We start from the raw sequence: 132,552 nt of genomic DNA on the forward strand, positions 1-132,552 counted from the left end.
CGTAAAGTGAAGCTTGTAGGCCAGTTAACTAGGCCAGGACGTGCCAGCTCTAAGATTCGATCGTCTCAGAGGAATCTTAGTGGCCCAATTCCCATTTTGCTAAACTGGTCCTGTGGTGCAAGTTTTACCAAGCTTCCTTAGGGCCGTTTAGAACTTGGAAGATATTGAAATTAATTCAATTTAATTTAATTTTAAATTAAATTTAATATTCAAATACTATGTTTGATTTTTAAATTCAGTTGAGTTCAATTGAATTCAGTCTAATTTTAAGTTGATTTTATTTATTTTTAGAAAATATCTCATCATTACAACTTTTTCAACTTTCAATACAAAATAAAATAAACAATTCAATTTTTTCAAATCTCAAAATAAAAATAATATTAAAAATATATTCTAACAATATTTTATTCAACTTTTTAATTTTAATGTCAACTCATTTCATCTCATCTCATCTCATCTACGAAAACAAACGGCCTTCAGTCTAACATACAAATATCTAACTCATAAATTACTAAACTCATTCTAACTCAAAACATTTTTACACGTGAGATCCATAACTTTTTTTCAACTTAAAACATCTTTATACGTGAGATCTATAATCTTTTTTAATTTTTTATAAAAAATATTAAACTCATCTTAACATCTAAATATATTTTAAACTCAGTTTAGATGATTTCACATAACTCACTCCACTACTCAACTCACTATTATTAATAAAGAACTCAACTCAGTTCAGTTCAGATCAATATCACTCAATTTAAAATCTCATTACACATGAGATCTATAATTTTTTTCAACTTAATATTTTTTTACATGCGGGATCTATAACTTTTTTTAACTTCTCATAAATATATCTAAACTTATTTTAGATAGGTCTCGTAAAATTTATTTCATTATCTCAACTTATTCATAAAGAATTAAATTTCTTTCAAATCAGCTTTACAACCAAACAAGGTCTTAACATCGAGGAAGACGTATATTTTCGAAATCTTAGATTAAAAAAGAAAAGAGTGCGGGAATGGACACTTTTTAAAACAGTAAAAGGATTAAGACCCATCATGCAATGTAATGTACGTTATTAGTTATATGGCTTCTACACGTGGCTAGGCTTATACACAGGTAAGAAAATTGTGAGATTGACGGTAAGTGACAAGGATAGATTGTGAAAACTAGTGAGGGTGATGGCAATTAACGGACAACAATGATATAAACTCCAGCTTCTCGAACAAAAAGTAAAAACCATTAAATAAAACTCTAAAAGAATCGACACAAGCTCTAAAAATGACAGAAAATACCAAATTATATAACATGATGCATTGATTTACATACATTTTTTTTTTTTTGATCGTGTTAAAGAATAAAATTCAAATAATAAAATTTATTTTTTTCTATTAGTTTAAGTTTTTGAGATTTCACATAGTATTAGAGCAGATGTTCTAAATTTAAACTTTAATTCTACACTCTATTCTATTAAACTAAATATTTTACGTGTTAAGTTCACTTGTTGAGGAGAAGTCTAATTCATAAGTGAAGGTAGTGGAAGATATAAAATAAATAATTAAAACTTACATTTTCTTATCAGTTTAAACGTATGAAATAAGTAATGATTTCATAAATGAATTAACCATAGAAAAAATTCAATAGATTGGTGCGTTGTGGAGTTTGATGGCGCAACCCGACTATAGTTCATACATATTTTAACATTTTTTTAATTGAGTAATTCTATTTGCAATCTCCCAAATGGGGAGTGCTTTGCAAGCTTAAATGAAACGTTTTGTTTCATTAGTTAAAGTGAAAACGAGCAAATGAAATCTCGTCCTTCCTCAAAGAAATCACTTCCTTCCTCATATGAAATTGTTATCGAAATATTTTTTTGTGAACCTCGCCTACACATTTTCATATCATCTCTTCTCTTTCTCTCCACTGATTCATCTTCTCCATCCAGTATTTATTCCTCATCCTCCTCCTCCCAACCATCCGATACCTTATTTTCTTCATCTGAAATCACATAATCCTCATCCGAATCATCTAAACTCTTACCTTTGGACCAAACCCTTATGTTGAAATTTCTCTTGCAACCAACCTTCCCTCCCCTCACCATCGGTTCTTGCGCCTAAAAGAAATAAATTCTTAAAACCCCAATTACTTAAATCCAATCACACAAACATTATCAAGATTCCTGAATTCCACCAACTGATGTCAAATAAAATCGCATGTAGAAATTAATATAAAGATTCTTTGACTTTTTTTCCATTTCTAGCTTATGGCATACCGTTCAAATGGGGTGGCAAAAATTTATTATTATTGATCTATTTCAGCAAAGAAATCAAAAATACAAAAAGAGCCCAAAAAAACAAAACAAATCCCATACTTGCTCTATAACTTATTCAAAACACGTTAGAATTAAACCAAAAAAGTCATGAAATAAATAGTTACAAAGAAGCCTTTGAAAAAGAAAAGAAGAAAAAATATCGAGTCAAGAAAGAAAGTGCAATATGATGATGACGAGGATGGTGCTAGTGAGTTTGTTAGAAGTAGATCGATTGCAACAAAAAATAGCAAGAAAAAACCAGGTCTAAAAAAGTGGAGGTATGTTGCACCTTTAGAGATTTCGTGTCTTCAGGATCAATTGATTATGACTTCACCCGTTATGGGGAAGATAAGCATACCATCTCTGAAAAAGAGAGAGCAAGTAAGGAAGCCAGAGAATTTTGTAGAAATTTACATGGTAGTTTGAGGCGTTTGTCTTTTCCAAGCAAAATTCAGGAAAAAAAAAGGGTAATATAGTCAATGCAAGTATAAAAATAGGAATAATTTAGTCACTTCATGCATTGGGATGAGAATTTTATATTTTGTTTTTGTGTTTAAAATATTATGTTTGAATATTATTATTGTATTGAGATTTGAAAAAATTGAATTGAAATTTGAAATAGTTGAATTATTTATTATATTTTATATGAAGATTTAAAAAAAGTATAATGATGAGATGAGATGAGATAAAAATTTTGTATCTCGTCCCACCTCCAAACCTACCCAAAGTACTGTAAGTAGAACTACTCTTTTTAATTTTTTTAGCGATGAGAAGAGATAGCTTTATCCCTTGCCTATGGTGAGACCTTGGACATGCGAGTAGTATTACCACTAATCACATGACACGTGGTAGAGATTGTTACTAGTATTGTAGTGCAAAGCACCATTTCTTTATCTGCTGTTTAGGTAAAATTCGTTTTTTTTATTTTTTATTTTTACATTTTTTAACATCTTTAAATATTTTTTAAAAATTAAAAAAATATATATTTATATACTAATAGTCACTTCCTTAATCAATAAGTAAAAAAATTAAAAACTAAATAAATATATGAACGAACAAAATAAAAAGACAAAATAAGAGGACATACTTACATTATTCAAATTATTAATCGTTTGTTTTTCTTTCTTTAAACTCAATACAAACACTTTAGTTCTATGTTATTAAAGTTTTTAGATTTTAATCTCAGGAAACCAAAGTGCAATAATTTTTACAACCTTTACATATTATATTTTTAAATAAAATATATTTATAAAATGATGATATATTTATACAATTATTTTATATCTATAGAAGTTTTCTTCGCTTATAACATAATTGTAAGTTTTAAAAAAATATATTTAACATTTTCCTTATTTTTTTGTCAAAAATTTATCCATTTAAAAATAATTTTTCCAAGATTTTATTTCAGGTCACTCTAGTTTTATATTATATTCGCACACATACATACATGCATACATACATATATATATATACACATATTAGTAAAGATTTCACGCAAAAGCATGTATGCTCAGTTGAATATGGCATAACTGAGTAATATGTCAGTCAAATTAGTCTTGTTCGATAATCTTAAATAACGGTTATTTTCTTGCAATGTTTGAAATCTCCAATCAGTGTGTTTGTCGGATTGAATTTCCTCGTTGATTTCTAGTAAAGGTTATTTTCTTGCAATGCTTGAATTTTTAGCAATGTGTTAATCGGACTAGCTATGCTCGTTGATCTCGAGTAAGAGTTGAATTCTGTTGTTCAGTATTATTGACTAGTGTGTCCATCGGACTGGACTTGCTTAGCGATCCCAAATAATGATTATTTTCTTGCGATGCTCGGAATTACCGAGCAATATGTGGATCAAAATGACCTTACTTAGTTATGCCAAGTGAAGTTTTTTTTCTCGTAATGCTTGAAATTGCCAAGAAGAGATGTGTTGGTCGAAATGAACTTGCTTGATGACGCGGAACAATGTTTATTTTCTTACAATGCTCAAAATTTTAAACATCGTATTGGTTAGACAGACTAGCCTTACTTGGCGATTCTAATCAAAAGTTAAATTATTGCACAATGTGTAGTTGACTATGCAAGGCACATATATTTAGGATAGTATTTTTTATGTGAAAAAATATCATATTTAAAGAGAAATAATTTGTACAAATCTCAAAGAAACAAACCTCATACAAGCCATTGTAAAAAAATAGATCTCACCTTAAAAAAGCGTAAAAAATTATTCTTTATTAGTGGAACTTGCTTTTTTACAAAAAATTTGTATAGAATTTGTCTATTTAAAATTTATATCTAGTATTACTCTTATTTAAAATGCATATAAATTAGAGTTAATAATCAAGATTGAGAATCATTGTGAAAAAATAATAATTGTTAATATGATAACGAACTATAAACACTGTAAAAGTTTTAGAGTTTTTTCAATTTTTTAAAAAAATTATTAAATCGGTTGACAAATGTAGCAAACTAATGATAGATATGTAAATTAAAACATGGTATTTGAACAAGTTAAGTCAAGAGGCATATATACAGCCATTGTAAAGTTTAGTGTCTGTTAACTACGAGCATGTATTTGTTTCACACATGATTAGGCTATCAAAAATATGGTTAACTTATTTTACGGAGATGGAATTTGTTTTGTTCATAGAACCAATATTCCCAACTCATATATAGTTTCTTTTATTGCAAGTATCATGCCCATATCTACATTAACTATATATATAAAGATGAATGTTTTGGACTAAACTAATGCAAATGTAAAATAGAAATGAATAAGAATAGAATGTTAGTTTGACATTATTTAGTATGCTAACATTTATGATTAAATCATGTTTTTGTAGATGTTAATAGACAAAAATTATTAAATGGTTTTATTTTTAAATAACTCATACTATATGATGTTATTCTTAAAACCAATCGCATAAGAACACGATCTTGAGCGTGTCATGGCATGGACAATGAATGACCAAATTTAATTAAAATTTACCTAAAATAAATCTCAGAGGTATAACTGTAATTTTATTTATAACTAAACGATGTAGTAAAAGCAAAATATATAATAAGAAAAAGATGAGAAAAAAGAGGCACTACTCATTTAAATGAAAATTTAATTTTGCCTGCCAAACAAAAATTATTTTTAGAACTCAACGAACAAAAAAGTAGCCTATCACAAACCTAAAAAAGAAGAAGATAACTTTACCTGTCAAACACATTAGAACAAAACAAAAAGGTCATTTTATTCATCAAACACAAACCTAAAGAAAATATATATATATATATAATAATAATAATAAATAAATAAATTCTTCCCCGCCAAACACAATCGTCATTATCAAAAGTAATTTTCTCATCGAACGCAAACTACCATTCGAATAAATTTATTTGAATGTATATATAATTATCTACAGAACTTCAAGATAATAGAATACCGGAACCAAATCCACAAATCATTTGTCCAAAAAAATCATTTTTAAAAATATACAATTAAGAATCATTTTTCAAAAGAAAAGTCTCAAATCATTTTCAAAAAAAGGAAAGTTATTCTTTTTTTCTGTTTCTCTATGTTTTGTTTGAAAAATAACTATTTGATGTTATCCTTCTTTTATAATTACGTTTACAAGATGCTAATATGATTTTCAAGTTCTCTACTTAATATCAATTTATTTAAAACTTCTGAGTCTCGGGAGGGAAGACAATTATATATAATTTATTTTAAAATTAGACAACTTGGAGCATATATGAGTGTAATTGGTTCAAAGAGTTATATTTGGACTGAATTGAAACTTTCGGTTCACCCATTTTTCACTTCGAGATTGAACTTGTGTTGTTTTTAGATCGGACCAAACCGTTATCTTCGAGTCTGGCCGATTTATTCAGTTCAAACTTGTGCAAAATGGGTCTTTTTTTTTGTTAAAAACACAGTTTATCGATAAACACTGTTTATTTCAATCCAGCTAAAAAATAAGCTAAAAATATTTTCAGTTTTGAAATATATATATATATATATATATAATACTACAACGGAGCAACGTGCAGAGCACGTTTGTCTAGTTGGGTGAGACAAGATTTTTAATGAAAAAAATTATGATCTTTTACAAAAAAAACTAATTAATGCATAATTTAATGCCTAAAAAAAAGTAAATTTTAAGAAATATCTTTGAATAATGATAGGTTAGTGAAGTTTAATAATTGCATGTTTTGATAGATTAGAAAACAAAAAGATTTGATCATTCAATCTTCTATGGGATTAATTGAGAGCACATTCAATTTTTTGTGATGCTGTTGCTTGAGTTGATCAAGGTCTGTACCAAGTTGAATCATTTATTCTCTTTGTGAAGTTTGTGTTGCAATGTTCTCCAAATATGTTAATTTTATATAAGTTTATTGCCGACCACTTTTGTGCATTATGCAATGTAGCACATTAACTTCGAAAGAATAGATAACTCAGTAATCATGCGATCACAATAACTTTTGTTAAATAATCGTCACTTATAACAAATAAAAAGTGTATTCAACTATGAGTTAAATTTCGAAGTGCTATTTATTGATCAATGATATATTAGATGAGACTTTCAAACCTTTTTTCTTGTTTTCAGAAGAATGAGGGGGGAGATGCAATATAAAGCTGTATATTCTTCTCATTTCTAGTTTTGAATGATTTTTATTTAATTATGTGAGTTAGGGGTATTCCCATAGTTTATATATTTCTCTGTTGGACAGGAAATATTATGTCAAGTTTTATAGAAAACTATTATATATATATTCACAAAATAAAGTTTTAAACTCATTTTTACTCATCAAAAGTTTGTGCTCCAGGAAAGATCTCTCAAAAGGCTAAAAAAAAATTTGGTACTACCAAAAGCAGCCATCGTTTTAAAGACACCCAGATTATAATATATTCACAAACACTGGCTCAATAAAGGAAACTCAACCACTCATAAATTAAAAACATGTCATCCAGATTAACATTAAACTCTCTTCTATTCGATCATGAAGCCAAAATTCTATCATGCACCTCTGGTGGATGGGCAACTCCAGTGTAATTGCTTGAAAGAATCCATTGATTGTTTCCTGTAAATGCTGCTTGACCTACTATCCTGAAAAAGTTAATAAAAAGTGGCACCTACGGGCTTAGTTTCGAGAAAAGCACTTGAATAAAGATAGTAAGTAGAAAGGAATAAAGTAAACGAATAATGACTTTTTGCTTATTGACATGAATCACACACAAGTGATATTTATTGGACTGAAGAGGTAATATAATTTGGAGAAAATCTGATGAACGATGTGAAATGTGAGACCCCAAAAACTAGTGTGTTTTAATTTATCTATTAGTATTTTTATTGTTTATTTTATTTTTATTAATCATTTTTTAGGTTTGGGCCTTTTGTGTAGTGGGTTAGGATAGGGTTTTTTTTGTGTTGTGATATGTTTTGGGCCAAAGGGGGTGGAGAAAAAGCCCAGATCATCGCAAGTGAGCCTAGCCCCTCTAAAACACTGTCATTTTAGCCAAAGGGTGAAAACCCTATCTTATTTCATCTCGCACCTCCTGCGTCGCACTCCCTAGCCTCTCTCTCCCTTTTCTTCTTCCTACTGTAGAGAATCCTGCACGCCGTCCACCACCTCGAGCCGCTGTCGCCGCACCTCGCCTCGGCACCCCCATCTAGGGGTGTAACCAGTCCGGTCCGGTTTGGTTTTGGACAAAATCTAGGACCGAACCGGTATGTACCGGTTTTGTATTTTTCAAAACTGATTACGCACCGATTACCCTCCTAAACCAGTACTTCCGGTTTTACCAGTTTCCAGTCCGGTCTGGTTTTCCGGTTTTTTTTAAATGTAAGTTTCATAATTTGTCATTATAAATTTGTTTATAAAAAAAAAAAAAAAAAAACTAATTTAAAAAATATTGTTTAATATTTTTATTATAAGTTATATATTAGTATTAGTTATAAACTTTTAGTGATTTAGTATTAACATTTTATGCAATAATTTATAAATTATAATAAAAAATTATTTCATATATAAATATATATAATTATATATAAAACTTTCACATAAAAAATTATAATTATACATAATATATAAAACTTATATATATTAATATATATATAATATTTTGTATAAAACTTATATATACAATAATATAAATTTTTTTATATATATATTTTTTATCAACCGGTCCGGTCCGGTCCGAAAAATCCTAAAACTGGAACCGGACAGGAACCAGCTGATTTTCACATTCTAAGAACCGGTCCCGGACCGGACTAATTCAAAACCGGTCCGGTCCGGACCGGTTTTTCTGTTTCAACTTACACCCCTACCCCCACCCCACCTCGTCCTCTTCCATCTCCCGGTAGGTCTCTCTCTCTCTCTCTAGTTCACCCCCCGCATAACCCACCACATGTTATTCCTATGTAACATGCGGGCCTTCATGGGTGGCTGAAATCCCAAAGTGGTTCGACAAGCATAGCACCAGTTCCTCAGTAACAACTCTGATGCAATATCCAATTTCTTCGAACAATAACGAGTAGATGGGATGTGCTCTGTTTGTTATTTATGAAGTCCATGAGCTTTAGACTTCGAATTTTAGGATTTCTGAAAGAAGTGACACTATGTTAGATTTGAAGGATATTTACCTGTTTATTTTTTATTTTGAGACCAGTGAAGGTCGTCTAAAACAACCATTGGTTCTTATTACCCCTAAAGTCCCTTTTGTTGGGTCAACTGAGTTTTGGGTATATACACCATATGTGTGGTTCTTGGAACAATCAAATAAACTGGGTAGATGGAGATATATTGTGACTTCAATTACAACAGGCAGTCTAGGTGTGGAGGTGAACAAACTTGGGATGTGTATATTATATGGAGGTGAAAAAGCTTCGCATCTTATTCACTATTACATGTTAACGGAAAAACTAAAGTTAACGGAAAGAGTGTGAAAATTAACAGGAAAAAAAAATCATTGTAGCAGTTAGATAGCCACTTTTATAATAGAATAGATATATCAACTATTTATCATCTTTTGTCCATTTTTTTTTATTGAAAATAACCTAAAGAAAAGTTAGAAAAAATAATAATTTACATATTAAAGACTTATCCATAAGAAATGTTTAACGAGGAGGATCTAACTAACTCATTTATAGAATGACGAAACCCTAAGACACCTCTTGCTCTTTCTATTTTTTCTTTAAAGCAGCCTCCTTAAAAAATCCAAACTAGTGGAGGGGGGTGGAGCTTCAGTTCCTCCCTCCTCCCTATTCTATCAAGTTTTTTTTTTTTTTCAAAATAGGGTGAAATGCTGATTTGTTGTTTTCTGGAGTACAACGACCACCACGTGCCCCATCGCAATATTTCCAAGGTGCATATTCTTCAGACTGGCGAATAATCTCTTCAAACAGAACGGCGCGTGAGCCACACGCACGGTCCAAAGTGTGCGCGTGACATCCATGCACTATCGCCAGGGGAGCACTTGGTAGGACCCCATGTTTTGTGGCCCATGGCTAAGCCACTAGCCATGTAAAGACAAGGCTAGAAAGCCCCAAAACAGCCTCATGGGCTTGCCATGAGCCCTGCCTTGACATGCCTAGGATGCCCAAGGAGTATAGTATCCAAGCCAACCCGTTCAGCATGGCCAGCGCGCGTAGCCCAGCGCCCTGTCTGGGCCATGCCAACTCTGCCAACGCTCAGACCAGCCCACGACCCTGTCAGCCACATGCCAACAGCCATGCTAGCCATGCCCATGGGCCAACCTAGCACACCCATGGGCTCATGCATGCCATGGGTCAACTTGGCCTATACCAATTTTGTTTTTTTTGTTTTTATTATTTATTTTTATTTAATTATTTATTTTCCAATGGACCTATTGAGAGTTTCCAAGTTGTAATCCTTATAAATATGACCCTTAGGTTTTGCATTTACATATTTTGACAAATTTCCTAGTAGGTAGACTATTTTGTTATTGAGATCACCATTCGGTGCTAAGGCACTTAGACTATTTGAGGTGCAATACGTGAATCCACTAAGAGAGAATCACACATTGCAATTCCTGAATAAGTGTGGTTCAATCTATCTATCTTGTTCTTTTTCATCTTTAGGGTGCAATTCGTGAATCCCTAAGGATCCATTAATCTTAAGAGTATTTTTCATTCCATCTCTTGTCTATCATTTTCTATCTTTGATCTTATTATTTTATATGCATTGTTCTTGAGTTGTTCTTAAGTATTCTTAGTGTTCATTTATTCCATTGCTCATTTGATCAATTACATACCACATACTCGACCACCACAATGTTTATCATCATTTCCATAAGTTAGTCCACTTATCATAAATTGCCTCACTCATAACCCTTGCCCTAGCCGAAATACACATAGCCTCCACACCCACATACACCATTAGGCCAACCTTAGTGTTGCCATATTTTCCATATTAGTTCACTTTCCCATAATTGCCCTTCATCTATCATATTCATAAAACTCTAATCATCCCATCCACTTACCATATTCGGCCATCCTAAAGTCATCCACCATAAACCCTAGCTGCCCACCTCAAGTCCTATAAGGAAACCCATTCCTTTTAGAAGTCTTGACATCCTCAAATTCAAATTCAAATCCCTTTCAAATCCCATAATTTAAATAATTAACTATCATATTCAATCCCTTAAATTACTCATCCTACAATCTCTTTAGTCAACTATTGACTAGTCATCTTAATTCAAATTCAAATTCCCTTATTCCCTCAAAGATTCCCTCCATCTTACAAACTTTCATATATATTTCCAAATCATCCAAAATCTAGCCAACCTTCCTAAAGACCAAGTCAACCTAATCCATTCATTTTAGCCATCTAACATCCAAAACCCTAATCTCACCTTACCATTTCGGCAACCTTAGTCAACCAAACCCTAGCATCACTCTTCCACCTCAGTCCTAAACCCTAACATCATCCTAAACTCAACCCTAAGTCAACTATTCCAAATATTGAAATCCACTCTAACCACCTCACAAAACCCTAATTACACTTCACCATAAATACCCTAATCACCATCCAAGTGGCCCAAACATTAAGGGCAATCCTTAAGCCATCTCCATTGCACCAAACATCCATAATCCTAAGCCAATCTTCCAAGACCACACCAACCCTATTCTACCATAGCCCACGACATCCCTAGTTGCCTCCAACCCGAACCCTAACCTCATCTCACCCATTCAACCCTAGCCTCCATCATCTTGGCACTTCACTCAAGAACAAGTCTAGCCACCTACATTGATTTGCTTTAACCTAAACACTTAGTCTACCCAAATACATCATCATCCCATCACTCAAACATTATCTTTTTGTAGAAGGCCTAGCAAGTTGGCAAGAACACTTGGTCACCATCATCACCAAGACAAGCCCGTGGACCTTAGTGTTAGGGACAAGACTAGGGTCCCTAATAGCACTACCGCCGCCACGCGCGGCATGTTTAGGACCAGGGTCATCGATTTCTTCAAACTCGATTGTCTGTTGTACTTCAGTGGTGGCGCGTGTCCCTCACGCGCCACCACAATACTTGTGTTTACTTTTTTAATTTCCTCTAACGTTGAAAATGCGAATCTATAACTTTCCAAGCTATATTTCGTGATTTTCTCATGTATCACTTACATTTTCTGTTATTTACTTTATTTTAGGTTGATGATAAAAATGAAATAGTCTTTTGGACATTTTGTCCATAGAGTGAAAGTTCTCTCATCTTTTGGAGGGTGAGGTTTGAAATCTTTGCTTAGACAAAGTGTGGTTTTTCAGACGGTTTGTTTGTAAAGAGTTTTAGAAATTAAGACCATATTATTCACAAAAGAATTTGTGTACTGGTATAGCCCTAACCGTGAGTAGTTGACTTGTAATCTGAGTTTTTTCTTGTATGTATCAGTCACAGCTGTAACTTCACTTTCATAAATAAATGCAGTCAATTTTTCATAAAAAAAACTCATTAATAGAAATATTGACTATAATTATATTAATGATGTTAATAATTACTAAATTAGTACTAATAATAGTATGTGTATGTATCATTATGACCCATATTAAAATTTTAATATTTTTTATATGGTTAATGAATATTTAATTCATGGATACTTCATACTTGTAACATAAGTATCTTACAAAAAAAAGATACCAAATTATTTTAACTAGATGTAGATGCTAGAGTATGTCTAATTGCATATAATATATTAGTTAATTGTCAATAGCATATTAGTTAATACTTAATAATATATATAACATTTTATATAATTAATAGTCATGGGTTAGATAAAAATCATATAATTAAATTATAAAATTACTATATAAAATACTATTAAAAAAAACTATATATATGAGTCAGTCGATTCAATCTGAATCGACCAAAACTATTTGGTCAGGCGAGGTTTTCAGTCCAAATCGGTAAACTTGCACTCGTAGGTGCATGTACTTCCCTTCAATGTTGCAATTGCTACTATTATTCTATAGCTGTACTCTAAGGCCATGTTTGTTTTAAGCTTATTTGAGTTTAATTCAGTTCAATTTAATTTTAAATTAAATTTACATCTAAACACTTAATTATAAAATTACTAAACTCACCTCAACTCAAAACCTCTTTATACGTGAGACTCACAATTTTTTTCAATTCAACACTTCTTTATACGTACTCACAATTTTTTTTAACTTATCGTAAATACATCTAAATTCATGTTAACATTCAAAAACATTTAAACTCATTTTAAGCGAATTTTATAAAACTCACTTTACTATCTCAACTTACTACTATACATAAAGAATTCAATTTAGCTCAACATCTAAATGCAATCTAAATCGTTGGTGCCAATTGACATCAATATTTATTGCATCAATTTGTCACGCCGTTGCTACTACCAAGTTACATTTAGTCCGACAACTATTGCCTCCACACATGTTCAAAAAGATCATTGCTATTATTTCTCGGAAAAAAATAATAAAAGGTCATTGGTGTTATTATCACATCGCATTCCAACTTTTTCGTACTAACTTTTGATTTTTTACATTATACCTGTCATCTTGACATTACATTTCATATCCCCTTTTTAATCAAGTCCTACTTAAAACATAATTTTCAGATTTTATATACAGTTAACAAATGTTGTGGTACAAATAAATTTCATAAAAGCAAACTATAAAAATGATTGATTTGATTTGAAATTATAAAATTTCTATAAAGTATCGTATAAAGTAATGTTAATTTATAAATTTATTTATTTTTGAGATGAAATGAAATGAAAGTTAAAAGTTAAATAAAATATTATTAGAATATAATTTTTTAATATTAATTTTGTTTTGAGATTTTAAAAAGTTGAATTGTTTATTATATTTTGTGTGAGAGTTCGAAAAAATTGTAATGTTGAGATGAGATGAGATGATTTAAACTTTGTTTGGATCTCAAATTCCTCTCAACTCATCTCAACTCATCATTACAACTTTTTCAAATCCCAATACAAAATATAATAAATAACTCAACTTTTTCAAATTTTAAAATAATAATAATATTAAAAAATAATATTTTAACAATATTTTATCATCTCAACTCAACTCAACTCAACTCACTTCAACATCCAAACACAAGTTATGTAACCAAAAGAAGCATTAAGTGTTTTTGATAATTTATTGTTGGAAATCTATAATTGTTAATGTCCAAACTTGTTTGTCCGAACAAAAAAGATATTAAGATTGCGCTCAAGTGTTGAAATGAGTTGAATTATATTGTAAATAATTATATTTTGTAGGTCTTATTGAGATGAATTTAATTTTTGTAGGTTGAGATTGATTTATTTTTTGATTAAAATGTATGAAGTAGATTGTGATGAGTTTAATTTTTTTTATGAAAAATTATAAAAATAATAGATTTTATCGATAATTAGTTTGAAATGAGTTGAGATAAATTAAATTAAAAGTGATTTAACAATTAAAGATAACCTAAAATTGGTAGAATGTAATTTGCGAAGTAGTTTCAGGTATCCTAGGAACGATTTAAGATAAAACGAATATATTAAAGTAGTAACTTGCTGCTCAAGAAAAAGCCTTGCTCTCTCCATGATCCCAATTCCAGCAGCACTGATTATGCCAAACACCAAACAAGCCTTCGTGATCGTGGGCTCCACTGATAATTACAGAATGATCTGTCTCTAATGGCCATATTTAACCCTTCAATGATCACTATAATACACTTACATATACACTATCAAGATTCAAGACCCCAGTGAAAGTGAAAGAGTCGTGAAAGACCCCACAAATACAATCGTCTGTCTCTCAGGACAATATGTTTTGAACACAAGCATAGGTGCCTCTTTGGTTCTGTTCCGCCCACCAACGAATCCTCGCATCCTGTCATTGAGTTCTTCCTCCGATTCCAAAACCTTATAGTTAGCGGAACACCCCCACCCCCCAACAAAAGGGATTTAGATTAAGCTAGAAAAATCGTTGAATAATGGCGGCGAGTAGTGCCCCATGGCAGCCCAAGGAGGAGGGGTTCAGAGAGATCTGCGGGCTCCTGGAGCAGCAGATTTCCCATTCCTCTTCCTCCGCCGACAAGTCCCAGATTTGGCAACAACTCCAGCAGTACTCTCAGTTCCCCGATTTCAATAACTACCTCGCTTTCATTTTCGCACGCGCCGAGGTAGCCCGATTCGTTGGACATTTAGTCTCGCTTTTACTTGCTGTCTAGACTGTGCACTAGACGTTGAATTGTCCCGAAAATCGGTTCTTTTCGTACTGGTGAATACTGGGTTTCGACCGTGTTGTATATATAGGGGTTTTAAGGGTTTTTCTTGTGTTTTTGGATTTGATTGAACTGGTTGGCTGTTGATTGGAAAATAAGGTTTTTGTTAGATTTTCTGTGTTTGTTGACCAATGAGTGCATATGAATAGCTTGATGGTGGATTAAAAGGACGATTTGATTGCACTTCTTCGAGTTCTATTTAGCTCGAGTTGGGTTTAAGCATGTTTAGTTGGTGGAGTTGGTTTTTTAATTGACTCTTCGAACGGAGGAGGGGAAGGGTGCTGTAGAATGTTAAATTGGCTTCGTTATGCCATTGGACTATCCTTTTGTTTCTGGAATATATTTTCATAAACTATTGCGGTACTTGATTACTATTTTTAGATGCATAGACTTTAACATTACTTTTGCTTCATTGACGGTTATTTAGTGGAGAGGAGTTGGATCATTGAACTTTGGATCGATTATCCATTGAGATGAGTAAAGCCAATAAATTCTTTGGGACAGCCAAACAAGCCCTGTTCACGAAACAAACTGACTAAATTTAAATTTCATTCCCTTAAATGTTCACTTGAATCCCAAGGCCCATCCCTTCTCTTCCCAGAAAAGCAAAATACAAATTTCAGATAGTTTGATACTTTCATGGATTTATGGATGAGGAAAATTCAATTTTCAGAGAGTTTGATATTTTTCATGGATGTATGGATAAGTTGTTTTTAGACTGTTTCAATATGCTCATGTCATAATATATGCTCATACATAATTATATCTCTGTAGGAACTGAGTGAACGTGTATTGTGGACTTTTACATATTAATCAAATATTTGAACTCCATCTTTTCAATTTCCAAATGATGAGCTTGTAGTTTTGGTTGTATATACCTTGGATGCGTGTAGTTTTCTGTGCATTGATGAAATTTCGAATGTTGGGTTTGGAATTAATTCATATTCTGATTTTTTGGAACTTCTGAACAGGGTAAGTCGGTGGAAACTCGACAAGCTGCTGGCCTGCTCTTGAAAAATAACCTTAGAACCGAATATAAATCCATGGCTCCTGTAAACCAGCAATATATAAAATCAGAGTTGTTGCCTTGCATGGGAGCAGCGGATAGGCACATTAGATCTACAGTTGGGACCATTATTAGTGTTGTTGTTCAACTAGGGGGAGTTTTGGGATGGCCTGAGTTGTTGCAAGCTCTAGTCAATTGCTTAGACAGTAATGACATCAATCACATGGAAGGTGCTATGGATGCTTTATCCAAGGTATTTTCTACATCCTTCATTTGATGGATTATCATTATTTCTGATCTAAACTTACCTACCAAAAAATATTATTTCTCATCTAAACTGATGTTCGGAATGAAGGACATGTGCCAAAAAGCTTCTCTACTATGGATATAACTTGTCAACTCTTTTGTCTTGTTCTGCTTTAATATAGTCTTGCTCATTACTTATGTTTGGGGCCTTGGGCTTAAGGTGTTTGGGTTTAAGATGCTTTGTATGATTGGGTAGGAACTTTTTTCAGAAATCTATAAGTTTGATGTGTGCATGCAGCTGTAAAATAGTGCAAGATTTACAAAAAAAGATTCATCAGTAAGATTAAAAAAGTGTAACATGAATTCTTTATCAGGCTTTATAAGTTGATAGAAAGAAATATAATTTGGCTCTAATGTAATATCTATTTCCAGCCATTTTGTGTATCCACCTTGATTTGTTTATAGCATGGTGAACAAGACCTGAAGCTACACAGAATGTTTACGTTTATGCTTATGTTTTGGACTCAATGGACATAATTGCTATCATCTGCTGCAAAATTTAGTTTCCAGCTGTATTAACCATTCTATGTGGGTGTTACTTATATATAAAAAAAAAAAAAACCATTCTATGTGGGTGTAACATGCTCCCAAGCTGATACTTCTTTGGGCCCAGTGCTTTTGGTTCTCAAACCTTGTAAGATAGAGGGAATGACAAAGAATTGAAGGATGGTTACAGTTCTATCAATGCAGCTTAAGGGGATAAACTTACAAGCTACTTTACCTTGGTCTGGATTGGCATAAGAAATCACTCACATGTGCTCAACTCATCCCCATATTGTCACTGTCATCATCTTCATCATTTGTCCCAACTCCCCTAAATGTTTGTGTGGTTGGCTGCACACGTTATCTTTTTTAGCTTTAATTATGTTTGTGTGCACATGCACACACTTGGGAGAGAGGACACAGCTGTTAGGTTTATTTCATCCTGGGATGCAAATTCTCTTTGCAGGGCGTTGCTAACAAGGTGTTTTCAGTGTTTCTTTTATTTCTACTTGGTATCATTTTGTGGCAACATCTACAAGCACTTAAACGATTACACTTTAGCTGTTTTTTATTAGTACTTTAGCTATCCATATCAGAGAGGTGTTATAATCTAACCTTTTCTTAAAATAGATTTTATAATTCTTTTTGATAAGTAAAAATAGATTTTATAATTTTGACTCATTGATACTTAAAAATAATAATTATAAGAATAACTTGACTCATTGTTGCGTGTAATAAAACAGATTTGTGAGGATATCCCTCAAGTTCTTGATTCAGATGTACCTGGCTTAGCTGAGCGTCCTATCAGCATATTTCTTCCTAGATTATACAAGGTAATTTTTTTTTCTTTGATTTCAAAAATCATTTCTTTTATTCTATCTTCATTTCGCATTCTTTGTTGAACTAATGTTATAAATGTTCTGCACAAAAGTTTAGAATGGAACCCTGTAAATTTTGAAGCAGCTATTTGGGTTTTTTTGGTTGATTTTTAACCTGGTTTTTGTTATAACAGTTTTTCCAGTCACCACATGCCTCATTAAGAAAGCTTTCCCTGGGTTCTGTTAATCAATACATTATGTTGATGCCCACTGTAAGTACAATTTAATAAATTGCTTTATCAGTTCCCACTAGCCCTTATCCAGATAACAATTCATGCACATTGGAGATAGTTACTGTTATAAGCTGAATGTCTCAGGCTTTATATGTATCCATGGAGCAATATCTTCAGGGTTTGTTTGTTCTTGCTCATGACCCTGCCTCGGAAGTGCGGAAATTGGTAAGCACTTTGTCTTGTCTTACAATCCTCGGGTTAATGAGATCTTCTAAATAACACTGTTAAATCAGTTCTCTACTACTGATGGAATTATTTTGCTCTTAAATTTTAGCCCTTTTCATGGTTAAAAACCCTAGTTATGCATAGCAATTTGTTGAAACCTGACACCAGCTAGCTAGACTCTGTGGTTGAACACTTCTTACCTTGGAAAAGTACATGGCAAAACAAATCTCCTCAAAAGCGGACTCATTGGTTTGGACGGTGGCTTAAAGAAGGATCATGATAATGGATAGTGTGAGGAAGAGGCACTTAATGGTGATGGTTGGTGTTGTATGTGCAAGAAATGTGATGAAACCATTGATCATTTGCTGCGTTATTGTGAAGTGGTGAGGGCCGGCCTTTTGGGTTTTAATCTTCAATCATCATGTTACTGAGTGGGTGGTGCCTCAACACTCTGTGGATTTAATGGAGGCAACTTGAGTATAGAAGTATTTGGAAGGACCTTAGCGCTTCCAACTTTGAAGATTACAGGAGAACATTATTAGAGTTGAAAGTGTCTATGCACAAATCTTTTTATGAGTGGACAATTTTTTTTCTTGATAAGTAAAAGTATTATATATAAATCAATAAGAGTAACCAAGTACACTGGATGTATACAAGAAAATCCCTAACCCATACTAGGGAGCTCCTATTGCCCCAAAAAGCCCGCGAAAAACTACCCAAAATACATCAAGCCTGAGATAGAAAACAACACACCTCCCTAACCCCAACCCCAACCCAATGTTTCCTGTAGCCCAAACTCCACCCGAATACCCTATATGCGAAAGACTACCGCCCTCAACTTGAGCTACCGCCCTTAGCATCATAGTTGATTGCACAAAAAAGACGCTTCAACTCCTTGCTTGGGTTTGCACCCCTAGCATAATTTAATAAAATTTAGTATCTTTACCTATAAAAAAATCCAATTGCTTGTAGCAGGTCCTTTGCTATGCCTTTTAGTTTCTTTCCATACCGTAGTTAGGTGTGAGCTGTAATGCTAATGATGGATGAAATTAACTGTCAATATGACATATTTCTATTTTCGTTCATGTGTCCTATGCCGGTTTGGAGAGAGTTGGACTGTATTTTAAATTTTGAATTGGTCATATTGTTGAGCACTGGTTTTTGTCTTATTACTAAGATGGTGGAATGCTTTTGCTTACACCAATAGTTGGTTTTAGCTCTATATTTACCACTCTTGGGCTTCTTAGTGGTTTTGTTATTTTTGACGGAACAGGAAATGCTTTTATGTCCTATAAGCTTGTTTGTGATCTCACCTATTTCTTGTATACCTATAGGTTTGTGCAGCATTTGTTCAGCTAATCGAAGTCCGTCCATCTTTCTTGGAGGTTAGCTTTTTGTTCTGCACGTTATACTTTTACACGCGCATTTCTGTTTCTATCATGTGCTGCTTTCTCTAAATCATAGTTTCCCATTGAGTGTCTAGGGTCATGCTTTGTTGTGCATCACAATACCATGCTATCTTATCTTTCAATGCCTATTGTTTATTTTAACACTACCACTTCTTAAGTGTTGCTGATGCAATTTTTTACATTGTGATTCAGCCACATCTGGGGAATGTAATTGAATACATGTTGCAAGTCAACAAGGATAATGATGCTGAAGTGGCTCTAGAGGCCTGTGAATTTTGGTAATCCTGTTTGTGGCCAATCAAATTTACGTATGAATTGTGGTCATTTGTGTAGGAGCTTTCTTTTTTGTTTCTTGAGTCCCTTCTAACATGCAACTTAATTTTGTGTTAAGGTGCCTTCAATTAGTAAATAGAAGGAAAACGAGGTTTTTAGTGTTCTCTATTTTGCTTGCTGAATTTACTGTTCAATATATTAATGTGATCAGTGGAAAGTAGGTGACCTCAATTAATGTTTGAGTCAAAATGATTTTTACTATTTAGGCTGTTGGCATCTGGTGGGCTAATCTATGTGTTTGGACAATCTCTCAATCCTACACTCATCTACATTTGCACAAATTGTCGTGTACAATAGATTGCTCCCTCCCCCTTTTCTCTACACCCACCCACCGATATGCTATATTTGTATATATGTGAAGATATTGGTTCAGAAGTTGAAATTCTTGGATGATTTTCATGGCCTTGCTTTCTTCTTGATCGAGTTCTTTTAGTCCTATTTTGGCTCTTTAATTCCAGTGCAAGATTGTGAATGTTGTTTCTCTAGGTCCATTCATATGCAATATCGTCTCTCAAGGTTATGAATTATGGGTAACAATCATTATAATATTTTCCAGTGCAGGAATGCTAAAAGCTATTTTGAAATATGATCTTTCTAAATTTGATGAGTCTTGATACATTCATCTTAGGTGTTGGATAAAGGAAAAAAGAAAGTTGAGTTGGAAGGCCCAATAAGGGGGAGCTGAATCACAAGTCATTTAAGCAAAAGAGTGGGTTGGGTGTGATAAGCGATGGGCTGAACCCTGTAAAATTGGCTAAATGAAAAAGAAAGTTGGGTATGGCCCAGTTTCGATATCCAAGCTCAAGAGAGTGTGGTGGCTCAAAAGGAGAATCGGGTATCAGTGTAGAGATGGCAAAAATGGATACCCTCCACCACGGGTGACACAGAAAAATTTGCTGATGTGTGCTAAACCCCCCGGTCAATGTTCTCTTCGACGAAACGACACTCACGCTGGCGTTGAAGGAAAATAATTTAACACCGAGTCTTGGGGGAGGTGTAGGGTCTATCAAAGTGGCATAGAAAGGATCGCTGGTGAGTGGCGCACCCTTGTCAATGTACCCTTCGTTGAAACGACGACACCAATGCTGAAGGAACTTGAGGTATTGCCAAAACTTCAAATGGCATGGCTCCACCACCCATGATGGAGGGAACCAGTTTCTCGGTACCTTTTCAAGCACTTTGTGGGTCGACACACTTTGGACTAGGTGGTGACAGCAACAATGGCGTAGTGGAGGAGATACAGGATTTGTATGCAGGAGATAATGTGCAAGAAATGATGGGGTTGTCATTGGTGCCTTGTGAGGAGGAATATTTAGGGCTTGGTCTATAGTTTGGAGCTGAGTCTGCGGAAGATGTTGTCCCCTAATATCTCTTCCACCGATCAACAATATAGCTGGTTCATCATCGGATTGGGTTTTGAAAAAAGGTTAACGAGATACAACAGTGTGTGGGGATTACATGCAGAGGATTTGAGAACCAATTCATGGCACTACTCACTACAATTGAGGCGAGCCACTTACTTGGAACAAAATCAAGATCTCAGATGGGCAGGGAGTTAAAGCGTCTTACTTCTGAAATCACTTACTTTAAGAACCACCTCGACTTGAACTAAGGGAGGTAGTTCAAGTCGAAGGAGGACTAGAGGGAGGGCAGAACCAATTGTAATATGAAGCCCAAGATTCTAACTTGGAATGTTTGGGGACTAAGATGTATTTCTAGTAGGATCGTTCGGAGTTTACAAGTTTTAAGGAGTTTGGGGGTGGATTGGAGATTCGTAACTTGATGAAGTTCAACCAAGCCTTATTGTGTAAACGGTTGTGGCAGTACCAACACGAAAGGGATGCCCTGTGGAAGTCCATTATAGATGCACAGGTTGGGGAGGCTTGGGGTGGATGGTGCTTGAATGAGGTACACGGTCCATATGGGGTGGGTTTGTGGAAATACATTAGAAAGGGTTGGGAGACCTTTTGAAGACATGCACATATTGTAGTAGGTTACGACTCTCTTTTCAGATTTTGGTATGACAAATGGTGTGGTGAACGAAGCCTCCAAGACACTTTCCCTTCCATATTTGAGCTCACATGAGCAAAGAATGTAGCAATAGCAGACCGCTTGGCCTTTTCTAGTGGCTTCCCTCAATGGAATGTTGATTTCACTAGGGCAGCCCAGGACTGAGAGTTGGAGGCTATCATAGAGTTCTATGTGGTACTGTGTTTTGTAAGTGTGACCGAGGGTACAATAGATAAGATGATTTGGAGCCCTTCCAAGAAAGGTAAATTCATTGTTAGATCATTTCACAAAGTTTAACAAGTCCAGGCATGCCCACATTCCCATGGAAGAGTATTTGGCAGATGAAAGCTCATTCAAAAGCAGTTTTTTTGTTTGGACAGCATCATTGGACAAAATTCTCACTACAAATAATTTAAGGTAACGTCGGGTAATGGTGTTGGATTGGTGTTGCATGTCTTAAAAGAATGATGAATCAGTAGATCATCTGCTTCTACATTGCGAGGTGGCCAGGACCATGTGGGATGACTTTTTTGTAGGAATTGGATTATCATGGGTTATGCCTCTTAGATTTTTGGATTTTATAGCAAGCTGGAGAGCCCTCTGAGGTAATCCACAAGTTGGAACAATCCGGAAAATGGTTCCTATATGTGTTGGTGCATTTGGCGGGAGCAAAATGATAGAAGTTTCGAAAACCGTGAGAGAACAATGGAGGAGCTGAAAGTTTTCTTCTTTAAAACATTGTTCTTATGAGTGGGGGCCATTGTTTGTAACAGACTAAATGTCCATGACTTTTTATTGTCAGTTGTAAATTCTAGTTAGGTACTTCTCGTGTATACTCCCTATGTGCTTGAGCTTTGCCTATTTCTATGAATAAAACTTCTTGATTACTGATAAAAAAAGTATTGAGGAGTGTGTTGGGCAATTTACAGTGGCTTGTAAAAACTTGGGTTTATGGGCAAAACCTAGATCGAGGTAGGCGCGTCTTTTGGCTTGGTCTAGATTGGATAGGTTTTTAATTTCTCCTTCTTGGGCTTTGTTAGGATTATTTTCCTAGATGGGCTTAATGTGCATGATCTCCTTATATCTATTTTCTGCACCCGAGCTAGTTGTGTTCTCTTGTATACATCCAGTGTACTTGGCCACGCATATGATATTAATAAATTTTGTACTTATAAAAAAAAATCTTAGGTGTTTTTATTTTTAATTTAAATGCTCAATGCATGAAGCAACTGTTAGTGTGAAAAAAATAAAACTGATTTTTTTTTTTTTTTTTGATAAGTAAGAAGTAAATTTTATTGATACGAATGAAATAGGTATAGCCCGTGTACACAATAAGTATACAAAAGAACACCTAAAACTGATACTAGTGGTGTGGCTATTTTATTCTTCTCCCTTTTTTTACAAAGGGAAAAATATATCTTTTATATATTACATGGCATGTAAGTAACAGTTGCTTAAGAAAAAAATGCTTAACTGTTAAGTGGGATGATTTTTGGGATATGATGTTTGGTACTCTTAAACTATGTCTTTTAAAAGTTTCAGTTACATTTCCTTCTTTCAATTTTGATAAAATCCTTTTCCATATGGATTATTATTGGCAGGTCTGCATACTGTGATGCTCAGTTACCACCAGAGAAGTTACGAGAGTTCTTGCCTCGTCTAGTTCCGGTACAGTTGGCTTTATGTTGATATTTTTCATAACAAACATTTTTCTTTGGAGTCGTACAATTCTTTTTAGCATATCTACTACCGTTGCAGGTGTTGTTATCCAACATGGTTTATGCTGACGATGATGAATCCATTGTGGATGCTGAGGTTAAATTTTCGATCAATTTGGGATTTTGGGTGTATCTGAATTGGTTCTTGCTGTTGTTCATAATGCACCTGACTTTAATTTCTTGCTGCAGGAGGATGGGTCTCTCCCAGATCGTGATCAGGTTAGAATCATGTTCTTGTTATCGAGTTCCCGAGTCTTATAATTTATATGTTTCTTTGCTTGTAATATCCTGCTCATTCAAGTTTTTTTTTTCACTGCTGCTAATTTTTTCCCTGCAGGATCTCAAACCTCGTTTTCATTCCTCACGACTTCATGGATCAGATAATGTGGAAGATGATGTAAGCAAAAATATCATCGTTGTTCTCTTTGCTTATTGTAATTGTTTGGCTGGTCAAGTCAACTCCGTAAAGATCACTTAGTTTTCCTTTCATTTAACTACTTTTTAGAAAGGGGACATCATTGGGGTGCTCTTCTAAATCACATTCTTCAAATCTACAGGACGATGACATTGTTAATGTATGGAATTTGCGGAAGTGCAGTGCTGCTGCCCTTGATATCCTCTCAAATGTGTTTGGGGATGAGATTCTTCCAACATTGATGCCTATAGTTCAGGTGGTTGATTTGTTTGGCATTTGATGTAAATATTTGACTGTGGAAGGATATACAGCTTTAGTTGCTTCTTTTCTTCAAATTTCTCTCCTAAGCCTGTATCCGTATTGGAGCTCACCTATTCTTCACTTCATATTCGCTGTTAGTATAATGGACCTTTAATTGCTCATAACATTACATGGTTCTATAATGTTGAAACTGCCATTTTGATCTTTTAGGTTTTGATGGATTATTTTGGTCATTAAGGCAACTGATTTCCTGAGCATACTTGCTATGTATGAGAGTACTTATTTATCCAATAATTTGGTTTAAAAATATGTTTATATTGTTTCTTTTTGCCTTAATGTAAAATTCAGAGCATGTGCTATTACTTTGAAGCTCATAAATATTCACATATACGAATGGGAAAACGAGCAATACTTGAATTGCTGTTGATTTGTTTGCTTAGAACATTGCTGTAAATTGCACTTTAATATATCACTTTATTTCTAAGGTGGTTGGTAACAGCAGGTAGGATTCTTGTACACTTTAAGTTTTTGGTGCAAGTGTATATGTCATGTGTAACTCCCCAATGGAAGGCCCAAATCACATGGCCTATACTCCAAAATGACTAGTCAATGATACAATTGGAGTACCATTGGAACCTTATAAAGAGTAAGAACTTTTTATTCCCAAGTAATGTGAGATTTCATATACCACATACCCTTTATCCTTATCATATGGGGTGTCACAATCTCCCCTCTTAAATTCCCGACATCCTTGTTGGGCTAATCCATCATAGGTGGCACGGCTCAAGTCCCACATTTCTGGTTGGGATAGGCTCCGATACCATTTGTAACGCCCCAATAGAAGGCCCAAACCACATGACCTATATTCCAAAAGGACAAGTCAATAATACAATTGGAGCCCCATTGGAACCGTATAAAAAGCAATAACTTTTCATTCCCAAACAATGTGAGATCCCATACACCACCTACCCTTATCCTTATCATATGGGGTGTCACATCACGTGTACTTGGGCTCTTGCCCATTCTTATTTTCAATAAAATTTTGTATCGATTAAAAGAAAGGTTTTTTGGGTGCAAGTGGGGTCGAAATGTATCCTTTTGGGAATAGTTTCTCTCTGGAGTAGCTCCTGTGCCAAATGCATGTTTTCACATTTTGAATTTCCACAGGCCCACTTGTCCACCACAGGTGATGCAGCCTGGAAAGAAAGGGAAGCAGCTGTCTTGGCTCTTGGTGCCATTGGTGAAGGTTGCATTCATGGTCTATATCCTCTTTTATCTGAGGTAATATTTTGTTGTCTGATCTCAATTAACAAGTTTGAAGCAGATGGGTTGTGGCTTACAGGTAAACGGGTGCAAATATGACGTATATATGCAAAATTTGTGTATTCATGCTTTGGAATTTTATTTTTCTGCATTAGAAATTTAAATGCATCCTTGTCTGTTGGCTTCTCTATCCCCATTATTCTTAGACTTCATTTTTGTATTATTCAGTTTTTGATTGCTTACTTTCCAATTAGATGGGAACCATGGAATTGCTATACTTTTGATACATAATTTAGTTTCAGCTTAATGATATCGACATCACCATCGGAACAGTAGGTTGGTGGTGCTGTGCCTATTCACTTTTAAAAAAAGTTGTGATAGTCAGCAATGGGATTCTTATTCTCCACTGAGTCTTATTCTTATTCTATAGCTGCTACTTTACCAAAACGAAATTATATGCTTGCAGATTCAGCTCATTGAAAAGTTAGAATTGAATTGTTGTTCTTCATTTGCAGATTGTCACATTTCTTATCCCTCTTTTAGATGATAAGTTTCCGCTCATTAGGAGTATTTCGTGTTGGACACTTTCTCGCTTCAGCAAATTTATTCTTCAGGTATAATTACATTTCCATTCTATTGTCCAATTATAGTCAAAGATCATTAATGGTTTCTTTCTGATGTATTCACTTCTTTTACCTTTCTCGGCTGATAGAACACAAAACGAGTTGAAGCTTTTAAGTGGGTTTTTTAAATTAAATTTTTTAGAGTAGGTAGGATTAGTCAAAACAACAGAATGTAGTTGCTCTGGAATAGGGTAGAACGACAGGAATACTGGATGTTGGTGCTCTGGAGAAACTCATTATTGACTATATATTGGTTTTTTTGGTCTGATTTCCTGGATGATCAATGGGAGTGGGGTTTCCACCCTACTAGGATGCTGTGTGGTCAACAAATTTCCTATCTGATTGAAAATCATGATTCATGAGGTGGCTAGAAGTCAGCCATGCTTATTCTAGGGAGCAACATCATGCCTTTAAAATAGCTTAGCTGAACTGAAGGGTGTCAAAAGGCTTTCCTGAACCAAATGAGATATATTTTTTGTGCAGATCTTCTGCTGAATATTTATTCTTAAAAAATGTTTTTGCAAGAAATATGACACGTCCTGAACATCTTGCAGCTTGCACTAGATATTTAACAAAACTTGACAGTAGTCTTTCACAGTTTCATCCACAGAAGCCTTATTTGGCATATCCGATATCATTTTAAAAGCAATTTAGTTGCAGATCTCTATTGAAGCAGGGAATTCTGATCAAACTCGCATAAAACCCACCCCCATAGGCATCTTGACACATAAAGTATCTGATAACACATTGAATACACCATTATACATAATATAGATAGGATACTGTTATGATTCATTTCATATCTGGAATTGACTATGACTTGTTATTCTTACTATAGTTTGAGGTTGACCACCTGTCTTGTTTTCTATCCCAGGGTATTGGACATCAAAAAGGCTATGAGCAGTTTGACAATGTTCTTATGGGTCTTTTGCGAAGAATACTGGATCCTAACAAGCGGGTGCAAGAGGCTGCTTGTTCAGCTTTTGCAACAATGGAAGAGGTTCTCTCTGACTCTCATGTTCTTTCTTGAGAAGTGATTTTAATATTTCATTTTTCTTAGCTTTTCGAATTAATAGATCTTAATGGTGGCTTGTTAATTTGCAGGAGGCTGCAGAAGAGTTGGCACCACGCTTGGAAATTATTTTGCAGCATCTAATGTGTGCTTTTGGGAAATATCAGGTTGCATTTTGGCCTTGCTTTTAACAAGTTCGTCTCTGCTAGAATGATGAGATGTAATTCTGGTTGATTATCAATTGATTTCTGCACAATGCTTTATGCTTGGTGTCATTATGTGTACACTCTTTGCTGTGTTAAACTAAAATCTTACATTATTATATCCAGAGACGGAACCTCAGAATTGTATATGATGCTATTGGAACCTTAGCAGATGCTGTTGGTGGGGCCCTGAATCAGGTATTTTCATTATGATAAAGGCAATCCCATCATCTGTTTTCCCAGCTCCAGATCTTTTCATGTGGAGTACTTGTTCTGAAAATCTGTTGCCCTGCTGCATTTGTTGAGAAGACAATTATATGCCAATTGACCAACACGATGATTTGCAGCCCGTTTATCTTGACATTCTGATGCCGCCATTAATTGCTAAGTGGCAACAACTTTCAAATTCAGACAAGGAATTCTTTCCGCTGCTGGAGTGTTTTACATCTATTGCACAGGTATTTTCAGTCAGTTCTTTTGATCTTGATCTACATTATTGTTTCATTGTGAAGGAACACTTGAAAGAAATTGTGCTGTGTTAAGATTGTATTCTTCCCTCTTATAGTTTTTAACTACATTTACTTTAAAACATTAAGTGCTATAAGAAACATGTTGGCAGTATTTGGTGGACAAAATCAAGGGACTTTGAGATTGCTGTGCAGAATATTTTAGGTGTCCAACATCTTGTAGTGGTGTCTGTGCAGATGATTGCAAAATTGCACCATTTCTTCTGCTTTATTCTTGCACTAGATGCAATATGATCAGTTTACATATGTGAAATTGTGATGCAGCAGTACTTGTAAAAAATAATGAATATATTGATCTGTCAAACTGAGGGAATATTGAAACTCTAATGTATCAGTTATATATATCGGCTCTAGCCAATGTGCTACTACTGCTGACGATCGGTTGCATGATAAAGGTTTCATCCTTTTGGTTCCCAATATTAAGTCCCTCTTTCTTTCTCTTATTATTCTCTCTTTAATATTCTTTACCATTTTTATATCTGAAATTAATTTTAAAAAACCATAGAAACCATCCATCACAATAACACGGAAGTATAACAATTCATGGGATATGAATAATTACAGGGTCAGAGCTTTGATTGTTTCTACCTGTTTGAAAGTTTGAGAGTCATCATTCTATGGTCTTCAAGTTGAGTTTTATGAGCCATATCTCTTAAATCATCCGTGTTTTCTTTTAAATAGATAAATCCATCTTCAGACAACTGTATGTCACATATATGCTTAATGTGCTAACCACATGCATTCACATGCATATATGTCACATATATCTCTACCGTTTATAGACATTATCCTGGTCACAGAAGTAAATATATGGATCACTAATAGGAGTTGCTGTAATACAGTAATAATTTGCTTTTCGTCTTCCAGGCATTGGGAACGGGATTCTCTCAATTTGCCGAACCTGTATTTCAGAGGTGCATAAGCATCATTCAGACACAACAAGTGGCAAAGGTTTCAATAATTCTTGATTGTTTGAGTCAGCAGTCATGATTTATTGTTTATTATTTTGCCTATGGATCATTACTCTTACTTTATGGTTCTCCAAAGTTATGTATCTTTCACCCACAAACTACATCTTATGTTTATCTTTGCACCCTAAACTACAAAAAGTTACATAATTCATATATTTGTCTCCAAACAAAATATCATTGTTTTGAATTGTGAGAGCAACTTAAGAGAAATCAATGTGTGAAATGTTGCAAGAATGTATTACAAATTTCTGCACTATCGTCATGATTCAGAATCCTATCTACATTGTGCATTCTGGTAACATCCATATAATTTTTATTATTTAAACCTCAAGTATTCTGAATTTTTGTGGCATTATCATTATTTTTAAACTTCATGGCATTACGTAAATCTCATACTGTATTTTTCTCTTAAGATGTTGATCGCTCTAAAGTATGGTCCTGCTTGTAATCTTTTCAAGATGTTTACTTGAACTTCTATTGTAGGTTGATCCTGTTTCAGCAGGGGTTCAATATGATAAGGAGTTTATTGTTTGCTGTCTTGATCTGCTCTCTGGACTTGTGGAGGGTCTTGGCAGTGGGATAGAGAGTCTGGTACTCCCCTTTTCCTGAAACTTCCTGAAATTGCTTTCTTCCTTTAGTTTGTTTACTCATGCTAACTCATTGGGTCTTGTTAAGAAAAGAAAAATGATTGTGCCTCTTTTTTGGTAATTTTTTTCAATTTCCTGTTTTTTTTTGTGTGGTTGATTGCAAGTTGTCTATAACAGAGCTGGGATTACAGCATTTCTGAATGGAATGTGGATTTCCATGTATGAAGAAAATCACATAATATGACATCTGTGTTGAATTGCATAGTTATGTGTGTTTAAATTATTTTTCTGCAGGTTTCACATAGTAATTTGAGAGACCTGCTTCTACACTGTTGCATGGATGATGCTTCTGATGTCCGACAGAGTGCGTTTGCTCTTTTTGGGGACCTTGCAAGAGTAAGTTGATATGCATCAGATGACCTGATTTTATGCTGAGCGCTTAGGATAAGTTCACATCCCATCACTTGAACTGCTTGTGGGATCTGAGGACTTAGACATAGTGACTTCCTATGTTTAAAAACTACCCAAAAAAAAAAAAAAAAAAAAACGGCTTTTCTAAAATGGAAGCAGCTAGGTACCATAAGGCAACAGGGTTAGCAGTTCTATTGGAGCTATAATTTTTTTTTGATCCGTAATTTGGAGCTATAAATTTTGTTGTAAGGTAATTTATCTATTAGAATCTTTGAGGCATATCAATTTTCTTCATTGATTTTTATTAGGTATGTCCCATTCATTTGCATCCCCGTTTGTCCGAATTTCTTGATGTTGCAGCGAAGCAACTGGTAAGTGAAACTTATGTCATTTTTATTTATGTCAAGCAGTAGTTTTGGAACCCTTTTTGTCTATGTAACTTATGTGCTGTACAGAACACTCCTAATCTGAGGGAAACTCTTTCAGTAGCAACTAATGCATGTTGGGCCATCGGGGAACTAGCGGTTAAGGTATGCCAAGCTCTTCATGCTCCTTTAAATTACTCTTAGCTTTTGCTCGACTCTTGGTATCATTTTAACTGTCTAATTAAGTGCCAGGGAGCTGTTTTTTTTTGTCACTTGAAATGAAATTTTTTTGGTGATTAGCTCACATTGTGCAGACTTTGGCATACTTGATCTATAATCTTCTCTAGTAGCAAACAGCATTCGTTCATTACCATAGGTTCTTAGGGTGGTCTGCAATTTGTCATTTAGAATACCTTGGTTTCAATAATCATTACTTCAGTGGCCAACGTCATTGGATGGACAAAGGACTCATTAAGGTTTGCATAATATGTCCAATCATGAACTTGCATTTGGGCAATATGATTATGGAAATCCTAGATTATATAAACAGTCAGATATTGATGCTGTAGTTCAGCAAAAACAATTTTTCTCTCCGTACATTTCCATCTAGGGGTTTTCTCTCTGTACATTTCTTCTTCTTTCTTGGTTTTTACTACTGGTTGGTTGGTTGGTTGTGGTGTGTCAATGACTACATCTCTTTGTGGAGATTAGTGCAATAGTCCAGTTTGAGCTACTGTGTTGGTTGGTTTTCATGGGGCTGTGCAAAGAGGTAGTTATTGAACAGAAGGTATTTGAGTTCAGAAAGGAGAATGAAAGGTGGTGGAGAATCACAGCGAGTGGCCGCCGTGTGGTGAAATACATTTCTTTGGATCATGAAGCTATGTGGTGGTTGGGTTTAATGGTAAAGGAATGTGCAGAGTCATTGGGTTCTTCAGTGTTCCTGAGAACTCATAGAAAAGGAAATGATGTGTTAATGGTGAGGAGGGGATGCAATAACAATGGCAGTTTTATCTTCATTTCGGAGTTTGGGCATGAAAAGAGGAGAGGGCTGCTAGTGGTACCGGAAGGAAGGAAGGAAGGAAGGGGGAGGGGTGGAGGAATTTTGGAGTTACATTGAAGGAGCTCAGTCCCCCACCCTTTGTTTCGAGTGTGAGAAACAGAGTAGCTAAAGGTGGTGGGGTTTCGAAGAGTGATGGTGGTGCTCCATCGTGCAGGGCAGCTGGTGCACTGTCGTACAGTGAGGTGCTCCAAGCACAACAAGTACAGCGAGCCGTGAGTGCTGTGGTGCCAGGAGTGAACAGTACAGAGATCGTGCAGCAACGAGGTGGAGATGGTTATGTACTGTTGGGGTCAAAGGAGGAAAATATCTTAAGAGTGCTGGGTGACATAGAGAAAAAAGTGGGGATGTTATTAGATGAAATAGACTGGCTGAAACGCAGCGTTAAGGGCAAGGAGATGCTAAGTTTGGGCATGGGTTGTGATGCGGGCTTTACTGAAGGGAGGGACTTGGGCTTTGTTTCGGGCCAGAGGGTTATGGATGTAGGAAGAGGGTAGGTGGAGCAGTTTGTCTCGACGGGCTTAGAGATAGGCCCTGCTTTGGGCCAGTTTGTAGGCCCGATATTTCGGCCCAGGAGCCGAGTCGTCTTCCTCGTCCTCCGATGGCGCCGATATGCGCCCCACCAGTTGCTCCATCAGCACAGAAATTGCCGACGGCCTCGGGCGAGCACTCTGGTGAGCCGGTATTCTTGCGGGAGGAGCTGGAGGAAGGCGAAATGGAACCAGAGACTTTGAGGGTCATTTCTCCGTCGTCGTTAGGGGGGTTGTTGATGGGGAGTGCACAGACTCAGTCGTGCGTGGCGTTAGAAGGCCCAGATGCTGCGTGTGTAGTCTCGCCGGCAGAAGAGGGGATTTTGGGTGATAACCTGTCGCCGATTCGTGGGCTGTGTTTGGAGAAGGCACAGTTTACGCCGTGTGAAGTGGATGGAGGCCTAGTGGTGAATCCTGTGCAATCAATGCTGTCAGAGCATGATCCCTCGTTACTGAAGTCTCTGAGTGACTCTCAATCAATGGAGATGGTCTCCTTCGAGGAGAATAAGTCTGGGGGATTAGAATTTTCGGTTTCTGCTAGTGGGGAACGAGAATCAATGTGTGGCTCGGAATTGGATATCTTTACTCCTGCCAGCACTGGTGAGGAGGGGGCTATTTTAACTCCTTTGTGTACACTCCCCCCCTACTATGGGAGTGGTTCATCAAAGTGGGTTTTCAAGAAAGTATAAGAGATTCAAGCTATTATTGGGATTTCATTTGGAGGTTATGAATAACAATTCAAGGCTCTCCTCGTAGCACTTGAGAATAACCATTCGAAGTCAGCCTCAAAGCGGGATAGAGAACTTAAAAAGTTAACTTGCTCTATTAATTATGATGTGAAAGAAGGAAGTAGTGGAAGGAATAGATCGAGAGGGAGGGGCAGTATAGTTTTGTTATGAAACCTAAGATTTTATCTTGGAATGTTCGGGTGCTCAATGATCGCAATAAACGCATTCGTATTAAATCATTATTGCGGATGTGGAAGTGTGAGGTGGTGTGTTTTCAAGAAACAAAGTTGCGATGCATTGATAGGAAAATTGTGAGAAGTTTATGGGGGTGCTCGTATGTGGGATGGACTTATTTGGCCTCTTTGGGAGCCTCAGGTGGAGTGTTAATTTTTTTTTGATAAGTAATCGATAATATTATAAATAAAGATAGGCAAAAACTCAGGTGGAGTGTTAATTATGTGGGATAAAAGAGTGGTTGAGTTGATTGAGGAGTGTATTGGAGAGTTCTCGATTGCGACTCTTTTTAAAAATGTGATGGATGGATGAGAATGGGCATTTGCAGGTTCCTATGGTCCTAATGTGGATAGGGACAGGAGAAATTTGTGGGAGGAGTTGGCGGGTATTTATTCATTATGGGATGTGCTGTGGTGCATGGGGGGTGATTTTAACACTATTCGCTTCCCTAGTGAGCGATCAGGGTACTGTCGACATACCATAACTATGGAAGAATTCAAAGAGTTCATCTTTGATCTGGACCTCATGGATATCCCTCTGGTGGGGGTTGAATACTCCTGGTCAAATGGACGGGTTTGGTCGAGATTGGATAGATTCCTTGTATCTCTTTCGTGGGAAGATAAATATCTGGAAGTAAGTCAGAAACGACTAGCTCGAGTTAGTTCAGATCACTTTCCTATCATTTTGGATTGTGGGGATATTCACAGGGGGAGTCGGTATTTCAAGTTTGAAAACATGTGGCTTGCAGCGGATGGGTTTGTAGAAATGGTACGTGGGTGGTGGTCTTCATATCAGATTATTGGTACTCCAAGTTTCATTCTGGCAGGCAAGTTGAAGGCACTGAAACAAGACTTGAAGAAGTGGAATTTGGAGGTTTTTGGTCACATTGATAATCAGAAGAGTACATTGTTGGAGGAACTGCAAGACATAGAGGATAAAGAATTTTTGGGAGATAATTCGGAGGAGGTGTTATTAAGGAAGGTCATGGTTATGACAAACTTGGAGAGGGTTCTGTTGTCGGAGGAGACTTCATGGCGTCAAAAATCCAGGGCCCTTTGGTTGAAAGAAGGTGATAGGTGTACGTAGTTTTTTCACAAAGTGGCTAATTCACATCAGCGTAACAATGCCATTGAGTCACTCCAATCAGGTTCTCAAGTGTTATCTTCTCATCCCGAGATAGAAAACCATATAGTACAGTACTATGAGACTCTTCTTACAGAATCGGTTTCTTGGAGGCCAAAGCTTGATGCTTTGCATTTTGAGGCAATTGATGCGCAGAGTGTTAGTATTTTGGAGAGACCTTTTGTTGACGAAGAGATTTATAAGGTCATATCTAGATTGGCAAAGGACAAAGCGCTGGGGCTAGATGGGTTTTCAATGGGTTTTTTTTAAACTTGTTGGGACATTGTGAAAGGTGATGTTATGCAGGTTTTCAGGGAATTTTACTCTTTCCAAAAGTTTGAAAAATCCTTTAATGCGACTTTTATTGCTCTTATTCTCAAGAAACATGAGGCTTTGGCGATTGAGGACTTTCGGCCTATAAGTTTGGTTAGTAGCATATACAAGATTATCTCGAAGGTTCTGGCTAACCGACTTAGCCCGGTGTTGGAACGCATTATTTCCAAGTCTCAGAACGCATTTATTCTAGGAAGACAAATTTTTGATTTAGTACTTATTGCAAATGAGTGCTTAGACTACAGGAGGGGGATTCAAGTGTTCTGTGCAAACTTGACATGGAGAAGGCATATGATTATGTGAATTGGGATTTTCTTTTATACTTGCTTGGGAGATGTGGTTTTGGGGTTAGGTAGATTGCATGGATACGCCACTGTATTTCTACAGCTCGGTTCTCGGTTTTGGTTAACGGCACACCTGCTGGTTATTTTGATAGTTCGCGAGGATTGCGATAGGGAGATCCTTTATCTCCTCTTCTATTTGTGATAGTTATGGAGGCTTTAAGTAAGATGGTGCAGACAGTTGTTGGGGGAGGTTTCTTCTCAGGTTTCCAGGTAGGCAATGGTTATGGTGGCCTTACTATCATTTCACATATTCTTTTTGCAGATACGTTAGTTTTTTGTGAAGCGGATAGGAACCAGATTAAAACTATACGAGCATTGTTACTTTGCTTTGAAGCAGTGTCGGGGTTAAAGGTCAATTTGGGCAAGTCTGAGATGGTTCCTGTGGGTACGGTCTCTAATATCCGAAGCTTGTCAAGTCTGCTAGATTGTAAGGTGTCCTCTCTCCCAATGAAATATCTGGGCCTTCCGCTGGGAGCAACATTCAAGAATAGAGCTATATGGGATGGGGTAGTGGAGAAGATAGAGAGAAGGTGGGCTGGCTGAAAACGAGTGTACTTATCAAAAGGAGGCCGTCTCACTCTTATCAAGAGTACTCTCACTAACCTCCCCACCTATTTTTTATCTTTGTATCCTATGCCTTTAGGGGTGGTGAACAGAGTGGAGAAACTCTTCAGGAAGTTCTTATGGGGAGGCATGGGGGAGGAAAAGAAATTCCATCTGGTACGATGGAAGACTATATGTGCCTCGGTTGTGAATGGGGGGTTGTGAGTGTGTAACTTGAGAAATTTTAATAAAGCTTTATTGGGGAAATGGCTTTGGAGATATTATTTGGAGGTGGAGCATTGTGGAAGGATATTATTGATGCTAGATATGATGTCGCTTGGGGTGGCTGATGCTCTAAGGAAGTGAAATGGGGGTATGGTGGGGGCTTATGGAAATATATAAGGAAGGGGTGGCCATGTTTTTCAAATCAAATTCGTTTTGTAGTTGGTGAGGGTATTCGTATCAGATTTTGGCAGGATGTGTGGTGTGGAGATCATGCATTGGAAAGGGCGTTTCCGGCCTTACACCGTATTGCAGTTAATAGGGAGGCATCAGTGGTAGATGTGCGTTTATTCTCTCATGGTGTGTACCAGTGGAATATTACCTTTAATAGGGATTTCCATGACTGGAAATTACCTATTGTTACAGAATTTTTCAGCTTACTATATTCCACGGAGACTACTATGACACAACGAGATAGCTTGAAATGGTGGTCTAATAATCACAAGATGTGTACAATTAAGGCGTATTATAGCATCTTGACAACACAATTTGATATTACTCCGTTTCCTTGGAAGAACATTTGGAAGTCTCGAGTGCCTTCTAAAGTAGCATTTTTCGTTTGGAGTGCTGCTCTTGGGAAAATATTGACCACGGACAACTTGAGAAAGAGAGGATGTGTGGTGTTGGAGTGGTGTTACATGTGCAAGAAGAATGGAGAGTTTGTGGACCATCTATTACTACACTTTGAGGTAACAAGGGTGTTGTGGGATGAGATTTTTCTTAGGGTTGATGTTGCTTGGGTTATGCCTATGAGGGTGATGGATTTGTTGGGTTGTTGGCCAAAGATGCAAGGTTGTCATCAAGTGGCAGCAGTGTGGAAGATGATCCCGTTGTGTATCATGTGGTGTATTTTGATGGAAAGGAATGCACGTTGCTTTGATGATAAGGAACACACAATATCCGCGTTGAAGAATTTTTTTCTCCACACTCTAATGTGTTGGTTTTCCACTATTGTATTACATGGAGATAATGTTCAGGATTTCTTGTCTTTAATTTACCGCTCTTAGAATGTATTTAGGAGCTCTTATGTATACTTCCTGTGTACAAGGGCTATGCATATCTCATTCATATATATAATTTCTATCTTTTACTGATAAAAAAAAAAAGAAGATCCTAGATTATGGAATCCTAGCCTGTGATCTTGGCTTTATACTGGTAGATGCCGTGCCACAGACAAATTTGAGTTTATAACCATTTTATGATCTCCCTCTAGCCCATATGTTTAGTTCTAAAATGATGTAGCTATAATTATATGGATGCTTCTTCTCACTTTTATGTTTCTTTATTAACTAAGAACAAAGTCCATGACTTTATTCACTATTCCCTTTACTTGAGGGAGTTTAAACTGGATGTGATTTTTAATTTCAGGTTCGTCAAGAAGTTTCTCCAATTGTTTTGACAGTTATTTCATGCTTAGTTCCAATCCTTAAACATGCAGAGGTGATTTGTCTTTTTTATTTTTGTCTGTCTATATGTGTATTGTAGAAAATTTGTCATCTTTAGTTGCGTTTCTTGATCCCAAGCAGGAGCTCAACAAGTCATTGGTAGAAAATAGTGCAATAACACTTGGAAGGGTTGCATGGGTTTGTCCGGAGGTTGTGGCACCACATATGGAGCATTTCATGCAGTCTTGGTGCACTGCTTTGTCTATGTAAGTAGCTCTCTGCCTGCACTGATTAATGAAACTTTTTTTTTTTTTATAATTAATAAGAATTTTATTATCACGAATAAGGCATAGTCTAAGTACACTGGAAGTATAAAAAGGAAATACCTACTACACTCTAGAAAACTAAAACAGAAACAGATTCAGTACATTGTCATCATTCCTTTCAAAGATCTTAGCCCACAAACTCAAAGTAGAAAAGAAAAAGTTTCAAAGATCTTCAAAACATCTCCCATTTCTTTCCAGCCAAAGACACCACATTAAACACAAAGGAATCATTCTCCATCTGGCAACAACCTCTTTCCTCACCTCAGAACCCCGCCAACATGCAAAAAGCTCCACAACTTCCTTAGGCATCACCCAAAATAAACCTGTCTGACTAATAACCTCGTACCACAAAGAGTTTGCCAGCTCACAATGTAAAAATAGATGATTTACTGATTCTCTATCCTTCTTGCACATGACACACCAATCGGCTATACACAAACCACGTTTTCTAAGATTATCCTTAGTTAATACTTTCCCTAGAGCAACCACCCAACTGAAGAACGCCACCTTTGTAGGTACCTTCACCCTCCAAATGCTTTTCCATAGAAATACGCAGCCAGCATGACAATTAAGCACCTTATAATAAGAACTGATTGAAAACCTGGAATTTCCAGCATCATCCGACAATAGTCTATCCTCTCTTTCCTGTATCACTTTTGAATTATAAATCCTTCCCAAAAAATCTGAGACAACATTAACTTCCCAATCATTTGGATTTCAACTAAAGTCAACATTCCATAAAATATTATAATCCGTACATTGAAGATAATCTGCCACAACAACATTTTGATGCCTTGCCAGCCCGTAGAGAGATGAAAAATCTGATTTAAGAGCTGATTCCCTACACCAAATGTCATGCCAAAAGAAAATCCTCTTCCCTTTCCCCACCTTAAATTTAATATGTTTAGAAAACTCCCCCAACCTTACCTAATAAACTTCCATAAACTCACCCCATGTGCTCCTCTAACTTCTTCAGAACACCAATCCCCCCACCCATTCCCATATTTTACTGCAACAACATTCTTCCATAAAGCATCTCTCTCTTCATGATATCTCCAAATCCATTTCCCTAGGTGTGCTTTACTAGACAACCTCAAATTTCTAACCCCCAATCCTCCACATAAAACTGGTTGACAAATCTTGTTCCAACTAACCAAATGAAACTTCTTTTCCTCTTCTTTTCCTCCCTGTAAGAAGTTACGATAAATATTCTCAATTCTCCTAGCAACCCCAGCTGGCAAAGGGAAAAGTGAAAGAAAATAAGTGGGAAGATTAGACAATGTACTCTTTATCAAAGTAATTCTTCCCCCTTCAAACAAATATATCTTTTTCCATCCAGCCAACCTTTTCTCGATCTTCTCAATCACCCCATCCCATATCAAAACAGATTTGTGAGAAGCACCCAATGGAAGACCTAGGTACTTCATTGGCAATGAAACAATCTTACACTTATAAAAAATATTAGCCAAATCTGAAATATTGCCCACAGCACCCGCATGAACAATTTCAGACTTGTTTAAGTTAATCCTTAGGCCCGAGACAGCTTCAAAACATAACAACAATGCTCTCAAAGTTCGAATATGTTCTTGGCTGGGCTCGCTGAAAATAAATGTGTCATCGGCAAAAAGAAGATGGATAATTTAATGATATTCCTTTCCTCTTTTCCCACCTCAAAACCCTACAAGTGCCTTCCTTCGACCGCCGCTTCCAACATTCTACTGAACGCATCCATGAGAAGGACAAAAAGAAAAGGAGATAGCAGATCTCTATCTCAAACCATGTGAACTATTAAAGAACCCCTCCGGAGTGCCATTCACCAAAATGGAAAATCTTGACGTCGACATACACCATTTGATCCACATATACCATTTCTCCCTAAAGCCATATCTCCCAAGCAAATACAAGAGAAAATCCCAACTAACATGGTCATATGCTTTTTCCATGTCCAATTTAATCAAAATACCAGATTCATTAGATTTAATTCTGTTGTCCACATATTCGTTAGCAACTAATATCGAGTCGAGGATTTGCCTCCCGGCATTTTGTGATTTCGAAATAATTTTTCCCAACACCACACTCATACGATTAGCTAGCACCTTAGAGATTATCTTGTAAACCCCATTCACCAAACTTATTTATGTCAATACCTCTTTTTCCTATCTGTGGTATATGTATCGATAACTGTTGTGTCAAGAAGGTCCTGATAAAGATAATCAAACTTTTCTTCAACGACTAGCAAGATAACTTAGAATTCAAAATTACTAAAGTAGTTCTACTACAGATACTAAGGCTGCGTTTGGGTAGTGATGTGAATTGAGATGAGCTGTGAATAGTAGTGAGTTAAGATGAAGTGGGTTTGTAGGTCCCATTGAGATGTGTTGAAGGTGTTTGGATGTATGAAATAGGTTGAGATATGTTTAATCTTTTATGGGAAGTTGAAAAAGTAGTACGTCTCATCAATGATTGGTTTGTTGAATTAATGATGGAATAATTATTTTATTTATATGTTGTAGTAATAAAACACAATTATTATGAGAAAATTCTCCCAATGCATTTAAAATTAATTTTCCACATTTATTTTTTGAGTGAAATTTATTTTATTCAAAATTTCTCAAAATATTAAATATTAGCAATTGTGATTACATTCTCATGCCCCCATTTTGTTCCAAGTTTTTCCCACATATTGTGAAGAATATCCCCTGATGCATTTAAAAATAAATTTCCCATAAATTTCCCCGATGCATATTATGAGCACGTGGACATGAGGAGGCTCACGGGGACACAATGGCGAGAGATTCACCTTGATCTGCGAAGGCAGGAACCAGAGTTGGACTCACTTCCTCACGTCGCTCTCTGAACTTAATAGTAGAGAGTTACAAACATTTTGAACCCCACGAGTCTTTGTATGCTCATGAACTTGTATGTGCTACTTTAAAATCCATAAATTTGTAGGTCATGATGAGATGATCTAGTATCGAATCAGAACCCTGTAAAATGCTTGGACACCTTTGATCTTGTTGAGTTTAAAACAGCCCGAATTTTCTTTAGTATTTGCTTTCTGAGTGTAGGCTCAGAACAATTACCTTTTCTCACAGGCCTTCATGTTTCTCATGATAAATTAATTTGTGCAGGATACGTGATGATGTTGAAAAGGAGGATGCTTTCAGAGGACTATGTGCTGTGGTATACGTCTGTTTCCTTGAGAATTTATACTTTGAAATATCTGTAACTAAAAATGTTTTATGGTTTTTCATATATGATGTCAGGTTAAAGTAAATCCATCGGGGGCTTTAGGTTCACTTGTTTTCTTGTGCAAAGCAATTGCGAGTTGGCATGTAAGAATGGCTTGCTTTTGGAGATCAATTTTACTGTGCTGTTTCCTAAATAAAGACTTAAATGGTGTCAGTTTTTATATGTCAATAGGAAATAAGAAGTGAGGATCTACATAATGATGTTTGCCAGGTGTTGCATGGTTATAAACAGGTTAGTGTTACTTTCCTGCAGCATCTTTATAGAATTGTTGTGATTACCTATATGCTTCCAACTTCAATAAATGTCATGGAACTCGTAATTCTTCTATAGGCTTGGTTGAATCATGTGGAATATCCAATTGTTCCATCTATTTTGTAGTGTGTTGGGTATATCTCTATGTATTAGATTCTTTTGTTAAAAATTCTTGTTTGATGGTCACTAATCAATAACATGTACAATTTTCAAAGCAGAAACTTTGCTCCTGTTTAAACCACGCCATTCATTCTTATCTTAAATGTCCCTAAAATTGGTAATTCAAGTTTTAAAGAAATTTGGAAGGTCACATGAATAAGGATTATGCAGTTTATAATTTTAGAAGTGTAAAACAGTTCTACGTTTTTTTAATGTAATTGTCTCCTTTGCTCTATATTTAATATATTACAATTAGTAATCGAAGAAGGCCACATTCAGATTTCTCCACAATCACACGCACACATCTCGTGAGTACACAACTAATTACTTAGGAATGGTGCGCAGGACCAGCAGTGGCAGATAGGGCTGCAACCCGATCCAGAATAGCCGGGTTTGTACCGACCCGACCCGAACTTTCCCATTTAAGGAGCCAAACCTAATCGACCCAGCCCGAATAAAATAGAATCGGGTCGAACCCGTATGACCCGACATTTACCCAAAAAAAAAAAAAAAAATTCCAACTGCACATCAATTTATCTCAGATCTGAGGACAAATATATAAATAGACAATAGACAAATTTTCTCTTCTCACACTACCGACAGGAGAAAAATAAAAGAGAAAAAAAATTTTTCTCAGGAAACAAACAAGAGAGAGAGAGGGGGGATTAATACGGGAACCCGAAAACTTCCCAGAGCTGATCTCAACAACGGTAATAGACAATTTTTCTCTTCTCACACTTCCAACAGGAGAAAAATAAAAGAGAAAAAAAAAATTTCTCAGGAAACAAACAGAGAGAGAGAGAGAGGATAAATACGATAACCCAAAAAATTCTCAGAGTTGTATCTCGTCATCCTCATAGTTCCCCATACATGGTTGTGTTGTAAGACTCAACAACAGTGTCGAAGACCTTCGAGGATGGGAAGATGAAGAAGGTGAGCATCATTCGGTTTGGGTATTCCTCTTTGATCTTTGAGATCAAAAGGGTACCCATACCAGATCCATGGTACCAGGCTCCAAATCCATGAGAACAGTGCATTGCCCACCTTGGACGTGAAGGATCTCACGCATCTTCGCTTGAAGTCGGGAAACGACGACAATGACACACCCACCACATTCTCTCCCTTCATCCCGCAACAGACCCAAAGTCCCAAACACATTCCCAGCAGAAAACCTAAATCTTACCAAGAGAGAGAGAGCGCACCTCTGCAATGATAGAAGATGGTGATGGCAAACGCGAGGCTTCATTTTTGAGTCGAATGTTTTCGTTTTCGAGTCTTCCTTCTACTGGGTTTTTCTTTCGGTTTTGACGGATTCGACGGGTTGCTGGTATAAAGCCCGTAATTAACTTTTGACCCGATGAACCCGTGTTTGTTTGGGTTGAAAAATGCGAGTCTTTCGGACGGATCGGGCCAAGGCCCTTTTTGCACAGGCCTAGTGGTAGACCCATGTTGTACTTAGGGGGGCCATGACACCAAAAAAAAAAAAAAAAAAAAAAAATTATAATCTACATATGCTCTCTAAAATTTCAATATATTTAGAAATGTCTCTCTCCAGTTCTTTTCTTATAGTCCCAAAATTTTGATTAATTTTTATATATTATTTATTTTCGAGGATGTGACCTCTTCAAAATTAAAATTAAAACTAAGTTTAGGAGAAATAATAAGCTTATTAATATGGATCTCAAAGTTTTTTGATATACAATATTGGGCTTTTTAACATGGAATCCAAAGTGAAAATACAAGAAAAATTATTTAAGATCAGTGATCTATAAGACAAATAGTTGAGAGATTTTATCTTGTAGACTTCATTAAGCAATAAAAGAATTTATTTAATCTCTCAATTATAGTATTTTTGTTTAATGTGATACGAAAATATCTAGATTTTGCATGAAATCTGATAAAGTAGCTTACAAACTAGAATAAAAGATGATATTCTAAAAGATCCCTTGATAGTTTATATGAAGAAAATAAATTCTAAATATTTCATTACAAAAATAATAATAGATGAATATTATTTCATGAAACATTATCGTTAGAATCTAAAACATATATTAAGTTGTGTTTAGAATTTTATTTCTATGTGTATGTAGCAAATTTTATTTCTACGTGTATGTAACAAATTATCGAGATATAATTTCATATGTAGTTATGTTTTTATGATTTTTCAATTTCTTTTTAATTTACCTAAGCGAAATGATGTTGGTAGTTCTAGGATGTGCAAACCTCCGCCCACTCCCTTTAAAAAAAGTAGGTAAATTTAAGACCCACATAAAAAAATCATTTTTTAATGGTGGACACCAAATTTTTTTTTTCAAATGGAGTGCGTAAAGATTGCACACCCTACGACTGTATTTAGCATTATTCTTTACATAAATATGTCAGTAAAATGTTCCCCCCTCCCCTCCCCAACACAATTGCAGGTTCCGCCACTGCATGGGACCAATATAAAATTTATTATTTGTTAATAAATTAGTTGAGAAGGAGATGAAATTTTTATCATTTTGTAAGATTTTGTCTATGGTAACAAAAGTCGGCATGGATATTGATTTTCTGGCACCAATACATTATTTGGCAGATGCTTAGGAATGGAGCGTGGGACCAATGTATGTCTGCCTTGGAGCCCCCAGTGAAGGACAAATTATCCAAGTATCAAGTGTAATGTGAGTCTTAGCAGATGTATTTTCTCTTCTGGCACTCTTCTGCAGCGTGCTCACTCGGAATGGCGTGTCTGCCTCAATACCGATAGTCATGTGTGCACTGTCCGAGATATTGTTGCGGTCATGATTAACCGAAGGCAAAGTCTGTCCCAATTTTCTCAGGCAAAGCATTGCGATGGCCTGACTCGTTGAAGTTTGGAGCTAACTTGCGGAACCTTATTTGATTGGTCGTATCCATACACCATTTGATTTTATTTGATATAGAAGCAACTTAGGGTCGGGACATGCATGGATATGGTGTACAGGGGTGCAGCTTTCTAAGCACATGGAATGTTAATTTTTGGTGTTTTCTATTTAGAAAATTTCTAATATTTTTTACTGCCTTTTTTTTTTTTGGGGGGGAGAGGGTTGGCGGGCGGGAGCTTCAAAATTTTCCCTAGCTTACGGTGGATGAGGTCTTTCCACAGATTTTGTACTAGTGGATTGAAACGTACATCTTCTTGGGCTTGTACCTTTATATAAAATACGGGACCCATTGATCCTCTTCTCTTTTTCAGCGGCACCTGGATTTGAGTTGTGGGAACAACAATAAATATCTGTAAGGTTGGGTTTCATAAATTGTCAAAGAGTATTTTCTTTGAACTGAGCTTGGCTATGTGAAAGCTACACGTTACCTTTTCCTTTTTGACCAGATGCTGTATGCCATTTGAGCTCTTCATTTCCGCCAATCTCTGATGCCTCAAGGTTTGTGTTCTAGGTTGATGTAAGGATGCGGATCATCGCAACCAAGAACAAATATTTCAATGGACGGATAGGAAAAAAATAAAGTTTCAAAGGATGCCGATTCCATTAAAATTTCAGGGCCCTGGTTAATAACCTTACAGACTTTATATCCTTGCCCTCAGAAGCTAAGATCAGACTGTATATCCTCACAAAGGAGATAAAATAGATCTTCTTCTGTTATCACTACCTCCATAAAGCTATCTATCGGCTTATATAACGATTTCAGTTGGTTTCAGAATATTGAGTTGGCCAGGCTACCTCAGGAAAGTGGATTAAGGATACGCCTCGGGCTTAATCTACAGAACCTCTACAACATGAATCTTCATGTAAATTTTCTTTTCTTCATGGGATTTGATTTAAGTGCCTGGAACTTACGCTCAGCTAAGTTGAACTCAGTTATCTCATCAGATTGAGTACTTGCTCCGCATTTCATCAATCCTCACCTGCCTGCGCATGGCAACATGCTATGAAACCGTAGAAAAGATGATGCAGCGAATTAGAGACTAAAAATGTAATAACAATGAATCAATGGAGATTGGCTTCGATTCACCATTAAGAATCTCTAATTTAAATATCATCTTCCAAATTTCAATCATAAGCTCGGGTGGTATTTCGTTACATTTTGCTTCTCTTCTGATTTTAAGCTGAATATCCCACAAATTTTCAAAAAGCAATAAAACGTATGGGTGTGGAGCAACATTATGAATTCTTTTTATGTAGTCTACTTCTTCATTGAGAAGTTGCATTACTGCTCTGATAACAAAATTTCAAAGATGACAAGCTTTTCCAGTTTTGAATAGGCATGCCAGATATTTTCTGCTTATTTTTTCTCTTCTCCATCCAATCGGATGAACAGATGAGCATCTTCAAGTAGGAACAGGGTCATACCCTGAAATATACACTTCTGGGAATAGCCTTGAAAATTATGGGGTTTTTCTGAGAATCGAAGTCGACATGTAGCTGAGGGCAGAGTCAACTGACGATACTGCCACAATGAGCACTGCTACAAGAACAAGGGTGAGGATAGCAGTCTTCAGCTGCACAACATCAGGGAGAAAACTTGGTTTTAGATAGCACTAATGGCATCGAGTTTGAAACTGAAATAAGCTTTGACAAGCATTACAAAATCAAAATGATTAGTATTGTCAACTAACAGATCTTTTTTTTTTTTTTTTTGGGGAGGGGAAGAAGGAAAGAAAAACATAGTTTTATGATGGAAAGCAGATCGTTCCTTTCAGACTCACGATTCTTAAACCTTAGATGCATACCGTGCTTTGAAGACCAGGCCATTCTATATACTTCAGCTGACTAGGTTGCTCAGCCAGAAATACAAATAAAGATTTCAAGCCCCTAAAAAGAAGAATATATTGATTCATAACAAACTTAACAATGATTCAACATTTCAGAAGAGAATATAACAATATCTGTAAGTACAATACCACACGGCATCCTTAATCAGACTGACCCAAAAGGGCTCCTCAGACAAGTCATCGCCAGAGCTCAACTGATGTTGAATTCTTTCTCCACTTCTTCCTCCAGACATTGCATATCTGGTGCCAAAATGCTCTGGACGAGAATATTGGATCCTTGCTCTATGGATCTGCCAGGTGATTCCCGATATCAAAGGATGAGTTTGCTACTTCCAATTATAAGCTGTAAGGGTAATTAAATAGTTACCATTCTAGCTGGTAGTTGGAAGGCATTGCAGCCACTAAATCTGGCAGAATCATATCTTTCACCCTTGAATGGCAGTTTAGGATGCCAATGCACCAAACCTATACAGAGAAAACAAAAATGGGTCATGCAATGCTAAATACTAAAGCAACCTAAAGGCAATATAAAAGCAACAGAGAAAGGGAAAAATAAACCTGAACTTGCTTGCAACCCAGAAACAAACACCATCCTGGTCCAAACTTGGTTGCTAACCCTATCAACTCCAACAGGACAAGATTTTAGACTTCGGTGGGAATTCAATGGGTATACAAATAATAATAACAAAAAAAAAGAGGGCAAAATTACTTGAATAAAGAACAGCTGCTGACAAACACTTTGTAAGTCATCGAATCCAACAAACAAAAAAGAGGTTAAAAAAAAACCTAAAACACAAGAATTGCCACTCCAGTAATGTCTCAGCTAGAAATATGGACAACCAATCCTAGTGGGAGCAAAAGGAAACATACCCAGATGCCAATAAAGTGTTCCGTCAAATTAGTTGAAAAATTGGAACTTTCAAATTCAAACTTCAAATGGGGTTTCTAATTTCTTTCCAGTAATCCTCAATGAAAAGCAAATATACTAACTGCCTAACCTTCTAGCGCGTAATCAAGAAGCAAAATCTTGCTGCATAAAATTCAACATTTTAAACCATATAAAATACTAACCGTGTTATCCAAAGAAGATGAAGTATATGAAAAGACAGGCGTTTTGCCTTTGAATATGGAGGCAGCACCGACAAAATTAGCTACTATATGAGTTTAGGAAAGGCCCGGTCTTTTTAGCAGAAAGCGAACGTTTTAATGCTGAGAAAACAATTAGTGAGAGCATTAGCATTAGATTAGCTATCCAAAAGTTAAAATCTGGCTAATATATTACTTTTTAACTTTTGGCTAATCACTCAAAACTTGAATTTCACATTGTATTAACCATTACACTCTCTATAATAATAAAATATTATTATTTTTCATTTTTAATGCAATTTTTTATTTGTTTAAATATTTGTTTATTTTCATTTTCATAATCTCCAACAATCATTTTCAATTTCATTTTCACAATCCAACAATATAGTTGCTGCCCAAAATGATCACAAAACACACTTTGCCCACATATGCTTCAACCTAGGACATAAGGGTCATTTGCAAGGACAATGGAAAAGAATGAGTCACTACTGCAGCAACATTATACATATCTTATAAACATAACAAAAAAGGAAAACCAGAAAATTAGCCGAACTAAGTTTGAAAAACCCAGATTAAATCAAATGCTATTGATCTCTAAGAATCCAAGGCTAAAATGGTTTCTCAAACACAGATTTTTCAAAATCTGACACAGAAGCATCCTTTGTTGCTGCCCAGCCACTAAAATGATTAAAAAAGATGTTCCATAACAACAGTTAGACATGGCAAGAATGGAAATCAAGATCTGCAGGAAGGTAGATGATGCCTCCACAGAAAGCACCATTTATAATGTACAACAGAACAATCAAGAATGTCAATAGTGCCCTGTCACGAATAAGAGAAAGATTATATAGATTATAGATGAAAACCATAATGCTCAAGGCTATTAGCAGCAGAAACTATTAAGTACTCATTTCCCACCAGGTCTTTAAAGCACTTATGAATCTAGAGAAGACACTTAATTTAAATGCAACTGAATGAATATTTGCATTTATTATTGTTTTCATGCACCACATGATTTTTTTTTAGTTAGGATATTATTCTGTGAAGTTTCGATTAATTACAATGATGTCAATAGTGTTGATAACTGCCAGTATGATTGCTGGATGAGAGCAAACTGATGAAATAAACTTAATGATATGACTGACAAAACAGAAAAGAGACTCTTGAGGAGGTAAAACCCTTAACACTAATGATCTATATAATAAGGAAACCATATATAGGATCATTAGCACGAATCATTAGCATGTATAGGAAACCATGTATAATAAGAAAAACCATGTATAGAAATCATGATGCCGATACTCGCGAAACTTATTCTGTAAAGTTGGCAAAGGAGGCCTTTTGGTTCAAACCAACACCATTTCTTGATGAGAAGCAGAGAAAGGAAAAATCATTTTATCCTTCTTAAAAAATGATGAATCACCTTGTTATGACTGGGAAGAAGCCAGGAAAAATTTAGGCTTGCACAGCTTAAGAATTTGAGGGGTAAGTGGAACAAACCACAAACAGAAGATAAATTTAGGCTTCATAGAATTTGTGCACTTTTGACCTCATATACACTCTTATGTATGCACCGTTATATACTGTAATGCAGACCATTCTTAACCTCTCTATATAATAAGGAAATCATTTCTTGGATTTTTCAATGTACAGGTTGATGCAGGTAAAGCAATGAATATTCAATTAGATGAATGATTTAGAACTCTCAATCCAAACAGCCAATTATATGTGCAGATTTTCATGCAAAATGAGTAGGTTTCTATTTCAAAGCAAGGCTACAGAAACTGCCTCAAGGCTCGACCCTGAAATTCGTAGCTCAACACAAATAGCTCATTCATCTATTGCAAAATAACAGAAATCAAAATTGTTTATTCACCTAAAACAACAGAAATAGCTCCTTCTTCCTTCCTAACCCAAATAACAGAAACGAAAATAGCTCAACGCAAGGTTTAAGTTTCACAGCGAAGGCATTACCAGTAAGATAAACTATTCCATTTCCAACGCAGGGGCAGGGCGATTGAGGTTTAGTAAGTAAGTAAAAACTTATTAGAAATCCCATATTAAAATCAGATCCACTATCATCTTGATTCCACAGTGAAGCAACACCAACCAAATCAAAGCAAGAAAAATTTCTGATCACACACTACCATAGTTAAAAAAAAAAAAAAAAAAAAAAAAAAAAAGAAGAAATTAGATTTGACCAAAAAACAAAAAAAATTGCGATTGAAAGTTCCAAAAGAAAGCTCTGAAGCAGGAGCTGCGAGAAATTACTGCCAAGAAGACGTGCAGTGGCTACCGGAAAGAAGCTCTGAAGCAGTGGCCGCCGGAAAGAGACGTGCAGGAGAGAAGGAGAAGGAGCCGTGCGGAAGAGAGGGCGGGAAGACGGGAACGAGCCGCGTGCGGATATGTAATTAATATTGTGGATAACTTTAGTTTAACTAATTAGATAAAATTTGAGCCATATTAGCTAAATGATATTTTTAGATATAAAAATTACAGTATTTTTTATTAATATAATTGACTGTATTATTTTTTTAATATAAAATAATTATTTTAATTAATCACAAAAAATACATAAAAATAACCATACAACTCTATAATAAGATAAGCCAATGCCCGGTGCTCGATCCATTCGCAGTTTCGCACGGTGGTATAGGTCTTTCGGTGCTCTACTCACTCTAAAATAATAGTCGGTTCTAGAAATCGATAGTATTTCTTTAATGTATAACGACATCGTCTTGGTCATTTTATTTGTTAAACATAGTTATATTTTTTACTAAATGAATATCATTTTCTTCTTCTTCTTTTTTTTTTTTTTTTAATTCTTACCGATAAATATCATCCATTGCAAATGAAATTAAGAGGATGATTATATTCAAAAAATGTTTTGTTTTCTTTATAGTTTATTCTATAATTGGCCTCTGTTTTATGATTAATTATCGTGTTTAATTATTTGTCTGCGTGCATGTATATTTTTTCCACCTCTTTACATTTTTTTTTTCAAAATGTTAATTATTTGTTATAAGCTGGATGGAGAAAAAGAAAAATTAATTAACATATAACTATTTTAAAATTCTATAAAAATTAGATAATAATTTTATAAAATTAAGAATTATTTTTAATGACATGGTGTGCATGATTGATTGCATTGATAAAATGTAAAATACTTATAAAATAATTGTAGAGGTAACATTACCTATGCGTAATCTCTTCAAATTTCCACATCATTAGCAATCAGTTTTGCCAAAAACCTCCAATTTCCAAACTATCAACAAATTTCAAATATACTCCATTTTCCTCTTAAAACATCCAAATTACCTCTAACAATTTTAAAAATGAAATATAACCGTATTAAATCTAAAAATTAGAAAAATGTAAAATAAAAAAGGAAAAAAAGGTGACCCAAAAAGAAAAAAATTACAATTCCCAATTGTTTAGTTTTTAATGAATTATCATTTGACGTTTATTATATTAGGGGTCTAAACTGATAACCTGAGAGTGATTACGAATAATTGGTTGGTTGTTCGAAGGGATTAATATATGTACGTATGCTTCTTAATTGGACAATTATATATACCGATCAGCTTGCTTAATATGCCCATATATATATATATATATATATATAAAAGTAATGCTAGATATAGTTATGGAGTGTGTAAGTGTTGCGCAATCTTTTTGAAAAAGAATGAAATTTATTATTAAAAAATTATTTTTTTTTTTCCATGTAAGTTCTATATTTTACCCACTTTTTTTTAAAATGATTGCACAGTACTTTTACACTCCATGACTGAAAATATCATTTCTCATATATATATATATATATATATGCCGAACTAGCACAAAAGAAAAATAATATTTGTAGTCATAAAATATGTAAGCGCTATGTAATCGCTTTAAAAAAAATAATAAATACGAGATTCATATAATAAAAAATTAATTTTTTAATAATAAATTCTATTATTTTTCAAAACAATTGCTATACATCATTACTTACGTGGTACACGTCGTCCATGAAGAAAGTTGGAAGAAGAAAGAAAATAATTAATAAAGAAGTTAATGTTCCCATGAAGATGCCAAATGAATTATAAATTATCTGTTTGCTATCCACATGGCTCTTAAATAGATTTTCCAGATCATTTGAGTAGCAGCTGAAGCATCTTACGCTATGTACGATATGCTAGCATCTTTAAAGAATTAATTAAAGGTCTAGCTATTAGATGATCCAGCTTGCATGAGCTAGCTGCATGCTGGCCAACAATGTTTATTTATTTTAATCACTGAAATATATTAAAATATATATACCAAAGTTGGGGTGTAATTCGAAATCTAGCTCATCTCCATGAGTAAGAACAAACTTTATCATGCTTCCTTCGATTCTACATCCATCCATCTTTACTAACCAGGGTTTCTTGAGGTCTGGATAGCCACTGGCACTGGCCAGGCCAGATCACCTCGAAAAAGTGATTGTCACAGTGATGGGCTTGATGATCTGCTTGACGATTAGTTTGATAGATATGATTGGCCTCTAGTATCCTAATCTTCTCGAAATAATGGAGTTTAAACACTAAATAATCTAGACATTAACGATTAGCACGTATCTGATGGCAAACCAACCAGAAAACATACATTAATATACTGTGTGTGTGTGTGTGTGTATATTTGCTGGCATACATGTTGGCCTGGTGGTTTCTGGTAGCAAGGAATACTGCCATTAATCTTCCAAGATAATGTTCAACGTTGTTTGAATCAGTTGCCAGCACAGGTTTTTACACCTTAATGTTTCTTCAGTGGGACACGCATGCAACGTGGTGGTTGAGCTGATTCCTTGCTGCTGCCATTTCGATTCTCTCCCATTTTTCCTTCCTCTTGGTCTCTTCTTGGTGAGCTCTGGATTCTCTGAGGTCGATCGCTTGGAGGCATTCGGAGTAGAGAATAGAATCCATTTCTTCCAGCATCGTCTTCACATTTTGTGTCAATTGCCGGACGCTTTTGCTCCAATGCCATTTGAGGTTTTTCTCCATGCCTTCAACAACAACGGGAAATATTTCTTCTATCGCCAGCGATGCCATCGTTACAAACTGCTCGCTGTTCCACAGATAGAGCGCGCGCTCAGCAACCTAGTCCAAAATTATAGGAAACTAAGGTTGTCAGGAAATAGAAGAGAAATTCACAAAGCGGAAGATCTTGGGTAGTTTGACCTTCTTTTCCAGACAAAGACACTAAGAAAACCGTTCACCAGGACAATATATACACTAATACAATACGCAAAGTGCAAACAATTGCAAAGACATGAGAATACGCACATAATAGGAAGCCAATTGATTCCTATGCACAGTAGTCTCAAGCTCCAATTTGAGCTTGTTGCTATAGTGTCGTGGGCTCTTGAAGAGCCTTATAAGAAGCTGCAGCAGCTAACTGCATGAATTTACATTTTCAAGCATCGCTAAAGCAATATTGACGAGGATAATATATATACCAGTACGCTTTGACAGCAGAAAAATCTTAATTGTAAAGAAAACAAAAGTGGAATGGCAAGCCGAGTTTTAGCATGCAGTTGTAGATTCTAAATTACGGCCTTTTGTTCAATACAAGTGATTTTCAAAGAAGATGAAAGCGTTGATAGACTAAATAAAGTTTTTCCAGGACCCTTTTACAAAATTCAGCACAAGAAAGATCTTTAAACTCAATAAATTAAAGATTTTAAAGAGAACTAGCTATGAATTATGAGAGAATCAATTTGAGAAACCGTCTCGTTGAGCTTACCTGGGAGTTCCAGCTGTTCAAACATTTTGTGATCTGGGTGCACATAGGCAGTGCTAACTTCCTATACTGACCAGGATCTAAATTCTCCACCAGCTCCTCCAACTCCCCTATGAGGAAAACTTCCTTCTGGCAATTGGTGACAGGCCAATACCTCAAGATTCCTCTAACAATAACCCCTCCCAGCACAGGCTCCTTTTGCAAAAACTGGGAAACACAATAAGCCAGCTGCCTATGGTAAGCCTGCATCCCCTTTGTCTTGTGCAGAGGAATTAACACTCTCATTAAGAACAACTTGTGCTCTTCTTTGAGTGGAACTGTAAAACCATTGATGATACTTCCCCAAATCTCAAGCAGCTCCCCGATGCCAAAGTGTCTGTCTGTCTCAAATATGAAGTTCAAGAACACATCGTTCATTGATTTCCGCATGAATGAACGATAGAAGGTGAATCTCAAATATATCCGGTGGTATATGTTCTTCAAGCATTCACGTTCCCTTGGATCTTCAGACTGGAAAAGAGAGAGGAGATTAAGAAGGAAAGGATGGTCGACATGATCTCGAAGTATCTCAGGATCTGTGTTGGTAACTACTCGTAGGAGAATATCATAAACAACTTGGAGGTGCGACCATGCTGGTGAAAAGGTAGAAATGAGGTCTTCATCATCAAGCAAATCTGGGGTGATGGAGGAGGGATTGGAAGGTGGAGGGAGTGGACGAAACAGGTTGGTCGATAGCATGGACATGAGGGGCGCCAAAATTTGATCACGTAGTGGTACTTTCTTCAACTTAACGACGGAGAGGAGTTGAGTGAGCTTCTGCCGCTTAAGATCTTGCTGTGAAGGAGATTCAACAGGATCGGTGAAGGTGAAGATCAAGGTACAGTAAGAGATAATAGAAAGAATTTCTTCGTTTTCAGAACTGGAGAAATGGATGGCAAGCTTACGTCTAGGTTCATCCTTGGAATCTAGATCAAATAGGTACTGAAGGGTGGCAGATTTTTTCTTTGGAGAGGCAGTTGGGGAGTCTCTTTGAGCAGCCATTTCACCCCTCCCTTTTCTTCCTATTTGCTTCTCCACTAACTCCTGCTAGGAGATTTTTTTTCAGGATGGTTTTTCTTATATTTCTCGTAGGTGCTGAAGAAAGAATGTCTAAATATTTTCTCTTTTATCTTTGTTGTTCGTTGGGTTGTGAAAGAAGGAACGAAAGGACAGCTGATGTTCTGTAGATAGGAAATATTGTAATATCCGACCCATAGTTAATGGGAGTATCGAGTTTTCGTAAAAATGAGACAGGAAAAGTGACAGTGCCTTTGAGGACCTTTCTTGTTTATGCTCCTCATCTGGATGATCGCCACGTGGGCTATTCCTGATTATTGTAAGTTGGTGACCAAAAAATTTCAGCTGCTTTCGACTCATAAGAGCATATTAGCAACGTACAGGACAAAGTCCTTAATAATTTTAAGTTCAGCATGCATGTGCCACGCCAACCAGCAGTCGAACATTTTGAATCAGAGGACCACCTCATCAAATGGTAGCTTGAAGAAAAAGCCTACCAAATGGGCTTTCCAGTCGACAGCTTTTAACAGGTCGCAAGCACAAACTCCTAGCACTTCATATTGCATTGATTCTGGGAAGAAGTTTGGATGATAAGGATAGGAGAAGAGGGGAAGCCCGACCATAGGTTGAACATAAGATGAGGTTCTACACTTCGGGTTGATCATGGAAAGCCAAACCATTTGGCAGCTTCAAATCTCAGCTTTTGCTTCTGAAAGCATCATAGTTTAATAGAAGTAGCAAAACCTGAAACTTTGTTTTTCTTTAAAGAAAATAATTTAACAAAGGCAAAAGCGACTCAATGGCCCCAAGTTTGAAGAAATGAGACCCATGGATCTCTCTTTCTCTTGGTGCATTTGAGGCAAGGCTGCACAACAATCCCGGCCATCACCCCAGCCAACAAGCTGACAACCATGACCTTGAAAGAAGCAAGAGCTAAAACCACAAAAATTAACAGGGTTGGAGGAATACACATCAATATTGCTCCAGCTGTACCGACAGGTAGTCTTATTAGGCCAGGAAGTCGCTGGATACTTCATCCTCAGTTTCACAAATGCTAAAAACTCCATACTCATATCCCAAAACAGTACAAGAAGTTCTCAGCAGCTACAATCTCTTGGAAGCTTAACCACGAGAGTAAAATTACACCCGATGCAGAGAACCAGATTCCAGTGAGAGGGGTTAAATAACGAGATCTCTTGCCAAAGAGAGAAGGAAGCATCCCACGCTCAATCATCCCCAGAAGTTGGAAGGAGTCACTGCTCATCTCAGGCACAAACATCCCCATGTTTGACAGGGCAGAAGCTGCTTGGAGTCCTGGACCCAACTTCTCACTCAAATAGTTTCCCAGAATTTGAGCAATATCTGAGAAATACCCATCAGATCACAGCTCACGATCAAGGGGAATGGTTCCGATGCCAATTAGAAGGGGGAAGAAGTACCCAGAAACAACCAATAGAAGAGCGTAAAAGAGAGCCTTTGGAAGGGTTTTACTCGGATTGTCCACCTCTCGAGCAAGAGTACTAATTGAGTCCGAGTACTAGTTCAGATTCCCGAAGAGCATATATTCATGTACAAACCCCTGTCAACACTCCCCAGATCAACCGCAACCCAGCAGGAAGGCTTCAAATTCGGAGCTGCGACAGTTCCCGTAAAAAAGAAAGGAAGAAGTGAAAACACTCCGAGCGGTATGGCAACCCAACCATGGTTAAAAACCCAATCATGACCCAAAGCTGATGCGACCCAAACAACATATCCACCATTCGCACGGAACAGAGTACCCATCTCTGCAGTTATCAAGGCTTCTGGAATGCTCCATATAAATGGAAAAAAAAAAGTCCCAGAAGAGCTAAAAGCGGACCGCCTGCCTTGACGCTGTCTTCAATGTCAAACGTAACACTTTCTACTTTTATTCCGTAAAAGCAGAGTACAAGATATAGCAAATGGACCCTTCTAAGTCACCGCAGGGGCTCCCGCTAGTGTATTTGAATTTTTTTTTTTTTTTTTCATTTTTTACATATATTTTTTTAATATTTTTAAATATTTTAAAAAAATTAAAAAAAAATCCCATCACTATTAAAAAACATTTTTTAATAAAAAAATAAAAAAAAAATAAAAAAAAATCCCAGCGAGAGCTCCAAGCGGGAGCTCCCATCGGGAAAACTAACATTTTCCTACAGCAAATACATGAAGCTATTTTAGGAAGTTATTTACGTCTGTATAACATCTAAGGCTAAAATCATGTTTGACCCTTAAGCGAAGGGATTCCTAAATCATAGCAGCTAATTACAAGACTCACACCTATATTACATGACTTGCGCCTATACTCCCTCTCAAGTTGGTGCGTAGATATCTCTAACACTCAACTTGTCAAGTGATTCATAGAAGCTTTTACTAGAAACTGTCTTAGTAAGAATGTATGCCAACTGATCTTCAGATTTAACAAAAGGAAACTGAATAACCTTCTCTTCCAGGTTCTGTTTAATGAAATGTCAATCCACCTCCACATGCTTGGTGCGATCGTGTTGAATTGGGTTATGAGATATGTCAATGGCAGCTTTGTTATCACAGAATAAATTTATCGCAGCACCCGGAGGAAAACCAACCTCTGTTAGCAGACTTCTAAGCCAAAGAAGTTCACACAATCCTTTTGCCATGCCTCGGAACTCAGTTTCAGCATTGGACAATGCCACTACCTTCTATTTTTTACTCCTCCATGTAACTAAATTCCCTCCCACGAATGTAAAGTAGCCTGAGGTAGACTTTCTATCCAAGATATTTCCTGTCCAATCCGCATCTGTGTACCCTTCAATATTCAGATGATCATTCTTAGAGAACATTAGTCCTTTTCCTGGTGATGACTTTAGATAGCGGAGGATTCGAATTACAGCACTCATATGGTCTTCACTCGGACTATGCATAAATTGGCTTACCACACTCACGGCGTAAGCAATGTCTGGACGAGTGTGGGATAAGTAGATAAGCTTCCCCACTTTTCTTTGATACCTCACCTTGTCGGCTGGTGTCTGGTCCGAGTATTCCCCAAGTTTATGGTTTTGCACAATCGGCGTATCCACGGGTCTACACTCTAGTAATCCCACTTCAGTCAATAAGTCTAGTATATATTTCTGTTGAGATAGAAATATGCCCCTTTTTGACCTCGCCACTTCTATTCCCAGAAAATATTTAAGTCCTCCCAAGTTCTTCATTTCAAATTCAGTAGATAACCGTTCTTGTAGTCTCAAGACCTCTTCGGCATCATCCCCCGTAATTATCATATCATCAACATAGACTATTAATGCTGTCACCTTGCCTTGTCTATGTTTCAGGAAGAGTGTATGGTCAGAGTTACTTTGGTGATAGCCATACTTCCTTATAGCTGAACTAAACCGGCCAAACCACGCTCGCGGTGACTGTTTTAGTCCATACAATGCCCTCTCCAATTTACAAACAATTTTGGTCTTAATAGAGCCTGCATATCCCGGTTGAATGTCCATGTACACCTCTTCTTCAATGTCGCCGTGAAGGAACGCATTCTTCACATCGAGTTGATGTAGTGGCCAGTCCAAATTTGCTGCAAGAGACAATAAGACTCTAATAGTATTCAATTTGGCTACTGGCGAGAAGGTTTCTGAATAATCTATGCCATACGTTTGAGTGAAACCCTTTGCCACAAGTCTCGCCTTGTATCGATCAATCAATCCATCAGCCTTGTATTTTATAGAGAACACCCATTTGCACCCCATTGTTTTTTTTCCCTTGGGTAATGGGACCAACTTTCAAGTATTATTTTTCTTTAAGGCTTCTAGTTCTTCTTGCATTGCTTGTGCCCACTTTGGATCAGATAATTCATCTTCAATGTTTCTGGGAATATGATAGGATGACAGTGTTTGAGTGAAGGTCTTGAGAGGCTTGGACAGACCCTGAGTAGAAACATAATTTGCAATTGGGTACTTGGACTTTCTTTCTTCCTCATCTGGAGAGTATCTAGTCGGTGGTTTCCCACAATTGTGTCTAGAAGGCAACACATAACCAGAAGGAGTATCAAGAGTATTAGCATGTAACGGTGTAGGGGTGGTACGTACCTCAGGGACGTTCTCAGGAAGAGTGAGATCTTCGGGTACTGAGAAGTGAGGGGACTGAGGAGACTCTATATCTACCGATTCTCCATTTTCGACCTCTTCATTTCCTTCATTTTCTGGTTCTTCATTTACCAATTCTGCATCATGTTCATTTTCAGCCTCTTCATGTCTTGGTTCCTCATTTAATACTGCACATTCTGCATGTTCATTTTCTGGTGGTGATGCATCGTGCAGTTCAACCCCTCTGTTCTCAGTTCTATACTCACCCGCAGGAGCCATCCACCAATTTGGCTCTTCTCCATGAGTCTCCCTCTGAAGGGAAGAATTGGGTACCAGTGAAGAATAAAAATTCTCGGACTCAAGGAAAGTGACATCCATGGTGATATACGTCCGGTTGGTAGTGGGATCATAGCACCGGAAGCCTTTTTATGTGAACCATATCCCAAAAATAAGCATCTAACAGCACAAGGGTCCAATTTGGTACGTTGATTCTTGTGGAGGTGAACAAAGGCAACACAGCCGAAAATTCTAGGAGGAAGCATCAATATGGAAGGGAGGGAGATATGAGTAGAGAGAACCTGTAAGGGAGTTTTAAAGTGTAGAATCTTAGAAGGTATACGGTTGATTAAGTAAACGGCTGTAGCCACAGCATCTCCCCAATGGCAAGTCGGCACCATTGCTCCAAGGAGTAAAGCGCGGGAAGTTTCCAGAATGTGTTTATTTTTCCTCTCGGCGACATCATTTTGTTGTGGTGTCTGGGAGCATGAGATTTCATGGAGGAGACCATGTTGTTGGAAGTAGGCCTGAAATTTTTGGTTGATGAATTCGCCACCATTATCGGAACGAAGAATTTTTATCTTGGAAGAGAATTGAGTCTGAATCATGGCATGAAATGCTTGAAAAATAGTGAAAACTTCAGCTTTGGTTTTCAACTGATAAAGCCATGTCATCTTAGTGCAATCGTCAACAAAAATTACAAACTAACGGTAACTAGCAGCAGTAGTTATCGGAGATGGTTCCCATACATCCGAGTGTATCAAGGCAAAAAGGGCATTAGTTTTATTCAAGCTAATTGGGTAAGAAACACGTTGGCTTTTAACCTTGATACATGTATCACATTTAAAATCTATAGGCTGCAAACTGGAAAATAAGTCTGGGAGTAGGTGCCGGAGGTAGCCAAAGGAGGGGTGCCCCAAGCGCCTATGCCAAAGCCAAATTTGCCGTTCTTGATTACTGGGTTGATGGTGCGTGTGATATGCTCGGCCTGGGTCGAAGTCATCCAAGTAATACAGTCCCCCCCTCTTAGTACCACGCCCAATAATCTCCTTGCTGAGAACATCCTGGAGAAGACAAAAAGTAGAGTATATCAGTACTACACAATTAAGTTCTTCAGTAACTTGACTCACATATATCAGCTTATTAGAGAGAGATGGAACAAGAAGTGTGTGAGCTAAAGAGAGATAAGGGGATAGAGGCACGGTTCCAGCCCCCGTGACTGGATAAGTTGCCCCATTGGCATTGGCAATGCAGGTCCTCTTTGGCACAGTTGTGTTAGAGAAGTCATTCAGATCAAATGTCATATGGTCCGTCGCCCCGGAGTCAATAATCCAGTCATCATCATTTCGAGCAGTCGAGGTACAAAAAGCTTGACCATAATTACCTTGATCCGGGCTTGGAGTGGAATGTTCGGCTACAGGAATAAGGGATAAGTGAGAATCAGCAGTAGCCACTGCTGCTCGACCTGGGACATTTTCAATTGCAAGAGTATCACGTTTCTTGCGTGCTTGTAATTCATGCCACCAATCCGGGTAGCCATGTAGTTTGAAACAGGTGTCCCTAGTATGTTTTGTACTCCCACAGTGAGTTCACTTATTTCCATCGAAATGACCCTTAGATCGTGAGTATGATCTAGACTTTAGCAAAGGTTGGGCCTGACCAGATTTCACGCATTTGATGGCCATAACAGCACCACTAGCCACTGCCTTTGCTCCCGAGACCATCACTGATTGGCGGAGATCTTCCCTTCGGACGTGAGCATACGCCTGCTCAATGGAAGGGAAAGGTTTCGTGTGTAGAACATCACTTCGAACATGATCCAGGCGATCATCTAGTCCATCAAGGAAGGTGTACACTCGCTCCTCCTGTAGAATTGAGTTGTAGCTCTGGATGTCTTTTGCACATTCCATGGGGTTCAGACGACGAAAGTCGATTTCTCGCCACACACCTTGTAAATTGTTATAGTATTTTTCTATAGATCCACCTGCTTGTTTCATGCGAGATATACGACGTTTGAGATCGTATACTTGCGAGGTGTCAGTTCCATAAAAAAAATGTTATGGCAGCAGTATCCCATACCTGCTTAGCCGTTGGGTAGCGAATAAAATTCACAACCAAGGAGTAGTCCATAGAGTTGACCAACCATCTTTTCACCATGGCATTCTCAGTGCGCCACCTACGAAAGGAGGAGTCAGTTTCTGGTGGTGGGGGGTAGTCTCCATTGATATATCCCAGTTTGTCTTTTCTAGAGATGTACATCTCAACAACTTGGGACCATAAACCATAGTTAGAACCATCCAACTTTATGCTGATTGGAATCAGCGGGGAATCAGCCGTGGGTAATGAGGAGGTTTGAGCCCTTGTCAAGACCTATGTCATTTTTTATGTCAGATTATCGAGGATAGTTTCAGTAGAATTAGCCATGGATGTCGAGCAAGAATTTGGACCCCTGCCTGTTCAAGAAGCAAGGAACCCAAGATCATGCTCTGATACCATGTCAAACGTAACACTTTCTACTTTTATTCCGTAAAAGCAGAGTACAAGATATAGCAAATATATGAAGCTATTTTAGGAAGCTATTTACGTCTGTACAACATCTAAAATCATGTTTGACCCTTAAGCGAAGGGATTCTTAATTCATAGCAGCTAATTACAAGACTCACGCCTACATTAGATGACTCACGCCTACATTCAACACCAAAAGGGCCGCCAGAGACCTCGGAGAAGATTAGGAAAACAAGAGGTATAATTGAAACCTTTTGAAAATTATTCAACTTGGGAGATGATCCTTCACCCAAACGGCGGTATTATGCTCCATCCTAGAAGTTTGCTAGCTTAATGAATTTTTCTGTGTATGCATAACTTCAAATATTTAAGAGTCTCTTGACGACAATAGTTTTGAAAGCTCACTCATCAAGTAAAATACAAGTAATGGCTCGCTCTGTATCTTGTTTATGCTTACAACTTACAAGGTTCTACTCAAGCGAGGTGCTCGTGAACAGCTCAGACTTCGCTAATGAAGTCATTAAACCACTTAAATGAACCGAGCTCAACATTAATACCAATTTGGATCATTCAACAGGCAATCTTGAACAAGGCCAACCTAAAAAAAAAAGAGTGCTGCATATTAGTTATAAATGAATTCGCATTTCCTGAGCTCTGTGCGTGCGCTATTAGTTATAAACTTATATGCTTCTTATACTTGCTTCATCGCTCATACAAAAAGACTGTTAAAAAAAAAAAAAAAACAAGAACAAGAAAAGAGAACAACTTGGCAAATCTTTACAATAAGACGAAGGATGAAGCAATCACGCTGCAGGAGTTTATCGATGAATCCTGAAGGTACTAGCAAGTGATGGGGGTTTCATCCATATACCAGAAAACAAAAGTCGTAGCAGAGATAATGATAACAGTGAAACTTACGGAGATATTACCTCTTGTTAGTAATTAATAATCCCAGATTCAGACAAACCCATAAGGCCATAGCGATCGATTTGATTCAATTGTAATGCATTAAAAGAAGAAGAAGATAATACGAGCACATAAAACATGAGCGAGGGCTGGGAAAAGCTGCAGCGGTTGGGTAGCGATGTGTCACGACATTTACAGAGGTGGCTGGATCAGCGGGCTGCCACGCGTCATATTAGGATTTAGAAATATTTTAGTCAAAGAAAAAACTCATAAAAAGATTTTAGCATCCCTTACCTTTCTAGTAATATAATTGATAATCCTTACCGTTCAGTTATTTTTTTCCTTTCTATTATTTGAATCTAGATTATAAATTTTAGAATATGAAGTTCTTATATAATTTTAAAATAAATAAATTCAATCAATCAACATAATTATGTATATTAATTCAAAATAAATTTAATTTTATAAAAATTAAACCAAAGAGTAAGAGAATGTTAATTTAATTTATTTTTAATTAAATTACATGATTACGTCAGTTAATTGAATTTATTTTCTTCTAGATTATACAAGAATATCATATTTTGAAATTTTTAATTCAAATTTAAAGAGAAAAAGAAAAAAAAATAGCTAAATAATAAAATAATAATAAAAGAAGTGTAAGTGTCATTACTCTTTCTGGTATGGTGCTGCTGTTTAGTACATTAATTTGTCCCCTCAAGTGTATTCTTAGTACATTTTGAATTTTTTTATATTTATTTTAAATGTTAAAAATATACAATTTATTAGTGATAATTTTTTTAAATATCTAAAAATAAATAAATACATTATCGACACATTTGAGGAGGCAAATTGAAGGAACAACTTAGATTTTTTTTTCTAGTATATTGCTTTCTTTCGTAAGACGATTGTGAATGAGAGGTAGATCGCTTGAGTTTTAATTTCTTGTTACTTTAATTAATAATTAGAAAATATAAAAGAAAATATACATACAAATGCACTGACGATAATTTAAATGGTACGTTTGGGAGAGTATAATTTAAATGATAAGAATACTTTTTTTTTTAAGATAACCCAAATTTATAAAACTTACCCCCTAAAATTACGTCTGGCGTTGGTTTTTTGAAAAAAATGCTGACAGCCGCTTAATTCCTGTTGTTAGATAAAAACATTTTTTTAATAGAACTTTGTTACTCTCTACGCACACTATATACTATATTTTTTTATTATTTATAAAAAAATTTTATTCTTTTTAAAATAATTAAATTTTTATACCCATTATTCATACATCATATATTTAATAAATAAATAAATAAAAATAATAGGTAGTATGCAATAATGAATGAAAAATTATACTCATCATCTTCATATTATATATCACATATAATTTTTTTAATTTTAAATTTTTTTTCTTATTAAGTAAGTGGTATATAGATTATGAATAGAATAATTTAATTAGTTTAAAAATAATAAAATCAAAAAAATTAAAAAATATAAAAAATATAAAAATAAGCGTAACGTATGTTATGTAAGTAATAAAACTCAAGATAATAGAATTGTTTTTTCTAATAACCCAAAAACTATAATAAGAAAAAGAAAGTAGAAACACACTCCAAGTCGTAGACTCATAGTAGCTAAGGAACTCACGCGCTCAATTCTTCCGCTAAGGAGAAGACAAGTGTAGTCTCCATATTGCACCCCAGTAATCACATATACCACGCGCTTTAAAAGGCGTGGACCCACGCAGCACACAACCCATTGCCTCTCCCTCCCGAGATGACTCCCGCTTCCAAAACTCTCTTCTAAACCCGGAAAACACACACAGCCGTGGGTTCAAAAATACACTCCTATCCGTCGGCTCTGTCTCTATCTCAAAATCTCTTCGAAATTCGTATCTAAAACAAAACCGAAAACGACGAGTAGAAGAAAAAGGAATACCCATTGAGATACAAACCATGGAAACGCCTACAATCAAGCACCCAAATCTGAACCAAACGGCAAAAGTACTTGATTTGCCTTTGAAATCCCACACCAACTCACACTCTCATTCTCCGAGCTTTCTCCAGCACAACGGCTTCAACTCCTCCGAGCTCCCAATCTCCGACATAGAGATGATAGCCATACAGTCCATGGAGTACACGAGTCTCAAGGACCTGTTGCCGCTGTCGAGCTTGTCACCGACAAACAACTCGAGCTGGTACGACGAGATCCCGATCAAGAATCCGCTGGTCAAGCACGCGGCTCTGGCTTATCTCCAGCCTATGTCGACGCCTCGGGAGGCAGGGGACAAGGGCTTCTTCGGGAGGCTCAGGGAGCAATATTGCTCTTGCGAGGGCGGTTGCTTATGGTGGCTCGGCTACGTCGTTTCGATAATTAAGGAAGCTTTTCGTGAGAGAAGAGAGATTCTGTATTATGCTGATGATGAAGGGGAAGAAGACGAGGATGATGATGACGATGATGAGAAGGTTGACTGAGACAGAGAGACAGAGAGTGCAGAGATGCTTTTTTGCAACCATGGAGGTTTGACCGGTAGATAAGAATTAGGAATTTCTTCAATTTGTGAATAGATTTTCTTTCTCTTTTTTTAATAACAATAAAATAATTAATATTTTTATATAATTTCTCTTATACTTTTTGCCTTTTGGGCGGTTGATTTATGTTTGTCATACAGGATTAGAGATTGTGTCCAAACAATTAAAATATATGGAACTCTATGGATTCGTGGCGGAGAGTTGAATTTTTTTGCTATATTATATGGCCCTTTTTTTCAATTTTTTTGTTTAATCATATGATTATCGTTTCTCGAAAGTTTGTTCAGCGGCTAAGGCTACGTTAAGTGAGCTGAATTTTTTATAAATAATAATGAGTTGAGCATGTAAAATAAGTTATGTGAAATTTATTTAAAATGAATTCAGATGTATTTAAATATTAAGATGTGTTTATTATTATTTATGAGAAATTGAAAAAGATTGTAGGTTCACGTATAAAGATGTGTTGAATTGAAAAAAATTTATGGATCTCACGCGTAAGGAAGTTTTGAATTGAGATAAATTTAATAATTTGAGAGTTGAATATTTAAATGTTAGATTCAATTTAAAATTAAACTAAATTGAATTGATCTCAACTGAATCCTATATAGCCTAACACATCTAATGATTTTTTTATTATTATATTGAAAGAAGAATAAGATAAGTTCAAAATCAGTTTGTTCTTTTGGAGAAAAAAAAAAAAAGCTGCATCTTGACACTTGAATGAATTTTTGCACGTTCAACTTTCAAGTGTTGTTAACGATTGCAAAGTCAATTTGATAGGACTACATCAATGATGATAATCCATAAAAATTTTATTATTGGTTGAGATAAGAACATAGCAAGCATTACTGTTCTCTTTTCAAATAGTATCATCCAAGGCATAAACTAGGATCCCCATCTTAATTGCAAGCATAGTTATAAGGATTGTTTTTAATCATATATCTAATTCCCAAAATTTGATTATGTTTGGGAGTTAATTACTAACAAAAATATTAGGTTTCGATGAATTTTATAAATTTTTTGCTTTCAAACATAATTTCCACCGGTAAGGAAGCATGCGATTTAGGACATTCTATTCTACTCTCACCTTAAAGTCATCTGTGGAATCTGGATAGGCCCCGTCATCCATGAATACGACATTTCTTCACCACTTCCCCCATTTTTAGTGTCTTTCCGACGCCCCCTCGAGCGCGTGAATACAAGTTGAGTCAGTGACCAGTATTACTGTGACCGCACGTTACGAGGGGATTCAGGGGAACGTTCGTGTTAAACTTACCTGCTCTGAAAGTCAAATTCACACATATTTTTTCTGAAATTCCACTGCATTTCTTGTGCTCTAAGATTTAAGTTTAATCACGCTCACGCATACAAAATTTCTTTGTCACGCCTTGATTGACTCCCCCCCCATTTGTTTAGTGACCTGATGCTAGCTTTCACACCTAGGCTCAGAGTGACAAGAATTATATGACTCATCTGGTTCTTAAATAAAACACCAAAGGAAAAGGAAAAATAAAGACTCCAGACCTCTTTTTTATCCTTAAGTTGCATATTTCGATTTATGAACTTCGAATAAATTCAGCAATTATATTCTCCATAACTAAAATGTATAACTATTTCAAGTAATATATACATTGACTGGTGGAAAAGAAAATATACATTGTCAGCTAGAACTTCTGTCTCATTATGCTATTACAACACATCTATGGACTCTAACTGGTCATGTATCTCTAGTTTCCCAGTTTTTTCAGAAACTGCAGTCGCCACTCATTTAAGGGGGAAACACAAAACTGCAGTCACCAATAATCCTTACACGAGCAATGCCCATCTCTGAAGTGGTGAAAGACCTTAGAGTCCCCCACAATTATTTCTCTCCTAGTAAACTCTGAAATCTTCTTTGCAGCACTGTGGCAAGCTTCACATATTCTAGTGTTCTTTCTTACAAGAACAGGGCTTCCCAACTTAGTAGATATCAAGCCAAAAGCAATAGCCAGTCTTACGCTGTGTTTCTGTGATGAGTTTGCTCTTCTCTTTCCCAATTCTGATGGTCTGAACTTGCTAACACTGTGAACATAAATGTCTTCTCCTATCTTCCTCGTGATTGTATCTAATACGTCATAAATCATGTTTGTTTCAGCATGGGACTTGTCTTCGTTGATGAATCTGCAAGTTTTACCATTGTTTTCGACCACACTGCATGCCTTCGTCCTCTCCAAACCTTCTTTTATCATATGAATTTTAATTCTCTCTACATCTCCCCACCTTCCAGCTTCAGCATACATATTAGAAAGCAAGACATAGCATCCAGTATTATCATGCTCTAGGGATAGTATATGCTTAGCAGCAAGTTCAGCTAATTCTATGTTTCCATTGTTTCTGCTTGCAGTCAGCAATGATCCCCATATCCTGGCTGTGGGGGCCAAAGGAATTTCTGCAATGAATCTCTTGGCTAGCTCAAGATTGCTGGTGCGGCCAATAAGATCAATCATACAGCCATAATGCTCTATTCCAGGATCGATATTGTAGTCCCTCTTCATCGAATTATAGTATTCCCACCCTTCATCAACCATACCAGAAATGCTACAAGATGATAGCAGGGAAACAAAGGTGCTTTCATTGGGTTTGAAGCCATTCTCCTTCATCTTAGAGAACAACTGAACAGAAAATTTCCCAAACCCATGAATGGCATGTGCCATAATGACCGTATTCCATGAAACCACATCCTTATACAACATGCGATCAAAAACTTCTCTTGCAGTCCCTAAATCCCCACATTTAGCATACATGTAAACAATTGAATTCAAGATGAAGGTATTGGTACCAAGCTCTGATTTAATGATAAAATCATGGATTTGCTTCCCTTCTCTCAATGAGGCTAATTCAGAAAAGGTTGGTAGAATGCTTGCAAATGTAAATGCATCTAATTTAAAAGGCTGGTTCCAAATACCTCGAAATAGACCCAAGGCCTCATTGTTCCAACCATTCTGTACATAAGCAGCGAGCATGGCATTCCATGATATAAGGTTACTTCCAGTCATCTGACCAAATACACGTTCTGCCAGATTCAACGCTCCGCATTCTCCATACATGACAACTAAAGCGGTTTCCAAGACTGAATGAGGAAGAAGACCTTTTCTAAGGGCATAGCCATGGACAGATTTACCCTGTAACTGTGCACAAGAGGGGAGCACATTTATCATTGTGATTACATCAGGATTCAAGCCATCGGCATCTTGCAGCCCTTTCAAGCAAGAAAATGAATCAAAAGGACAAAAATTTCGTGCATAGCCTCCTATCATTGCATTCCAAGCCACAATGTTTCTCGGAGAAATCCTGTCAAACAACCTCTCTGCATAATCCATCCTACCACATTTGCCATACATGTCAATAAGTGATGTCTGAACCATGTAATCCAATTCAAAACCACACCTGAGCACTCGGCAGTGAATTTCCTTCCCACTTTGAAGACAACAATCAAGAGAACAAGCACCAAGTGCGCTGATCATGCTAATTCTGTCAGGTTTCATTCCAAGTGCCTGCATTTCAAAGAAACAAACCAATGAGCTCCAACCATTCCCAACAGCAACATATCCGCTAATCATAGAGTTCCAAGATACCAAGTCTCTAACTGGCATTTCACCAAACACCCTCTCTGCAAGCTCAATATATCCCATCTTCGCAAACATACTAATAAGTGAATTACAAACGTAAACATCCAAATCCATCCCGATCTTAATGATATTTGCGTGAACTTTCTGCCCTTCCATCAAGGACAACAATCCTGTACACGCCTTGATAACAAACGGATAAGTGAAATTATCAGCTCGAACACCTTCATATCCCATTCTACAATAAACATTAATTGCCTCTCTAAAAAAACCATTATTGGTGAACCCTTTAATCATAACATTCCAGATATACGTATCGAGATGGTTCATTTTCTCAAACAGGTAGAGAGCATGTTCAATATACCCAGCGTCAACGAAATGAGAAAGAGCCCGTGTGAGCGAAAGAGTGCGTGGTTCAACCAAACCCTTTACATTATTCGATCGATTCCTATCAAACGAAGCTGTTTTGGAGATTTTTGGGTTGTTTACAAGCCCGGGTTTCCAGTTTGTTTTCATCGTTTCGACTTGTTTACGCGAAACATCTTCGGGTGCGTTGGAGTTGTAGAAGTGGGCATGAGCAAGCGTTATTGCCATTGTCAGCTTGGGGGGGGTGTCGGGGTCGCTTTGAACTTTAAGTTCAGGATAAGTAGCCGTTGAAAACCAAGGATTTTTGCTTCTCTACAAGAATGACAATTTGATACAGTCCATGACGTCGTCGTCTCTGCGCGTTTTATTTTTCTTGGCCGGTGTTTTGAGCGTTCTAAACTTCTAAGCTTTTACGTCCATTAAAATATAATATGCTATATATCAAATTCTCGTCTTATTTTGATCCTATTAAATAATATATGATATATTTATTATTATTAGATAATAAAAAAATATATAATAATTAATCATTTAATAATGATAAATATGCCATATAAATAAGATGATAGTATAATGTATAAAATTTTTCATATTTAATAATGTATTTTAAATATATATTTTTTTTTTTCTTGACTAAGATATATAAATAATTATCAAAGTAATCTCGAATTAAATGCGTGTGGCATTCACATCTAATTTCAAAGATGTCATATAATTTAATGATACGATCTTTTGTGTTTGATAAGAGCATCATGTGTTCATAATATATAATCTTAGTTTTAAAACTCAAGATATTTGACATCTTTCTCTTAGAACGAGATATCAATTCCAATGAGGGTTTCATTAGATATCATACAATTATAATTCTTCTTTTTATCTATCCAGTTCTTTCACTACAACGAACCCCAATTAGATTCGTGCATGATATATTTTTTAGTTATTGATAAAGGTGTAATCGATCCAGTCCAGTCTGGTTCAGTTATAGATATATTTTAGAATCGAACTGATATACACCGATTTTGAAATTTGAAGAATCGATACGACGATACCTTACCAATTACACTCCTAAACCGATGCTTCTGATTTTGTCGATTCCGATCCAGTTTAATCTAGTTTTTCTGGTTTTATTATAGTATTAGTGAATTATATAATTAGTATAACTATACTATAGTGATATATAGTGGATTATATAGGGATATATTATTAGTATAACTACTAATACTATAGTGATTTATATAGTTATTTATATATAGTGGATTACTAATAGTATTAATATTAGTATTAGTATTAGTATTAGTATTAGTATATATATAATAGTATCATATAGTGATATAGTATATGATTATGTATGTTAGTGATAATATGTTAGTGTCTAACTTATTTATATTTGATTATATATTTTAGTGATAATATACTTGGTTACATATATGTTAGTGATAATATATATGATGGTTACATACACTTTTTATATGAGTGTATAAGATCAAATGTATAGAAATGTGTCTATCAAAAATTATATATATTATAATTTATTATACTATAAAATGTATTTATCCTTAATATATGTATAGTTTATATTAATAACATATGATCAAATGTTCATATTTAAGATTAAAATTTTATGTTATAAAATTAAAATTTTTAATGATAATGTGATATCAAATGTTATATTAAGATTTATAAGATTAATTTTATATTATTAGATTATTATTATACATGAATAATAGGATTTTAAAATTTAATGTTATATTAATTAGCAATTTAGTATATAATACAAAATTTTTTTATATATAATTATATATATTATATATATAAATTATAAATAAAAGTTATATATAATATAAAAATCAAATAAAAATATTTCATATAATATAAAAAATTAATATATATATATATATATGAACTGGTCCCGGTCCGCTGTTAAAAAAAAAAAAAAATCAGAATCAGACCGATTTAAACCAATTCAAAAAAAAAAAAAAAATCGATACCAAATCAAACTGGTTTTAAACTGGACCAAATTCACCGATTCATCAAGTTTTTTTTCTTCACTCCTATTATTGGAAAAGCCCAAGTACTCTATTTCGGATCCATGAAATGGCTCTCACAGATTTTTTTTCCTTTTAAAAGATACATGAGCGAAACAATCAATCTATTGATATTGGAAAAATCAAAATATTCTTTCAATGTAACATTTATGGGTCCAATGAAATTCATAGGTATAGAAAGAGGTCTTGTCAAATAGAATATTATAAATTATTAAAAATATATTTAGAAGAATATGATTAAATTAATTATATAATTAAAAAGGTAATAATTAAGAAATAGCAAAATTGTCATGATATTATTCTAGTTCATTCATAGTATGGTATAAAATGGATTTAGACTAGAATTATTATTTGAATTCTAGTCTATAGAGTGAAAAGAGATAAATACATGGTGCTATGGTCAATAACTGGATAAATATTTTAGCCGTAAAGAGATTTTATAAAAGTAAATTCATAAATTGACGTGATTTGATATGGTATTTCAAATATTAAAATTAATTTTATTGTAAAATAAATTTAACATATAATATAAAATCACATTTGTTAGGGGGTAAAATTCCCCTGGCCCATTTGGCATCCCAGACCTAATCTAAAGGGTCATCATTAGGAAGAGACAATGAGTGGACAAGAAAAAACAAGTGTAAATGGAAAGAAGGAATGTGACAAAAAATAGAGAAAAATGAGAAAGAAAATAAAACAATTCATACACGTAAGGGAGAAGTGAGATAAATATGTCATTTTTCACTACTCCCAAAGGACACTATAAAAGAGGGATCAAATCAGATGAAAGGTGGACTTCTGCCATACGACTAATCGACTATTACGAGAACACAAAAGTTATCTTCAATCTTAGAATAAGAACTCCAAAATATCATATTCTCTAAAAAATAGGTATCCAACTTCTATTGTATAAAGAGAAAGAAGAGACCATGAGAGACGGTAAAATATCTATATTATAGTAAATTTACCTTCCAAACGACTCGTGGACGTAGCTAGGCCCTGTGCCGAACCACGTAAATATGTGTGTCTCAATCTCTATTTATATTTTCTATATCTATTTTTTATATATTCACTGTTATGGATGTACGTACGATACCATACCATCGCTTTAGACTGCCATCATGGGTTTCGAACCGCTTCATCTAGTCTTGGATTGTCTCATTGGACCACAAATGACTTTTTCTTCCGTTTTGGCCTGTTGTACGATTTTTTGATATTAACAATATTAATTTATGAATTTTTTTTTTTATAGATAATTTTTTAATGACTGTAACCTTGTCAAATAATTGTACTTGCTCGCGATGAGCACTCAACTTTTTGGCATGAGCTTGTGCTAGCTTGCTCATGTCTAGCAGTCTGGCTTCCCATTTATTAGAGAGATTAATAACCTCACGTTCAATTTCTAGTTATAAGTTATATGACAGTTTCTGTTAGTTCAGATACTAACCAACTTTTAATTAGCTTAAGTACAGTTGCAAATTTGTAAAATAGACTTGCCGACTAATCGTTTATATAAATACAATCATCCTGTACAGATCATTTTTCAATAAATGAGATTTCTTTTGTGCAACATATATATGTATGGAAAATACTTCAGCACCCGATAAGACATTCCGATGATGGGCCTCGATAAAAAAGTTTATTTTTTTAAATTTTTTTATTTAATGATTAAAAAAGTATTTTTAATAATATTGTGATTTTTTTTTAATCTTAAAAGAGATTAAAAAAATATATATAAAAAAAATAACAAATGCACTAATCGGGAGAATCTCTTGAGAGCCATCATCGATGGCTAGTACTGGCTAGTGCTACCCTATATGTATATAATATGTGTTTTTAAATTATTTTATTATCAAGTCGGAAGTACATAATAATAATAATATATACACCTTAATGATAAAAATTAATTTATAAAATTTAAAATTTATCTTTAAAATTTAATTATATATACTCTCTTGATTTTCTTGGTCATAGTTTGTCTGTTAAAATTTACCGAGAAAATTAAGGACTACGAATCCAATTTTTTTGGAAAAATTTTATTAATCATTTTACATAAATTTTTTTTATTATAAAAAATATGGTATATAAATAATAAGTAAAAGAATTTAATTAGTTTAAAGAGAATAAAATTTAAAAATAAAAATAAAAAAGTATAGTATGTAATACGGAGAGATGATAAACAATAAAACTCATCTTTTTCACTTTTTTCCTCCCTCTCTTAGCGATGATCTCATATCTGCTAGTCTCACGCAAACACGTGCGCAAGCCCATTTACGTGGAAAGGAAACAAAAAAGGCAGTAGCAAAAGACCCACATAACGTGGATATATATGCAACCTTCATTTCTCAAATCATGGAGTATTTCTGTATTTCTTATATATAGGGTGTAGAAGTAGTACTAAGTTTTGCTGCGCGCAAAGAAGGGCCGAAGAGATGGATTTAACAGGTTTGAGCCACCTCTTTGTAACGGTTTTCCTCTCAGGCTTTGCTAGCTTCACGGTGGTTCCATCCATCACCGATGTCACCATGTTGGCTCTTTGCCCTGGTCAAGATGAGTGCTCCCTCGCAATCTACCTCACTGGTTGCCAACAGGCGGTATGTTTGTGATATAATTTGTTGCCCTTCCTTTCCCTTTCTTCGTGGCTCTTAATTTCATGTTCCTCTGCATGCATGCTCTTCATTTCTTCTGCAAGATGGTTCCAAAATCCAAATTTTAGTGTACGTTTGAACTTTTTCCCACACAAAAGTCTGCATCTTAACAGAAACTCCTGCCAGTTTTGAAGGGGGGAAGGGGATACTAACTCAGGAACTTACTAAGCACGCTCAGATTTCATGTTTTGCATGCATGTTTAAGAAACTGAGGCAACTCTACAAACAGAAAGCCGATGATCTTTACTACAACTAAATAATATTAATAGAGAGTAATAGTTTCATTATTTTCCGTTTTATTTAATTATTTTTCATTTAATAATTAAGTTCATAGATAAAACTTACATGGTTTCAAATTAAAGGCGTATGTAGATTCGCAGGATGATGGAATAAGGTTTAAATGTGCGCACGTGGACGTATAGGCCAGTAACTCGCAAGGTCCTGATCAATTATGTCTGTATTCGATCCCTACCTAAATTTCAAACCTACCATGTTGGCTATTCTTAGCCATCTAAATTTTATGATCCATTTCTCGGGACTTTTCCTCCAGATCTCGGAATAGTTAAGTAGATCTGGCCGGATATCGAATGCTGGGGGCAACGACATGTTTGTTCTATGGCGCCGAATTAACGTGCATGCTCATGCTTTGGCTGCAACTGCTACACATAGATGCTTTATTTGCCAAACTAACGTCTCCGAGGTACTAGTATCTCGGATCCCCTTTTCCCTGACCCACAACGTCCAAAGATAGCTTGATTTGGTTTTTTCTGCACTGATCAGTTTCCAGTGGCCGGAAATAGGCTTAGATATGTATACTCAGATCACTCGGTGTTGCATTCCGACCGACCGGAGTTGGTGATTTGATTCCACAGAAAATAAGGGTGGGTTCTCAATAATATTGTTACAGGCCAGTACTTACGTACTAAAGAGATCAGACATAGAGGGGTGGGGGGGCAAGGGAATCTGCTTTCGGTGTCTCATGAAATAAGAACATGAGGTGGGCTATTTTCTTTTTCTAGTGTACCACTTTATTACATGACAACGAGACGTGGACTCACCTTTCCGTAACCGGTATTCCTTAATAAGCTGAAACAAGAAAAAAAAAAAAAAAAAAGAACATTAAACACAAATTAATATATATTCACAGCTTATATACAAGTGATGATCAGACTTTGGATCATATAACATATTAATTAGAACTTAGGACGTTATTTAATTTAGAAGATTAATTTATAAAATTAGGCATAATATTATTGTCGGTAACATGTTGCATGCTATCTAGCTAGCTGTTGATTAATAATGTCTCGTAATATTATCAAAACGGTACGTAATCACGACAAGGCCGGGGAAAAACGTGTACTTTAATTAATCCTTTTGGTTATTGGATTTATTTATGTTTCAGGAAACTAATTGGAAATATTATAAACAGCTAGCTCGATTATATCGTTAATGTTATTGAATTTACAAGATGATTTCGGAAAAAATAATAAAAAAGCAGATCTTATATATAATCCATTTATAATGATGTTATATAAATATTGCAGATCATAGGATTGGGAGCAATGATAATTACACCCCTAATTGGGAATCTATCTGACGTGTACGGCAGGAAAGAGTTGCTCACCCTCCCCATGACTCTCTCCATTCTTCCTCTAGGTGGGCATATATTGTTTCCATTCCCTAATAATATTGCTGATTCCTTAGTGCTTCCGTGGCCCCCATAAACGCACGCATGCTTGCTGCATGCTTTTTTTTGTATGCTTTTTAGTGCTTTCAAGGATGGTTGGGTCGCTTGATCTCGACGACTTTTGACACAAATATGATCTGTGTTCGCGCGAATGGTCATTTTCTGCTAGTCTATATGTATAGTCCTTTAAATATTTGAGTGGACAGTCAAATTAATTTAGATATATATTATCTGATCAGAGGTTTGAGTACAAGGTTAACAAGTAACAGTACGTTCCATTAATTGTGATAATGCTGCATGTGATATCTGTATATATTTGATTTGAAATTATAAGCCTTTCTAGCTACCTAGCTAGCTATATATCTGAGTCTTGTAAACACAGATTGCAATGATTTATTAATCCAACAAAGGTCGTTAACATTTATAATTGCTTTGATTTATTGTTTTCCGTTTCTTTCCTATAAGGCTTTCAAAATTCTTGATATAGATCGGCTATTACAGCAGCTTTGACGTGAAGTACTACTACATGCATGCATGATATATATATCGTCATGTTATAATTATTTAAGAGTGAAGAAAATAATTTTGCAGTGATAATGGCATATAGCAGGACGACCAGCTTCTTTTATGCCTACTTCTTCATAAGGACTCTCACTGCAATGGTCGGCGAAGGCAGCATCAATTGCCTTGCTCTTGCTTATGTGGTATTTACCCCCCCAAAGCCACACATGATCATAAATATATATATATATATAATATGTAGCTAGTTTATTTGCTTAATTTATATTGTACTTGTCCTAAGCGCCACTGTTCTGCAAAGCTGTTCCAGCTGCTGGATGGCACTTTGAGTTAGTCTCAGCTGGTACAAATAATGAGCTTAGATCACAGACGACAGAACGAAATGCGAGAAGGGTTAGAGAGTAGTGGGAAGATCAACGCATCCATATATATCGAAGCTTTCCATCATGCTTTTCTGGCCAGAAATTAAGCGACATCATACGATATACCAGATAAAATCTTGATCAGTTACATTAATGTGATCATGTGCTGATGTTTCTTTCTTCTGATCAGGCAGATAAAGTCCCAGATGGACAACGGGCATCAGCATTTGGAATTCTAGCCGGGGTTGGTTCAGCTGCATTTGTATGTGGAACCTTAGTGGCTCGTTTTCTCTCCACTGCTGCGACATTTCAGGTTGTCCCTAGCCGTACGTCTTGAACTTCTCCTTGGAATAATAATCAGTTCTTTACTTTGTATATAGCTAGCTTGTTAATTGTGATTTGTAACGATCAATTTTTTTTTATTCAGGTTGCTGCTGTCATGTCGATGATTGCAGCAGTTTACATGAGAGTTTTTCTCAAGGAAAGCATACCCAATGGGGATGGTTTAAGACAGCCAATGTTGAACGGAACACCTCATGGTGATTTAGAAAAGACCACAACACAGGCCTTCAAGAGGATTCCATCAATTGGGGATCTGATATGCCTGATGAAGAGCAGGTAACGATTTGCATTGGCATCACACACACACACACACTACGAGATCATCAGCTCCCTTGTTTAAGACTCTGGACTCTCCTACGCCGACTCCACCTATTGTATGCCCATTGTTGGTCTAAACATGATGACTATATTGTTTATTACGAAATATATATATATATATATTATATATTATCTAATTTTGTCCTAATTAATTTCTTACATTGTGTTAAATTGTGAAAACATCGTATTCATGCAGTACGACATTTTCACAAGCAACAGTGGTTTCATTCTTCAATGGTCTTGCAGAGGGTGGGATTATAGCTTCGTTACTGGTACAGTTCTTCTTTAGTATCGAAGTGCGACATTTATATTAATGACATGATCAGGGGCCAAAGGTTTTTGTTTATTTGATTGTCTATGGTACGCGCATGCATGCATGGTTACTGGCAGTTAGTGCATACAGCAGCAGATAAGGGCGTTAAAACTTTCAAACTGCAACCACCCTTGAGAAATCTGCCCTACGTTTTATAGTCTCAGGGTAGAATCTTATATATATATATATATATATATAGCTCTGGAACTAAGTCCCATTATACAGGATCGACAAAGACAACGCATGCAGTAGTACTTAATGTTCAATGGATAAGAGAAAACTTAGTTAAAAGATCAAATTAGATAACAAAAGTAGATATTAATTGTCTACACCATCAACTACTTTAACCGATCGAGAAGTTTATAATCTTACTATTATATCGCACACTCTACCTTTTTAGTAATGCAATCAAATTCTCTCATAAATACCGACATGGCAGCTTTCGATCCATGCAGTACTTCCTGAAGGCCCGTTTCCACTTCAATAAAAACCAGTATGCTGATCTCTTGCTAATTTTTGGAGTTGCAGGGACCATTTCACAGGTATGCTTTACATAACTCAATTTCTCTATGTTCTGCTATTCATTTACTACATTTCTATCCTTTTTTCTAACATTATTTCTTCCAAACTATTCATTTCTCTATTATTGCGTTTATCATATGTTTGCTCTTGAAAACTTGTGAATCCTGCAGCTGCTTTTCATGCCCATGTTGGCACCAGCCATTGGAGAGGAGAAGTTGCTTTCCATCGGTCTCTTCATGAGCTGTACAAACGTAAGGGCCTTGCTTCTCATTTTATCCACGCAACCATTTGTTTGTTTTTATCTGTGCGAGCGAGCTAGCTAGCGATATTAGTAACTGTTTATATATTAAGCATAGAAATGATGATGATGATGATGATTACCTGATTTAATGCAGATATTTTTTAACAGCATAGCATGGTCAGTTTGGGTAATCATTCTTCAACCAAGTCGTCTCCTTCTTGCCTAATAAAACATATCATATGTGCTAATATCATTCTAGCTTCCTTCAGATTATAATTTGATCATCTTCTTCTGAGTATCGATCTCTTCATTCATGCTCTGGCTCTCATAGAGTACATGTTCAAACTTCAACATATATATGCAGGTTCCTTATGCCGCTACTGTGTTTTCCATCTTTACTGTCTTTGTGCAACCAAGTGTATGTTCTTAACTTTTTATCTTGGTAAAAGCTACATTTCTTACGCTAGCGTTGAAGTCCTAAATTAAACGTTCATGAAATTTACTCCTACAGATACGCAGCATCGTTTCGAAACAAGTAGGGCCCACTGAGCAGGTATAGTTTCTACATAGTAGGAATGGAGTATCCAACATATATGTTACTTTGTTCAATATATATCCTCCCAAGCTCCACCAGCTTGTTCATCTTTTATTATTTTATTTTATTTTTTCTTCTTTTCATATAACTAATAGAAACAGTGAAATGCATGTCAGGGGAAGTCTCAAGGATGTATTTATGGCATAAGTTCCTTAGCCAACATTGTTTCTCCATTAATCTTTAGTCCTCTAACAGGTATATGGAAGATTGAATTGGAAAAAATAATTTATTATGCATAAGAATAATTCAAATTGAAAATTTCTCCTGCCATGGCATCCAGCATTGTTCCTGTCTGAAGAAGCACCGTTTCGTTTCCCTGGTTTCAGTATTATGTGCATTGGGTTTGCCACGGTAAGAGTCTTTTACTTTATGATAAAGCTGATGGAATAAAGTTATAGTACTTACATAAGAAATCACAATAGAAATATTGGTTATATTCCAGCAGAAAAGAACGATGGTCCATGCTGTTTAAACTGTATGCATGAAAAATTGGGTTACCGAAGAGGAAAAAAAAAAAACTGCATATGGAAAAGGAAAATATCAGCATGTCAGTGATGCCAAGTCCAACAACACGACTGGTCTTATTCTAATCTTCTCTAGGGCTAGGGCTAGGAGCATGTTTCATGTAACTATCCTGTCACAGTCACTGTATAATTTTATTCCATTGATCGGGATCGTGCTTCCTTTCAACTTCTTTTACCCTCAATTACAAAGCCTACACGACATGCATTACAGGCAGAGCTTTGATTTCATGAGCTTTTGGATAGAGCCCTTAAAAAGCTAGTACTAGTTTAGCAGCATTAGAGAAACTCACTTAAACAAAGTAGCTCTTGCTTTTCTATGCACTCAGTCACTTCAACAAGGTCAGCCTGTTGTATAACATGGGGGTGTAAGGTTGTTTCGTTTGTTTTTTGGCTGAGATCTGTACAGCGGTGTTTACTCTCTCTAAATGAGAGAGTTGCCATGATAATTTCTGTTTGATTAGAAATAGGGTGAAATGAAAAATCATTCATGATCTTCAGTACTCATTTATAATATAAAAAATAAAAGTCAGGATATTGTTGATTATTTATTTATTTTTTTCATCCCAAATCATTTTAATGTTTCAGTTTGTAAATTATCGTTTAAGGGAGCTTGACGAATCACATGCTGTCATGCAGATGATTGCCTTTATCCAGAGCATTATGATATGGGGAGTTCCTCCCAGTCACAAAACTGACAATAAGCAAACCACGGAGGCCTAGTTATGTATAGAATATAGATGATAATGTTATAGTACTCTAACATGAGGAGACTCTGATCTCTCTATAGCCATTTTGCTCTGGGAGCAGTCTTGTTCTTTACGAGCCCCCAGAACATACTTCAGATCAAGAGATAACAGGGATTGATTGTTATGCACTAAACTATATATTCAGAACAGCATACAACAATCTTGGAAGATATAATTAAGGGCATTCTATGATTAGGAGTGGGGGAGAACATGGCATATTAATGAACTCGTACAATTACTATGGGGTAGCCCATTAATGAATTTTCCCTATTGCTTATGCTGAAAATTGAATAGATTTTTTTTTTTTTTTTCCGGATGACGTTGATCATGATCTTCTTTCCTAGTCAAGTAAAACATGAACCATGACAGACATCATTGCATGCAGGAGTTGTCAAAAATGAACCCTTCGCAAGCAACTCTATGAGTGGTCGGTGGTCAGAACCATCAGAAAGAACCATTTAAAGCTCAGTACGCACCATCTAGAAATGGGATCCATGAGGATCATTCTTTCTATGCTCATTGAACACAATTGTTAAACACCTCACTATTAGGACTGGGCATACTAATTTGGTTAAACAGTTAAAGATCATAACATTCTGAATCTGACATCCACAGCAGCCCATCAACACTGAACTAGCGGTAACCGTTTCTCTTTTGACAGATTCACTCATATATCAATATTTAATGACTTAACACTTTGTCCATATATTGTACCAAAGAATTTTAATCCAGCCTATAGGTCACTCACTCCGTGACTTAAACCTGTGACGTGGTCCCTGCTCTGATACCAATTGTAATAAATCCAAGTGGAATGTAACAGAAAATGAGCAGGTAAATGGATAGAAACCAAAGAAAAATCTGGAATTCATGTCACGCATAACGATACAGCTCTCTTAGAGGAGCACCTTCAGGAAACAAGGAAAAGTTTAGTATGAATATTCTGATGCCCTCTAACAAACCTCGGCTGCGAAATATAACAAACTCCAGACCTATTCCACTACTTGCCCTCAGCCAATAGGAAAATAACAGTAAAATACTATTTTGTGCGTAAATAGAAATACAAATGATAAGATAAGTTTTGGGCCTGATGGAGCCCACTAAGTCGAAGGCCCAGAGGTCTGATCTTCCATAAGCCAGCATAACTCTTGTAGTCTTGTTCCTTCTTCTACTAAAGCCCAAAACTCCCTAAGGCCCAAGGCCCACGGCCCACGACCACACTTCACTTCACAACATGGCACCCACTTCACTTCTCTTCACATCTCATGTCTTCACACGAACTCTAGCCCCTTCTGCCATGCCGTGTGACAACGCCATCTACAAGTAATATAGAGCACTCGACACAATTGACTACAATGAAAATGCTTTCTACCCAATCAGACTCACTAATATATTCCCCCATGGCTTTCTTTGGGTATGGCTAAATTTAAGGCTTGAGTTTAGGGCCTTGTTTCTGCGCTTGTATCTCAGGGTTTACTTTCTCAGAGGAATGGAATTGTGAAGATATATGTGGATAGGACCATGCATTTCCAATCCCCACCCCAATTCTCCCCTTCCACTTACCTTATCTTTCCTTCGTGGTAGTTTTCACTTTGTCTACGGATTGCAATGGAGTAAAATATCTAAGCTGAAAAATGGGAGGAAAGCCAGTCTGGATCATTGGACTAGCCTGCACTTCCATGAAGAAAGATAGCTATAACCAAGAGAAAGATGAGAAACTCCCTTGGATAGGACCATGCATTTCCAATCCCCACCCCAATTCTCCCCTTCCACTTACCTTATCTTTCCCTCGTGGTAGTTTTCACTTTGTCCAAGGATTGCAATGGAGTAAAATATCTTAGCTGAAAAATGGGAGGAAAGCCAGTCTGGATCATTGAACTAGCCTGCTCTTCCGTGAAGAAAGATGGCTAAAACCAAGAGAAAGATGAGAAACTCTCTTCAAAAACTGAGTTGTGAATTGCTCAATTTTCATCCAGTGTCTTTTGGGTCAGAAAACAGCATTTGAAGAGAATCAAGTAGAAAACAATCGCCAGATGGCTATAACGAAGAGAAAGATAAGAAACTCTCTTCAAAAACTGAGTTGTGAATTGCTCAATTTTCATCCAGTGTCTCTTGGGTCAGAAAACAGCATTTTACCATCACAAAAATGGAATTGGTATTGGGTTCAGTGGCAAGCAACAAGACATTTACTTGGGCCATTAGGCCGCCAATTGGTTTTCCGGCTAACAGAAGAATTTAGAGCTGAACAATCGCCTGATGGGTTTGAACTTTGAAGGATGAATAAGAGAAAAGAATCAAGGTCTAAATAAATCCCCCATCCCCACCCAACCCCCCAACAAAAAAAGGAAATTCCATAAGCCAGTACATTCCTCAGCATGTACTGGGAAGATTGCAAGGGTCATCGTATTGGGAAATTGAAAAAAGGATAGGAGATGATGATAGCAATCTAGGATTGCGTAACATTTAATTCATCCCCAAAAAAAACAAAGAAACAAGAGAGTTACAAGGCGAATGCGCAATCCTTAATATAAATACATATATTATTAACCCCAGAATACAACCCAGCCATCAGATACTGAATTGGAAAAAATGAGTCTCTACAGAATAACCTCAAGAATATATATGCCAATCAAACTAAGATCCCACTAGACCGGTCAGAATATACATACTCTATAAATGGACCAACCAGCTCACTGGATAGGAAATATGTCATTATCGCCACTTTCCGTGTCCAGATATTTGAAGTTAACATTATCCCAGCCATGACCCCTATAATCAAAGCCTGGGCTGAGATAGCATTTCATGTCCTGAAACAGGTTCAAATTATCCACGAGCTTATGAAATGCGTTGCACCCACAACACTACAAAACAAAAATGAAGTATCCTTAGTCGTTAAAGTCACCTCAATAGCATTTATCAATGAGATAGGTACTCAAATTAATAAAGCATCAACAAGAATATATTATATAACCTTTCTGCTATTAATTACCTGCACAAATACAGTGCCATCAGTATAAGCATGGGGATTAATGGCCCGTGTTGTCCTCTGCCTACAAATGTTACAAGTAAAAGATACAAGCATTCTTCGGCGAGGTGATTTAGTGAACAGAGACCATGGGAAAGTGGAGACATTCTCGGTGCCCGTGCTACTCGCAATCCCAGCAGGAACTGAAGGACCTTCCATACCTGAACCAGTGGTCCAACCTCTCCCGGTAGCTGCGTTCAGCACTAATCCCATTGCCATATCCTATTAGGAAAAATATATATATATATATATATATATATATTGGTTTAGAGAAAAAGTAAATGAAAGAAGATTGGTTTCTGTGAAGCGTCAAGGAAACTAAAAAACACGATGGTTCTTCTAATTTTTTTTGTTTTAAATTACATTACCTAGGAGCTAAAAGATTAATTGATATCTTAACTACAACAAATTGGGTTCAGTCAGGAAATCGCGACAAAATAAAAGATCATTTCCTTATGTTTGGCTCAATTTTCTAAGGACCAAAACATAAATTAAAAAAAAAATCATTTTGCATGAGTGCGCGCGCGCGTGTGTGTGTGAGAGAGAGGGAGAGAGAGAGAGAGAGAACCTTTGAGAGAGGGGAAAGGGAGAGATGGCGATTACTGAGAATTGGAAAACTGTTGATGTCCTTGGAATTGGACTGAGGATTGTTTGATGCGATGTCCTTCGAATTGGACTGAGGACCGTTTGGCTCAGGATCGTTCCCTGGAATCAAAATATTATTAGTCCCATCTTAAGCAAAATATGAATTATTAGAAATGAAAGGGCCTAAGTCGGTTGCTGAGAAACAGTACGAAACCGAATAAGAAAATATGAAGCTCCCCAGACTCAATAATTTATCCAATCAAAGTTTCCGTTTTAGACGTTTTCTGAGGAGCCAAAAGGAGGCCGAGAAAAAAAGGAGAAAGAGAATAAGAAAAAAATGAGAAAAAAATAAGAATTACTACCTTTGGAGGCGAAAGGGAACTGAAATGACCTCGAAGGAGGAGTCCGTCTGGGAGAGAAATTGGAAAAAGGAGAAGACGAGGACATGAAAGTAACAGAGGAGGAGCTCATGAGGGTTTCCATGGAATCGAGAGAGACGGAGACAGATGACTCAATGAATCGGTCGGACTCGGTCGCCTTTGATACCACCTACGCTTCTGCGTCGAAAAATATCAGAGTATATATATCTCGGAGACCTGAGATGGATTGGGCCCCTTCCGTCCAATCTGTGCCATTTAAAGCTCTGTTCAGCTTGGCCCATTTTTTGGGGCCCGACTTGCTTACAACCAAATGCATAACCCTATTTGCATTAGAGAAATCGTACAATTAAACCTTACACTATACGCTACATCTAATTAATTAATATGTAGTTTGTCATTTATTTTACTTTTATTTAAACATATATATTTATCTTTTAAATAAAAAATACACATATTTAAGCATGAAAATAGAATGACAAAAATGACAATTCACATATTAATTAGGTAGAGATGTGTAGTGTAAGCCTTCTTTATAGAATTTTTCTTTTCGTTATATTAATTGTACACGTCTCTTATACTGATTATTCATTAATTTATTTTATGTGATTTTAAGTCTTATAACTCAGTTATATATAATTTATATGGTTATACGAAGTAACTATCATTTGTTTTTTACTTTCAAAACTTGCAAAGTCTCAATTTGCATCTTAAACTATTTATATTCTAGGCTCTGTTTGGATACAGAAACACTCTCAATCCATCTCATTTCATTTCATCTTATCATTATAATTTTTTCAAATTCTCATACAAAATATAATAAATAATTCATATAAAATCATCTCATCTCATCTCACTATCCAAACGAGTCAATTTACAACATTTACTGAAATGAGGCCATTATAATTTATTACGTGACTAGTTTCTAGTTCATCTAAACATCCATATCCAAAACTAAAAATATCTCTACAGCTTTTATTTTTTTTCAACTTTGCACTCCAAATAATACGCAACAGTTTTTTAAACAATCACCTTAATCAGATAACGGTACATCTCAATTCAATAGGTTAAATTAATAAGGGCTATTTTAAAAAGAACAGGATAATCGTATAATCAAGGAAGTGCAGATGTTAATTTCTTCGTTTTTTGGTTTACCCAACCTTCCTTTTTTTTCATGTGCTGGCAGTACATTATCGTTGTGATTGATGGACAATGCTCGCTTATTTTAGTGAAATAACAGTGAGATGATGATGTATCCAGCGGAACCTAGAAGAAGGTGACTCGGAGCCTAGAAGAATCCAACATACGAGTAATTAAAGGGAATCATCTGAGCAAGAAAAAAGTAGGTAAATCAATATCTGACATAAATAAGCAACTTATACCGCATTTACAAAGAGTGTGAGAAAAACAAAAGCATTAAGGAATGATGGAGAAGTTGATATGGGAAATAACTAGTGGATATGAAAACCCAAAACAGTTTTACTTAAACCCTATGTTATGTACAAGCCAACCATTTTTCATGGCCAAAAGATTTCTCCAGCATCTCAATAAAACAAGTCATCCTGGCTGATGGTATCTCCTTCATTATCTGAAGAAGCATCGCTATTGGCATTGAATGTCATAATTAGGTCCAAAAGTTCCCGACGCGCATCCGAAGTTTCTCCACTGCGACCAGGGCTTGTCCTCTGCCTTTGCAGAGAAAATAGTTGCAACATCAAATCATCAGGCGAAGCTATACGATACATCCAGCCCCTGGCCTTGGGTTTCTGCTTAAATCAAAACCATCATCAACAATCATCACAACCACAAATAAAATTATCATTATTATTGCTACCAATAGCAGCATCAATGCAATAGCCATCAATCATTACCATCAAACCAGTCACAGCAATCCTCGACACCGTTGTCATTTTTAATATCGTCGTCATCGTCATCACCATATACTTCATCGTCATAGAACCTTTGATCATCTTAGTACATGATTATCTAGAGTATTTTTCTTCTACTAGCTAGGTGTTTCTCGTATGGTACCGTACTTGGGTTGCACCATTGGGCTTATTAATAAAAATATTCTTTTAAAAAATTGAGGTTTAAAGTTTTTGTCCAAACCAATCAAGCCAAATACAATGGGAAAATATCAAGCTTTTGGGTTTAAATTATACACTCAAAACTGTAAAGCATACCTCTTCAATGTTTGTAGGCAAAGTAGCTCTCTCAAGGGCCTTCGGGGTCCATATTTTTATGTCACTTTCAATTCCACTGCTTGCAAGTACCATGGTATGAGGATGACACTCAATACAGTTTACAACAGTCTTATCCGCTTCCATGACACGAATGAGCTCCCCACCTTTTTTCTTCCATATGAATATCCGGCCACAGTCTGATCCACTCACAACATACTCACAATTAGGCCCAAAGAAGTTCACACCTTTCACTGTCTCACAGTTTCTGTGTCCCTTGTAAACTTGGGGAGTACCATTTTCATCGGTCTCCATAGTTGATGGACATGCTGAGAATTGATGATCACCTCCTATTTTGTCACTAGCATCAATGCCCAGAGACACTGGAGAAGCTGGAAGTGGATTAGGTCCCAATCCCATATCCCGTGTAAAGAGATAGATGAATTCATCATTGTATGACACAAGCAGCTCGCTCTGTTCTGAAAAGGCCAAGCCTGTTATTCCAACATGCTCATCACCAATTAAGTGTAGAGGGCAAAAATAGTTTGTGGGTTGACCAAAATCGGTTGATCCATCCCACTTGTATTTGCGGATGTCATAAAGTCGAGTATATTCATCAGAGCCTGCAACTGCAAAGAGATTCGGATTCCTTGGATCAACAGAAATGGCATTCAGAGGGATAACTGACATGTAATTCCTCCTGTCGTCAATAGGTTGGCATGTGAAAAGTTTTGTGGCAGCCTGAGTTCTCAGATCAAACTGTAACAATAATGACAGGGTCACACCGCCATATAACCAAGCAATCATAAATACTAAGGCCAAAATCAAAATATGTGAGAAAAAGGGAGAGGTCGACCAGCAGCATAATGCAAGGGAATGCCAAGGGACTAGCATTTATAACTGCCACCACCAAAGCAGACTGGGAATCAACCAGTCATTTAATATTGAAAAGTAAAGATTATTGGCAAAATCAAGTAAAATCAAAGAAAGGATTGATAGAACAGAGAATTCATTTCCTATTATAAAGCCTCCAAATGAAGCCCATCAAATGGTTTCATCCAACTTTTGCCATACACAGGTGTTTAGGCTTGTCCCAGCGTACATCAATTCTCCAGATAAGTGAGGCTACTATATCAGGGATTAAAGTGGTGAGGGGGAATTATAACTTACATGCTGCACCAAACCATCTTCACCACAGGTATAAAATATATGAGGGCTCCCAGGTTCAATAGCCAGCTTATGAGCTCGTGCTTGATGTTTAGCAAGCAATTTCATTTCCACTCTTCCACATTCCGAAATCTCAGCAAGTCTCACCTAAAATTGATCAGGTGTAGCCCAAGAATTAAAAAAGCTCTGTAGTGAACAAAATAGAGAAAATTCTTAATCTTGATAGCAAAAGATAACAAGGTGAAAACTCTTTTGATAGGAAGAATAATTGACAAGCAGCCGTCATCAAATTGTCATAACAAGATCTCTAATCCACTATCCTGGAGAATGGATATTCATCATATGAAGATTTCCTCTAGAATATTAAGAAAAAACACCAGCAAAAGTTATGGAATGGTCAAGACACCTGACAAAATAATTTGTAGACTAAATTCAATTGCTGGTTCAGTTTATGCATGACGAGAAAGGCATTGGAAGTGTCAAAGTCTTGAATATTCAGACACTAAAAGACAAACACCATCGAATTTCAAAGTTGCAAGTCTAATTCGTTTGCAAAATAGCAATTCAAAACTTTCTCCCAATTGAGCATAACTAGCAAATTTTTTCATAGTAGCAGGATCACTTTATATGTGTTTATATATTGACTGGGAACTTTTTTTCATTAGTCAATATGGGTCTTGAACCTAGAAGTTCACACTCCATCCCACTCACAAGGGAGAACCAGAAGAGAACAAGTCCAAGTCAGGGCTCGTTAGTTGTGGCCTCTAATATCCTTAACTACATTCTAAAAAGATTGTAAACAGCCAATTAATAATTAATTAGTCTCTTATAAAGCTCCACTGCATACTGTAAGTGCTTTGGAACAGATGAAATACCTGCCCGTCTGCAGCACAGGTAACAATGCTTCGGTCATCTGTGTAAGGCATGATCTTTGCTTGAAAAACGTTGTTATTATGACCTGAATGAAACGAAAGCTTGACACGCCCAGTCTCCCAATCCCAGAGTATAACCCGCCTGTCATCAGATCCTGAAACCAGAACGTCACCATCTGCATTGAAACTTACAGTGTTCACACAGCCTCTGTGCTTTTCCAGCTTCCTGTAGATATCAAATCGCCAAACAAGATCCTGGGACATATAAATTCATTTAATTAGACCTTGTACAATATCAAGTCTGCAGAAAAATAAGAGAAGAAGAGTTCAAGACTGACAGACCAGACTAATATAGGAGGAGTAATTATTAGGTACTCCCGGAGTACCGACACGTGGTAGTCTCATCCTATCATAAGATGTCATGTAAATTAAAATTGGTGCTTACTTGAGCAATTTTAATTATATGGCATGTAGTGATACAATAGGAGTACCACGTCTTCCGTAGTCCGGGAGCACTTAATAATTTTTCTATAGGAGTGAGATGTTGGTTTAAACATAGACAAATGAACAAAGCAGTCAAAATATGTCATGCCAAAGCTTATTTCAAAACTTCACCCTCTCTTTCTAGTTTTCTCTGAAAGAAGGGGGGGGGTGGGGGGGGTAATCAGTGAACGAATTTTTGGGTTTTAAGAAAAATTAAGGGAAGTAAAAGAAAAATGTCTTGAACGACAGTCCAAAGCCAACGACTTTGAGCATTTTTCCTCTTATAAACGACGAAATTAATTCATTCTTGATTAAAGGTAACGATCAAAACGCCAAACTGCAGCCCAGTACCACAAATTAAGTACCGATCAGGAGCTCAATACAAATAATATAAATAAAGGAATGCGCATAATCCTGATTGAGAAAGGGAAAATCAACCGAGGTTAAACCAAGCACTAACGAACATATAAACGGAAACACCAAACAGGAATACGAAAAATCTAATTCCCACAACCATAAAGCAATCTTCCAAACGGAACAGAAAATAGTGAACTAAAAACCGGGGATAAGGTTATCCGAAATAGGACCTCGGAGGCGCCGAGGCGGTGGGCGAAGTTCCTGGTGGAGAGTTGGCCGACCTCTCGCTTCCAAACATTGACCACTGCCTTGTCGACGCTGGTTCTCGTTCTCTTATTCATCCTCTGTAGCAATGAATAATCCGATTAAGAAAAAAAAAAAAGGGAATATATATATAAATTATAAGATCAGAGGGGGCGAGTTAGCTGAGAAACTTTAGACTCGGAGAATCGGAGCGAGAGCGGGCGAGGTGTGAGCAGTTCGTTGTTGCTTACGAAGTCATCGGGACGGATCGGTGGATCATTGATTGAACTCTCTCTCTCTCTCTCTCTCTCTCTCTCTCTCTATAAGTCTCTTGAGACGCAGGACGTAAGCGTCCGGAATAAGAGAAATAATCTATCTACAAAGACATTATAAAAAAATAATTTTATAAATTAATGTAATTTAAAGTGATTTATTATATTATAAAATTATTTTTATTATAAAAATTATGCTCTGGAAAAGGTCACCCTCCGTATGCAATTAGATTCCGACGCGTGCTTTAATCAGGCATTGTGATTTTCATTAAAAAGTTTGGTCAGTAAGAACACTCTTATTGGATTAACTAAATTAAAGTATATTTTTGATGAATACAAGATAAATTTAACATTTAACTATTACATTCACATAAGTTTCTACATTGGAATAGCCATTTTTTCATTATATGATAATAAAATAATATAAGATGAATTTAACTTTGACTATTCATATCAAATCTCCAAATTAGATTAGTTATTTATTCATTATATAATAATGAGTAATTAATAATTTTGAAAAATTTTTAATTTTTTTAATTATGAATTTATTTTATTTTATCATATTTTACTATTCATAATATTATATATTAATTAGTAATTATATTTTAATTATATTTTTTCAATTGTCATTTAAAATGGAGAGATAAATAATTTATATTAAATGAGAGAGAAAGAAATAATATAAAATGGATTTGATGAATGAATAGTGTGTTCTAAATTTAGAAATTAATTTAGACTTTACTGTAGCTATATTCCAAATATTTGGAATGAAATATTCTATCCAACCCCCGGTTCCCTGACCGCACGCCGCACTCCTGACGTGCCCGAACCCGGTTCTATCCCACGAGTACTCCACGTCACGGTTTATCAAATAAAAAGTCATTCTTTTTTATTTCTTACCCTTACAGTGGCTCTCGGCAGCAGCAACCCAGTGGAGGAGCCACGCACTCGGTGGATTTAACGTCACTCGGTGCTATACGCCGTGATGGAGCCACCCACGCCTTCCGGAGTGATGGAGACGCACGGGGCTGGCAGATGGTGAGGCCGGCGGCGAAAGGACACCAGCTGGGGGAGTGGAGGAGAGAACGCGGGGGAAGGCGACGACGCAGAACGCGGGGGAAGGGAGACGAAGCAGAACGCGGGGAAGGGAGACGAAGCAGGGCGACGAAGCAGGTAGACGAAGCAGACGAAGCAGACCGCGGGAGACGACGCAGACAGGGCGACGAAGCAGAACGCGGGCGACGCGGGCGACGCGGGAGACGAAGCTTGGAGACGAAGCTTGGAAACGAAGCAGAACGCGGGTCGGGGGGGGGGGAGGAATTGAAATCAAACTAAAAAGATAAACGCACGTTTTCATTAAAAAAAAAAAAATACACGTCGGATGGAGTGCGGTGGATGGGTGAACAGTAGGCACCTGTATAGTAGGAGCTTTGCTACACAACCTCCACCACACTCCACACTCCACACTTTTTTAAATTTTTTAAATTTTTAATATTTTTTTTAAATTTTTTTTTGAGTTTATTCTTTTTAAATTATTTATTCATTATTTATATAATAAATATTTAATAAAAGAAAAAAATAATAAAAATTAAAAATAATGTGGAGTATGGAGGTTGTATGAATAGTAGGAAGTTGAGTAGATTTTTTGTAAATGAAGTGGATGAAAACATGAACATAATGACAACATTGTTATCTGAACAGTAATGACAACATAAATGCAGTGGATGACAACATTTAAATGAAGTGATGCCTGCAGAAAAATAAACTAGAATGTTGCTTCTCTCCCTTTCTGTTTTTTTGTTATCTCATATAATACTAAACATCATATCCTTATTCTATATGATAATAATAAAATATATAATAAATAATTATTTAATAATGATAAATATATCACATCATACTTAATAGAATAAAAATAAAATGATAGTATAGTATATAAAATTTTTCTTGAAAATTATAAAATTCTGCCTAAAATTAGAAGAAGAGCACAATATAACGCAATCTGCTTGAAATTATGATTGAAATTTGGAAAGATGATATTTAAAATAGAGATTCTTAATGGTGAATCGATTTCAGCAATATCTCCATTTATCCATTGTTTTTATTTACTAGTTCTCATTCTCTGCTTCCCCTTTCATTTGTCTCATTTGTTTTTACAATAATTTTTATCTATCTCATCTCATTTAATTATTATAATTTTTTTAAAATTTTAACACAAATAAAAATACACAATTCAAAATTTTTAAATTTTTAAATAAAAATAATATTAAAAATATATATTTTAATAATATTTTTTTCAACTTTTAATTTTTATTTCAACTAATACCGTCTTATCTGCAAAAATAAAGGATAAGCGTTTACCCATGTGTGCCCTCCCTCTTCTTTGGCATAACATTCGCATCTTTTCTACGGTTTCATAATAGAGCTTTGCTATACAACCTCCACCACACTCCACACTCCACACTTTTTTAAATTTTTTAAATTTTTAATATTTTTTTTAAATTTTCTTTTGAGTTTATTCTTTTTAAATTATTTCAAATTTTTTATTCATTATTCATATAATAAATATTTAATAAAAGAAAAAAATAATAAAAATTAAAAATAATGTGAAGTGTGGAAGTTGTGTGAATAGTAGGAGGTTGAGTAGATTTTTTGTTCATAATATACTGCCATGCGAAGTGGGTGAGGATTGATGGGATGATGCAGGGCTAGTACCATTCTCTCAACATGATTGAGTTTCAACTTAGCTAATAAAACCGAGGGTGAGTTCTACGTAGACTCATGTTGTAGAGAGGCCAATTCAGCAGATTACTTTCCCAACGTAGCCTGGCTACTCAAGTCTATTTGAATTTTATCTCATTTTATTTTATTATTATAATTTTTTTTTAATTCTCACATAAAATATAATAAACAATTCAATTTTTTTAATTTTCAAAATAATAATACTATTAAAAAATAATATTCTAATAATATTTTATTCAATTTTCAACTCAATTCATCTCAACTCATTATCTAAATGACATCTCAATATTATGAAACAAATTGAACGTCCTTAGTTTGGATACACAAAGCATATAATTTTATCTCATTATTACAACTTTTATAAACTCTCACACAAAATATAATAAATAATTCAACTTTTTCAAATTTTAAAATAAAAATTATATTAAAAAATTATATTCTAATAATATTTTATTCAATTTTTAATAAAACATCTTATATCATTTGAACTGTGTAACCAAATGAAGTCTAGTCTAAGCGGGCTAGCTTTATGGGGGAGTCATAACAGAAGAACATGTATCTTGGGGTAATGCTAGCTCAAGTTTAAGTTCGAATCCTCTTTGTACCATCAGCCAAAAGCTGTAATGCCTTTTGCGCAAGAACATAGATCCTCTGCCTGTCCACTCCAATGCGAACTTGGAACAGCAATAGCATAATCTATCCACTAGAACAGTACCACGACAAAATCAAATCTTGAACAACCGGTACGTGTATACATTTAAATTTCAAATTGTTCTAGTTCAATGTTGTTCTGTTCAAAGGCTCGAACCTTCGAATGAGATTAACTAACTAAACAGCATCATACACAAAATCACCTCTCCATTCTCCAGAAAATATCATACTCTATGAAAATAAAGCCTTCGAGGGTGCATCCCCCAAAGAGGTCATAAGCAGCTCATGGACATCCACTTAGTAGGAAAAACTTCATTTTTCACTCGTCCAGGTAGAGGGAAGTCGGGTAGAATTCACAGGAGGCATGGTGCGGACGTTGATGTCAAGAGGCAACAGGCGGTATTGAATGTCAAGCTCACGGAAAACCTTAACCATCTCTTCAACCAAAAGGGATCTCCTTGCCCACTTTTCTCCCATGTCTTGATGGTTCATTGTGTGTGTCAGCCATACAGCTATCTTCAGCCTGTTTAACCCTTCCACATCCTTGAATATAAACATAGGTGCAGGATACCAGTGCTCCTTCTTGTTCTCAATATAACTGCGGGCGGCCATAAAGGGAGAGAAAAACCATCATATTAGACACTTATCGGCTTATATATACACAATGTAAAGCAAGCAAGTAGTTATCTTCCTGTACATACCTTATAATTCTCTGTTTCATGATTGCAATCGTATCTGCCGGAGTTGATATATGGAGACAGAATTCAACAGCATCTCCCATGTCAGGACTGCGGTAGAAGTTATTGATGGGCTTAGTAGAAAGAACACTGTTTGGGTAGACAATCTTCGTGTTGTCGTATCTCAGAAACACGGTAGTCAATATGTTCATTTCTTCTACAACCATCTGATTTTTTTTTTTAAAAAAGAAAGAATAAAAGATTAGGCCCCCAGTTATGAAATGGCCAAAAAGATGGAAAAATTAAACAAATTAGGGATGCAAAATTACCTGAACTCCTTCAATTTCACACCTGTCTCCCACATCAAATGGGTGAATTACAAATAAGAAGATGATTGCTTCAAATATCGTCTTGCAGGTGTTACCAAAAATAAATGCAACAAGGAGGAGCTGAGAGCTTACAAAGACCAGAAATTTGGTGGTCGCAATTCCCAGAATCAGAAGCGAAATAACTAACATAACGATGCCAACTAAAATGTTCACAACTCGATGAAGTTTGTTTACGGCTGTTTTGGTATCATTTAATGTCAAAGCGAGTGCTCTCCGCTCTCTGAAGGCATTCACCTGGAATGATCAAATGCATTACATTACCGTTATAACTACCAAGTAAAACACAAACACATCTATCAAATCATGATGAAAATTCATAGAAGTGCATCAACAAAATTTGAAGGACTTTAAATATGGTGCTTAAATGAAATCCTTCTTTGCGGGTGCCCACGATGGCATAGACAAAATCATCATATATATGCGCAACACCAATTCTCTAATCAATTGTATACAGACGGGGCTTAAAATTGAGTGTATCCCATGTTTAAAACTGCTGTGATCAGCTATAGATTATGATCCAGACCCAACAATTGTGGTTGCAGTTTTCATTCTGATCACTATCAAGCTTGCATGCAGACGCATGCCCACACCCATTTGAAACTAGGTTTGGATCTGAGTTCACTAGTACCTAAACCTTGCTTGAAACATAAATGGTAAGATATTTGTACAAAGTAGCATGAAGGGTAGCGCGCAAATGTTAACATTCATCTAGATAAAACTTAAAACGTGGTAAAGAATGCTGCTTCTAACTTATCCTGTATTGTGAAAAGGAGGGCCTTTAAAAATAAAACCATCTGTTGCCCAATCCTTACCACCCAGTTCTTCAAGGATGATTTGCTGATTCTCCTTGTCTCAGATGCTCCTTCAAAGAGACTCATGGTTTTCAAAGCCTCATCTTCTCGCAAGAATCGCATCAAGTCTTCCAGGCCGATGTACCTGACGAAGAAATTTTAATGGAGATTGATTATCAAGTAAACAAGTAAAACTAGGACCACATGCAACACAAATCGCATTATCTGGACTTGTCAATAAAGGGTCTGAAGTTGTCGTATAGTATGTGTGGCAACATATTACAAGCTAATTACCAGCGGTCCAGCAGGATGGCTCTTCTATGAAATAGGTATTCTCAAAACATGATTAAAATAACAAGCATGAATTTTATTTAAAAAACACAAAAGAGCGATGTGAACAAGAAACCAACGCACAAATCCTTCCTTATCTGGAAACAACTAGTAATAAGTTAACCACAAAAGTTCAAGTGCATTCAACGAAGCAAAAGTGATGCAAAATTATAATTAAAAGTTCCAATCAAACTATTAAAAAGGGCACTTCACTTAACCATACATAGGCACAATAGTAAGATAGATTGTCAAAGGAATAAGTCAGTAAGGACTTACTTAGCCCCATGCCTAGCGACATTTTGAAATATCTGCTTCGCTGCTGCTTTTGCCTCGACTTCACTCCTAATCTGTGTACTAGACTCATCCTCATTTGTGGCATCCAATAGCTGCTCATCCAGGGTCGTAAGAGTCCCATACCGAACAATCCTCATCAGCCTCTTCATATTCCACGCTGACACATTCTTCGGATTCAACCTATGCAAGTGATCAATGGTTATCCCCTGATCATCTCCCTTCTTCGACATTAGCCGTGATAGCTTCCCGCTTTTCAGTCGAGGGCTACTCTGCAGCACTCCACTCCCTATAACCCTTCCGCTCTTTGTTGGTGGGAAAGCAGCTGCCTTGAGATCAGGGGGCACACTAGCACCAGCGTTCTGTAGCTTCCTGACCTCATCGGCAAGCCTTGCCTCCTCCTCCTCCGCATTCTGTATCTCAATCAATGGCGGCCCTGAAAGCGTCTCAATCACATACTGATTAAACAAAGACTCCTGAATCCTGTCAAAATAGGTGCTGACATGGAAAGAAGAAGCCAGAACTTTGACCATAACGGTTTTCACCAACCAAACCAAGGTACCCAGCAACAAACACACAAACACCTTTGTCACATACGTAAGCTTATCACTCTTGGTTTCCCTCTCAACCTTCTTATCGAACAAAAAATGCCAAGCTATCAAAACAAGTCCCAACCATAGGCAATTCTGCACGGCATTCCGAACACCATAAACAAAATAAAGCACCCTTTTACGTAAAACGAAATTTCTTTCTATAAAGAACACTATGATCCTAATACCCCACCCAGACACCAACCTCCCACAGATCAAAACCAAGATCAGAACTTCCCATTTCCATAGCTTGAGCTTCCACAGGTTCTTGTCCCTCAGATAGGGAATAGAAAGAGAGCAAATCAAAGCCGCGATTATCAAAACCAAACTCACAAATTCCAAAACAATCAGAGCGCTCAGCTTCGCTTTCCTATATTCGCCAGGCAAGTCCTCCTCCCAGAAGGGATCATCTTCGTCCTCGTCCAAAGTCTTCGGAAGTAAACCTGACCGGAGCTGGCCCGACCTGGGAACCCGGCCCGATCGCCTATCCGGCTCGTCCGGTGGCTCCATCAGCCTGGACTTTGTCTTCGCTCTCAACAAGCTCGACTTTCTCTGAGCAGATGAGTTTGATGTACACCTCACCACCTCATCGCCCGAATTCCCCGACCCACTGCCGCGACATTTTTGCGGTGATGATTGTTGCCCTTCGTCGAAAGACCGTTCCTTGTAACGACGTCGCACCGAATCGTTTGCTGTCTCAACCCCAGCATTTGAGGGCTGGAAGGAGACCTTGAGCTCCTTGGACTCTGACACCGGAGGTAGGTTCGGGTTCCGAGGGTCGGCACGGAGCTCATCCATTTCCAAATCCACGTCCAGGGACGTATCGCCTGACGCCCTCTGTTTGTGCAGAAACTGTGCAATCAGCTTCGACGGCGGGTCCTCCGCCCCCTGCCCACGTCTCGGGAAATCAAAATCCACAGCATTCCCATTTTTCAAGGTGTTCTCACTAACCACATTGTTTCCAACGTTGTTGCTGTCGCCGTCGTCTGTCCAGAAGTCATAGCTGGACTCCCTCCAAATCTTGTTGTTGCCGTTGTTATTACTGTTGGCCACCACATCTGGACTGATGAAATCTCCCTCGTCGATTTTCACGATGACTTCTCGGCGGTCGGAGCGATCAACGGCACTCATAAATTGGTGATGATGATCTTCTGATTCGTGGTCGACGAGGATGGGAAGCTTCTCGTGGGCAAACTCGTCAGTGCCTCGTCCAGCAGAAATCTTCTGGAGGTGCTTATAAGAACCATGTGATTTGAACGATTTCTTTCGAGCGAAATCCATAATCTATTGCTGTAAGAAAAACATATTATGCCCTATTCCCTCTCCCTCTCCCTCTCTCTCTCTCTCTCTCTCTCTCTATATAAATATTTGAAACTTTTTAAGTGGGGGATGTTAGGAAAGTTGGTGATTTTCCTGGGGTTTGCACGGAAATCTAGTTGACGCGTGTACTCTGTGAGTAGCGAGTACAATTAAACAATGTCAAATTTTGAGGAGAAATGCGTTTTGGGCTCCGGTTGATTTTCATCGATTTCTTTTTTTATTTGTTTTTTAGTTTCTATTAAGAAAATATATAATATTATAAATTTTTCTTTTAAATATTTGAAAATGTTAAAAAAATGTGAAAAGGAAATAAAAAAATTTTAAAATTTTTTTCACATTATTTTTATAACACTTTTAAATATATTTTTTTAAATTTACAATATTATTAAAAAATATTTTTTTAATCACTAAATTAAAAAAATTAAAAAGAAAATCGGAAAAAATAACGATAGCCCGCTAGCATTTTTCAATTACGAGAGGGTGAGAGAGAGACCGTGTAGTCCTGCAAGAACAGAGCAATCTGTGGTGCGGAGGACCAAATTCGAAACAGAGGGCTAGGTGGCGCAGTGTGCATGGTTTCGGTCGGCAACCCAATCAAAACAGTTAAAAGTTAAATTCACTCAAAATTTAACTATTAAATCATAAAATATAATCGTATTAAAATAGCTAAATATTTAGAATTTAACTACAATCACTTCTAAAATTATTTTTAAATTTGAAAGGAATTATTCATTCATTAAATATATTTTATATTAATTATTTCTCTCTCTATTTTAAATAACAATTGAAAAAATATAATTAAAATACAATTACTAATTAATATATAATATTATGAATAATAAAATAAAATAAATTTATAATTAAAAAAATTAAAAAATTTTCAAAATTATTAATTACTCATTACTATATAATGAATAAATGGATAATCTAATATGGAGATTTGATGTGAATAGTCAAATTTAAATTTATTTTATATTATTTTATTGTCATATAATGAAAAAATAACTATTCCAATATAGAAACTTATGTGAATGTAATAACTAAATGCTAAATTCATCTTATATTCATTAAAAATATATTTTAACTTTAGCTAATCCAATGAGAATGCTCTCATAGGAGCCGCTACTCTCGTTAGATTAGTTAAAATTTAAATTTATTAAATATTTAATTATTAGAAAATAAAATATATTCATAATAGATTAATTAAATTATAAGTATTTAAAATTTAGTTACAGTGATTTTTAAATTTTTTTTTTAAATTTAAAAGTTATTATACATACGTCAAATATATATTTTATTAATTATTTCTTTTTTTTTTTTCTATCACATATTTTATCACAATTAGTATATTAATTTGAATTAGTAATATATTAATTTAATAAAAATATAATTATTAATTAATATATAATAGGTAGAATAGTAAAATATGATAAAATAAAATAAATTAATTATTAAAAAAATTAAATATTTTTGAAATGATTAGTTATTCATTACTATATAATGAATAAATGTATAATCTAATATTGAGATTTGATGTGAATAATTAAAATCAAATTCATCTTATATTATTTTATTACTATATAATAAAAAAAATAGCTATTCTAATGTAGAGATTTATGTGAATAGAATAGTCAAAAGTCAAATTTTTCTTACATTTATAAAAAATGTCTTTTAACTTTAGTTAATCCAATAAGAGTGTTTAAGAAGAGAGAACTCTAGATTTTCTACTTAAAGACAGAACTGTCACCTTTTTTTAATTTTAATTAAAATATTAATGTTAAATACAAGTTTTATACAAACTTTTTATAAAAAAAATAGGTTTCACTAATAAAAAATAGTTTTTATATTTTTTTAATATGGATTTTACTTTTTTACAATGGCTTATATGAAATTTGTACAATTCATTTTTCATTTTCTGGTTTGGTTATACAAAATTAAATCATCTCATCTCATCTCATATAATCATTATAATTTTTATAAACTTTCATATAAAATATAATAAATAATTCAATTTTTTAAAATTTTAAAATAAAAATAATATTAAAAATTTATATTATAATAATATTTTATTTAAATTTTAACAAAATATATCATTTCATCTTATCTAAACTTTGTAACATAACGAATCCGCACCTAAATGGGTTTTACGAGTAGTAGGGGACTCACTGCTGCTTTCTATGTAGTAAACTTTTATTAATAATACTTCATGCCCAATAAATTTATTAACTAAAATAAATATTTAATTAAAAATCAGTGCAATCCAAAGTACGAACCTATTAATAAAACTTATATCAAAGAATTTAGGACTCAACTTGTTTTAAATAATTTGCATAACTGAACTTGTACATGGAATTATTAGTCAAGAAAATGGTGCAAGAATTTACATATTTGACAACGTGCGTACTAAGCCCATGTTTAAATACAGAAATGATTTTATCTCATCTCATCATATTATTATAAATTTTTTAAATTTATATATAAAATATAATAAAAAATTTAAAATTCAAAATTTTCAAATTTCAAAATAAAAATAATATTAAAATAAACATTTTAATAATATTTTATTTAACTTTTATCTAAAATCATCTCATCTTATTATCTAAGTCCAAATATTAATTATTGTGTACCCTTTTTGGTTGGTATTTTATTCCCACCAAGTAATCTCTATTGCTCGACTAATTAGCTACAGCTATGCAACAAAACTTGTCTTTTTATGCACTTCAACTTTGTATCTAACTTTGATCCTTCTGAACTCGAGACATCAATTTTTTTTTTTTTATTAAAAAGAAACACTCACTCACACTAAATCAAATTTATTAAATAGTAAAAATTAATTAAAATCAAAAGATAAATAAATATAAATTAAAACCTTGAATATAACTGAGAGTAAACGTTACCGTATGTGAAACCTTAGATGGTTTTGAATCGGACAGAGACAAAACGGCTGTATAATTAGGGTTATAATCGAGCTGAGCCGAGCCGGTCTTTGGCTTGCCGAGCTCGGCTCGACTCAAAATACTCTAACTCGAATTTTTTTTTTTATTCTTTTTTCGAGCTTGACTCGATAAGCTAAACTCTCAATTTGAGTTCAAGCTCGAACTCGTCCCACAAACGAGTTCGAGTCAAGCCGAGCCGGTCTTTGGCTTGCCGAGCTCGGCTCGACTCAAAATACTCTAGCTCGAAATTTTTTTTTATTCTTTGTTCGAGCTCGACTCGATAAGTTAAACTCTCAATTTGAGTTCAAACTCGAACTCGTCCCACAAACGAATTCGAGTCGAGCCGAGCAGGAGCTCGAGTCGAATTGTTTATTTTTTGAATAAGATTTAATAATTAATAAATTAAAAAAAAAATCTAATATTGAATTTATACAACTAACAAGTAGAACATTTATTAAATTTTAAAATTTTAAAAAATTTATAAATGATTAATATCTAACTAGTTGATATTTATCCAAAATAACAATATATTATATGCCTACATATATTATTAATACATACACTTAATATGATAGCATATATCTATTTCATATATGGTTCCCACATACTAGTAGATGAAATTATTAAATTTTATTGGCTAATTATTATACAAATTATAAAATATAGTTATGAAGTATATTCACTATATAGACATAAGTAATTCACTATATAGACATAAGTAATTGGATTATATATTATATAATTAATTATAAAAGTGATATGCTTATATTATTAGTTACTACATATATATGTGTGGGTATATATACATAGATGTATATATATATTTATCAATATATGAATGAGTTTTAATCGATTCGAGCATAAACGAGCGAGCCTTAGCTAAGTCGAGTCGAGTTTTGTCGGGTATGTATCATTTACAATTTGAGCGGGTATCTATTTTTACGAACGAGTTTTTTTTTTTTATGAGTCGAGTTCTATTCGAATTTAACCTAGCAAATATCGAACAGACTTTTAAACAAACTGAATCATTTACGAACCTAATCTTGCGTCCATGTTGTTTACTGGCATTACTGCAAACAGCTGGAATGAACGATGGTGTTTTCGGGAACACGCCGGACTTGGCGGAATTGATTGGATTGTGTTTGGTTCCTCTTTGAACTTTAAAGGCTTTAGAGAGATATATCGGAGGGTTAAAGACCGACACGTGTCGATACTATAAAGATGGTTGGGTTTTTTGCCTAACTTTTTTGGTTCAACTTTAGCATTATGGGGTTGGACGTGAGCGTATGTACAACAGTAAGGAACAATATGAAATTGACATATATATATATAAAAGAATGAACACCAAGGCAAGATAGGACAGAAATGGAGGACAAGACAGGGAATGTCTTATTAAATTTCGCTTGCAATTTTTAATCCCTAATTAATTAATATATTAATCGATGGTTCGATGAGCTTCGATCTTATTTGGATAACGTAACGCCTCCTGTGACTTTAAAGTCAACAAAGGCAGAAAAAGAAGACGGATTTGTTTGTTTGTTTGATACTTTGATTGTCATCTATCTGTCTGAGATGGAATTTCACTGTACCAGAAGAGAGAGAACAGAAAAACAAAAAGAAAATGACAGTATTTTTCTTTGCAAGCTATCTTACTGAATCTTTCGCAAGTTTTAATTAGTAAATGAACTATTTTTACTAATCATTCTATGTCCTTGGTTGTTGATTCCCTTGACTGAATTGACGCCTGATAAAAAAGAAAATAGCTCAAGTATCCAGATTATATGACAACTAATTACTTGCTCATATATATTTAAAAACAAAAAGGGAAGAAAATGAGTCGGATTTTAGTATTTAAATGCATGTGCAAGATAAAAACAAAAAGTGCCCAACAATAACTACAGACCATATTGCATCCATACCATACTGACGCAACGAGTGGCTCCAAAAAGCGAGTGTTTTCTCGATTAAATTTAGTTGGTGGATGAAATTTTTGTCCAGCCAACTCGTCTTCTGATATGTGCCATGCAGAACAGACGCGTACGTGATCATGGTGCGGCTTTCAAGTTTCAACCCAACCCGCGGTGGCCCTGGTCAATTGGGTGAGCTGTGGACTCACATTTCACAGTTCAGGTCGGGCAGGCTACATGATTAGTGTGCAGGATTGACTTGAAAGGCTAGACTCACCGTCTGGTTGCTTAATTATTGATATTAGAGCATTCCTATTGAATTTCTCATATGGGATTTATCTCAATAATTTGGAGATAAATTTAAGATTTTAGAGAAAAATTTCTCCCCATTGAATTTCTTATTTTGTGGTTTAAGTTTACGAAATCTGCAATGAGGAACGACTGTAGATCTCCATCGCATTCTACAGGCCTTCCGTCTCGCATCTTCTTATCTCTCAGTGTTGACCCCTCTCTCGAAACACCAACGATCGTAGCCCCTCTCCATCGGCAAATTTTGTAAGTTTTAATTTCGATTTCTTCAAAATTTTGTGATTTTGATTTTGCAACACCAAATTTCGCAGCCCCTCTCCCTCATTTTTGAAAATTTTTTCTTACTTCATACCTCTCTCCTTCTCTATTTCTCCCTTTCTCTTTTTCTTCCTCCCGAGGTCATGATCAAGGTAAGTATGCAATGGAGAGCCTACAATTTGGAGTTCTGCGTCGGAGATTTTTTCGTTGTTTGGCTGCTGAGAATGTTTCTTTACTTTCAGATTGGTTCATTTTTTTTTTTTTTTTTTGTGACTCTCGTTTAGTCATTCCCATTTTGACCTTGCGTTGCCATTGATTTGTTTGTATTTTGATTGGCTATGTTGAGTGTTTGGTTGCCAAGAAAGTGACAATGTTTCATAGATTTTTTTTTTTTAAATTATTCTATAGAGATGTTTTTTCTTTCACTTTCTATAAGATGTGACTTTCGGACTTATGTTGTAGTGAAATTTGTTTTGTATTGCGTTCAAAGCTGATATTTCCAATTTTGCTCTCATTTTTCTCACCGTTGTTTATTTGTTGTGAAAATCCAATTAGATTTATTGACTTAAAATTGTGTTTTATGTTGTACTTGTGTGTGATCGTTTTAATTTTGCTGTCATTTTCCTTCTGGAGATTGACTGTTTGCTTACTGAAGAAATCTCCGGTTACAAAAAGAAGAAGAAACTGAATAGCTAATATATTTTTTTTCCTTTTTGCTTTATGATGATTTCCCTTTTTCTTCATGTATTGGTTTATGATATTTAGTATAATGTGATATTTGAAAAGAAGATAATATGATAAAAGAATTCTTAGTTAAGATTGTAAATAAAAGTGAAAAAAAATAATAAAGAAAGAATAGAGAAATATTATTTAATAAAATAGAGATATGGATGAAGAATAAGATGGAGAAGATTTTTTAAAGATGAGTAAAATTTAAATTTTTTTTTTTAAGAAATGTACTTTTTAGTTAAATTATAGATAATTTTATAAAGAATCCAATAGGAATGCTGTTACACCGTCTAAAATCTCCCACTCTACCAATTCGTTTGTAAAAATAATATTGGAGAAAATTTGGGACCAGATCTTGTTGAAATTGAACCGATGAATATAGATCACACGTCTCTTATGTTATGGGACAGATATCCCATATCGATCACTTCCTGAACCCAAGACGAACCCAAAGATGTTTATTTGACCAAAAATTACGGCAGACCCAAACAGTTCATTCAGTCAAATTCATGGCTGGGGCTACGAATAAAGAACGAAAGACTCAAAAATAAAAGCATCAAAGATTGGACCTACAATGGCAGAAAGTAATCTGGTCTACGATCAAACCTAGGCTCACTTTTCTCTCTGTTTTCCCTACATCCCTATCGATTCACGGCTACATATACCATACGATACGCTTTTACACACCATTTCATGTACGCCACTTGCCCGTGAAATTCAGGAATTGGATGGAGAAAAACTCACATCAGTATATTTATTCTTATAACGCCGTCAGTTACAACTCTTCACCCAAACCATCACCCACTCTTACAGGTTAATGAAATAAGGAAACAGATAACAAGGGAATGGCTGGTTAAAAGATGGGATAGAGGTATCATATCAGAAGAGATAATTTAGAATAAATAAAAATAAATAAATAAAAATTCGATCAAGTGGACAATATACTGTACATGCTGATGGTAAAGGTGGCAATAAAGTGTCAGCACACAATAATTTCTGAAGTCCATGTTAAGCAGCATCATTACCTCTCTTTCACTGTACATGGCCCCGTCTAAGAACAGACAAGAAGCCTCCAGATGACTTTTCCTTGCGTCGTTCCTCCCCTTCATCTCCGACCTGTTCCACGTACATACAAATTTACAATTAATCTATATATTACATGAGCTTAATGCTGACCAAACCTGACTGGGATGCGAGACCGGCACATTTTATAGTGTGGTTACTTATTTTGAGAGTGAGGTAAATTGTGAGCAAGTCAAAAAGGAAAGAAAGAGGAGGACGGACAGGATATACACGATTAAGGCCTCGTTTGGTGACTCAGTTCAAATAAGACACGATGAAATATTTTGAATAGTAATGCGATTTTTTAGTTAAAATGTAATGTGATGGTTTGTAAAAAAAAATGTGTTTAAATAGTGAAATGAAATGAGATGATTTTAACTTTTTGAAAATTTGATAAAGTGGTGGATCCCACCAATTATTAAAAAATATTTTTAATTATTAAGTGGAAAATATTATGAATATATTAAAAATAACTAATATCTATTATTAATTTAAAAACTCATAAATATTTTGACTCCCCAAATATATTTTTATATTATTATATTATGACCTATTTATTATACTATATTTTATAAAATTCGAAAGATATTTTTCTAATTATATATTACAATAAAATAAAAAATTCTAATAGATACTCATATATTAAAAATGTGGTGGTTAGCATTACTGTAGCGGTACTGTAGAGGCAGATAAAACTTTGTAGCAGATCAATTATAGCGATACTGTAGTGCGACTATAGCAATGGTTGAAAAATAAGAGATGAGATAAGATTTTATTTTCTACCGTTTGAATAGGCAGATGAAAGATAAAGTACAACGATAGTTTGTATCTCAGGCATCCAAACCAGACGTAGTGATTGTCCTAAATGCATGACAAGAACATACCTCCTTGGCCGTTTGCTGCAGGATCTCTATAATTTCAGAGAAGTCTGGTCTCAATGCTGGATCTTGCTCCCAGCATCTCACAAGTAACTCAACAAGCTTTGGATGAGTGTTCTTTGGGATGGTAGGCCGTAGACCCTGGAAAGAATTGCAGCTTAAGTAAAAAAAATGTTATATATGCTCACATGCAAAATATTTCTATCCAATCAAATAGAGACAGCCTTTTCACTAATCAATTAGTGGAAGGCAATGGGCCAGTTCGGTAACTGGCCTCAATTCTCAAACTTCGGTGGGTATAATTCATAAACATCTACACGAAACATGGAAAACAGTATATAGTGAGTGAACTTATTCAATAACATGGTAAAATAGATATTGTACCTTTTGAACCACTCCAACAGCTGCTTGCAATGGGGTTAAATATTCGTATGGAAGCTGGTAGGAAAAACATAAGATAATTGATTTGAATGTGGCAAATGGAAAGACAAACAGACAAACAACTGTAATCCCTTTTTGTTGGAGGACCGGGTAATAAAAAAAATGATACAACCAAGCATTACCTTTCCAGTTAGCAACTCCCACAATACAATTCCAAAACTAAAAACATCAGCCTTGTGATCGTATGGCTTGTGTTCAATAACCTTCAATATGAAATGACTGTGGTAAGAAAATGCCAAAATGATCAACCACCTCGTACAAGATAGAAAATAAAATTGCTGCCAAGCAAACTGACTAAAGCTATGCACCCATTGTAAGAAGAATAAAGTAGCGCATATACGCCAATAAAATTAGGTTGCTACTAACTGCTTTTTTGTACGATGCATCACATCCAGTACGTTCTTCTTCCCTTGTTATTTTTTCCTCTCACTCTTTTAAGGTAACACAAGGGAATTATTCCATATTACAAATGAAAAGTTCTACAAGAGGGAATGATGAAAAATCCTTCCCAGCTCCAGAAAAGAGCTCTAGATAGAAAAGTCAGGAATGTCCCTAATAACATACAGGATTTCAAAGCCAATTTTCCCCCCACTAGCTGAACCACTTCCTTTCTTTTTACAGAGCCTTGCATCACAATCCCTGACCTTACCTATTTTATAAACAGATATCATCAAATAATTCTAAGAAGTTGACTGCATTGAAAATCAGTATCACGATAGACAGAGAAATATAAAAGAATTATCTGCATGTCAACTATTTTCAAGCAAATAAAATATCCAGCATGCTCATGTGGCCTTACAACTGCAACACACCATCTTAAATGGATTCATTTCCAATATAGCCAGGAATCAAATGGAATACAAAATAAAAAAAAAAATTAATGACTTCAAACCCAATGTATTTAGCCATAAGTAGATAATGTGCGAGGATTGGTAGAATAACTCCATGGTATCAAAAAATAATAATTATAAGCTATTGCATATTTAATATGAATAATACAAAAAAGAAAACTTTAAAGCACACATAGGTGTTCAAAAGGCATTCGTCAATATGAATCGGAACACTTTCAAACAACTTTCTATAACTAACTAAAGGCTCCAAGATTAACCTAAAAGATTCACACCTCAGGGGCCATCCACCTATAAGTCCCAGTTTCTGCAGTCATAACCCCAGTTTGAGGTTTTACTCTTGCAACCCCAAAATCAGCTACCTTAACAACCTGAAAGAAAAAAATTAAAACTTTCATCAAAACTAATTTAGGTTTCCCAGCGATGTAAGACCATTGAGAAAACATTAGAAATAAGAAAGATTTCAAACAATAAAAAGAAAAACAAAAGTTGGAAATGTATAAAATTAACGTATATAAAGAATACAGGATTGTGAAACTTTTACCTCATTGTCATCCATCAAAAGATTAGCAGCCTTCAAATCTCTGTGGATAATATTATTTTGGTGCAAGTAGTTCATTCCCTTGGAAACATCAATTGCAACTTTGAGCAAGGACGGAAGCTTGAAAACACCCTTTTGTTTATGTAAATAGTCATAGACACTTCCACCAGACATGAACTCTGAGATATTGAAGTAAACAAATCTTTAAAATGAAGACCGTCACAAAAAAATATCTAAAATATAATATAACAAGGAGCCAAAATGAAACCTTATTTTAATTGAAACCAAATAAAATTTTCTAATGTGTTCAAATTCACCTGTTACAATGCACACACTTGGAGGCTTGGTACATGCACCTATAAATTGTACAACATTCTTATGTCGAACTTTCCTGCAATATTCGAAAGAAGCTTGTAGTTTGAATGAAAAAGTTAAAACCAAGGGAACTAATATTCCTTTCTTTTTTGGCGAACTGATACCAAAATGCAAAACAGGAAAGTATACAAGATATTGCAAAGAAATCAAAACTCATTGATGCTTTCACGAGATAATTTCTTCAATATATACCACTCATCTATGCAATATATAATCAATCCACTTCTCCAGTTAATCCCAAGAAAATCACATATACACATCCTTCACACATCTATCAAATGTAGAACCTCAACTATGCATCTGAAATTAAAATAACTTCCCCTTGGGTTTGCTTTGGCATATGTTCAAGTAAGAAAGTGGTGAATGACCACCATAAACTAAATACCCTCTATCACTTCTGTCCATCACCTCTCAACAACAATAAAAAACAAAGCCTAGACTTTCATCTTCTGGAATCGGAAGTGTGTCATAGTAAAGATTACGCTTATAGGTGATTATTTACTCAGAAGTGAGTTTATACATGATGAATACAAGGAATATGAAGACTTTCATCTTCAGGTTGGCTGCTGGGACTCTCAACTATAATTTTCTATCATGGGATGGCATATTTATCAATTAAAGTATGTAAAATGGATATTATAGTGATGGACAGGTATGATGGCAATTTTCAAAGGTGGATTTAAGGAAGGTTTGTTATAGCATGATCTACTACAAAGAATCATCAGATGCTTGTCTCTTTTTTAGGGAATGACATCATTTCTAACCTAATTAACAACTACATTTGAAGTGGTATAACTCAAGGGAAGTACTTTCACACCATGACATAAGCAGAATTCATCAATGTCATCAACAGAGAGTAGATGGCAGGGAGGTAGATATTGTTGTCATTACGTCATCCACATAGATTCATACTTCAGGGAAGCTGAGTATTCAAAGAGGGCCAGCAATATATCAAAGGATTTCCCATAACTTTCCCAAAAACAAAATAAAACCAATAGGTAATAGAAGCATCAGTGCACGAACATAGTTAAAAATGAAGTTGAACTAAAACCCCACCTGCCTCTCAACTTGACAATTCTATATCAATGGTTGACATATAGGATGATGATGGTCATTGGTTTCAAAATCAGAAGCTTGGGTCTTTGCAAATGTCGCATTAAGTAATTAATGCTATGTTTCCTTTTAGGATTTTACCATTCTGTATGTTGGTTGCATTCAGTCTCAACAACAAAATTAAGGTAAGTTGTAACGCCATAATGGAAGACCCAAACCACATGACTTATACTCCAAAAGAACTAGTCAATGATACAATTGGAGCCCCATTGGAACTTTATAAAGAGCAAGAACTTCTCCTTCCCAATCAATGTGAAATCTCATACACCACCTACCCTTATCTTTTTTTGTATAAGTAATCTACCTACCATTATCCTTATCATATGAGGTATCTATCAATGGACAACGTTGTTTTCATATTGTTCATTATTCTTTCCTTATACAACTCTTTCCTTATTTCTCTAGTTATTATTTGACAGATTATACCTTCCATGTATAGGGCTAGAATTAGGCGTATACATTATTTATTTCCAGGTATAGAATTGCTTTGTAAAGATTATATAATATACGGAATTCTCAAGGCCAAGCATTCGACCATTTTCACAAATTTGACATGGTATCAAGAGCAGGTTGCTAATTTCCGTATCTCTTCAAATTTTTTTTTTCAATCGGATTTGTGGGTTTCTCTATTTCGGCATACTCTAGGTTGTTTTTTGGTGAACCCAACGTGACTTTCTCAACCTCATGGGATTTTCAGCTCTGGTCTAGGGTTTTTTTCAGCAGTTTTTTGCTATCGTGACTCTCGCAGCACCCTTCTGATGTGAATTTTGGCTTTTGGCTTTCTCGGGTCTGGTTTCTCCGTTGTCGCAGCAGCATCTCGTGGGATTTTTTGACTTTGTCTAGTTTTTTTTTTCTGTTGTTGTAGCAACCTTCTCATGGGATTTTTGGCTTGGTCTGTGTGTTTTTGTTGCTCTCAGCTTCTTTGTAGAACCGTGGTTCATGACTTCTGAAACTCTCATTTTATTTTTTGGTCTAGTTTACAGGCACAAATTACTCTACTTGAGCATTTCAGTTTGAACTTTCCCTTGAGGGAAAATATCTTTGGGGTCATATTTATGGCATGGATGTCGCACAAATATCCAATACTGACAAATCCAAGGATCTTGGGGCTTCTCCTTCATGGGCAGTACTTGATGTTCGGATCATGTATTGGCTTCTTGGTTCGGTGGAGCCACATATTGTCACCAACTTGCAGGCTCATCGCTCCGCTCAATCCATGTGGAATTACTTGAAGAATGTTTATCATTAAGATAATGATGCTTGTCGCTTTCAGTTAGAACATGTGATTGCCATGTTTCAACATGGTAATCTTTCCATCCAAGACTACTACTAGGTATGTCCGACTCTTTGGCATGAATATACTGATTTGGTTACAATGAATGTTCCTGTTGCCACTCTTTCGACTATTCAGAATCTTCACAAGACTAGCCGGCGTGATCGGTTTCTTATGAAACTACGCCTGGAAGATGAATTTGTTCGCTCCTTTCTACTGAACAGATCTCTTGTTCCCTTTCTTGATCTTTGTTTTGGTGAGTTACTTCGCAAAGAACGTCTTAGTACTCAAGCTATTCTGGAGCAATCTCATGGCAGTTCAGGAATGGCAACTATGGCTTATGCTACCCAAGGACGAGGATCACCTATGAATTCTAAAAGCTTGCAGTGTTTTTACTGCAAGCAATATGGACATATTGCTGCCAATTGTCCTAAGAAATACTGCTCCTATTACAAGAAGGGTCACATTATAAAAGAATGTTGTATTCGCCCCCAAAATCATCAAGCCCCCAAGCATTTCAGACTTCTGTTATTGCCCTTCAAGTAGCAACTTCTGTAGCACATGACTCTTCTTCAGGTGCTTCCTTTGTTCCTGCACCTCCTGCAGCGAATTACTGCACACCAGAAATGGTGCAACAGATGCTAATTTCGGCATTATCAGCAATGAGATTCCAATGTAACAATTCTACTAAACTCTGGTACGTGGACTCATGGGCCTCTAATTACATGACGAATAATCACTGCTTTGTGTCATGTTCGACCCTACGCTGGTCAATCTGCTATTTAGACTGTCAATGATAGTTCTTTGCCAATAGTTGTTGCAGAGATGACTCTTCTAAGTTCACTTATGTGTTTCTAGCTCCTCAACTTTCCATGAATCTTATTTATGTCGGTCAATTAGTTGATAACAATTGTACTGTTAATTTTTCTGGTGATGGTTGTGTTGTGCAGGACCAGGTAACAGGGGATTCGATCGCAAAGGGACCTAAAGTGGGGCGCTTGTTTCCACTACTTTTGCTTGTTCCAACACTTTCTCCAATTTTTTCTATTAAGTCTTTTGCTTGTAATAATGTTCCAGATCTTAGTATGGTGTGGCATCGTCGTTTAAGTCATCTCAATACTCAAATCTTATCTCATGTATTGCACTCTGGTTTTCTTGGTAATAGAGAACATTCTTCCCTTGGTAAAAACAAAACTCTTCCATTTCCTTTGCATACTAGTAGAGATTCTCACTGCTTTGATATTTGCTTGGGTCTATTTTCTTCGCTCTAAATCTGAAGTTTTTCGTACTTTTACTGAGTTTTTTGCGTATGTTGACAATCAATTTTCTACTTCTATTAAGACATTACGCACAGATTCTGGTAGTGAATATTTGTCTATTGACTACTGAGTTTCAGGCATTCTTGGCTTCTAAAAGTATTATTCATCAACGATCATGTCCCACTACCCCACAACAGAATGGAGTAGCCGAACGCAAAAATCATCCCCTAGATGTGGTACGTACTCTCCTTTTAGAATCCTCTATTCCATCCATATTCTAGGTCGAGACTCTGAAAACTGCTACTCACTTTATTAATCGTTTACATTCCCAAGTCTTACACATGAAGTCTCCCTATTTCCGCTTGTTTGCTAAGCAACCTAGTTACGATGATCTCCGTACCTTTGGTTATGTATGTTTTGTTCATTTACCTCCTCATGAGCGACATAAATTATCTGTCCAATCTGTTAGATGTGCATTCTTGAGATATAATGTATCAAAAGGGATTTATTTGCTATGATCTTACATTACATCGTACACACATTTCTAGGAATGTTATTTTCTTTGAAAATCAACATATTTCTTTCATGTATCATCTGTGCCCTCCTCCTCTTCTATTGTTGTCCTCCCCTACTTTGAGCAGCAGTTCTCAGATCTTCATCAAGTCAGCTCTCGCTTTAAACCAGATATTGTGTATACGAGACGCTCTCGCCCAAAGTCTCTTCCGGTGGCTCACCCGATATCTGATCCTACCACGCTCCAGAATCAGTCAGTTGCAACACCTACAGAGGCCTTGGTATGTCGCTCTCCTCGAGTGTCTGTACCTCCAGATAGGTATGAGTTTCCTTCTTCTAGTTTTGGCCACTCTATTTCAACTTTTACTGTTGTATTGTCCAATTTTGATATTCTCACATGCTACTCACACTGTTAAGCATGACTGTTGGCGACAAGCTATGCAGGAAGTAATTGCCGCTCCAGAGGCCAATCACACATGGGACATTGAGCCTTGTCCTCCCACCATTGTTCCTCTGGGTTGCAAATAGGTTTACTCAATCAAGGTTCAATTTTATGGAAGTTTGGATCGTTACAAAACTCGGCTTGTTGCACTTGGAATAATTAGGAATATGGAGTCAATTATGAAGAGGTCTTTGCTCCTGTGGCTAAGATGACTATTGTTAGTACGATTCTAGCTTGCTTCCAATGACTGGCCACTACATCAAATGGATGTCAAAAATGATTTTCTTCATGGGGATCTTAAAGAATGTATTTATATGAAGCCACTCTTGGGATTGTTTCCCTCTCCGATCCCTCTCCAACTTCACATCTATGTAAACTTCGTCGCTCTCTTTATGGTCTCAAACAAAGCTCCAAGGGCCTGTTTGATAAATTTCAAACCACTTTATTACAATTTTCATTCAAGCAAAGCAAGTATAGCACTTCATTATTTCTTCGGAAAACAAATATGGGTATTGTTGTCCTTTTGGTTTATGTTGATGATATTGTGATCATTAGTTCTGATTCAGGTTTACTTGTCCAGCTTAAGACTCATATCTCAGAGTCCTTTCATATGAAAGATCTTGGGTCTCTCACATATTTTCTTGGTCTTGAGGTGCATTTTAGTCCCTCTGGTATTTCACTCGATCAAAATAAGTATACTAGTGACTTGGTGGCTACAACTAGACTACAGAAGGCTACCTCTGTCGATACTCCCATAGAATTAAATTTCAAGCTTCGCAAAGAGGATGACTTACTTGTTGATCCCAGTTTATACCAAAAGTTAGTGGGTAGCCTTGTCTACCTCACCATTACTAGACCGGACATTTCCTTTGCTGTACAGCAAGTCAGCCAGTTTATTCAGACTCCTCGTCATCTTCATTTGGCTGTTGTCCGTAGGATCATACGCTATGTTCAGGGCACTTCTGCCCAAAGCTTATTCTTTTCTACAAGCAATTCTCCTTGTCTTGCTACTTATAGCGATGCTGATTGGGCTATTTGTGTTGATACATGTCGCTCTATCACTGGTTAGTGCGTGTTCTTAGGTGATGCGTTGAACTCCTGGAAGAGTAAGAAGCAAGACAGAGTTTCTAAGTCATCTACAAAATCTGAATACAGGGCGATGTCTTTTGCTTGTTCCGAAATTATTTGGCTTCAAGGTTTGCTTGCTGAGTTAGACTTCTCTGAGACCGATCCTACACCTTTACACGCCTATAATACAAGTGTTATTCAGATCACGGCCAATCCTATCTATCATGAGCGCATAAAGCATATTTAAGTTGACTGTCATTCTATTCGTAAAACATTTGAAGTTCGTGTTATCACTCTTCCGCATATTTCTACTGAGCTACAAATTGTTGATATCTTCACCAAATCTCTCACTCGCCATCAACATTGCTTCTTAAGTAGCAATGATGCTTATTGATCAACCCGCATCAATTTGAGGGGGGCTGTCAATGGACAGTGTTGTTTCCATATTGTTCATTATTCTTTCCTTATACAACTCTTTCCTTTTTTCTCTAGTTATTATTTGACAGATTATACCTTCCATGTATAGGGTTATAATTAGGCGTATACATTATTTATTTCCATGTATAGAATTGTTTTGTAAAGATTATATAATATAGGGAATTCTCAAGGCCAAGCATTTGGCCATTTTCACAAATTTGACAGTATCACATAAGTTCTTTAGCGGGTCCCTCTTTAAATTCTCATGATTCAGATTAGCAGAATTGAGAAATTTCAGAGTCCAACATACCGAAATTTTAGAAGTACATTTGTATGGGGTTCTAAGCAATTTTATTGGCACCGGGTGTCCGAGAACAGTGTCCCGACTAATCTCAGAGGTGTACAGGCCCTTGGCAAGGTAGGGTTCTAAGCAATATGAACAATAATTAGATTCCATTAAGACAAAATTAAGTCTTTGAAAACTACTTTCACACCCACAGTATAAATATGAATCCTAGTTATGCATACTCACACAACATCAAACACATTAAAAAAACCAACTATTAGCGGGCCAATTAGGGCAAACAATGCAGTTCCCAAACCTCAAAATAAAGACTTCCTGTGCAAACTCTCTCTGCATATCTGAATCCACACGCTCAGGCTTGAGAACTTTAATAGCCACTTCCTGACAATAGTATGTACCTTTGTACCTGATTCGATAAAATAAAAGGAGTAAGCTAATTGAATACTTTTTTTGATAGGTAAAAGGTGAAACAATATAATTGGATACTAAACAAAAAATAGTGGATACCTAGCCAAAAAGAAGCAGAGGAATGAATGTATTAACAATAGAGACTTACAGATCCCCGTATGACCCAGATGCAATTTTGTTTTCAAACTTCAAATGCTTAGGATCAATTTCCCATACATCAGTCCCGTCATTAGGTATTGTCAAATGATCAGGTTCACATTTTATTACTGTTTGATCCAGCTCGCCTACAGAAACTGATGGTCCAGCATTTGGCCAAGCTTGCCTCTGAATAGCAACCCCAAATTCCACATTGAATTATGGATGCATTATTTATAATATAACTGATGCTGGGAAAGAAAGTAAGGAAGAGAGGAAATATGGATTTGTCATTTGAAATAGTAAAAACTCATAATTATTGTCAGCTATCCTACTTGAAGGAAAAAATGAGTGACAAGAAATCACCTCGATTTTCAAAAGTTTCCTTTCCAATGTAGTTTTAAGCTGCTCTGTGTCCTGTTTGAAGGCGAGTCTATCAAGCAATGCTTGTGAATACAAAAAGAAATGCTTTTGTAGTACAATTCAGAGAAGTCATAATTAATTAATATCTCCATTTGAGTAATCTAATTGACACAACAGCATATATACCTTCCCAAATGATTACTTCAATTTTTTTTTGAAAGGACACAAAAAGAGAGCAGAATTATGGTGAATGAGTTACATTGGTATGGTAGACCCAGCTGGCATGTCATAATGCCATACAACAGATGTCAGGTTTTTCCTCAATAGAACTCTTTCAACATAGAAAATCATATAAAGTACCTCATAAGGCCAACCATCAACAACGAATACATCTAAGGAATAACCATCCACTGTTGAAAAAGCATGTGCCTCTTGGATGTTTAGTCCCATCTCAGCAAGCAGGGAAGTCAACTACAATGTTTCACAAGATCAGTCACCATGCAGATGAGAATGCAACATATAATCAGAGATGTCATCTCCACAAACACAATTACTCATGTATCTTGTTCAAAAAATTTTGAATTGAGTTGAATAATCAATGGTTATGTTTATGGTGAGAATTATGTAAAAGCCCATGCTAGCTCAAAACATATAATCTGCCATCAGTTTGGCATCTATGCATATGAATAGACACATGCACACAGGCATGTGCAGACACAACCAGACTTGAGTCCCCAAATAAATGAAACATCATATGAAGATAATAACTGATGTACGTAAATAAGAAAAACCTATCAGATACCTGACTAAGGAGTTTGGGTTTGTCATCTGATGAGAAGGTAATTTCATGCATGGGCCTACATCATTGTAAACCACAAAGATGTAATACATTACAACCTCTCGTTGAAAATATATTAACTTCACATCACAAAATATATCAGAAATCATCATTTGATGAATTATATTGGGGAATGATTAAAACTCCATATATGTGTTTATAAGGAAGCAAGCTTTTGCCATGCTCAATATTTTGCTCGTATGATCACCATCTTTTAAATGCTACGTATGGCAAGCTTCATTACCTTGAGTATGGAGCCACCGTCGAGTATATTATAGCATGTGTGGGGGTCATCAGAATAAAAGTGCTACCAAATTTAGAGAGAGAGAGAGAGAGAGAGAGAGAGGTCTTGGTAGAACTGGCCATAAATCATGTATTCTTTAAATTTAATTTAAAAAATCCAAACTGGCAAATCTAAAACCTTATTTAAATGAAGGTAACTGCAACTGATAAATTTGATTTGAACAAAATTAATGAAAATTCATAACAAAATATTGCAATCTTCAGCATATTGAAAGCAAAATTTTGTGGTATATACAATCAAAGTCCAACATCCAAACAGGATATATTTGACCAGATAGGTTCCGTGAAATTTTACCAACCCGAACCCAATGAATACTTTAAGATGTAAGTATTTACTGTGAAAACCAAGTGCTAGCATGTACTGAATTCTCCTCATCTAGAGCAAGAGATTTATCTGCTTCAAGCGCAAGGGCTTCAAGATTAGGAGATGAACCAAAGGCAGGTGGTGGGTGGATGCTGACAATTAAAAAGCCAGAAAGAGATGTTAGACCTGTTAATGGAGAGAATCAGGCACTAAAGTGAACCATCAAAAGAAGCAAAAGAGTTAAATAACTTCCATTCATGGACTATAAATGTGAGACTTTCTGGATCTGCTATGAAAAATTAACTATACTGTAATTAAATTCCAGGAAGAGGGTAAAAAACCTGTGTCTGTTAGAGCCGTTTATTTTACTTTGGGCAGCTTCTTCACCAGGAAAATCTGAATGCACAGAGTAAGCTGCATTCCCATCAGAAGTTGAATGAACCTGCAAAAAAGTATGATTCACATAATACATTTTCCATGCAAAAAAAGAAGAAGAAAATAAAATAAACAAATAAATCAGCGAAGAGTGTCAAATCATAAAAAGTAGAAGAGCAGAAGGGTAGTATAAACAACATGAGGTTTAAACTTGCTTCCTGAGGTCAAATAATATTGGCAGACACAACCAGACCAAAAAGAGTGTAATACAGATTGCGATGATGATAACAAACACCATTTCGGTATAATTGTCAACGTATCAGAATCGTAGTTTCATGATAAAAATGTATGGTTAATAGGAGTCCATAAAGGCCATGTCATGATTCCTAAAGTATCTTACAAAGTGGGAAAGTGCAATTTTAGAGTTATTCTATTCTCAAGCCGGAGTGTAGAGCACACCAACGACATCACTTAAATTGTAAAATTTGATTTGTAATATTCAAATTTTAAAATTTATTTCTTAAATGAAATTATGTGATAGAAGCACTTTACTAGGTGTACTCTACACACCGTTTCTTGCCATTCCATCCAAAGTCAAGTGTGAATCTTTGGCATTCCATAACTAGCAACTATATGGGAGCTCCGTAGTGGATTACGGTCATATAATATCAAGCTTGCTGCCAGTTCAAAAATTAGTGAATGTTATCAAATGTGGCTTGTATTTCAGCACATAAATCTGGATTTCTCACAAGATGCTGAAATAGTAAAAATAGATGTTCTTAATGCATCTGATCCCATTTTTGAGTCGAGAACCAGCCAAATATCAGTTAAGGATTTTGGAATAAGTTGTCCCAAATAGGGGCCCTCTTCACACATCTAGAAGATTCTTGGATGTGACAAAAAATACCGGTACATGTATAATATATGAGCACCAAATCTTTTTTTTTTTTTTTTTTGGATAAGTAAGATATATGAGCACCAAATCTTATAGCTATAGCACATGTACCTGAAAATTATGCAATGACTCTATAATGCATTTGAAATTAAATAACCTGCACAAGGTGGACTTCAATTGCAGGCCTATCTGCGGGATCCTGAGCCAAATGCAGCAATCTCTTGTGCATAAGAACATCTTCTGGTCTCTGTACATTCACATCCAACGCATAACTGCATCGCATTCAATCAAAGGGCACAAAAAACCCATTAAATAGAACCACAATGATTAGAACATTTTTCTTCTTCCCTAAATCCCAAAAAATTTTACCAATGACCTCGGCGGAAAAGCAAAATAATTCGTAATCACATCATTGGCGACGTCAAAACACTAATAAGTCCTCTTAAACCTCTAATAATCCAAATAAAAAAATTATAGCAGTGCGAACTAGAATTATCAGATCAACTCCATTCTACTCCGTTTCAATCTTAATGACTCTGAACAGACTTTATGCAATGTAGTCATCCACCGAACATCATCAACCACACAGTCACAAGCGAAACCAAAAACACAATGACCTCAAAATTATATAATATATATATATATATTGAAGATCAACCAAAAGCTAGATTAGTATAGTCATATAGTTATACATGCGTTAAAAATAAATAGAATTATACATACATACATGCATGCATACATACATACATACATATATGGACAGGTTTGGAAGGGTAGGGTAAAGGTACCGAGTGGGGAGGCGATTGAAGTGAGACCAAAGCTGGTCGTCGAAGCCAGTCTGAAAAGCCTCCTCGTTGTCTGAATCCCTAAGCCGACGGAGAACCTCATTGTACACCTCGAGCTTCTGCCGCTGCTGCCGACTCCTTGCCGGCGAGGACGCCGACGCATCGTGCGCCATACTCGCACAGCTCTCCGTGTCCTCCATCACCATTGAAGACCAAACCGAAACGAAACTAAACAAAAGCAGCGAGAAAATGAATGAGAGAGAGAGATCTTTTCGGTGTTTGGTTTACGTGTAAGTGGACGATTTTGCAGAACACAAAAGCAATGACGAGCCTTTTTTGTTTTTGGGTAAGTGAAACAATGACGAGCTTTGTTTAGACGGAAACGCAGATTTGAGAAAAGGTTTCAGACGAAATCGGAGAAAAAAATGGTGTTAACAGATAGATTTTCCCCTTTTTATGGTACTAGCGACTAGCGAGGCTGCGAGAGTGTGAGAGGCTTTTTAAGGGTTCCTCGGTATTTATTTATTTATTTATTTTAGCCTCCGGGTTTGGTTTTTCGGAAAGTTTAACGGCTTAGACGAGTCGGAGTCACGGGGAGATAATCTGTCTAAGTTATTTCAGATAATATTAATTAGTATTATTATTATTCTCCATAATTAATGAAGCTGGAGATATGTATCAACTTTTTTATGAACTTTCTTATGTTAGCGATTCTTTTGTGCTGCTAATTTACAGTCTTAGGAATGATTTAGATTTAGAAATAAATTGAGATATTTTATGAATAGTAGAATAAAAATTAAATTATTTATTATATTTTGTGTAGAAATTTAAGAAAATTATTTTAAAATTTAAAAAAATTAAATTATTTATTATATTTTATGTGAGAATTTGATAAAATTATAATGATGAGATAAGATAAATTGAAGTGAGTTGAAATGGATTACGAATATAAATGAGACCTTAATCAGATCTGATAAGTTAAAAAAGTCTAATTAATATATATCATATGGATCACTATGATAGATAATACAGAATAATTTTTTCTTAAATTATTTTATTTTTAAATTAGTATCTAAATAATTATTTAAAATTTTTCTAACATAATTATAAAATATATATATTATGAGTATGAATGAATCCATGATAGGCAAAGGCCACCTTCATCCCTAGCTATTGGAACCTCAAGTCTCCATTAACTCTCTGGCAGTGTGGCACCCCCCACTCACTATGAGACCAAAAAGGGTATCCACTGGCATATTCTGGGTGCCCCACCCAGTTCTGGATAAGCTCGTGCTGAAAAGACAACTCTCTCCTCAATTTAAATAGTCCGTTATCGGTTATAGTGCGTGTAATTTAAATAAATAAAAATTTATTATTAAAAAATTAATTTTATAAATTTCATATTTACTTTTTATTTTTCTAAAAAATTGTGCTGTGCTAACATATTTTATTAATATCATTTCTTATTTAAATATGTCTGAAATTATAAATTAATTTTTATATCTAAATACTTAATTTTTAAATTATTAAATTTATTTTAATTTAAAACTTCTTTATACGTTAGACTTATAATATTTTTCAACTCAATACAATTTTATATAAGAGATTCATAATTTTTTTTAATTTTTAATAAATAATATTAAATTCATCTTAATATTTAAATTTATTTTAAATATATCTAACATAACTTACTTCGCATTCTCAACTCATTAACATTTATAAATAAATCAATTCAATCAGCTCAGTATCTCAACATATCTCAACGCAGTTCAACCTCCAAACACAGTCTAAGGTTGTGTTTGGATGTTGAAGTGAGTTGAGTTGAATTGAGTTGAGATGATAAAATATTGTTAGAATATTATTTTTTAATATTATTATTATTTTAAGATTTAAAAAAGTTAAATTGTTTATTATATTTTGTGTTGAAATTTAAAAAAGTTGTAATGATGAGTTGAGATGAATTGAGATGAGTTTATCAACCAAACGAAGCCTAAATCAAAATAATTGTCCCTGACCTGCTTCTGCACGTGCTTCCTAGTTGCTGGGAGAAATGGTCCATGAAAGCCCATATCAGTAATTTTGCCACAACTCCAACGCTGTGAGAAAGCGATGCGTTTCTGGGTTATCGGTTCATGACTAACACGTGAAGTTGAGGCATAAGAGCTGTGACTCGGAGAAGACACAGAGTGCAAACGATCAAGTAGTTGGGTCGTTGATGTAACCTTGTAAGGTGCAGAATGGACAAGAGGGATACGAAACGTGGACAATTACGATAAGATATTGGTCATATTATTAATTTCCCAGTGTTTGGAAACATGTATTTTATTATCCCCGTATATATACAGCTAGCCTATTATTGAAGATTTATTCTTGTTTGCTTTTTTGGGTCTTTATCTATTATTTAACTCGCCTGTTTATTCAACGTCCGAATGGCCCCATGGCCATGCCCTTCCTCGATTCCCATTAGGGTAAGGAGCTCCATGAACCAAGCAGAGGCCTTTTTAGTTTAATAACGTGATGATTAACCGTGACTTTATTATATTCAAAACTAAGCATAATGCACGGTTAATTTTTGACCATGAGAAGGTGCCAAATAATTATAATATAGAACCTCACAAGCTAAACATGTAAATCGTGGATATGTTTTTCTAATAAAATGATAACTTAAATTAATACAATTATTAAGTAGCCAGTAATAACGACATTATGGTATGGTAAACAATGCCAAATGTTATATATTATTTTATTTTTATTTTACAATATTCTTCCAATGTCAATTTTTGTTGTTCCTTGTTCTATTATATAATCTACCCAATAATTTGAGATCCTGATTAATGGGGGGATGCGGAGGTGGAAAAGGAAATTAGTTGAAAATGTTATCATCGTAATATTATAAGATATAGAATTTAATTAATTTCGTGATTAAGGTGCCGTTTAGATCGGAAATGAGATGAGATGGTTTTAAATAAAAATTAAATAAAATATTATTAAAATGTCATTTTTTAATATTATTATTATTTTAAAATTTAAAAAAATTTAATTATTAATTATATTTTGTATGAAAATTTAAAAAAATTATAATAATGAAATTAGATGAACCTGTTTATATATCTAAACAAAACTAAGATTACGAGGAGATGAGAAACACCAGCTACGTAAATTATGAGTTCAAAGGTCGTGATGGCTCTATTGAGCTATACGAGCAGATTGGATCGGGAATAAATTTATTACAAAATTTTTTTATTTATTTATAGTATTTTCTATAAAAAAAAAATATTATTTTTAATCAAAATAAATATATTCTAGCTATAAATAATTATTGTTATTATAAATAATTGATGATAAATATTTATTTTCTATTTTACGTTTCATCTGTTTATAAAAAGAGTGAGTTCTACAACCACACATGGAGGTTTCCGATGGGGGCTCCTGTCAGTATTTTATTTTATTTTTTTTCATATATTTTTGTAATATTTTTAAATTTTTTAAAAAATATATAATATTATTAAAATATACTTTTTTAATCATTAAATTAAAAAAATAAAATAAAACCCCAAGGGGAGGCTGGAGCTACGTGTGAGTTTAGCATTTCTCCTATAAGAATGGACGTATAACTAAAACATTGTGACGTGGGGCTAGAAGGATGGATGACGTGGAAAGTGACCCTTCGAGGAATCGAAGAGGCAGGAGGTTAAAAAACAATGACAGCGAAGCGGCCGGTGGTTGCCGTTGGAACAGACGGTTGGAAACTTGGAATTGGAACAATTAATTAAATTAAAAATAAAAATTAAATGCAGCCCGAGAGGTTTGAAGATTGGAGTCCAAGGTCAGGGATCTATTCCCAGGATATGATAATATAAGTTATCCAAACCAGGCAGTGTACGCTTATTACCTACTTGGACATGATGTTGGTTGGATAAGGTACGTGTCTTTGAACATTTTATGTTTGTTTTTCAACCAAAAAATCAATTTTGGGTTTTAAGTGTATCAGAAAATAAAAATTAAAAGATAAGAAAACATAAAAGAGAACGTACGACCGTTTCTAGTTATGAGCATGGATGAAACTTGAAATTGACCCTTAATTGTTACCAATAAATTACAACTATCATGATATTGGATTTTTTGTTATTATCAAATTGCTTAGGAATAAATTAAAAGCTTGCAATCTCTTATTGGCATTAATTAAAGGGATAAAGTTATATATTCTCTCGCCCGATAAGGGATTATATATCATTTCAATGTAACATGTGCAAAGTCAATATCCATTAAATATGTCACGCTTGTACCTACAGGGAATTATCGATACCCCTTCCTCAATAAAAATTTGAAAAAGTAGAAAAATAAAGTATAGTTTAATTGAATTAATAATGAAAATAAGTTACTTTTTAGCAGCCTAGAGAATCTTCTAAGGTGGGAAACTTGAACATGGGTTATCCTTTTCTGCGTGTATCATTTTGATAATGGTGGCTTATATTATATGATACACATGCAAAATGTGCATGATTCATGAGTTTTAGCGGAATGCATGTGCAAGTAGGAAAAAGAATTCCTACTATATTGTTGATTGTCCCAAGGCTCCTGGCCGGTGTTTGAAAAATTAGGAGAAAATACAGAGAAAATTAGTATTCATTCTGAGTGCTAATTTAAATAGTTAGATGAGATGAAATAAAATGATATAATTTTAGATGAGTTGAATAAAATATTATTTAGAATATTATTTTTTAATATTATTATTATTTTAAAATTTTAAAAAATTTAATTACTTATTATATTTTATATAAAAATTTAAAAAAAATCATATAATAATGAGATGAAATAGATTAATAATATTTCTATATTCAAATTCCAAACCAACTAAAATTGTTTTTATCTGTAATTACAATTCAGGACAGTAATGTCAAATATACGTGGAATAAATAATTATACATCAGAATATCTCAATAACGAGAAATAGACAAAACAAGAGAGAGAGGGAAAAAAAAAAAACTTAACCCTTTACTTCCTGGCCTTTGCTTGTTGCGTAAGGTATGTATAAAAGCCGCATTGGATGACAGAGAATGAATATTTTTATCCATACAGTTGTTTTTATATATTTGTCGTCCACTTCATTAATATAATTGATGGAAATAATTATTTTATATTAAAAAAATTAGCACAATCAATCATATTAATAAAATATACAAAAAGTATGTAAAATAGACTAAACATAAAGTTTCGATACTTTTATTTAAAAATATTTATATCATACATCATTTACGTGACATCATTTAATTTAGGTGATAAATTTTAAAATTTAAATTTTATAATTAAATTATATCTATTTGTATCAGAATAACAAAATCGTTTCCACATTAGACAAATAGTTGGAGGGTAGAATGTGCAGCTTTGCCAAAGCAATCAGCGGCATCACATTCCACGTCCATTTACAACCAACAGCAAAATATTCTTTAAAAGTGAACTGTAGAGAAATTTGTTAAGATTTTATCTCAAGTTATCAAAATTTGTTTTATTCTTTTATTCCGTATTTTGTTGTGTATAAATGTAACCGAATTCCCTTAATGAAAACAGAAAAGTTTTTCATAAGTTTCCTTTCTTCTAAATGATAGTCATGTGTGGTGTCATAATTAAGAAAAATTCTATTTGGAGTCTTCAAGTGGAGATTATATGTGCAGGTACATTATTAAATGAAAGAAAACATCATTTTAAGAGGAATAATTTTGTAATTTTAAAAAATTTTAAAGTTAAAATAGCCTAGACTTACAGTGCAATCTCTAAATAAAGACTGTACCTAACATTGCTCCATAATTAATTAGGATATTTTAAATAGATGCTCCATATTTTAGTTGGTATTCGGGGTGTGTAATTCATACTAATTGTTGAATCGGAATTTATTAATAGAAGTGGCCATGCATGTCGTCGATGGCAAGATGCAGATTGAATACTAGCAAGGTTAAGTTGTATAAAATTATAAGAGAAATTATAATTACAGTCGTTTTGAAAAAAAATAAATAAATACAATACTTATATAAAAATGAATTAATTTTTTAATAGTGAATCTCATTTTTTTCAAAACTACTCCATAATACTTACGCATTCTACGACTGTACGTAACATTACTCATATTATTTTGGTTTGACGTTGAATTAATGTCACTAAACGACTGAAAAAGAAAATTATATCTGTAGGAGGTAGCAAATTATAGGTATGCATTGAATCTGGACAGTGTCTAGATCCATTGAATATGGACATAAATCATTGCATTGGATACACTTTGTACATTATGCAAATACTACATTTTGTATCTTAAGAAATGTGTCATAAACAATGCTAATTTACACCTTATAGTTTCAAAGTATCATAAAAAAATAATGAAATTAATAAAGTATAGAGATACTTGTAAGAGAAGAGAGAAAAACAAGACAAGACAAAAACGAGCCAATTCTCAAAAGAACCCTTTTTAGAGAAGTTTAATTTCGGCTCTTATTTAATTTTTTTTAGAAGGCTAGCATAGTTAATTTGTTTTTGTAATGAAATTAATTTTTTAATACAGAGGTATTTTTTTTTTTTTTATGGAAACATACTCATTTCATTAATGAACCGAAATTACAACTATGACTTATCAATATATGAAAAAATTCAAATTATAAATCAAATTACGCATCGACTAAGGCATAGTTTGGTAAGTTAAAGAAGCACGTTGAATTTTGAAACTTCACTTGCACAATAATTAATGAGTGTGGCTAGAGCCACCGCTAGTGGCTCCCGCTGGGAGCTACTGTTGGCTCTAGTATGTGTTTTTTCATGTGTTTTTTTCAATTATTTTTTACAGATATTTTTTTAATACTTTTAAATATTTAAAAAAAAATTAGAACATTATTAAAAAATACTTCCTTGATCATAAAATAAAAAAACAAATCATTAAAAAATATTTCCTTAATTACGAAGTAAAATAAAAAAAATAATTTTTTATTTTAGTTAGTGATTAAGGAAGTATTTTTTAATGATATTGTAAATTTTTTTATTTTTTAAAAATATTTAAAATTGTTAAAAATATATATATAAATTAAAGAAAAACACATTAAAAAAATATATGCTAGAGCCAGCGATAACTATCAACAGTAACTCTAACATTATTCATAATTAATTGGAACTACCAAAGAGTCTAGTCTGGTCTAATAATTATTTGGAGCTTGTGGGATAGTGGGATTGGACATGTCTATGATATGATTGAATGAGTCAAAATCACTTGTATGCAAGTTTCGCTTATTTAAAATGTCTATCATTTAAAAAAGAAAAATTATATTTGTCCCGAGATGGGTCTGTCATTTTTTCATCAATATTGGCCCAGTTGAGACTCGTCCATGCCCAATCCCAATGGGCAAACCAACATTTGATCTGTCCTTATCTCTACAATCCACCCGCCTTCCCTAGTCCCTAAAGCCCTCCTCTGAACTTGTGCCTAACCCTCTTTCTCAACTCGAGTCTTAACTTCAGCAACTTTCATCGTTGACGAACACCTGCGCTAATAAGACAAAGAAGTGGAGAGTCTATGCCTTGAATGAATCAATAACAACGAATTAGTAGAATGAGGAATTGAAAGACAGATAAGGGGGAATGGCCTATCAATTATTGGTGGACCTTCCCTTGAACCGGTCATAGAGCTATCAACTGAGTTGTTTAGGTTCTAGAATTCCATCTCTAGTTGGGGGCTTCGATTTGAGGGTGATCGAGGAGACCCAAACTTTAGATCTCTTCTCTATGGAGGGAGGTTTCTTTCGTATCAAGAGTATGTTGTTTAGGTTTTGTGATTCGATCTTGGTTACACTGTTGTCTCGAAAGATCGTTTCGCTTGCTACTAAGAACCTAAGGAACTTGAACTTGAAACCTTGATCTTGAGATTTGCATAAGAGACCATTGAACCCTCTGGCAACATCTTTCAAAAGCATAACTGATGGAATGTTCATACTGGAAGCATAATACTGAAAAGTGACAACTTATCAAAACCCCGTCTTTTTGGCATAAAGATTGATTCCACTCATAATGGGAGACTAGGAGAGGAAGGGGTCGTCCATTCTAAAGTCAGGAATGCCGAGTTTAAGAATTTCTTATCGAGCTAGGAAAGCGGGAATTTTTGCCCAAAAGAAACATCTCTCTCTGTGAAATAAGATAAAAGTATAATCTTTTTTTTTTCTCCCATTATGAGTGGAAAATACATTTATGCCAAAAACATGGGTTTCATAAATTTAGATCGTTCTGATCTCCCTCTTATGAGTGGAATTGGTTTTTTTGAAAAAGTAGAGCTAAAGAGTATAACATGTACATGTTAACAATATCATTGATTTAATGAAAGAATGGACTCCAATGTATAGAGGGGACCTCACAGTTTAAAATGTAACCGCAATGGTGTTTTTCATAATAGTTAAATGGGGTTGATAAAAGGGACTAATGACATATACAGTACTTGAATTCTCAATGTAGATGTTACATAGTTGGTTCTCATCTTTCAGAGACTACTACGAGTGTAATAGGAGCATTCGTTGATAAAAGGAATACCTTTTTTTTTTTAACTTAGTGATTAAGAAAGTATTTTTGAATCTTGTTGTGATCTTTTAAAAAAATGTGTGTGGGTATAAAAAATGAATGAAATAAAAATAAAAATGCCAAATGGCATTATCATGACCCATCCTCGGGCTATACCGTTTGTGGGTGTAGCAGGACTCTTTAAATAAATACATTTTTTTATATTTATATTAGATTTATTTATATTTTTCTAAGAAATTGTGTAAGGTTTCCCCACTCTAATTTTGTAAATATACTTTCTCCGTACCTATTCTTGTTTCCCCGTGCAATCCAAATATGGGTTATAAAATTAAAAACGCTATTGGATAGGCTCCTTGAGATCCAAACATTGCTATAAACGAAAAATGCTATAAATATCAGAAAATTACATTCTTAGTATCGTGCACTTTGCTTAAATATTTATAAATATAATTATTAGTATATAAGCTATATACAGTTATTTACAAATGTTCGAAGTTTGGTTATTACGTAGCGATGATATAAATAGACAAATAGATCAATAATATAATATAAATAATTTATTTTATCAATATTAAATACCTTGTGAAGAAAATTGAACTCATTCAAATAATCAATTAGTTTTTATTTTTATTTTTAAATAAAACATAACTTGATGATAAGTTTGACTCGTATTCAAATAAAAATCAACTGAATAAGGATTGATTAGATACTAACCACTCAATTAGACTCATTTTCTCCGATATTTATTGATTGTCTTAGTTCATCAAATAGTTTTCCCAAGTTGCAAAGCAAGCCTGTGAATTTTGGATAAAAGACAAATAGTATCTTATTTATCATATAATAAGATTGTAACCTTGTTAATGCCAAGCATTAATTTTGAGTGTCTTGTGTTTATATATATATATATATATATATATATGTCTTAGGGTAGATTTGGATTAAGAGATGAGATGAGATAGTTTTAGATGAAATATGAAAGTTGAAAAAAATATTATTAGAATATTATTTGTTAATATTATTATTATTTTAAAATTTGAAAAAGTTAAATTATTTATTATATTTTATGCTAGAATTCAAAAAAGTAATAATGAGATGAAATAAAACATTTTTCGAATCCAAACGATGCCTTAGCTTTTCGCGATTAACACAAAAATAAATGGTAATAGAGATATAATATTTTTATACCTTTTTAAAACTATATTTTTAATAAGTGATATTTTTATAAAATAATAATATTTCTGTAATTTTATTTTATAAAAACATAGTCAATTTACAATATATTTATAAAATAATCATGAAAAAACTGATAGTCCTTGTAAGGGGAAAAATTTTATTATTATTTTTTAAAAATTAAGACTGTATTTGACTCCCAAACTTAGTTGAACTCAATTGAGTTCAGTCTAATTTTAATCCGAGTCTAACCTCTAAACATTCAACTTTCAAATTATTAAACTCATCTCAACTCAAAACCTTATTATACATGAGATTTATAATATTTTTTTATTTAAAATATATTTATACATGAAACTCATAATTTTTTTTAATTTTTTATAAAAAATATTAAGTTTATTTTAATATTTAAATATATTTTAAATTCAATTTAAATGAATTTCGTATAAACTTTTTTATTACTCGTTCCTATTTATAAAAAAATTAATTCAACGACTCAACGCAATTAAGGAAAACTTTTTCTTTACCCTCCAACCAGCAGTTTGATGGGCTCAAGGCATATTCGCCAAAGACATGTACTAACCACTGACAATGAGTATCCGATGCTTGTACTGACGATTAGACTTGCACTACCTCTTAAGGATCCTCCAGAGTCGAGCAACCTTTTATTTTTTACAATAAATATTCACAATCTCCTTATATTTTATATTTTATATTTTTTTTTTATCAAATATACAATCTCCTTATATTTTTTATTTTTTATTTTTTATATTTTATATTTTTTATTATTTTTTCTTTTATCAAATATTTATTATATGAATAATAAATAAAAAGTTTGAAATAATTTTAAAAGAATAAACTCAAAAAAATATATATATTAAAAATTTTTAAAAATTAAAAAAATTAAAAATATGTAAAATATGAAATGTAGAAAAAATTGCGTAGAAAAACTCTATTTTTTAATAGAGTACTCTAGAGCTACTAACTGTCGGGGGTTCTAATGTGTTTTCTTATATATATATTTTTAATTATTTTTTATTGAAATTGTTTTAATATTTTTTAATATTTAAAAAAATAAAATAAATTTAGAATATTATTAAAAAATACTTTATTAATTATAAAGTAAAAAAAATTATTAAAAAATACTTCTTTAACTATGAAGTAAAATAAAAAAACTTCGTGATTAAGGAGTTATTTTTTAATGATATTATAAATTTTTTTGTTTCTTTTAAATATTTAAAATTATTAAAAAAAGAACTAAAAAAACATATAAAAAACACATGCTAGAACCAACAGTAGCTCTCAACAGTGGCTCTAGCATTATTCTTTTTAATAATACTTTTTTAGACTAGACATAAGATGTTATTTGGGACAGATATTTTCAAGTTATCTTATTTAATTATTATAAAAATTTTAAATTTAAGTATAAAATATAATAAATTATTTAATTATTTAAATTTTTATAATAAAAATTATATTTTATTCAATTTTTATTTCATCTTATCTTATCTCAATTCAGTATCTAAACATTTCCTAAAACTTAAAGATTAGCACGTGACAGATATTTATTGCAGAGTAATGCTGTGTTCAAGTTTAGGTAGGCAAGTTTTGTAATTTTTTTAAATAAAAAATTGTGTCTAACATTAAAAATATAATGTTTTTATATAAATTTTATATTTATTCATTTTATTTAAATGGAATGCATAAATTTGTAAACTTTAAAATTACAAATATCATTTCTCATATTTATATTTAAGAAATTTTTTAGAGATTTTTTTATTAAATATCTTTTTAAAATAATTCTAATTATAAATTAGTGCATGACATACATTTCACTATGGTTGAGCTCCGACTCCGACGAAGTCGGAGTTGTCGTTTCCGACCTCCCATTGTCCCTCAGACTCCAACTCCGAACAGAAATCGAAACTCTGACTTTCGAATGGAAGCTCCGATCTCCGTTCGGAGTCGGACCGTTTATTTCTCTACATTTCTAACATATCGAAATGTATTTGGACGACAAAATTATATGGTGGGGAATATATAATAAATTACTTGTTAATGTCAAAGGCAGTACTTCGAGCTAATTAAAGAGTACTTATCACACGTCTTTGCTCGGGATATAACTACATAAATATGATCACCAAAGCTCAAGTCCAAATCTTAAAAAAAAATATTGAAAAGATATAAAAAAAAAAAACCTTAAATACAATAGTTTAAAAAATAAATAACATGTATGATATAGTAATAAGTTATAACAGTCTCATTTATAACGTAACAACAACATTGATTTAGCGTTGAAATATAACTACATAAAAATTAAATATGGATTTCACTCAAATGCTTTTTGTTTTACTCAAATGCTTTTTGTTCCATTGGTCATGCCTGAAATGAAGATAGAAAGTTGCAATCAATAAATGAACAAAAATTGATAATAAGAAATTGAACACGGTAAAAGTACAATTAGATTCTTACCAAGACTCTCAATGGGCGTCCGTTCCAGACTCTCAATCATTGGCAATTATATTATGATTCACAATTAGATCTATAAAATCATAAAAAGTAGAAGTTAGAAATATTAAAAATAATTAAATCATCATTTAAAAGTATATAAACTTATCCGATTCAAGCCTATAGCTCTCGGCATCAACGCCAACGGTATCTAGTCCAATGAGCATTTCACTTATCAAATTCTGTGTTCAAACGAGGGTCTCCATGGTTGACAGTGAAAATGAACTTCAATAAACATCCAACACGTGACCTCTAGTGCTAAATGCCGACTCTGAGGCAACTGTAGTGACAATAATGATTAGCACATCTCGGGTTACACGAGAAAGGACTGGATACTTGGTGCAATTAACTTTCTACCAAGTTAATAATTGAAATACATCACTAGGTGCCTCGACAACTTCCATAAAATATCGTTCAACCTCAAATGTACAATGCATAATATTTCTCGTTGACATGAGTTGATGATACTGCTGTATAATACGATTACCTCTAACCCCTAAAGATGGGTCAATATCACCTGAAGAAACTGTCGATTCCGTCGGCCTCGAATGTGAGGAGCTACCAGCTGTAGATGAAAGCTGACAACTATTACTGTAGTGATTATATAAGTCATCAACATTATTTTTTAGCAATCTAATAAACTCTGCAGCATTCACTGCCTCGAGGACGGAATTTACCCAAAATTCTAGAACGACCAACTTAACCCGGAGGTTAAGGATCACAGCCACAAATAGCAATCTATTTATCTTCTCAATATTCTCCCAATATTTACCATATTTGATCTTCATCCTCGTAGCCACAGCAGATAACAATCCAGCAGAGTCAGTACAACTATTTTCTAACTGAAAGTGAAGCTCTGAGAGCTCGCTGAAGAATGAGTTCGCAGTTGTATATTTGGATCCAGATAGCCGCATGGTTATGTCATAAAAAATTATTAAAAATTCAACAAAGTAGCTCACACCGATCCAATCATGTGCGTCCGGCGCACTGAGCCCCTGTCATGCTTGCTCCAACAAAGCATACCTCATGCCTCCATCCTCGACGTTCATCTGCTTGAATGATTTTTAGTACTTCTGTGCCACATTCAACATCATGTATGTAGAGTTCCATTGAGTCGGAATGTCCAAGAACAATATACTAGAACATTCAATCTTAAGATCTTCTGCTATGCCTTAAACTTGGCAAGCCTTTGAGGGGAACCCCTCACATATCGTATAATGTTGCAGACTCGGGTTATGGAATCATCAACCTCTTTTAACCCCTCAACAACTATGAGGTTGATGATATAAGCACAACATCAAATGTAAATAAACTCATGGGCCAGAATGACATCATCTCTCATTGTCGTGTTCCGCTTAAACCAATCAACTGCTGTTTCATTGGCACTGGCATTGTCAACTGTAATACACAGCACTTTTTGAATTCCCCAGTCCTTTAAACAATCATCCATCTTCACCCTAATGGATGCACCTTTATGATCCACAATATCTTTAAAACCAATAATTTTTTATGCAAAATCCAATCACTGTCAATGTAGTGTGCTGTGATACACATGTAACAAACGTTTTGTATAGAAGTCCATGTGTCAATCATAAATGAAACTCTCTGGCCAGTGGTAATAAACATCATCATCATCTCCGCCTTGTCTTTCGCATGCCTCTTCATACAATCTCGCATCACTGTATACCGTGATGGAATGGAAAATCGTAACTCAACAAAATTTAGAAACTTTCGAAAGCCTTTTTTCTCTACTGTGGTAATGGGCATCTCATCAGTAATTATCATCTATGCAAGCATGTCCCTCAAGACCTTCTCACTGTATTGAGAGATGACCAATTTCTTAGTTTGTGTACCATCAGTGGCTGCAGAAGTTTGGTAACTAAGGTTGGTCTGACCAGTGACTTGCAATCCCTTCGCTATCTTATATCGTTGGCAACCATTTAGATGTGCTATTAACACACTAGTACCTTACTTCTTTGAATGGCATCCACAAAGTGATCCACAGTGACATATTGCTCCCGAGTTCGCAATATCACCAGAAATTTTGGTGAAATGCTCTCATGTCCACGACCTCTTTTTAGAAAGCCGTGGTGGTTGATCTTGCTCGATGGACATCTCTTCCTCTTCGTTGAACATATCATCGTCATCTATATCAACTGGAAGTGGGAGTCGACTACTTGCACAAGATGTAGCTGCCCTAGATGTAGCTGTCCTAGATATGGCTCTATGGGTGGAAGTACCCACCGGTGTAGGAGTTGTAGCATTGGCATCCGCCACATCCTCTTGTGGACAATCATCTCCACTATGTCTAGGATCCATATCACAATTAATGAAACTGAAAAAATAAATTAGAAGCAAAAAATTAGTTTAAAAATAAACTAGGCTATATTAAAATTTAAATCAACGCAAAGATATAGGACATGTATTATTGTATCATAATGTATTATTGTATCGATGTATTATTACATCGAGGTTCGCTCGAAGTGCGCTCGATGTGGCGCTTGAGTGGAATTCATACAGAGAGGTTCACTAGTTTTGCGCTCGACTCAGCGCTCGAGCATAACTCATACAGAGAGGTTCGTTCGACGTGGAGCTAGAGTGGAATCCATACAGAGATGTTCGCTTGTATTGCGCTCGACTCAACGCTCGAGCAGAACTTATCCAGAGAGGTTCGTTCGAAGTGCGCTCGATGTGGCGCTCGAGCAGAACTCTTCTAGAGAGGTTCGCTCGAAGTGCGCTCGACGTGGCGCTCAAGCAGAACTCTTGTAGAGAGGTTCGCTTGACTTGCCCTCGACATCTCGCTCGAGCCAATGTTCAAGACAACGTGCGCTCGACTTGCGTTCGACACCTCGCTCGAGCGAAATGTTCAATACAACTTAAAATTCAGAATTTTAAGCTCCGTGATTTGTTGGGACTATATATAAAAAGCTTATTTCTGTTCTTTGGTGCGGAGAAACATAGCAAAAATCGTAGGTGTTCTGTTCTTGATTCTCTTGCACATTTTTTCAAACACATTGCATGCATACAACACAACTTACAAACACAACATACAATTCATCAAATACATTTCCTTACTACAAATTTACAAAATCAATTCATAAAAATCACAACAAAATATTAATTTATAAGAAAGGTGTTGTAGAAAATTAAATTTCTTGAATTAAATTTAGGGTTCGGAAACCCTTACTCTCACCGTAGGTGGAAGCTGAATAGAGGAGCAACGAGGAATGACGGCATGGAGGAGCAACGACGAACGGCAGCACGCTGGCAACAGAGACCCGAGATGTGAGACGTGAGATGCGAGACGGCTTCACTGGTTCAAACGGACTCTGTGAGACGCGAGAG

The 132,552-nt window shown here is 35.2% G+C and overlaps 11 protein-coding genes and 1 pseudogene across 21 annotated transcripts; 3 read left to right on the forward strand and 9 right to left on the reverse strand.

Moving 5' to 3' along the window:
• Positions 1-14,540: 14,540 nt before the first annotated feature.
• LOC108993375 (transportin-1-like) lies at positions 14,541-43,990 on the forward strand. Its single transcript, XM_018968264.2, has 29 exons — positions 14,541-14,963; positions 16,037-16,324; positions 17,604-17,693; positions 17,873-17,950; positions 18,056-18,136; positions 19,471-19,521; positions 19,738-19,823; positions 23,490-23,556; positions 23,647-23,703; positions 23,796-23,825; positions 23,944-24,003; positions 24,164-24,277; positions 25,450-25,563; positions 26,061-26,159; positions 27,043-27,168; positions 27,273-27,347; positions 27,510-27,581; positions 27,731-27,841; positions 28,778-28,861; positions 29,365-29,472; positions 29,763-29,864; positions 30,188-30,250; positions 30,335-30,409; positions 36,786-36,857; positions 36,944-37,068; positions 40,260-40,311; positions 40,395-40,463; positions 40,552-40,611; positions 43,367-43,990. Exons 1-29 carry the CDS (start codon positions 14,775-14,777, stop codon positions 43,448-43,450), a joined length of 2,682 nt encoding a protein of 893 aa, XP_018823809.1. The 5' UTR covers positions 14,541-14,774; the 3' UTR covers positions 43,451-43,990.
• A 776-nt stretch (positions 43,991-44,766) lies between these two features.
• LOC108993376 lies at positions 44,767-49,065 on the reverse strand. The gene is made up of 6 exons (XM_018968266.2): positions 48,924-49,065; positions 46,100-46,158; positions 45,909-46,006; positions 45,671-45,831; positions 45,500-45,581; positions 44,767-45,268 (listed from the first exon to the last, which is right to left on the reverse strand). The coding sequence occupies exons 2-6, from the start codon at positions 46,131-46,133 to the stop codon at positions 45,155-45,157; spliced, it is 489 nt and encodes a 162-aa protein (XP_018823811.1). The 5' UTR covers positions 46,134-46,158; positions 48,924-49,065; the 3' UTR covers positions 44,767-45,154.
• A 1,904-nt stretch (positions 49,066-50,969) lies between these two features.
• Positions 50,970-53,530, reverse strand: LOC108993304 (serine/threonine protein phosphatase 2A 57 kDa regulatory subunit B' beta isoform-like). Its single transcript, XM_018968183.2, has 2 exons — positions 52,391-53,530; positions 50,970-51,744 (listed from the first exon to the last, which is right to left on the reverse strand). The coding sequence occupies exons 1-2, from the start codon at positions 53,426-53,428 to the stop codon at positions 51,412-51,414; spliced, it is 1,371 nt and encodes a 456-aa protein (XP_018823728.2). The 5' UTR covers positions 53,429-53,530; the 3' UTR covers positions 50,970-51,411.
• Positions 53,531-53,660: 130 nt separating this feature from the next.
• Positions 53,661-60,605, reverse strand: LOC118344178 (annotated as a pseudogene).
• LOC118344151 lies at positions 58,429-61,351 on the reverse strand. The gene is made up of 3 exons (XM_035683997.1): positions 61,070-61,351; positions 59,878-59,974; positions 58,429-58,862 (listed from the first exon to the last, which is right to left on the reverse strand). The coding sequence occupies exons 2-3, from the start codon at positions 59,953-59,955 to the stop codon at positions 58,503-58,505; spliced, it is 438 nt and encodes a 145-aa protein (XP_035539890.1). The 5' UTR covers positions 59,956-59,974; positions 61,070-61,351; the 3' UTR covers positions 58,429-58,502.
• Positions 61,352-62,771: 1,420 nt separating this feature from the next.
• On the forward strand, positions 62,772-66,188 carry LOC108999647. Of its 4 annotated transcripts, none has more exons than XR_004798120.1 (2): positions 62,772-63,735; positions 66,121-66,169. XR_004798120.1 is itself a non-coding variant. In XM_035684931.1 (2 exons), exon 1 carries the CDS (start codon positions 63,162-63,164, stop codon positions 63,678-63,680), a length of 519 nt encoding a protein of 172 aa, XP_035540824.1. In that variant the 5' UTR covers positions 62,788-63,161; the 3' UTR covers positions 63,681-63,726; positions 66,121-66,188. The 4 variants fall into 4 exon arrangements, 2 of the variants coding, with proteins under 2 accessions (XP_035540824.1, XP_035540825.1); XR_004798119.1 differs by lacking the exon at positions 66,121-66,169 and adding an exon at positions 63,878-64,030; XM_035684931.1 differs by having other exon boundaries at positions 62,788-63,726; positions 66,121-66,188.
• LOC108999645 (pentatricopeptide repeat-containing protein At4g35130, chloroplastic) lies at positions 65,320-68,064 on the reverse strand. 2 transcript variants are annotated; one of them, XM_018976550.2, is made up of 2 exons: positions 66,682-68,064; positions 65,320-66,495 (listed from the first exon to the last, which is right to left on the reverse strand). In XM_018976550.2, the coding sequence occupies exons 1-2, from the start codon at positions 67,934-67,936 to the stop codon at positions 65,531-65,533; spliced, it is 2,220 nt and encodes a 739-aa protein (XP_018832095.2). In that variant the 5' UTR covers positions 67,937-68,064; the 3' UTR covers positions 65,320-65,530. The 2 variants fall into 2 exon arrangements, with proteins under 2 accessions (XP_018832095.2, XP_018832094.2); XM_018976549.2 differs by having other exon boundaries at positions 65,320-68,064.
• A 4,001-nt stretch (positions 68,065-72,065) lies between these two features.
• On the forward strand, positions 72,066-78,856 carry LOC108993381 (hippocampus abundant transcript 1 protein-like). Of its 4 annotated transcripts, XM_018968273.2 has the most exons (14): positions 72,071-72,347; positions 73,946-74,057; positions 74,680-74,792; positions 75,160-75,282; positions 75,397-75,587; positions 75,826-75,901; positions 76,398-76,484; positions 76,635-76,715; positions 76,860-76,892; positions 77,070-77,123; positions 77,217-77,258; positions 77,417-77,495; positions 77,581-77,651; positions 78,461-78,856. In XM_018968273.2, exons 1-14 carry the CDS (start codon positions 72,186-72,188, stop codon positions 78,542-78,544), a joined length of 1,308 nt encoding a protein of 435 aa, XP_018823818.1. In that variant the 5' UTR covers positions 72,071-72,185; the 3' UTR covers positions 78,545-78,856. The 4 variants fall into 4 exon arrangements, with proteins under 4 accessions (XP_035540721.1, XP_018823819.1, XP_018823818.1 ...); XM_018968274.2 differs by lacking the exon at positions 76,860-76,892 and having other exon boundaries at positions 72,068-72,347; XM_018968275.1 differs by lacking the exon at positions 73,946-74,057 and having other exon boundaries at positions 72,234-72,347.
• A 2,223-nt stretch (positions 78,857-81,079) lies between these two features.
• LOC108993382 lies at positions 81,080-82,731 on the reverse strand. The gene is made up of 4 exons (XM_018968276.2): positions 82,540-82,731; positions 82,161-82,297; positions 81,557-81,814; positions 81,080-81,428 (listed from the first exon to the last, which is right to left on the reverse strand). The coding sequence occupies exons 1-4, from the start codon at positions 82,658-82,660 to the stop codon at positions 81,258-81,260; spliced, it is 687 nt and encodes a 228-aa protein (XP_018823821.1). The 5' UTR covers positions 82,661-82,731; the 3' UTR covers positions 81,080-81,257.
• A 1,151-nt stretch (positions 82,732-83,882) lies between these two features.
• LOC108993388 (DDB1- and CUL4-associated factor 8-like) lies at positions 83,883-88,234 on the reverse strand. 3 transcript variants are annotated; one of them, XM_035684894.1, is made up of 6 exons: positions 88,048-88,234; positions 87,844-87,957; positions 86,777-87,028; positions 85,905-86,048; positions 84,738-85,493; positions 83,883-84,320 (listed from the first exon to the last, which is right to left on the reverse strand). In XM_035684894.1, the coding sequence occupies exons 2-6, from the start codon at positions 87,952-87,954 to the stop codon at positions 84,099-84,101; spliced, it is 1,485 nt and encodes a 494-aa protein (XP_035540787.1). In that variant the 5' UTR covers positions 87,955-87,957; positions 88,048-88,234; the 3' UTR covers positions 83,883-84,098. The 3 variants fall into 3 exon arrangements, with proteins under 3 accessions (XP_035540787.1, XP_035540789.1, XP_035540788.1); XM_035684896.1 differs by having other exon boundaries at positions 88,108-88,225; XM_035684895.1 differs by having other exon boundaries at positions 88,040-88,211.
• Positions 88,235-91,600: 3,366 nt separating this feature from the next.
• On the reverse strand, positions 91,601-95,968 carry LOC109016680 (mechanosensitive ion channel protein 6-like). The gene is made up of 5 exons (XM_018999069.2): positions 93,985-95,968; positions 93,400-93,523; positions 92,528-92,821; positions 92,223-92,425; positions 91,601-92,119 (listed from the first exon to the last, which is right to left on the reverse strand). The coding sequence occupies exons 1-5, from the start codon at positions 95,868-95,870 to the stop codon at positions 91,834-91,836; spliced, it is 2,793 nt and encodes a 930-aa protein (XP_018854614.1). The 5' UTR covers positions 95,871-95,968; the 3' UTR covers positions 91,601-91,833.
• Positions 95,969-102,925: 6,957 nt separating this feature from the next.
• On the reverse strand, positions 102,926-117,479 carry LOC108993440 (serine/threonine-protein kinase STY46-like). 2 transcript variants are annotated; one of them, XM_035684694.1, is made up of 16 exons: positions 116,992-117,478; positions 116,361-116,475; positions 115,275-115,375; positions 114,966-115,085; positions 114,291-114,345; positions 113,849-113,959; positions 113,492-113,542; positions 113,139-113,314; positions 112,881-112,988; positions 106,136-106,209; positions 105,822-105,997; positions 105,553-105,648; positions 104,552-104,632; positions 104,373-104,426; positions 103,995-104,129; positions 102,926-103,164 (listed from the first exon to the last, which is right to left on the reverse strand). In XM_035684694.1, exons 1-16 carry the CDS (start codon positions 117,192-117,194, stop codon positions 103,081-103,083), a joined length of 1,740 nt encoding a protein of 579 aa, XP_035540587.1. In that variant the 5' UTR covers positions 117,195-117,478; the 3' UTR covers positions 102,926-103,080. The 2 variants fall into 2 exon arrangements, with proteins under 2 accessions (XP_035540587.1, XP_035540588.1); XM_035684695.1 differs by lacking the exon at positions 113,849-113,959 and having other exon boundaries at positions 116,992-117,479.
• Positions 117,480-132,552: the final 15,073 nt, after the last annotated feature.

Source organism: Juglans regia, chromosome 13, assembly GCF_001411555.2.
Source record: "Juglans regia cultivar Chandler chromosome 13, Walnut 2.0, whole genome shotgun sequence".
Taxonomy (NCBI): Eukaryota; Viridiplantae; Streptophyta; class Magnoliopsida; order Fagales; family Juglandaceae; genus Juglans; species Juglans regia.

Excerpts from the sequence above, each read along its gene's own strand:
- LOC108993304 (XM_018968183.2), bottom strand. The coding sequence starts at position 53,428 with ATGGCTGCTCAAAGAGACTCCCCAACTGCCTCTCCAAAGAAAAAATCT. Across the intron at positions 51,745-52,390 it reads TGAACAGCTGGAACTCCCAG|GTTGCTGAGCGCGCGCTCTA; the intron begins GTAAGCTCAACG and ends ATTTTGGACTAG.
- LOC108993375 (XM_018968264.2), top strand. The coding sequence starts at position 14,775 with ATGGCGGCGAGTAGTGCCCCATGGCAGCCCAAGGAGGAGGGGTTCAGA. Across the intron at positions 19,522-19,737 it reads TCCGTCCATCTTTCTTGGAG|CCACATCTGGGGAATGTAAT; the intron begins GTTAGCTTTTTG and ends ATTGTGATTCAG. Across the intron at positions 24,004-24,163 it reads CAGATAATGTGGAAGATGAT|GACGATGACATTGTTAATGT; the intron begins GTAAGCAAAAAT and ends TCAAATCTACAG.
- LOC108999645 (XM_018976549.2), bottom strand. The coding sequence starts at position 67,936 with ATGGCAATAACGCTTGCTCATGCCCACTTCTACAACTCCAACGCACCC.
- LOC108993440 (XM_035684694.1), bottom strand. The coding sequence starts at position 117,194 with ATGGTGATGGAGGACACGGAGAGCTGTGCGAGTATGGCGCACGATGCG. Across the intron at positions 113,315-113,491 it reads GGAAACTTTTGAAAATCGAG|AGGCAAGCTTGGCCAAATGC; the intron begins GTGATTTCTTGT and ends GTTGCTATTCAG. Across the intron at positions 104,427-104,551 it reads GGGAGTTGCTAACTGGAAAG|CTTCCATACGAATATTTAAC; the intron begins GTAATGCTTGGT and ends TTTTCCTACCAG.
- LOC108993376 (XM_018968266.2), bottom strand. The coding sequence starts at position 46,133 with ATGGTGTTTGTTTCTGGGTTGCAAGCAAGTTCAG. Across the intron at positions 46,007-46,099 it reads TGGGTTGCAAGCAAGTTCAG|GTTTGGTGCATTGGCATCCT; the intron begins GTTTATTTTTCC and ends TTCTCTGTATAG. Across the intron at positions 45,269-45,499 it reads GGCCTGGTCTTCAAAGCACG|CTGAAGACTGCTATCCTCAC; the intron begins GTATGCATCTAA and ends GATGTTGTGCAG.
- LOC108993381 (XM_018968273.2), top strand. The coding sequence starts at position 72,186 with ATGGATTTAACAGGTTTGAGCCACCTCTTTGTAACGGTTTTCCTCTCA. Across the intron at positions 74,793-75,159 it reads GCCTTGCTCTTGCTTATGTG|GCAGATAAAGTCCCAGATGG; the intron begins GTATTTACCCCC and ends TCTTCTGATCAG. Across the intron at positions 76,716-76,859 it reads TCTTCATGAGCTGTACAAAC|ATATTTTTTAACAGCATAGC; the intron begins GTAAGGGCCTTG and ends GATTTAATGCAG.
- LOC118344151 (XM_035683997.1), bottom strand. The coding sequence starts at position 59,955 with ATGGTGAAAAGATGGTTGGTCAACTCTATGGACTACTCCTTGGTTGTG. Across the intron at positions 58,863-59,877 it reads GCTACCCAACGGCTAAGCAG|GATGTTCTCAGCAAGGAGAT; the intron begins GTATGGGATACT and ends TGTCTTCTCCAG.
- LOC109016680 (XM_018999069.2), bottom strand. The coding sequence starts at position 95,870 with ATGGATTTCGCTCGAAAGAAATCGTTCAAATCACATGGTTCTTATAAG. Across the intron at positions 92,822-93,399 it reads CATCCTTGAAGAACTGGGTG|GTGAATGCCTTCAGAGAGCG; the intron begins GTAAGGATTGGG and ends TGATCATTCCAG. Across the intron at positions 92,120-92,222 it reads ATGAAACAGAGAATTATAAG|TTATATTGAGAACAAGAAGG; the intron begins GTATGTACAGGA and ends GGCCGCCCGCAG.
- LOC108993382 (XM_018968276.2), bottom strand. The coding sequence starts at position 82,660 with ATGGAAACCCTCATGAGCTCCTCCTCTGTTACTTTCATGTCCTCGTCT. Across the intron at positions 82,298-82,539 it reads GTTCCCTTTCGCCTCCAAAG|GGAACGATCCTGAGCCAAAC; the intron begins GTAGTAATTCTT and ends TTTTGATTCCAG. Across the intron at positions 81,815-82,160 it reads CCCTTTCCCCTCTCTCAAAG|GATATGGCAATGGGATTAGT; the intron begins GTTCTCTCTCTC and ends TTTTCCTAATAG.
- LOC108993388 (XM_035684894.1), bottom strand. The coding sequence starts at position 87,954 with ATGAATAAGAGAACGAGAACCAGCGTCGACAAGGCAGTGGTCAATGTT. Across the intron at positions 86,049-86,776 it reads CCTGTGCTGCAGACGGGCAG|GTGAGACTTGCTGAGATTTC; the intron begins GTATTTCATCTG and ends GATCAATTTTAG. Across the intron at positions 84,321-84,737 it reads TGCCTACAAACATTGAAGAG|AAACCCAAGGCCAGGGGCTG; the intron begins GTATGCTTTACA and ends TGATTTAAGCAG.
- LOC108999647 (XM_035684931.1), top strand. The coding sequence starts at position 63,162 with ATGGAAACGCCTACAATCAAGCACCCAAATCTGAACCAAACGGCAAAA.